General features: G+C 39.6%; 1 protein-coding gene and 1 long non-coding RNA gene across 2 annotated transcripts; one reads left to right on the forward strand and one right to left on the reverse strand.

Moving 5' to 3' along the window:
• Positions 1 to 4866: 4866 nt before the first annotated feature.
• ap3d1 (adaptor related protein complex 3 subunit delta 1) lies at positions 4867 to 98222 on the reverse strand. Its single transcript, XM_060846581.1, has 33 exons — positions 97891 to 98222; positions 65816 to 65911; positions 65081 to 65161; positions 60472 to 60552; positions 60233 to 60340; positions 60000 to 60129; positions 59248 to 59387; positions 54097 to 54170; positions 50143 to 50192; positions 46871 to 46920; positions 46342 to 46390; positions 45404 to 45549; positions 44330 to 44478; positions 43925 to 44155; positions 42837 to 43068; positions 40082 to 40227; positions 39127 to 39271; positions 34331 to 34402; positions 33233 to 33308; positions 32341 to 32534; positions 30310 to 30383; positions 27337 to 27490; positions 26541 to 26669; positions 25201 to 25254; positions 23425 to 23499; positions 20446 to 20583; positions 18669 to 18716; positions 16455 to 16644; positions 15413 to 15501; positions 15240 to 15325; positions 11355 to 11476; positions 8714 to 8793; positions 4867 to 5577 (listed from the first exon to the last, which is right to left on the reverse strand). The coding sequence occupies exons 1-33, from the start codon at positions 97984 to 97986 to the stop codon at positions 5479 to 5481; spliced, it is 3684 nt and encodes a 1227-aa protein (XP_060702564.1). The 5' UTR covers positions 97987 to 98222; the 3' UTR covers positions 4867 to 5478.
• LOC132829214 (uncharacterized) lies at positions 97746 to 102885 on the forward strand. Its single transcript, XR_009646222.1, has 3 exons — positions 97746 to 98119; positions 99747 to 99829; positions 102509 to 102885. It is a non-coding gene; the product is annotated as an uncharacterized LOC132829214 (long non-coding RNA).
• Positions 102886 to 144179: the final 41294 nt, after the last annotated feature.

Consider the following 144179-nt stretch of genomic DNA (forward strand, 5'->3'; position numbering starts at 1 on the left):
ATTGAACTCCCATTGCTGGTATCACTGACATCACAAACTAGCCATCCAGCCAACTGAGCTGACAAACCCCAGAAACTGATTTCATGAAGGTGTAGGGAATGGATTGGACTAATTGCTTATGGAAAACCAACATGGGTACAAATGACATCCTTCCATGTTATTATGAAATTTTATAATTTTAGATACTTTAGTGGAGCATAAATTTCAATTACATTTTTCATGAAATAAATTTATTTGTTACATACTCTCAGACAAGTCTTTAATATTATTTAGGAGTGAACAAACTCAAACTAAAACAGCACAATCTTTTTCACAAACCAAGAAAACATAATGAAAGCTAATAGAGTATGCAATCATTTAATAGTTCAAATATAACTGTATGCAATTGTTTGAGTGTTACAAAACATGGTTTTTCCTATGTATTAGCAAAGGTTATTTGAACATTGAACAGAAAGATTGAAGTTACAATGTGGAGTTTTAGCAAATAGAGCGAAGGATGGTTAAAAGAACTCTTCCACATGGAAATATTTACAATCCTATTGTTTTGATAACAAACTATTTACAAAAAAAACATCTTTTGTGAGGCTTGAAGTCATTGAATTACTGAATTTTACAAATATGTCTACCTTGTACAGTGGGCATCCACCAAGTAATTAACAAGAATACCTTGCTGAAAAGCAACACTACAGACTTAGACTGTTGACGGTCCATCCTGGCTGTTTTCAAAGTGCAGTGTTCAGTACAAGTTTTGCTTTAAACAAATGCTTGTCCACTAAAGCAACCCTCACAGCACTGTGTTTTCTTTTGTTGTCTGAACTCGAAGGGGGGACGAAGGACAATATTTTGCTGCAAACAGGAAGTGGCTTTATAAAAAAAAATTAAAACAATGCAATCTTATCATCAGTTGATGAGTATGAATGTGATCTTTTCACATGCTCTTTCCATATGCCTAACTTTCTATTTAAATTTTAATGACTTCAGAACGAGGCAATCTTTTCTAATTTTTTAAAAATTGCATTACTTGCTAAATTGTTCTTCTATTCATCTGGAACTAAAGTAAGTTGGTTAAAATATCTAACAGGTTTCATTTATTGCTAAAGGTGGTGTGCTTTAATAGCGTAGCTGTGAAATTACTATTCGAGGATTGCATTTATAAAGTACCTCTCAAAATACTTCACAATCAAAGAAATAGTTTAGAGGTGTGTTCGTTGTTGGAATATAAAGTCCCCTCTGGGCTTATTCATTGAATTCCTCAATTGAGGAGCAATTAGACAAGGGGTCTATGGCCATAAGTTTAAATTTGCTTTTGCTATAAAAAATGCATTCATGAACTTTTCAGTGGTTCATAATAGAGAAGCCATACATGCAGCAGGATGTCGAGTACTGATACAGAATAAATTAAGGACCAGGAAATCAAAGATCCTTATCACCAGATCTCAGTCTGAAACATGCCATGCTGAATTCTCTAACTGGTCCTTTTACATTAGTGCAGTGTGCAGTGTATGCATTAACCCAGTACGCTGACAACAGTGAGACAAGGATGGGCACAATGTTTTTAAACATTAAAATGGACAGTAACAGGATGACACACTCTCAACTATCCAGGATGCAAGCTCACAAAAGCTAAACTGCAGAACTTGTCAATACTGCACCGTATTTTTTTAAAATGATCAGTAGAGTCATAGAGCATGGAAACAGACCCTTAAGTCCAACTCATCCATGCCGACCAGACATCCCACTCTGTCCCAGTCCCTTTTGCCAACATTTGGCCCATATCCCTCTAAACCCTACCTGTTCATATACCCATAAGGAGGCCTGTTAAATGCACTTGTACCCACCTCCACCACTTTCTCTGGCAGCTCACTCCATACACATATCACCCTCAACGGGAAAAGTCACCCCTCAAATTCTTTTTAAATTTTTCCCCTCTCACTTTAAACCTATGCCCTTGATTTGGACTCGCCCCACTCCAGGATAAAGGTCTTGGCTATTGATGCTACACCTGCCCCTCATGAGTAGATTGAGAATTGAGGTGAATGTCTGTTCTCCAGACAATAATCATGACTTACTAATTTTCTACATCTCTATTACTTGTGAAGAAACATTTCTGCCACACATTAGTGTAATTCTGACTGGCCTAACCAATAAATGCCCTCCAATTGCTCGCCCAAAAATCAACAAGCTGTAGATACCACTGGATCAATTGAAATTTTGAAAATGTCCCAAAAATATTTAAAAGGGTGGCAAGTTAACGTGATCAGAGATAGATAAATGAAGTTAGGGTACAGATCAGATGTGATCCAATGGAACGATGAGTAGACTCAGGCTGAATTATTAATTCTTGTTTCTTTACAACTAGTAAGGATCGAATTAGATTCTCCTATTAGGTTTGCATTAATAGTCTCTAAATCATTGAGTACCTACCATAATGTTTTTAAAGTTGGGTCACCAGAACATCAGGCTTTTGGGAAATCATATCATTTTGATGATTTCTATTTACAGGTGCATTGCTTCAACTGTACATTAACACATTCCTGTAAAGCTAACAGACAGCTTCTGGGTTGCAGGATAAAGGACCTTGGAGATTTAATATTTGCACAGCATACCCTAAAGAAACCAACACAGTTAATTTCCTTTGGTGCTGTTCATAAAGGAGGAAAACTGCCCTCAGCACATAATGTGATATTCCCAGCAGAGTACTACAGTAGCATGATTTTATCAGAATTCCTCAGGGGACATGATGTGAAGAGGCTTCCAAGCAAACATGATCACAAAAATGACTAACTGGTCATGAATTTCACCACTGCTGAGATATTGTTATCATAGGTTTGCGCAAGGTACTTGGAAAAGTAATTCAGTGTGCGAATTGTGATATGACAAGATGCTTTGTAAATTGTTTTAGTTATTTCCAAGCTAATTATTTATTTTTATTTCACATTTCCTCTTTGCATGATAATTTGATCATTTTTTGCTCCTTTATATACTTTCCAGTTGTATTTACCCTCAACATAAGTCAGCCGACAGTTATTCGGCCCATGTTCAGTTGATGAATTTAAGATGCTTTTTAAAAATTCACTCCTCGAGGTGAACATTACTTGCTCGTCCAGCATTTGGGTGCCTTCAAAGGTGATGATTCTTCAGTCCACATACTGTAAGTAGATCCCAGAATCCCATTTGGGAGTTCCAAGACCAAAAATGAGATAACCCTAACCCAATGACACTGAAAGAGCAACAATATATTTCCAAGTCAGGAGGGCGAGTGGTTTGGAGGGGAACATACAGGTGGTACGTGCATACATCCACTGTCTTAATCTTTCTGGATGGAAGTGGTCATAAGTTTGGAAGGGGCTGTGTGAAGGGGTTGGGTGAATTTCTGCATCTTTACACAGTACTTAACCTGATGAAGGAGCAGCACTCCAAAAGCTTGTAATTTCAAATAAATCTGTTGGACGATAATCTGGTTTATGTTACTTCTGACCTTGCCCACCCCAGTCTAACACTGGCACCTCCACAGCACCTTTACATAGTGCCAATGACCCAGGGAGTGGGTGTTTGTGGATGCAGTACTAGGTAAGTGGGTTAGGTGTATGGGGCTCAAACTCCTTGCGGATTGTTGCAGCTACACTCATCCAGGCAAGTGAGGGAGGATTATTCGATCATATTCCTGACTTGTGCACTATAGCTGGAGGATAGGCTTTTTGAGGAATCAGGCTAGAGTTATTTGCTGCACAATTCCAAATCCCTGTTGCAGCCAGTGTATTTATCTGGTTTGTCCAGTTGAGTTTCTGGTTAATGGTAACTCCCAGGAGGTTGATAGTGGGGGATTCAATGATGGTAATACGATTGAATGTCAGAGGGCAATGGCTAGATTCTCTTTTGGAGGTGGTCATTGCCTGGCACTTGTGTATTGCAAATGTTGCTTGCCACTTTTTGGCTCAAGCTTGGAAACTATCCAGGTCTTTTTGCATTTAAATGTCAACTGCTTCATAATTGGAAGAGTCTCAAATTGTGTTGAACATTAGGTCAGAACTTGGAGATGTTTGCACAATGTTGGAGGGAAGTACATTGAAGAAGCAGCTAAAGATGGTTGGACCTAGGACCCTGTCTTCCCAGGGGAGCTCCTGTAGCAGCAGCTGGAAGCTGAGATAACCGACCAACACCCACAACCATTTTGTTTTGTGCAAGGTATAATTCCCAAACAGCAGACATCTTTTTTGATTCCTATTGACTCCAGCTTCAGTACAGCTCCTTGATGCTACACTCAGTCACGTGCAGTCTTCATGTCAAGGGCAGTCACTGCCATCTGAACTCTGATTCAGCTCTGTTGGCTATGTTTGAACCAGGTAGTAATGAAGGTCACCCCTGATGAAGGCCTCCAGCCAAAATGTCGACTTACCTGCTCCTCAGATGCTGCCTGAGCTTTTTCAGTAACATACTCTCAACTCTGATCTCCAGTCCTCACGGTCTCCTGCCTATAATGAAGTCAGGAAAATGTAGTGCGTGCTAATGGAGTAGGATTATCTAAGAAATTAATTCCACAGAATTGCGTGGTCACATGGTGCCTGAAGCTTAGCAAATTTACTCGGACTTAAAAGATGTGTTGAGAGGAACTGTATATCCTTCACTATAAGTGAGAAAGACAAAGTTTGTCTGGCCCTTTAATGTTTCATAAGAATCTTATTTCCTTGGAATCAAGTGGAGTGACTGGCTCCTAGCTGACACCAGAACAGATGCAATACACCAAGTCCAAATGCTTTGACCTGATCATAGAGTGAATTACGGGATGATAAAACACCAGCTGCAAGAGGCTTAAAACTAAAACTAAGGAAGAGGTGGCCTTTTTTTCCAAAAAAAAGCAAGCCAACAGAAGGTTTTACATTTTTATTGGTTTATCGACACAAAAGATACAGCAGCTTGTCATTATTATTTTTAACCTCCAAGAGGGAATGTTGATAGTAAATAATTTTAAACACATTGTTCAAAATCCTAGAATCAACACACAGGATTCTATGAGAGAACTCTACATGCTAGATTGACAGTTTTGACCATCAAACAAAACACCACTATTTTTGGAATAAACATTTAATTAAGACAAATTTAAAGTAAATGTTCAGTCTGTGACTGAGACTGGCAGATTACTTTGGGTTCACAGCTGCTTACACAGCGTCACTACAATTCAGTTCTTCAGGAATGCAGTATCAATTTGAAATACACAAACCGGTTCAATACACTCTAGGAGTTTGAATATTTGAACGGCTGCTGGTCTCAGTAACCAGTATAATACACGTGGTTGCGCAATGAATTTGTGATGAAACTGTGTGTGGAGTAGTGGCCAAAGGAAACAAAGAAAATCTTGAACACGAGATTAAGATGTCTAACTGCAAATGACTGTGAAGATAAATAATTCACATGCCTTGTGTTACGTAGCTCATGCTTTCAGGGAAAACATAATACAGTTCTAGTGTGATTTACAACAGTTCAGCACTTCTCTGTCAACGTCTGCTTCAATTCATCAAGTAGATTTCCAAGAAGGGAAGAATCGCTGCATTTCCCATCCACAGAGACGGAGCTATCACCCTGTTTAAAATAAAATTGTAATGCTTGAAATGCACACACCTATTCACATTTGATAAGAGAAAATCTAACTTGAAGCAGTTTATCTGCAATATTTCAGTTCAAAAAATACTCGATAAAATCTTGAGCTTCCCCAAATAAGTTTGCAAATTCAGACCCTTGAGTGACCCTGAGCTAAAGATCATGCTTTATTGTTTGGCTGTGTTAGCATAATTGTAGGGCACTGCAATCAGCCCTGACACTGTTGAATGCGCTTGTTTAGCTGTAACACCCTAAATTCAACTATATAGCCCTATAAGAAATCTCAAGTGGGATGCTGACACTTTTATTTGACATCAGTAAGATTCAAATGAGGTAACTGGATTAGAGAAATCATAACACTGGGAACAGGGCCTCTGATTTGCTAACACATTGCCTACCATTACAGGATAGCTGTCACAATGAGGATATACAACATAATGACATCTGAGATAATTGGACAAACAAATCACCTATCGGAAGGATGTTGCGAAACCTGGAAAAGGTTCAGAAAAGATTTACAAGGATGTTGCCAGGATTGGAGGATTGAGCTCTAGGGAGAGGCTGAACAGGCTGGCGCTGTTTTCTCTGGAGTGTCGGAGGCTGAGGGGTGACTTTATAGAGGTTTAAAAAATTATGAGGGGCACAGATTGCCTATTTATCCTAAGTCTTTTCCCTGGGGTCGGGGATAGGTTTAGGGCGAGAGGGAAAAAATATAAAAAGGACCTAAGGGGCAACTTTTTCAGAGGGTGGTAGGTGTATGGAATGAGCTGCCAGAGGAAGTGGTGGAGGCTGGTACAATTGCAACATTTAAGAGGCATTTGAATAGGTATATGAATAGGAAGGGTTCGGAGGGATATGGGCCAGGTGCTGGTAGGTGGGACTCGATTGGGTTGGGAAATCTGGTCAGCATGGACGGATTGGACCCAAGGGTCTGTTTCCATGCTGTACATCTCTATGACTCTATAATTGCAATGTGACAGTTAAATGAGCACTTCCAAAAGTATTACACAAGCTTCAAAATTCTAAATTTGAAATGAGTACTTCAGAGTTCCAAAATAATAGTGTTCGTGCCATAGTTAATTACAACATAAATTGCTTGGATGATGGAAGTGAATGTACAATAGTCAAGTTTGTGGACAATAAATATAGTTGGGAAGTCAAGTAATGAGGATGAGAATTAGTCTACAGAAGAAAACAGACAGGTTGATTGAGTGGACAAAGACTTCGCAGATGGAATAAGTGGGATGATGTGAAATTTAGCAGTAAAATAAAGGAGCTGAACATTATGGGGAAAACTTGCAGAAATCTGCAGCACGGAGGGATTTGGGAATCCTTGTGCATGAATCACAAAAAGCTAAATTCCAGGTTCATTAAATACCAGGATTGCAAACCGACTGTTGCTTTATTTAAATGCAAATGGAGTGTTAAAAATAGGGACATTTTGCTAAAACTAAATCAAGACACTAGCTGGAATACTGTGACCAGTTTTAATCTCCTGATCCAAGGAAAAATATACTGGCACTAGAGGAAGTCCAGAGAAGATTCACTACACAGCCTGGAAATGGAAGAATTTTCTTCAGAAAGTAAAGTGAGACTGTATTCATTTGGGTTTATGGGCCTTGACAGAGTAGATGCTAATGTTGCTTCCCCTTCTGGGAGAATCTGGCACCAAAGGGCATAATCTCACAATAAAGGGCAGTTTATTTAAGACACAGACAAGGAGGTTTTCTCTTAGAACATGATCAATCTGTGGAATTATTTATGACAGATGGTTGTTGAGAGTGGGTCCTTAAGTATATTCAAGGCTGTGATGCACAGAATTTTATCATTGAGGGAATCATAGGTTTATGGGCATTAAGGCAGGAAAGCAGAGCTGGGGGTTGTCGCAGGAGCCAAACCTCAATGAATTGCAGAGAAGGCTTGATGAGCTGCATGACCTATTTCTGTTCCTACAGAATATGGATCTTATGGGATTCCTCAAGTAAGAAAATAAACTGCACACACTACAAGTTGTGGCCTCACCAATATCCCCAAGCTCTATTTACTTCGTAATAAAGGATAGCATCCAATCAACCTTATGTGCTTTGCCTGCATACTAACATTTTGGACATGTGCACCAGAACAACTCAACCCTTCTGGCACTGGATTTCCTTAGCTTTTCTCCATTTAAGTGATATGGCTTTTCATTCTTCCTGAAATGAAGAACTTCATACTTCCTCATATTATATTCCATCTGTCAGATTTATGTACACTCAACCTTCCATTTTGGGAACTCCTATGCCTCTTCAATGTACATTCTGACTGTGTCATTTGCAAGTTTAGCTAGTATGCCTTCAATCCCCTCATCTAAGTCACTGGTGACATTTATAAAAAGTTGAGGCCTCAGCACAGAACCCTGTGGGTTTCTAATTGTTGCACCCTGTCAAAGATCCACTGTATAATATCCTGTTTACTGTTAAGTTAATCTTCTAGCCATGCTATCATTTCACACCCTACATCATGGGCTTTTACCTTCTGCAATAACCTTGGATGTGGCACTTGATCAAAGTTTACTTATTTCAGGAAAGAAATTTAGAAAATATGTTTAAAACCACCCTTTATCCACAGCACATTACTCCTTCAAAGTCATTTAATAAATTTGTTAAACAATTTCCATGCAGGAATCCCTGAAACTCTTTCTGAATGCCTTCAGATTTTCTCAGTGCACAGCTATAACTTCCATAAATGATCCATTTTCATATTTGCTATTTTCCAATTTGATGGAACCTTTTGAATCTAGGGGTTTTTGGAAAATTAACACCGATGTTCATCAGGAATCTAGCACCCTAGGATGAAGCCAATCTGGACTTGGAGACTTGTGAGCCCACAGCGCCATCAGTTTGCTCAGTTCTGCTTCCCTAGTGAGGCTAATTTTGAGATAGTCTTCCCTCACTTCCATCTCTTTATTTACAATTATTAATGGAATGTTTACAGTGTGAAATTAAGTTGTCACTGTATGCTTAAAGTATTGGAGTCATGTCCTAGCTTTCAAAAACTGATAGAGGCCAAGGATTACAGACAAGCAAAAGGATTGTGACACGGACACATCACAACATTCTACTTACAGGCTCATACTCACCATTTTCACCAAAAGACACATGTGATGACCCTGGATAGAACGACTATACATAGATGCACATGAATTGATTCGTTCCACAACTATGAGGATGGAAAGGAAGATTATTGCACACATTATGCCACAAAATACAATTTAAAAATTCACTCAACATGTTATACAGCAGAACCTCATTTGAGTAAAAAAGTGGTTTATAATAAGGAAGTACTAAAAACGCTAAAGCAGAACATCTAACTTTTATGAACCCATTTTGTAGAATTTTTTAATCAAGTACAAGGACTAGGATGGCTCAAGACTGCTCTAGGAAATTAATACTCCTGGTTTGGTGCTAGGAGGAAAAAGAAAGCATTTCCGATCATTATTTGTTAAATTTTACAAATAGAGTTTCAATCAGAATATCACATTCTTCAGGAGATAACAAGCCTGCGTTGTACTCCAGAATTAACAGGAGAGCTCTTTACAATATGAAGCTGGCAGCAACCAGTAAAATAAATGTAGATCTATCACACACTCTTCTTGGCCGTCTGAAAATAGATGATCCATTCCAGTTATAACCTTGTCCCATAATACCACCAATTAGCTCGTGTTAGTATTAGCACAAGCACTTTCCAATATGTTACTATCAATCCGAATATCTTGATATTGTAAAAGAACTGTTTATAACCAAGTGATTTGATGTATGGATTACTGTTTAGATGTTTTAAATATTAATTATTTTTGAGTTTCCATTCTTGAATTTGAATTAGTGGCACTTGGGTTGTGTGTTTTTCAAGGGTTTAATACCTATATTTCTCCAGCCATGAAGATTTTTTAAAAAGTGAGAAAAGGCTACACGGGGATTAATGGATTTTGGTTTCAACTGGAAGAGTTTATGGTGAGCGAAGTAAATAGGGTAGTGCATTAGGTGTTTAGATAGGAAATTCGGAAATTTGTTTTAGGCTTAGGGGAAACAAATTGGAAAAAAAAAGGTATATTTTAGTTAAATTTTGGGCAGTTCTGCAAATGAAAGCTAGATGGTCTGACAGAGAGAGAGAAGATAATTTAGAATGGTTAAATACATTTGTAAAGTGTTTTGGTTAAAACACTAGAGGGGTTATGTGAAGCTGAAAAGATTTAAGCTCAGTCAAATTATGAAGCAAAGAGGCTATCACATTTTCACAGCCAGGAATTTAATTCACAGACAAGTCAAACCTTATGTGGGATGGTGAAGCGAATGATTTCTAGTCCTTAACAGTATTATAACGTAATGCTATTTGGATTACTAGGATTTATTTTTACCGTGTCCTCTAAAATCTTTAGATTTATACTACATAACTTTGTTTAATCTATTTTACCTTCATTTCTTTTGCACAGTGAAGATCTGTTTTATTGTTAAAACCAAATCTACAACAGTGTTTGCATTTGAAGAGACCACCCTATTAAAATATAAAAAGAAATCTGTCTTGTGATCTGACCTCCTGGCAAAAACATAGCTAAACATGAAAAAAATAGAATGACTAATGTTTCACTGTTCAAGATTAAGTTCCAGTGGAAGGCTATTTACATTTTTCACTAACCAATGGATCTTTCGAGTTGCATGTATTAAACGGTCTGGTCCAGAAAACGAGTGTTCATTTTTAGATAGTGGAACAATTATGACCTATGTGTGTGAGATTTGTGTAACTATACCAAAAAGAAGAAGATTCAGTCAGAATTTTGAGGCAAGCTTTGAAGTTATTTCTGAATAACAATTGCAAAAACTAAAGTTTTAAAAAGTCACATGGTAACTAAATGCAAATCAAATACGTGCAGCATATAAACTAAATTTCAGTGCTGGTCTGATACATACTGGATAAAATTAATGTGCATTCTAGCAAGAATGAACCCTTAATTTCACCAATGAAGTGCAGTCCATCAGTCTCAGGCAAATAGGAAGAATTAGCAATCTTCAAGGCACAATACAAAGAATGGTACTGCGATTGTATTACAATTGTTTAGTGTGAGATTAATTCTTAATGGCGCATTTCTATGTGTCAATGGCCAGGTTATATCAGGATTTGGAGATGCCGGTGTTGGACTGAGGTGTACAAAGTTAAAAATCACACCACCAGGTTATAGTCCAACAGACTTAATTGGAAGCACTAGCTTTCGGAGCGCCACTCCTTCATCAGGTTATATCAGAAATGCATTGTGTAATAAAAATTAGGGCTGGCATCAAATATGCTACATAAAGGTATCCTGGATTCAGTCAATTTTGAAAGTATCTGGGTATTGCAAACAGTAAGTACAAACATTGTTGAAAACTAAAATAATCTTGCACTGCTGAAAACAAACTTTCAATAAGAATGCTTTGCTGTGGAAAAGAAAACACAGCTGTGCTAATCCAAAACATTCTGCTCATATGAAATAAACTGATGGCAAGAAACTATGTTCAGCTACTACAAATTGTTTGCTTCAGCTTTATGTAAGGCCACGTACATTTTCTATGGGCTTTGAGTTTTATACAAAGGCTCTGACTTGTTCTGCTGGCACATTGTGAGGCTGTGACAGCAAGTCTACATGCAATTAACTCAAAAATACAATGTCAGCTGTATAGAGGTAATCAATATTCAAAGGAAACTCAGTGTGAATACAACAAAACAAATATCAGTGCAGAAAGTAGTACCTGAGAAGTGGTGGTGAAAGCAAATTTTTGCTAGAAGCAGCTGGAAAGAAATATTTATTCCATCTACTTTTATTGAACACATCTTCAATTCTCCAGATTCTAGCAACTTTGCGAACGCATCACTGTAAAGCAAGAGAAAACATTTAGAAACAATACTTTGTAATCAAGAACCTTCAGTATAAGAAAGGTCTAATTTGTAGAGTGTGTAATTACACAACAAGCCAACCAACTACTCCATATATTGGCATCATTGTGGCTAGAAAATTCTTGATGTGAAAGTTTGAAGAATATTTAAAACATGAAATAGCTGCTGTTGGCAAATGAGAAGGTTGCCAAGACAGTGGACAACCTTGAAAAATAATAGTTAACAACTGAGGGGCCTGATAGGCAACTTAATTGACACACAGTCCCTATTTATGTCCCTAAAGGCACATACATACCAGGCCAGGAAGAGGTGACTGGTTCCTTTGCATAAAAGCATTTTAGTGAACTACTTGGGTTTAAAAAGCAAACAACTTTATGGGCAGCACGGTGGCACAGTGGTTAGCACTGCTGTCTCACAGCGCCTGAGACCCGGGTTCAATTCCCGCCTCAGGTGACTGACTGTGTGGAGTTTGCACGTTCTCCCAGTGTCTGCGTGGGTTTCCTCCGGGTGCTCCGGTTTCCTCCCACAACCCAAAGATGTGCGGGTCAGGTGAATTGGCCGTGCTAAATTGTCAGTAGTGTTAGGTAAGGGGTAAATGTAGGGGTATGGGTGGGTTGCGCTGCGGCGGGTCAGTGTGGACTTGTTGGGCCGAAGGGCCTGTTTCCACACTAAGTAATCTAATCTAATCTAAAGTCTTCTAATTAATGTTGTGGTTCTGTTCGCTGAGCTGGGAGTTTTAAAAATTTTTTTTGTGGGCGGCACGGTGGCACAGTGGTTAGCACTGTTGCCTCACAGCGCCTGAGATCCGGGTTCAATTCCCGACTCAGGCGACTGACTGTGTGGAGTTTGCACGTTCTCCCCGTGTCTGCGTGGGTTTCCTCCGGGTGCTCCGGTTTCCTCCCACAGTACAACGATGTGCGGGTCAGGTGAATTGGCCATGCTAAATTGCCCGTAGTGTTAGGTAAGGGGTAAATGTAGGGGTATGGGTGGGTTGCGCTTCGGCGGGTCGGTGTGGACTTGTTGGGCTGAAGGGCCTGTTTCCACACTGTAAATCTAATCTAATCTAAACTTCCATGCAATGTTTTTTCCACTTGTCTATCCACAAATTTTCAAACATACTGAAGTTAGAGCTAGACAGAGGGATGTACGCCAGTATGATAGCTACTAAATTATGTCACTATTCGCTGGCATAATCCTGTTAACATTGGTCATGCCCACTTTTACTGGTCATTAGCTCAAGGAGTTATGAAATTTACACTAAATAAAAACTAAGTCCTGGGAATCTTCAGGCGGTCTGGCTGCATTTGTTCAGAGAGACAATTAACATTGTACCAAGTCAGAATTGAAGGCAAGTAGAAAGGTAATGGGTTTTATGAAGGGGGCGGGGGGGGGGGGGGGCGCCATGAAGAGGAGGAGTGAATAATAGACTCATTTGTGATACGGTAAGGCTAGGTGATGTTAGAAGGCAAAGATGACAAAGACGACACAAGGAGTTGTTGTAAACAAACATTTGCTCAAAAAGTGAGTGTGAATAAGATGATAAAGAAATTTGTTTCATGAATTTGCTTTTGGGCACTTTAAACTAAGACAAAACATGCCAAATAAAAGAGGACAGGCTGAATATTGACGCTGTTGGAATTCCATGCTGAGTCCAGAAGGCTGTGAAGCGCTGATTCAGAAGCTGAGGTGCTGTCCCTCGAGCTTGCATTGAGCTTTATTGGGCCACTGCAGGTTGAAGGATGGAACTGTGGCATGAGAGCAAAACGTGGTGAGTTAAAATTATATGAAAACTTGAAGCTAGGGGGTCAAGGAGAGCTTTCAAACTATCTTGATGGGGGAATGAAAGTACAGAGAGGTTGGATACTCCTCGTGAAGGGGTGGTCAGCATTAAGAAATTGGAGTTATAGTGGAGGGACCAAAGAGGGGGAAAAAAGTCAAGTTAAAAAGAAACAAGTTCAGAGAGGCAGGAACAGTTTAAAACAAGTGAACCAAAACATTCTCATTTGTACATTTGGAGAGGGAAATAAAAGTAGATTTATACTAAGCAGGTATATTAGTGTCAAATGTACTACTCCAGGAGCTAAACAAGAGACCATGACAGCATTTGGCATTACAAGACCATGATGCGTTCAAGTTTTAATTAGCAAGACATTGAAATTCCTTCGATTTAACCAAGTAAAAAAACTTGCCACACACTCAAACAATGAGTCTGGTCCTTTGAAGAAACTTTGGAGGTATTTTACAGAAATTCCTAAGTCACTGCTGAACAATTCCAGATACCAATTCCATAGATTCCACAAAAAGTTAGAAGACAGAAAGAATAGGATGCTCCTATAGAAGGGTCGTGTATATACAGAAAGTTTTGCTTTAGTGAGTAAACAAAAAAAACACAAACTGCCTTATTCATTTAAACAGAAATAGTACACCATTGCATCATACTGTTCACTACAGGATGTGAAGACCTAATCCACATATTACGAAGTATAAAATATATCATTCAGGATTTGATTTTTTTCATAAACAGACAGATAGACTTGGGCCACTTCTATGAAGTTAATGTTCTTTTCTTAAAAAAGTCAAAATCACGAAGTTGCTTGTCAAATGACCTAGATATATCATTGTCAAGCTATAGGAGTTCAGTCAAATGCTTGGCAAGACATCGGTGGTGAATGGATGGAATGTTTATACTGCCAAGTTTACAACAAACTAGAGACTAGTGGTTTAACTTTTGACTTCAAACCAGAAGCAAGAGTAATTTTCTTGAAGCAGATCAGAAGAATCAGGATTTCAATTCAGAACACAGATCAGTTTTCTCTCAGTATGGAATTTGTAAAGTTTTCAAGCCAAGTAAGCTTGCATGGAAGTCTTAAAGATACTAAAACCCAAAGTTCAGGCCAAAATTGTGAAAGTCAGCAGACTTGGGAATGATTTTTAAAAGTTTCTCAGCAATCCAAGGGGGAAAAACACGAGGAATCAGTTAAATTTTAAAATGTATGAGTTTGAGATAGGAGTAATGTTTCTCTGGAATCAAACATTGGGAAATATTAGCAAATAGGTTGAAACTTTGTTACTGGTTTTAAGATCTAAATGCTTATATATTGCTATGGTTGTTATTTTTGTGTAACATATGAATGCGAGTGTGCTTTAGTAACCAACCACGACAACAATCGACAACAAACATAAACACACAGTCCATCCTGTTCTGAGGAAGGGTCACTCGACACAAAATGTTAACTGATTTTTCTCCATGGATGCTGCCAGACCTGCTGAGCTATTCCAGAAATTTCTGTTTTCATTTGCAAATTATTGATTCCACAGTTCTTTTAGTTTTTATACATGTTTCATTGAGATTTGACTTGTCTAGCATTACCATCAACTGTGATCAAAAGAATATACAACTGCAACATGACATTGTTGTAAATAACTAGAAAGAGAAAAGAAATGCAAATTTGCTCAAGGTTAATGCGTAATGCGCAAGAATGACAATATTGCCATTAGATGACTGCAACTAAGTTGTAAGCAAAGGTTTTTAAAGTTCTCAAGAAGAACCTTAATGTTAACCTATACTTAACTTCAGATCACAATTGTACATGCAAGTTTTCTACTCTCACTTCAGTGACTTCATTTTAATAGTATCACCACTTCATGATTGGCATTTAAGTACAATTAATACTTGAATTGTCTTAGGTGTCACCAATATTCTCAAAGTAGAATAAATCCTAGTATGACTTGAAACAAACCTATAACAAGGCGTCGTGATCATGTAGGAAGTGCAAGTGAAGTGCAACTTAAAATCAAGTTTTTCATGAGACGATCCATCATCTGTCTGGAAAAAAAGAACAGTATAGTGAAGGACTGAATAGAATACAAGAAAAATTCAGAAACAGGAGATCTACTCAATGATTGAACTTACTTTTACTATAAAGGTCAGCGTTCCTTTCAGTTTCTGTGGCATGATTATGCTTTCCACAGTAAACACAAACCGAGCTTCATTTGAAACTTCTGTATTTTAAAAAATACAATTCAACTGGTTAACATTCTAACAAACACTTCTACACAACTCAACAGCCATCAATTCAAGTAAATCTACCAAGCACGAAGACAGACAATGCTGAAATGGCCTTGGAATTTCACCACAATACAAAGATGCTGCAAAACATTCCAAGTAACACACCATTCTGAATTAGAAATCATCACGGTCAAAATACTGGAACTCCCAAATAGCTGCCTTCAATCCTTGAACCTACAGTGATCAAGGAGGATAGATCAGAACCACCTTAAGGACAGGCAGGAATAGGAAATAAATACTCCCTATATTGCACAAACATGGCAAAAAAATGGCTTGTGTTGTAGCCTTGCAGAATACACATCTTTCCACTGTTAAGAGATTGCATAGGTAGTTCGCTCTTTTCTCCCATATGTGGACTTCACTGAAATGCAGGCATTGTAGAGAAAAAGATGAACATGGCAATACTAAAATGAAGACAGACACATTTGTGCTACCAAATATGTAGACATGAGACACAAGTAGTGATACAGGTGAGACAAGTAGCAACTTGTCCGTGATTAGTTAAAAAAATATTATTTGAACAAATTAAGAAAATGCACAACTCAGTTGGAATAACAAAATTAAACTAGAAATTGAGGAAATTCACAGGGCAGTAGAAATCCATAAAGCAATCAGATCCTTAGTGCCAAACAAAATTAAAGATAACATTTCAACAAATGATGATGATTGGGCTTTTTGTCTTTACAGATTTCTGGCAAATGCGGCTTTTTAAAAACTTGCATTTGTAATTGTACATTGTTGTTTGTTCTTCAAGCATTAAAGTTGTTGCAAAGTTTGAAATGTAGCACAAAACCTGTAACAGTACTCAAATGGTTAGGAGTTAGCTAAAAATAAGTCTGAAAGTAAATAGTATGACTGATTATACCATAGCAATGAAATGTCTTACCAGGTGGAAGCTGGAAAGGAACAGATATACCATCATGTATAGAGGATCCTTCTGGTCGAACCAGTTTAGTGTTGAGAGAATCTAAAACATTGAACTCCATTGATTTAAGATAACCATTGCTTTGATTTTGGAAGATAACTGATACGACAACTTGGCTTCCATCCTGAAGATTTCCTTGAATATCATACATCTAGTAAATAGTTCAAAAGAGCATGTTTTTACTTAAATAATGTCATACTACAAAAACATTCAACATATTTAATACATTACTCAATCACGCATGGCATTGCACAAAGTGAATAAAGGCCAAGTACAGCGCAAGGCTAAGGGGCAAAGAAAACAAGATGGAACAGGGTGAGAAAACGGCCAGCAGCAAACAGTTCTAGTTAAACAGAGATGGTGGGGTTCAACTGTCAGATCTAAGCATGTAATTTAATGACAGATTGATTGAGAAGGGAGATGGCAGCCTCAACCTTTTTCAGTTTATTAGTGTAAACTTTGCATCAGCTTCGTTCAACTCAGATGACACCTGAACATGGTGCTTATCACGAAGATTTAATTTATTCATGGAGAACATGTATTGAGTTAATTGAACTACCAGAGACATGACTGTGGGGTTTAGGGTGAGGTGGGGAAAGGAAAGTTCTGAAATTTTCACTCAATTATAGAATTATGGAACAGAAAGCAAAGAATCCCTACAGTGCATTCAGCCCATCATGTCTGCACCAATCTGCCAAACAGTATTTTAGCCAGACTCTCTCCCCTACCCTATCCCTGTAACTTGCATTAAATGGGGCTAATGTACGTAAGATGCCCATCTATGGACTGAGGGAGGAAACCAGAGCATCCGGTGGAAACCCACCCAGTAACAGAGAGAATGTGCAAACTACGCACAGATAGCTGCCCAAGGTTGGAATCAAACCTGGGAATCTAGCACTATGAGGCAGCAGCACTAGCCACTGAGCCATTGTCCTAACTTTTGTGTGTTTTTTTTTATCCATTACCTGTTCTGGGACCTGCCTCGCCCACTTCTGCCCTGATCACACATTCATGTTGGTTCAGAAAGCTTTTCTATTCTAATTAGCAGGAATTGTCTTTTGCAGTCGAATTTCCTTCAACCTGGGTGGGTGTAGGTGTGCCTTTGAATCTTGGGAAAAGTCATCAGTGGGGGTTAGTTGGCAAAGTCGGAGAAAAATGTTGAATGGGGCAGTAATGCCAGTAATAAGTTTAAACTGCTTTTTCAGGCAATTAGTATAGGGGTTCTCTGTACTGAGTAAAAACATTTTCTAAATTAGCACAGCACACTTGAAAATACTGCTCTCAGTTATGAAGTTATCTCAGTACCAAAAATATGCACTTGAAAATAGAAGCCAGAATTTAATACTGAAAATGGCTATTGCAACACCACCTACAGGCCTAGCTGGCACTGCAGATCATTACCACCACTTCACAAAATACTCAAAAAGAATGAAATAGGAATTAATTTGTCAAACGAAGTATATAAAGTGCTTTTTCAAAACTGAAAAAATTCTTGGCTGAACCGTGAAATATTGCAGTCCAAATAAATCAGAGGAGTGGATGATCAAGCACCTATTTTCTCATACTTCAGAGTTGAGGAACAATCCTTTTGCCTGCTGCACCCACAATTCAGTCAAGGACTCGATCTTTGATGCAATATTTTCCTCTATGAATTTCTGTGTCCAGTGTAAAGACAGATTTACAAGTAAATCATCTTGTGATGTTTGCCAGCTGTATGAACTATGCTTTACTGACACATTTCTGTTGACTTACGTACTTGTTGAATTGTAATTCTGGAGTGGTACAAAAATCATAGACTGTTTGCAAATAGATGGTCAGATACATTTTAGCTAGAACTTGAGAGATTTGAATTTCTGATACCATTTTATGCACCACCATCTTTCCATATTCATTACATTAAAAGAATGTAATAGAAACGTGTTCATTAAAAATAACCTGAGAGTTTCAATCAAATGAAATCTTGTCACACATTAACAGAACAAGGCATGGCCTAAACAATGTAAGTTGCTCACCGGTAGATACGAGAAATTCAAACAAATGTAAGTGAAGGATTAAAATATACTAACTTGGAGCAAAACTGAGGAAATCTTATTCTGGATCTATTTCAAAATATGGAATGCTACATATAAAATGCAACTTATACGACAATGTGAATTGATGTATTATGGTACTCACCATTTTAACATAGGAATCTTCTGCTAGAAGGCAATAGTTGGACATTGGCTAGAAAATATTTAAAATAAAATTGGTAAGATATACAAAAATACAAACAAAACATAAAAATGACTGCCTGGTAGAGTCATTAGTTTTTCCAGCCAGTCTGATACAGTCTGCAATTTGAGAGAAAAGGGGGAGAAAACAAAAGCAACCCAATTTGGAGTGAGGGGATTGGGTGGACAAAGGATACAGAAAATTTCCTCTTTCTGCCAGAGATAAATGAAGCAAGTTCTGCAAATAACAAATAATTATGCATAACGTTACAGGTTACTAATTGCTGATATGAATATGAAGTCCACTCCAGTCAAAAACAGCCTCAGTTCATCTGCCAAAATGCATAACCTCAGTTTCCCACATGATTGTTAAGTCAGTGGGCAAAAACTGTCTACGCCTATGTAGATTTGGTCTTTCTTACTACCTGCTCTCTCACCAATTTACGCATCATTCAAAAACTGTGTTATTGTACATTCACATCCCACAACCAAGCTATGAATATAGAGTGCGAATAATTGTTGCAGCACTCTCTTCCCAGCGGCACGCCATTTGTTACAGATTGCCATCTTTAAAATGCTGCATTTTGTCAACTGTTTATCTATGTTAATGTACTACATGCCAACACCTTGGGTTCTTATTCTTTTAAATAACCTGATGAACAGTACCTTAAATATTTGATTGTTAGCCCTCAAACGAATTCCAATAGATCTGTCAGGTAAGATTTTCCCTTTGCGAAGCAATGCTGATTCAGCTTGCCTAAGCTATCTATTTTTTAAATGCTCTGCTATTACACCCTATTTAATAGAAAGTAACATTTTTCCAATGACAGACGCTAAGCTAATCAGCCTATAGTTACTGTTTTTGTTTCTCTCCCTTTTTGAAAAAGATGCTTACATAGACAACTTTCCAATCCTTGGGATATTTGCACAATTTATGCATTATTGAAAGAATACTGTCAGCACATGCTCCATCCCTCTACCTGCTTCCTTTACTATCCGAGGATGCAACTCATTAGGTCCAGGGGATTTATTGCCCTAGAGCCCCATTAGTTTCCCTAAGAGTCTGCTATAAATGATAGTTACTGCATTTATTTCCTCCTCCACTCCCCACATCCTTAATGATTTAGTATTCTTGGAATGGCATTAATGTCCTGTACTATGAAGAGAACTGCAATGCATTTACTCAAACCCTCTTGGTTCCCCATTATTTGGTCTCAGAGAGCGCAAGCAAGAGAGCGAGCGAGCGAGAGCAAGAGATGGATTGGGCTCTTCCTAATGAAAAGCTCATGCTCGAACCGTTGACTCCCTTGGTCCTTGGATGCTGCACTTTTTCAACACCACACTTTTTGACTCAGACCAGAGTTAATGGTCATGAAAGAATACGACAGACTGAGTTTTGATTCTCATCCCTTCAACTGCATGTGTTTTTCAGACAGATGCAATGGGCCAGAAAGAAGGGTATGCACCAAAAAACTTTTAGAATGAGCTTATGAACCTGAAGGTTACTTGTATCAATTATTTTTAACAATGATACTTGACAATTCAATTGCGAATTCATGACAGTTTGCAAATTTAAAGATTTGAAAAGGTTTCCTACATCATCTAAAGAAAACAAGTATCATAAGGTCTTACAGCATAGTAATGTGACAAAACGTAAGTGATTTCATCATTTTTGTTTTGATACCTCTGTACAAAAGGATTAGCCACAACTTGAAAACCTGCTAATGTACAAATTACCATACCGGCAAGGGCTCATCGTCCAAGCTACCATTCTGAACAGACTCTGGAGTCTCTTCTTCACTGTGGTGTTTCTTTTTCTTGGATTTCTTTTCTTCCTTTGACTTTTCTTTGTGTTTCTTCTTTTTATGCTTCGATGATTTCTAAAGCAGTAGCAGCACAGCAATCAGAAAATCTTATTTTAGGTTCCATTTAAAACTGACTTGCCTTTTTTGAGAAATTCATAACCATAATCTATATTCAGTAATGCCAACTTACGAAACAGCCAGACTTGGAACTATTTCACCAATTTTTCAATCTCCTGGAGACAAAATCATGGAATCCACTTCCTGACTGCACTGTTGATATACCTTCACCATAATATCCTCCAGCAGTACACCTCCAAAATTCTTTGATCCAGATTCTGGTCCATGGTTCCCGAGTCACTTTTTCCCTGCTACAGATGGCCATGGCCTTAGCCATAGGTGGTTTAGCAATGCTTTCCAAGCATTTCCCCTGCTGTGATCCCTTTTAATGCTTCAGATGTTATGTGACTAGAGTGAAAAATCTGGTGACTTTGTATGTTGCTAAGCTGGCTATGGTGCAGGAAAGGTTTCAGTTGAGATGGTAGTTGAGTTTTAAGGGAGAAAATCTATCAAAAGATGGAATTTTCACAAAGATGAACCCTCTACCTTTCCACAGACATTTTCAGCAGCAAATAGGCCTCAGAAAACATCCCATCAGACATGCCCACCAGTAGAAAGAAAACCAAAGTACAGAAATAGACCTCTCAGCTGCCAAAAGCCAGCTCCACAACAGCCACTATTATCTTGGAGCTCTAAACCCCAAAATCATGGCTTAAGACACTACTTGGCATCAAGACCAGCCCTATACTCAAAGTTCCTGCCTGTTTCTCAACCTAGACCTTATTCAAAATTTTCTTAGAAAAAAACCCTTATATGGCCCTTTGGTTTAAGTATTAATGGTCTGGTCAACCTTCCAAAAAAATAGCACTAACATTTTTTTTACCTCCCGTACAAGTTTAAGTTGGCTTTGTGCTTATTTAATTACCCAACACAGATGGTGCATGACCAGATTGCCCTCAAGCTGTGTTGGTATGTGGCTGCATGGCAAACAGACAAGTACTGTGCAGGGAATAAACAAAATGTACACTAATATTTCTGCACACAGACAGAACCACCTTAGAGGGACCAAGAAATGCAATGAATGGGCTGCACACAGCAAAGGATCATGAGAGGGAGATAAAAACAGAAGACACAGGAGGAATTAAGCATGTCTGGCAGCAACTGCGCGAAGAGTTTACATCAAGGGCACTGCTCCCACTGCAACACCCTAACCCATTCTGTCACCTCATTACTGAATCTCCCCTGTCCTCCATGGCACCTTTCCATGAAATCACTGGAGGTGTAATACTTGCTCATGAACCTTCTCCCTCTCCAAGGCCCAAAACACATTTTCCATATGAAGCAGCAATTTCCTTGTACTTATTTCAGTCGAGTCTATTTTATTTGTTGCTCACAATGCGGTCTACTCTACATTAGGGAAACAATGTAAATTGGGTGACGTTTTTGGCAGAACACTTCCACTTAATCTGCATGCATGATCGCCACCTTCTGGTTGCTTGTCATTTTGACACACCAAGTTGCTCTGGTGCTCTCATTTCAGTCCTCAGCCTGTTGCATTGTTTTGGCAAAATCCAACAAACTGATGGAACAGCACCTCATTTTACTTCGGCACTTTACAGCCTTCTGGACTCCATACTGGCAACATCAACTTCTGACCATGTACTGTCCTCCACTTTGATTAGTTCTCTGACCCCAATCCTCCAATTTTTTTTTGCTGGGTGGTAATCTGGCGTCAATCTGGATCTATGTACTCTACAAACATAACCATTCCTTTTACTTTTGTTTCGTGATGTTTTCCCTTGCTGCTCCCCACCTCATTCTATAGTATAAAATCTATCACTTTCCGACAATCTGTTTTAGTTCAGAAGGTGAATCACAACAGACCTGAAACATTAACTGAGTTTCTCTTTTGATAGGCGCTGCCAGACTTAATTTCTCCAGCATTTTCTTTTTTCAGATTCCAATATCTGTAGTATTTCACTTTTGGGACATTAGAGGGTACGTGAGTAATGACAGTGTTGACCTTCTGAACTTTTACCATTGAAGTGCCATATACTGTATTCGAAACCAATACGTACTTGTTAGCAACTTATCGCCAATATTTTTAAAAATAATTTATACATGTAACTTGTTTTTGTAAAACAAGATGACAGCAGTCCAAAGGTTATGCTAAACTTATTACATGCACACTATATTTAAATGGTGCTTTAATACTTTAACAGTTACTTTTTAAATTCACAGGATAAGGGCATTGCTGGCTGGGCCAGTATTTATTGCCCATCCCTAATTGCCCAGAGAGCAGTAAAGGGTCAACCATATTGCTGTGGGTAGGTAGGCCAGACAAGATAAGATGGCAGTCTTCTTCTCTAAAGGACATTAGTGAACCAGATGGATTTTCAGACAATCAACATGGATTCAATGGATTCATGGTCATTAAACCCATAATTCCAGATTTTTATTGACTACAAATTCTACCATCTGCCATAGCAGTACTTGAACCCAAATCCCCAGAACATTAAGAGTACAGTAATAATACTAGTAGGCCATTGCCTCCCCTTTACACAAAAAAAGTGCTGATACTTTAAATAATACATTTTTTCAAGCAACTGCCGAAAGGAGCAAAATCTGCTAACAGAATGTACAATATTAACAAAGGTTACTGAGACGAGAAGTACTAATGACAGAAGGACAAATTCTAACATGACCCTAAGAATCACAGGGTGGCTAACTAAACCTGTTTAACTGCAGAAAGTATTTATACTTAACGGAATAGCACCAAAATAATACAAAAATCCCTCAGAGGTATTTTGTTTAAAGCACAGCTGGATGCCAACTAAGTCTCTTAAATTAAATACTTACTGCATCCTCCTCCTTCTTGTTTTCTTTCAATGTCTCTTCAGGTTCAGAAGCCACTTCGTTACTATGCGGCTCTGACTACAAAAAGATACCAACATTTTCAAACTGCTTATTATCCACTTACAACAATTTTTCTTGACTTCAGTTGTCAATAGAAATCAATGTGTGCAACTGTAAACCAGGATTTATATTATCATCCTTCTCATGTCAGCAAGGTTCAAGGACATTTGTTCCATGATTGTGGGAGATACCTACAAGGCTACATTTAATACCCCTACTTTTGCTTACTAGCCTTGTGGATAGTTTTCCCTTGAGGAACAGAACAAAATCATTCTTGTTGTTATAATAACCAGACAGTTCTCACAGCATTATTTTGACATTTGATTTGCTGTTAGATTTATTGCATTCAATTTCACTACTCGTCATAATGGAATTTGAATTCAACTTCTGAGTCATTAGTGCAGTACCACAACTAACACATCACTGTATGATGCCCCGACAGAAATATTAACACCAGAGCGTAAATCCTTCACTTCATTGCAGCTATTCAATAGGGAAACATAACGGTCCCATATATTGGAAGCTGTTTAGACATAAGCACTTCAGCATAGATTAAAAGTAAAGACTATTATCTGCAAACACAGGTAGTTAAAAAGTTCTTTTTCTCTCTCGTTTAATTTTTTACACAAAAAAACAATTTAAAACACTAAATTCACACTTAAAAGTAAACAAAATTTGCAAATCATTAGCAAAATTAGCGAACCATACACAAAAGAATTATTCAAAACATTAAAGATCAAAATGGAAAAATCAAAGTTTCTGACTATTCTGTTCCTTTCCATAAGTCACTTTGTGTATTACAATTATCCTCTTTACTGCCCATGTCCTTTCATGCTTTGTCAAGAAATAGATTCATTTTCACAGGAATTGACAATCATGTCAATGATTTATTGCAGATTCCTATGACCTTTTCAATGCTTTTTGCTGTCAACTTACCATTTATGCTCTTGCTACTATCTTGAAAAAAAATGCCCTTGCTACTCAATGTAAAGTGCAAAATTTCATGATTTATCAGAATAATGTTTGATATATGAATCTCTTTGTAAGGGAGCTCTCAACTTTTCAACTTGAGTGGAAGCAATACCCAAACTCTAAAATATCCTGACAAAATTGTAAACTTCTACTTGGAACAATTCTTCCTTAATTTAATATCTTCCAATAATTGAATTTATAAAACTAGTGCTTCCCAAAGACTTGTGATTCTATTTGATTTTACTTTGAACATAGAAATAGCCTTGACTCAATCATGAGCAGTTGTGAGGTGGGGGATAGAGGAGACTTTTGAGATTGGGACTAGTGACCCCAAAATTGAAGTTCACAACACCATTTTTAGTCCACTCCATTTCAGTATAGAAAACACCCCAATTCAGCTCAAGGTCCAACACTTGTTTCCACATCAAGCCAAATATAATTACTTAACATGTTTCTACACAGAATGGGCAAGAGCGATTCAGCTAGCTTACAGTTGTGATGTGAAATGCTGCAGAACAAGTTGCACTGATAGTACTGGATACTGTCAGTAATCTTACATTTTTAACAATTCCAAACATATTCACAATGAATAAATACAGATACTCTCAAAACTTAAGTAAAATAAGGCCAGATTAATTTGAGATGTGGTTGTAAATTTCATGGAATCCTTTGCAAGCTATTCAGCTTAGGAGCATGATCTAAAATGAGTGTTGATGAATGGATGAATAGAGTGCCGAACATACATACCTGTGATTTACTTTGTACGGGAGCAGGAGATAACCAGAAGTCCAGATCTGATGCCTTAACAAGATGAAAAAAATCCAGGAAGGTTATAATCAAAATTAATATTTCAAAATTAGAACTTAAAAATTGTAGGATTCAGGGAATCACGGGCTGCCTTAGATAGCAACATAAAAGAAAGAGTGAGACTCAATTGGACCTTCTTTTCCGAAAAAGGAACATTGAAATATTAAGTTGAACAATAAAACTTTATATTTATAAATTACTATGCAGCTAAATGAAATATTTTTAAAATTAAAAAACATTCTAAATCAAAACCTCATACTCTCACTTTCATATTCCTAAGCTCCAGATGAAAGATGAAACAAACTTACAAACAATTTTTTGACAATTTTTGAAATGCTGTTGTCGCTTGTTTCTCAATACCAGCCCTTTTTCCTTTAATTGTTCCACTATGCAATGGTTATTCCTTCAGCCAATTTGCTTAACTCCTTACCTCAGTACCTTTATAAAACTTCAGGGTTGCTACAGAAATGTTATAATCCATGTTCTCTTTCAAAAAAAAATTGTCAAAGTTGTTTGATTCTCACCTGCACTACTTAGGTCAGAACACGAGCATCAGATCTTTCAGGGAGATGCTGCAATCAGTGTGCTAACAGTTAGTCAGCCTCCAAAGCTCTAATAAAGTATTTTAAACAGTTAATGGATGCCCAAGGATATTAGATGGAGAGTAGCCCTGGACCTGAACAGACGTAGTACCTGAACAGCAGGTAAGGCTGCTGAATTCTTTGTTAGCACAGTCGACAATACTGCAGGGTAGATTTTATTTCTGTCAGAATAACTATCACCACCAGCATGAACAATCCAATACTTGATATTGTAGCTCATCACAAAGATGACAATAACACAAAGCTGCATCAGCCTTAAAAGTCAACTCAAGATTGGAGTAGGACATAAACCTACAACCTTTTTGACTTAAAGAGGAGAGCAACAGTGCAAAAATCAAACTAGAAGTCAACTTAATCCAAAGAAGAATTGCTTTTTTCTATTAGATATCAATTTTACTGGGGTGTGTGCCAGAGATGGCCCTTTATCGAAGAGTCACCGATCTCAAAGCAGGAATGACAAAAGGCAAGCTAGAAAGTCTTATCTGTCACTACAAAATCAAACTGTTCCACCTTGCTGTGAAAACCCATGCAGGGCTGCAATTAGGCACCATAACATGTTCAAATGCACAACAAATGAAGGTGCATGCAACAGAGAGCCATCAAGCATAATTAAGGGAAACTGATTTTTTTCAAAAAGTAAAATAAATAATTAAATAAAATATTCACTTCAGTACTAACCTCTCCTGTGGGCTTTTCACTTTCTTCCGCTTTGGACGTAGGTGCAACAATTTCTTCTTCAGGTGCAGCATGTACATGTTCTGCACTTTCAGTGGACTTCTGCTTTTTGCTGACTTTGTCTTTACTTTTCTGTACCAAGAGAACAGATAGCCCAGAAATATAAAGCAATCACATTTGTGAAGAATGTATTTACATTCCTCCCAGGCAGCAAGCTAAAGTTCTCAACACAATTCCTATTTATCAATAAGTATGTTCATATCTGCTGCTTAAATGGAAAAGATAGAAAAATCCAGAGAATCTCACTGCACAACAGCTTTTGATTTTCAGCTGGCTAATAATTTAGAATGCAAGGTTGCAGTTTTATTTATTGTTTCATATAATTCATCCATAAATTGACATATTAAGATCATTAACACAGGTTGTGTGTTGAACAAAGGTCTTCCATTCTGGTCTCTGCAAATCATGTGCCTGAATTTCAACTTCAAATTTGCATCCTGACACACCAATTTAACTTTGATATTAATTATTTACACTAAAACCAAATGGACAGTTTATCATAAGTTTGTTACGTTTGTGCTGTAGTTCTGCACTAGGTCTATCTTGAAATATTTCATAGCTATTCGGTAATCTGACTTTCTTATGTGATGCTACTCAATGTTCAGATTTTATATATTTATTACTTAGACATTGCTCCAGCAAAATAATCCGTTTTGTCTTAAATAAAGCTACCCAAAATAATACTGGAGAACAACAAAATTCCTCAAATTAATCAAAATTCAAAACAGTTCAGTTTTACCTTTTTTTCTTTATCCTTCTTTTTGTCTTTTTCTTTCTTTGCTTTCTTAGGTTTTTTGCTTTTATCTTCTATTGAGGCAGCCTCAACCTCTGGTGTTTTCTTTTCAGTTACTCTGTGTGTTCTCACAGGTAATTTTTCATTATCTGTTAAAGGCCTTAAAAATAATTGTATAATTAAATGACAGTAAGGGTTAAGGTCATGATGATAAAGATTGGGGAAGTTTTGCATTCTATTCACCCTTCCATAACGTTAGTTTAATCAAAATCAGTCAATCCATTCTACAATCCATTCACAGAACAATATGGGTATAATGCCGTAACTAGACAATTCCAGTGTAATACTTGCATGTCCACATTCAGAAGAAATCTTGAACCCGCTGAAAACATGTTACTGATCAAGTCTGACCAATTATGTAATTTTACTGATGAGAATTGAATGCTTTCTTAGTTACACAGCTTTCCGATACTCCATTTACAAGATCAATGTAATATATTTAAATCAGGCAACTTAACAATTGACACAATTTGAACCATTGATCAATTATAAATGGAACACCGATACTTCTGAGTCTAATTATGAGATAAGGCAAAGGATAAAATATTTTAACATTATTGACAGGTATAAGAAGTCAGATTTCCTGAGAGACTTCAGAACATGAAAAAGCTGGTTAAGATTAGAAAGCAACAGACAGCTAATGTTGACTAACTGTGAAAAGCATTTACAAATTTTGAATAAGGTCAGAATGCCAAGGAGGTCTATTAAACTGGGAAAATTGGAACCTTGTTTTTGTTCTTAATTATGTCCATATTGGAGAAATGGACTCAATATCGTCATTGCCATTTCACAAAAATTAAAGAATTGCAACAAGGAAGTAACAAATTGGACGTAATGAGTAGTCGTAACCACAATAAACTGTCCATTCCAATATCTTGGGAGATTAATTTAAAGAACTAATACTTTCAAACTTTCCACAGTTTTCTAATGTAACTCACTGATACGATTTTTACCAAACACTGGTAATCATAGGCAAATGAATCATGTCTTCATTTAACCCTTTGACTACTAAAATTGCAGATTGTAATATTTCAGCCAAATGAGTTACATAATAGATTCAGATTTTCAAATATTCAGCTTCGACAAACATAACATTTTAACTTTTTAAAAATGCAAATACAGGGTAAACATCAAAGGGTTAAATCTTGAAAAACACACAAACTCAACACCAAGTCAAGTTTTCAGAAGTTCACAATTTTAAAAACACAAAGCATTACACTTTACATACCTTCCTTTTTTCATGGGATTTAGGCTTTTGTTGGGACACAAAGATGTTGGTTGTGGAAGCAGTAGAAAGAAAGACAGAAAGAATGGCAGAAAAAAAAATTGGAGTGGCATATTAAATACAGAAGGAGAGAAGGGAAGAGACAGAAATCACAGAACTCAAAAAGCCATAGATCAGTGGTGTGCACTTTGGAACAATTTAAAAAAACATTTCGCATTGATGCTAAAATAGCTGGTAGCAAAACATATTTTCCTATTATAGTTACATTTGCAATCAAGCATTTTCATGGAAAAGTATATGCCCAGTTATGTAATCTTGTTACAATTATGAGTTTATAAAAGATAGAATTGCGACTAATGTATTAAAGGTTTGGTGGACAAAATGTACATGCATGAGTTAACTTGTGTTCAAAAGTACAGTAATGCATTCAACAGTATGTACAGTTGAAAACACACCCACACAACTTCAGAAAAACATTTCAAGTTTAGTTAAATTATTTGTTGCTTGCATATGCGACATTATGTAATTTTAAAATTAGTTAATCTACTTGAACCAATAAAGGCTCAATAAAAAGCCTTGAAAATCCCTTTAATATTGATATGCCACTTCATATTATGGGTGCTTCATAATTTCCCACGACCAACATTTGCTCATGAACGAGCTGCCAAGGGAAATGCAGTGCAAGTGTCTATAGATGGGACTGAGGGGAAGACAGACAGATACATGATTAAAAAAAAAGGAAAAGGAAAACAGTCAGCTCATACAGCTCAGTCAATGCAAAGCCAAACATTTGCAGGAGGGAAACATGGCCAGTCAAAATTTTGAGAAAGTTATAAAATGGCAAGGAAAGCAAAAGATAGAACTAGATCTAAAGACAGGGGCAGAAGAAATCCAAGAAAAGGGTACTAAGCCTAAAACCACATATTTCAATCACATTTAAATTTCAAACTCTAAAAGCATGTACAAAATCCAATTTTCTTGTTAAAAATGTATAAATATAGGGGCAAGAATCAAAATGATCTGTGAAAGAAAATTAATTAGAATGAACATTGCAGACAGTGAAAATTTACTTTTCATGGCACACTAAACAATCCCAACTTGTACATATGTGACCTTGTATTGGTGAAAAAAAGACTGCAATGATATAGATCTTTACATAACTTTACATAATCGTAAAGTGCGTTGTGGCTTATAAAGTGCTTTGGCAACGCAGCAAAATAGGAAATTTCACAGTGAACTCCAGAAAATGGCAATGTGATGAACAGATTATCTGCTTTTATGATGTTTATTGATGGATACATATTGGCCAAGATGCTGGGGGGTTGGGGTAACTTCCCTGACTTTCTTCAATATATGCGATGGGCTCTTATATATATAGCTGAGCGCACATTTTGCCAGAATTTCACATTTCAACTAAATATTAGCACCTCCAACACTGCACCATTCCTTAAGTCACAACAGACTATCACGTAGTTTTTTGGTTTCCTGGAATGAAATTTGAACTCAACTTTTAACTCAGACAGGAGTGCTGATGAGCTGAATCTCAGCTGACACTTGTGTAAATCACCTAAAGCTGTACCAGAGCCAATAACAATCTGTTTTAAGCAACTTTTGTAAATACCAGCTGCAAACAGAATTAAGACTAATAGCTTAAAAAAAAAACTTGACTTTGTGACAAAATCATATAGACTTACTTATCCAAATCAATATCCAATGCTTTGTATGGATCATTTGGGTCTTTATCATCATCATCACTAGGCAAGGCATTCTATAAGCAAACAACACAAAATAGAAGTCTGATGGCAGAGTTCAGAATAAAAGGTTGTATTCAAAAATACTATAGCATGAAGTTAGCTGAAGACAAGAAGAAATGGATTGCAGTCCATATAAATTATTGGAAATTTTGAAAAGTCCAAAACATACAATTATTAAAGTTATGTTACTAATGTCTCCCACTACAATTTCATTTCAACATAAGCTCTATTGCATTTGTTAGGGTTTGGTCAAATATTAAGTTAAACCAAAAGGTCAAATTCATGTCTATATCTAATAAGGAAGCAGCCAGATGACGGAGCAATATTACAGGATAGAATTCAATGGAAGACATTTTGAAAATGTCATGTCACTCAAGACAGTGTCAGAGAATTTACTACTTAAGAGAATGACACATAGTCATGGAGTACTATGTTAATTAGTTTGACATAATCTGTGAAAAACACATTACACTGAGACCTAGAGAATGATCTGCTTGAATAAAGGCAATAAACCCATCCAAAATATTTATAAACTATCTGATGGGAATATTCTGGAGTGCATTAATAGTGAAAAAGAAAATAATTAGGCCGACCAAGCAGGAGGGAAGGGATGAATAGTGGGTGTTGTGATTTTGACAAGTAACAATTCAGATAACAATTTACATTGCTGTTTTTGCTACAAAAGTGGATAACTTCACATTTATCCACATCATAGTTCATTTGCCATTCACTTGCTCAAATCATACCAAAGCATCTCTGCATCCTCCTCATATCACCCTGCCAACCAGCTAGGTCTAGTCTGCCAACATGGAGATATTACATTGCCACAAAGGATTTCAGATGGGTCACTGGACTCAAAATGTTAATTCTGCTTTCTGTCTATAGATGCTCCTAGGCTTGCCAAGTTTCTTCAGCAATTTCTGCTTTTGTATCAAATCTTCCCTGTCTGCACTTTTTTAAATTTACTTTTATGTAATTAATTGGTCTGTCATGTCTTTATTCCCCATTAAAACATCAACTTCTGACCTGAATCGACGCCCTAAGATACATGTTGACTTACAAATTAGCCTAGAACAAAAAACAATTTCTTGATACTAAAAGATATCTAAGTTGTAAAAAGTTTCCTTTAGCTCACTAAAATTAAAGTGAGACAAGCACACCAGCATTAGCAAAAGAAAATGTAAAACAAAAACAGGATGAGAAACAGTATTTCACAATAGTGCAATCAGAGTCAGAGTGCAAATGCAAACGCATGTGCAACAGAGTGCATTTATGACAGCAGGAAATTGAGATGCAGCAAGAATACAAGAAAGCAAATGGAATGAAAGATCCAGATCCAAAAGAATGAGATCAAGAGCATTCAGGATAGAGTAAAGGGAAATAAAAGACTGCCTTGATACATCATTTTCAGATAAATCTGTCAAAATATTACACAAGAAAACTTTTGTGAGCAGCGATTCAAGCAGATAGCTAATTTGAACTCATTAAAAATTACTTTTAAGGACCAATTCTACAGTGGTCACATTATCCAAACAGCACGCAATAAATGACCCACAAGCAATTTCTTGTGGAAATACCGGAATTCCTAAACATTTGAAGAATTAGAAGTGATCTCACAGATTAGCCTGACAAAGATCACTCTGATTAGGATTTCATCCAAACATAAAATAGTACAATAATGTTCAAAACTCCACTAACTTGATCCCTCACACAAACTATTGCTAATGAAAACCACAGTTGACATTAATCATATTGTGTGCAATTTCAAATAACTTAAAACACGTCAACATCAAGAGAAATCGCATGTGATCTTTTACAAGTGTGCAAATTGTTTTTAGTGCAAGTTTTAAAGGTCAATCTACTGCTCATACTGTACTCTTGTTTTCAGTTGTGTCAAATCAATTGTCAATTATCTAAATTTCCTTGCTTTTAGCAGTTCAGGACAACAGGGATGAACAGTAAACTACTAACCTCAGGCATTTCTTCTGTGATAATGTCAACGTGATGAATTGGAGTAATGTCTTCATCACTTTCAGTATGAAGTGAATCATGGCGACGTTTGCCTTTGTCTTTCTTCTGTTTTTTCTTCTTTTTCAGTCTATCCTGCTTTTGCTGCTGCCTGCGTTCTTCTTCCAGCTTAAGATACTGATCTGACAAAGGCATTCCTGTGTACATAAATATAACAGATGACTGCATCTGAGCTACACATGACTATAGCTGTTTCAAGAATCTCAAGAAAAAGGGAGACTGCATGGATCCATTTCCACCAGTTTACTTTATTTCATACACGCAATGAAGTCTGACATTGACTCCGCTGCTACAATTATCCAAAAAATTGACCTCTGCAATAAGTGAACAATTTCCCAAAATAGAAACTGCCAGCCATATGCATCCTTTTGAAAGCTTTTGGCATCAGCTAATCATTTATTCAAACACTGAATAAACAGCATACAGATAGTTTGCTGAATTAATACAATAATATTGTGGACAACAACTGCTAATTTATCCCTCTGCTCAGTTGTTGCCACTATCACGAACCATTGTGATCTTGCAACACATTAACTTGGTGCCAAACAGTTCTGACTTGCCCATTCACAGGAGATGCATAATGGTACTGGTGACTGATTAAAAAACAACATTCCTCCCTGAATGTATTTAGTAAATACATCAGGAATGGCAGATCAATGACCACATATTGGGAAAATTTGGACTTGGGGGACAGCAGCTTCACTGGAATTTGTTATTTTGATTTTACATAGTTACAGATATGCATTATAAAAAACATTAACAGTGCAATATATTGCAAATACACTTGACATGCAATAGACAGAACCTAGAGAACTGCAATAATTTTATCAATTACCTGGTACTCTCAATGGTACTGTAAGATCAATCTGCACCACAGGTATATGATCAACGCCACTGGCGTCTTGGTAATTCTGGAATAAAAAAAAGCAGCTGTTCATGAAATCAATCAAGACCATTCCTGTATTCATTGCCTACAAGGAGTTATTTTAGAATAATGACAATGATGCAAGAATTTCATATGCACAAATTTAACTTTTCTCAGTTCAACGCATAAACAGTAAATACTTAAAGAACAAAAGATACTAACTATAAATTGATCTTTATCCATTCTGATGTCAGTCTTCTTACCAATAAGCTATAACAATTATTCCTATATCATGAATGTCATTTCTGAAAATAACTTGTCGCAGAGTCATCCCAGTAAACAAGGAGGCTCTTCTCTCCATTGAACTCATGCTGGCTTCCTCGTGGAATATCCTGTCAGTTCCAATTTCCAACTGCATCCCTGTCACCCTGCAAATTTATTTCCTCAAAGTATCTGTTTAATTTCAACTGGAAATTTGGCAATGTTCTACACATGCCAAAGGTCACCCCCTTTCTTCCTACAGGCATTCACCTTAGTTGAAAAATGCCCACAAGGAAGCAACAAACCTTTTGAAACTTGTCCAAGTATCAACTACCAGCAGCTGTGGATACCAGTCAAGATTGAAGACCAAAATTTGAGTTCATAGTATTTTGGCCCAAAAGCATTTTGACATTTTAAGTCATTTGTGGCATTTGGGATGAAATCCTGTGTAATTTTAATTTTCCTTTTCAGCTCAAAGGCTTTAACGCCAACGCCATACCGCAAAAATACTGCTACAGCTCATATTAGCTAAGGAATCTTGAATCTATATGGTTTAGGCTTACAACTGCTTATGCCTTGTTCCATCATGATGTTAGAGAATGGCTCTTCTTTTATCTAGAGGACTTCAACATATTTTCTTTTCATCAGGTAACTTGAACAAGAGAAAACCACAGACACCATATCCAACATCCACTTTAACACAAAGCCTCCCCACCCCATTACCAAACTGAAGAATGAGTAAACATGCATCACAATATTGAAAGGAAAAGCTACAAGGTAGTACGAAATTACAGGTGACCAACTCACCTTCTGAGAAGATGGAGAACTCTTGATGTAAAATGGATTATTTGCCTGTTCTTGTTTCCTTACTTCTCGCCGCTAGGAAACAAACAAATCTTTATAAATCACAAATTACATTTTACTTGAAGCTTGACACCAACTTAAAGGTTCTAGGTTTATAACTCCCACAGAAATGATTGATCACAGCAAAATAGTCTGAAAGAAGATGGTTAAAAAAACCTCGGCCTGAAAAGCTTTAAAGGTCAATGTAACAGGCATGAAGAAGAACATCTGATGTGCACCTTAAAAACTAAGAACTTGAATTTAAGACACTCCAATAACATTGCATGATAGACTTTATAACATACATAAAGTCTATCAGTGCACATACTATCCTTTGGTAGAAGTACAATGGACCACTAAGTCTAAAAGTGGAGGGAGACAAAATACTAATCTGTGTTGCAGCAGTTCAAAATGAAGAGAAACAAGCTGTTGAAGAAATGAGTGAGGGAAAAAACTCAGCATGGCTGAAACTGTTAAACAAAATATAACTAGTAGCATGCCAAAGGACAGGTGAAGCAGAGTAAGCTAGAATTGGAAGGGGAAGACATTGGATTTTTAAAATCAGAATATTTATTTTGAAGTTAATGCAGAAGAATGGAAAACAAAATCAAACGTAAGTGAGAATTTGGACATAGGTTGGAAATGACTTAAAATGGGATTCTAAGCAATATACTCTTTGTTCAGCTGGAATTGAAAGGGAGTTTAACATAGTTCTAAGAACTTGTGAATAAGTCTTTGAGCCATAGAACCTCAGCACAGAAACAGACCCTTTGGCTCAACACATCCACACCGAACAGACATTAAATTATCTAACCTCGCCCCATTTGCCAGTATTTGGCGGATTTACCTCAATCATTTCCATTAATATACCCATGCAGATGCCTTTTCAGTGTTGCAATTGTACCGGCCTCCATCACTTCCTCAAGCAGCTCATTCCATACATGCATCACCCTCTGCATGAAAATGTTGCCCTTGAGGTCCTTTTTAAATCTTTCCCCTCTCATCTTAAACTTATGGCCTCTAGTTTGGGCACTCCCCATCTCAGGAAACAAACATAGGCTAATCAGCCTATCCACGCCCTGATGATTTTATAAATCTCTATTAGGTCACCCCTCAGTCTAACATTCCAGGGAAAATAGCCCCAGCCTATAACTTAAACCTTTCAACCCTGCAGACATCCTTCTAATTCTTTTCTGAACTCTTTCAAGTTGCACAGCAAATTAGGGCAGCATGGTGGCAGTGGTTAGCACTGCTGCCTCACAGCGCCAGGGACCTGGGTTCAATTCCCGCCTCAGGCGACTGACTGTGTGGAGTTTGCACATTCTCCCCGTGTCTGCGTGGGTTTCCTCCGGGTGCTCCGGTTTCCTCCCACAGTCCAAAGATGTGCGGGTCAGGTGAATTGGCCATGCTAAATTGCCCGTAGTGTTAGGTAAGGGGTATATGTAGGGGTATGGGTGGGTTGCGCTTCGGCGGTCGGTGTGGACTTGTTGGGCCGAAGGGCCTGTTTCCACACTGTAAGTAATCTAATCTAATCTAACTATAGCAGGGAGACATTATTTGAATGCAGTATGCCATAAACGGCCTAATCAACGTCCTGTACAGCTGCAACATGACCTTGACCTCCCAACTCTGATACTCAATGCCCTGACCAATAAAGTCAAGCCTGCCAAATGCCTTCTTCACCACCGTCTACCTGCGACTCAGTTTTCAACAAACTATGCACCTGCACTCCAAGGTCTTTTTGTTCAGCAATACTCCTTAGGGCCCTATCATTAAGTGTACAAGCTCGACCCTGGTTTGCTTTACAAAATGCAACACCTCACATTTATCTAAATTAAGCTCTATTGGCCATTCCTTGGCCCATTGATCAATCTAATCAAGATCCTACTGTACTCTGAGGGAATCTCCTTTGTTGTTCACTATGCCACCTACTTTGGTTCATCTGCAACCTTACTAATCATACCTCCTACATTCACATTTAAATTGTTTATATAATAAATGCAGTGGACCAAGCAACAATCCTTGTGGCACATGGTCTGCAGATTCTATGATGCTAGCTGATAGTACCACAAATCAGATCTAATAAAAAATCTGTTTAGCCAGGTTTCATTATCATTTAGTTAGTTAACATGGCCGTGAGTCATTGAAATATACTCACACAACATTATACTTCATTTGTCAAAAGAAATGTTTGTTGTACAAAATAAGAAAAAGATAAACCAAGCTAAACAGCAAACAGAAATAATATTTAAATTAAACAGCAAAACTATGTTTTAATCCATTTCCTGATTAAAGAGAATCAAGTCCAATGAAGTTACACCCCTTGCTCAAATCTTTAGGGTTCTACTTAACTGACTCCCAACAGTTTCTTCAGCTGTGGACTGCAGAAACAATTGAATGAGTGACCTGCTGATAAGACTTTGACAAATCAGAGCTTACACTTGCCCAGTCTCAATCACTTATGATCTTGCTTGTCAAAGCATGAGCCAAATGGCATCTTTCTGCACAGTAACATGATTTCTAACCTAACTCTCCTGGTTTGATCGATTCTGAAAAGAAAACTTGCTGCTGAGGTGACTTGCTTCCTCAATTATTCATTAGAAGAAATACCAAAAGGAGTTTGTGAATTCAACTTTGGTGTCCTCTGAATTCAACAGTTAAAAAAACCTTGCTCAAAACTCAATTCTTCTGAATGGAAAAACAAACGAATGTCCTTATGTGTTCATGCTGTTTGTTAACACTACAGTATAAATATATTTCCATTAACATGACAAGGACCTGTGACATATGCTTTTCGACAAAATGCTGGACTTTGTCACTGCTCCAGAAGGACCCTGAGCATTTTTTTAAAATGCCCTTCTCAGAAGTAACAAGACCCATGTGTCTTGATTTTGAAATCCAACTTCCAAGAAAATGATAAATCTATATATACACATTATACACCTTTCATCACAAGATACGACCAAAGACCATCAAGAAGTCAGGTACAAGGTATGGAAATTAAATGGTTTCAGGTTTAAAAGTGTGGAATTGTTTTGGACTTGGTAATTGCTGGACAGTTGAACATACATGGATGTTCCAGTATCAGAGTAAATTTGAGTGCCATCATAAGCATAAAAGCTTCTGCAGGGGTGAGGCATGAGTGCAATCACGTAAGAATTTATTTTCAAGAGACGCATTTAATACTGGCTGAAACCTGATACTTATTAATGGAATGAGATAGGTTCTGTATGTTGGCAACATGTATAAGTTGCGAATGTGAAGATGACAGTCTATCGACATGCACAGAAGTTTAGTGAGTGGACAAAACCATAATGTGGGAAATGTGAGATTATGCACTTTGGCAGAAAGAATGGAAGAGTTGAATTGTTTTTAAAAACGACAGACTGCAGAAAGCTGCAAAACAGGAATTTTGGGGCATTTCGACATTAGTCACAAAAAGCTATCATACAGGTTTCCTACTTAAAACAGGGATGAAAATTAAATGTTGGCCTTTATTTCAAAGGGAATGGAATTAAAAATAAAGTGTTGCTAAAAATACACGAGGCACTAATTCAACCACAATTCTGTGAACGCTTTTAGTCCCTTATCAAAGACATAATATACTGGCATTGGAGACCATCCAGGTTCACTGGGTTAATACAGGTCTGGAAAGAAGTGGTAAAGGAAGTTGGGGCCTGGATTAACTGGAGTTCAGAAGTATAGGAGGTGACCTTATCCAAACACCTACGGTTGTCAAAGGCCTTGACAGGTTAGATGCAGAAAAGTTGTTTCCCCACGACCAAGTCTACTACCAGAGAGAATAACCTTAGAATAAGGGTTCGCATATGTAATAGAGAAATGAGGTTGGTTTTCCTCCAAGGTTAGTGCATCGTGAAATTCTTGACTGTAAAAGGCTTTAAGGCGGTGTCTGTAAGAATATTCAAGGAGGACATGGATTTTTAAATCAGTAAGGGATCAAGGATTATGTAAATAAGGTAGCAAAGTGGACTGAGGATGACATCAGCCACGATTTCAATGAATGGTTGAGTAGACACCATGGGCCGAATGACCTACTTCAGCATCTACAACCCTATGGTCTGAAAGGGTATATGCTGAGGGGTTATTTCCACTTGTGGAAGAGTCTAGGAACAAAGGAAATAATATCGAGAGATCACCCATTTAATACAGGCGAGGAAGAATTTCTTCTGGAGGGTAATGAATCTGCAAAATACTTTCCCACAACAGGCTGTCAAGGCTGTGTCATGAATGGTGTGCAAGGCTGAGATAGTTAGATTTTTAATCAATAAGTGAATCAACGGTTGTGAAAAGGTAAGAAAATGGAGTTGAGGCTTAACAGATCAGCCAATGAACTAATTGAAGAGTGTTTCGAAAAGACTTAAATGGGTTAAATGGTTTACTTCTGCTACTACATCTTACGGCTCCAAATGCATTGCTGAGGTAACATATACATAACAAAGGGCATTAGATGCAATCAAAGTGGCCCAGAAAGGAGAGATGCTTAATTTGACTTGAACTGTTATGAAAAGATCAAAAGTTACTACTGTCCTGTCGGTGATGCAAAGAACACCATTATTGCTTGTGACTGCTAAATTCTTAGTACTTTGGGTTGGGCAGAATCAAAACTGCTTGATTAAATGAGGTAGAAACAATGCATTCTAAGATTTGCAAACAAGGAATGGTTGAGACTTGACAGAAATTGGACTGAAAGACAAAAGGTTCCAATTTTCTAAACCGAAGAATGTAAATGTACAAATTACCCGAGCAAGCTCGTCTTCATCCAGTTCTGGCTGTCTATGCCTGACATTCCTTTGTTCCTCCTCATGGAAGATCATTTTCTTGGGGTTTTCATCATCTGAAGAACTTTCTGAAGGTGCTTCATTGATCCAGGCATCAAGGTCCAGTCTGAAGAGAAAGAGAAATAAACAGAAGACTTACCACACTTGACACAAATACATGTTCTCATTTTTTCTACTCAAGACGCTAAGTTACAGTTCTGTGGACAATGCTCATACTTTCGTCTAAGACACAATTTCTCATGTATAAACTTAATGTGAGGTGGGCATCAGCTGCTTTTGATCTTTAGGAATAAAGATAAGACAGTCTGCAGTCACTCATATCCAAATGTGCACACACTTCCCTGTTCAAACAAGTACTTCTAGAAGTATCCTGGGTGAAATTAGTGAAGACTCAGAACGGTCCTCAAGAATTTTCTAATCTGTTCAGTTAGGTATTTCAGTGGACTTGGCTCGTTGTTAAGTTCAGCAAGTGCCCTAGACATTCAATGAAAAGCTGTAAAACACAATTATACTCACATAGCATTACGATTTGAAACTCACTTAGGAACCAAAACAATAGTAGAACCACAAAGTGAACCATTCATCTTTTTCTTAAGTAAATAATGCATCAAACTGTTGACAATCAGTCACATCAGTTCTTTAGTGTGGACAGATATTTGCTCAAACACAGCAAAAATCATTCCAACAATAAAAAGCTTAGCTCTTCAAATTTATAGCAATACTGTTAAATGCACCTGAAACATTGGAAATAAGCGGTATTAACACTCCTACAGTGCAGAGACCCCTTTTGGCCCATCGAGCCCATACTAACTCTGCACACGCAGTTGCCCGAGGATGGAAGTGAACACAGGTCTCTGTGCTTTGAGGAAGCAGTGCTAACCACTGAGCTACCATGCTGCCCAATAAGACTTCTTACCCATCTGGCAATGGAACTTTCTTCTGTGCCTTGGGAGCAACAGGGTTAAGCTCTCCAGAAAACAAAGCCATCACTTCTTCTGCGACAGGGACATCCTTCGCTTGAAGTTTTTGAATGTATTTTATCAATTGAAGAATACAAGAAGCCTGAAAAATAAAAAACAAATGAGACCCACAGAAGGATAGTTCGATGATAATGATGCCACATTATATTTTTATATTAAATAACTTGCATAAAGAAACAGCTGAGACTATACAGTTCAGTGAGCCTGGTCTGCCAATCAATTAGATCATGGCTGACAACAGACCTCACCATTTTGCCATGCTAGTTCAAAATCATGATGTCAACAGTCTCCAGAAATAATTGCTTTCTGTCTTGAACATACTGATTGAACTTTCACAGGTTTCCAAATATTGACCACATACTAAGAAATTCCTTTTCATCCCAATCTTAACCTCAGGCTACTTATACCAGGGTACTAAACTAACTAGCTGGGGAAATATCTCATCTACATTATTTTTTATATTTATTCATAGGGTGTTAAGCTAACAAATACTGCCCATCCACGTGTGCAAGGAGGCTCTGGAGAAGATTGTGGTGAGCTGACTTCTTGAACAACTGCAGTCCTTAGGTCCTGAGGGCTACCACAGTTCTGTTAAGAATGGAGCTCAGATTTTGAGCAAGCAATAGTGAAGGAATGGTGACATATTTCCATTCAGGGTGGTGAGTGGACACACATACCCTACGTGCAGCTTTTAGTATTTGGATTTTAAACAAGCAGCATATTAATGATAGTTATTCTTGTGAAAGATTTGAATAAAAACATCAAGGTCCTTTGGGTGTCAACATGTCCAAATTCCCCACCATTTAAGAAGTTTTCTGTCCTTTCTAAAACAGGATTTCTTCACACCATTCACGTTGTATTGTATTCTAGCCCATTAACGTAAGCTGCCTACTTGTTGAGAATTCATAAGTGATAAGATTTTTATTTTAAAAAATTATAATCTGTCTGACAAAGAGTAAGAAACAGATTTGATATCGTGGATTTTACTGTAATAGGATTTCAGTACAGTGTGAATGAATGCTGCAACAATTTTACAGAGCTTTGCTAAGACTGGAACTGGAGTATTGCATACAATTCTGGTCCCCTCACCTGAGGGAAGATAAACTTGTCAGACAAGAAATGCAACTCATGCTCATTTGCATCATGCCAGGGAGCAGTATAAGTTTTTAGGAAATAGTGTCTATATTCTTCAAGATTAAAAAGAATAAAAGTGATCTCATTGTAGCATAAAAAATTCTTGCAGGGATCAAGAGGCTACATACAGGAAGGATGAGTCTCCTGGGTACAGAGTCTAAAACCAGGACAGTCTTGCGCTTGTGAAGTGGTCGTTTAGGAGACAGATAATCAGAAATTTCTTTAGACAGACAGTGATGAATCTGGAAAGTTCTCTACCATAGAAAGATACACAGAGTCCACCAGCAAGCATGTTCATGATAGAAATCAATATTTTTCTTGACACTAATGACAACAAGAGGGTAGTATAGGAAAATGGCATTGGTAATGCTCTAGCTTAATGATGAAGGAGACTCAAGGCGTGAACAGTTTACATCCTATTTTTCTATCAAATTCTGAGCAGAAAAAATGTTCTCGCCATTCAGAGGAAGCATACATTAAAATCTGAGTTAGTAGTGCAGATTACTAAAACTATCATATTAATGTTTGAAAGAGACAGCAAATGTCAAATTCATAAAGCTTTCAAATGAATAATACTTGGACGTATTGAATATGGGACAGGGTTACATAATTAAGACATGAATTGCATTGATTCATTGAGTACAAATCAGACAAAATAGGTGAAGCAGGGTCAAACAGGAGTTTGGCAAGGACTGAAATAATGAGCACATTTTTTCAGGGGCAAGGGTGGCTGCAGAAGAGACCATCACGTAATGGTTATATTCCAAACTTCCTAATTCTGTAATTGTTCAAAGTCATACAGCAGCTTCAAGGACACACATGCCACTGTAGCAGGAAAAGCTGAAGTTTATTTTACAAAAAAATTGAAGTATTTGTGGGCTCATTGTACTCGTGCATTATCATAATCAATAATACTTTTAACCATGCAAGACTTTTGTTTGTGGAATGCTAGAAAGTTCAAAAGTTTTTTCAAAGAAGCAGTGCTCCCAGTGATTCTTGCAATATTAACACAATGTCTTGGAATAGGCAAAGATGAATGAATGAACAGTGAGGCCTAATGACTCTTAAATCTACTGAAGACAGAAAGAATGAGTTTCAGTACCCAATCACCACCACAACAGCCCTTGATTAAGTGAGAAAATAGAATCTATGTTTTCAATGAACCAGCCATCTTTACTGGAGGAAGAAAATAATGCTTGCCTATAAATACATCTTCAAATGACTCAATAGTCTCTCCACAGTCATGGTTAAGAATTATGCATGACTATTTGTGCAAGTGACATACCAGTTCTGGTGATTAGTTAGCATAAATCCAACATAAATCAAACGTTTTCAAATGAGATGGGCAAAAGCTGAAGATGAAAATAATACTCATTTATTCAATAGAATACTTTTTGCTCCTGGGCTGGAGGAAGCAGATCACCCAAAACCTAGTTGTTATTTTGCTTTCAAATTAAAATTACTGTAGCAAGAGAAGAACGTATCTAAAATACCATAATGATGGACACAGTGAAACTGCATCTTCATCTGTGGTGAAAGTAAAGGCTGCTCACGTACCCGCTCCTGTACTTCAAGGTCTGCATTCTGAACAAATTGGGGTAGCTTGTCAATCAACATTTGTGTTATTTCTTGAGCAGCTTCCTTGTTGCCAGCTTGTTCATTTTGTTGCAAAACCGATGCATACAGCTTTGCAGCATTCTGCACATAAACTGCCTGGATATGCCCTGGAAGTGTTGTGACTTTGGATTTCAGCATAGCTTCCAATGTTTGGTTAGGCTCTTGAAGATATCTGAAAAATACATAAGTTAGAACTGTATGTATGCCAAATTTTTCAAAGAGCTATAAGAATTGCTTAATGGAACAACGCAGTCGTAGTCAAGTGATGTTTTGATTGAGATCAAAGGATTTCTGTTGGGTGAAAAATTGGACTGTATGCAACAAGGGCAGGTAAATGTCTTTCAAGTACAGATTAGCTAAAGTCAAATGAAAAGATGGAAAGAAAACTCAAGAACTGCATGATCTGCTCTAGTTTCTGTGGAAAAGTTTTGGTTTGGGCTATTTTTCATGAGGCAAATGGCTGTTTACAAAGCCAATCAGATTTTTACACAACTTGAACATGATTATCTGCTGTTTCTAAGTTGTACAGCCATGAAGGACAAGAATTGTACCAAACTCAACAATGACATCAGAAAGGCCAAAGGATGGCTAAGATGTCTTTAGCACTGGACCTCATCATTTGATTCCTTGCTCCTCATCTGCCTCTGACAAAATGAAAAATATTTTCAAATACTCGTCAGTTATGAAGCAGAGTTATAATTAGACTCAAAACTTTAACCCTCTTTTTCTCTCCACAGACGTTGCCAGATATATATCTCCAACACTGTTTCAAAAGATGGCTAGTGTAGAAAATGTTAAAATATCAGACTCTTGTGAATGGACTCGTGTTGGAGGTGGAGCTGAAAAATGATCACTGCACTCAGAAAAATGCATTTGTTTGGTGCAGTATGATTTCAGAATGCACAAAATAGATTTTAGGACCTAAAAATATCCCATTTCACATTAAAATGCTCCAACTTGAGAACAGAAATAAATGGAATCACCTTCAAACAGCCTTGAATTTTTTCAAAATATTAGATAGTACATACTCAGAGAATTCACCACAGATCCAGGCAGCAGCATACAGAACTTCGCAGATACCATTTCTTTGCATGTTGCCAGCAAGCAGATGGCCGTTATCTAACAACATTGCCATCTGTGACACGGCGAATGCCCTAATAGCTTTCACACGAATAGCTACATCAAGCATTTGTGCTGCAATTAGATGGCCATGTCGTGTTCCCTCCAGTCGCGTCAGTTCCACCAGGATACTAATATACCTGTATTTAAAATAAGCACACCAGAAATTTGGGAACTAAATATGAACCAATAATTTGACTAACACTTGCTAAACTTTAAGGCAGTTTGATTATAAAGCCCATAACTTAGAGTAAATTCTACACGAACACAAAATGCAATTTCTTTTGATAAAACTGTTACTATTGAAAACTTACCATTCAAAATTGGTGATATACTGATAGTTGGACTGACTGCATATGTCAATGATTTTTGTGAGGAGCTCATCTCTGTATGTTGTGCCTTCTGCTTTATCCACATGAATCATCAGTTTCTTTACTATCTCCATCAAGTTCTTTTTTGAAACCTATCAATATTTAAGTAAATAAGAAAATTCTTTTAGTGCGAACAATTACAGCTAGTACTGCTAAACCTCAGTGGCTTCCCAATATTTTTAAATGAATACAGACTGTTGTCCTGATATTAAGGCAGAATAGTTATATTTTTAATTTCGTTGACATCTTTAGAAGTGAGGTGCTCAACTTTATATTTTTCGTATTATCTTTTACAACATATTCATTAAGCACCATTCAGAGCAACTCATGTTGACCAAATCCAAATTCATAAATCACTTAACATTAGAGAAACAAAATTTTCTTTTAAAGATGGATCTGCAATACCTATAGGTAAACATTTTAAAATTTATGTTGAATAAACTTTTACTGGATTAAACATGATAACAATTGGAAAACAGGAACTGACAACTTGGTTCATCATAATTTGTTAGAAATAATGTTTTGCATCAGTTGCAGTGCTGACACTTGATCAGTGTTACAATAATTCATTTAAAGTTATAATTTTCAGGAACACAACTGTGATCTTACATGAGGAATTACTATATCAGTCAGCAATGATTTTGTTGTTCCTATTTACACCTCCTCTAAATCCATCTCATTTTATTTGCCCAATTAGCATATCTTTTCGCAACTTAATCTCCCCTATCTTTCATCTCAACACTAACTTTCCTCTGGTTACTCATTCAACTTTGGACAGGCTTAAAATCAGTTAGAATTGGATTATGTTGAAAGATCTGATGTAAAGTCATCAGTGTGAACAGCAGTTATTTGCTTCATTGATGTTGTTGGCAGGCAAATGTTTACAGCATTTCTTCTTATAATTTCAAATTTCCACCATCTCAAGAATTCTGCTTTGGTGCAACTGAAATTTTCTTTTGATTCACGAAACATTCAGCAGTGATACATCTAATCAGTAAAGGATAATTTTAAAATTACCATTCCATACAGAAGGTCTAAAGCACGGAGTCGTATAGATTCGTCTTTGTCATCCAGGCATTGTAAAATAAGATCCTTGTGGGATTGTACAGACTTCGGGTGAGTCTTCAAAATTTTTGACATGGCCAGCAAACCCAGGTATTTCACTGCAAGACAGTTCAGAATCTTTGACTATTGGACAGAATAATTACCACATAAACCAGATACTTAGGGAAAAACTATTGTCACCTATAAAGACATTTTGAAACTTAAGTTCAGAAATTGGAAGCTATTTCTAAAAGTATTAGATTTCTGTTAAAGCAGTGGTTCTCTAACTGTGGTCGATGAAATAATCTTTCTAGCTGGCTTCAAACAAAAAGGTACTTTTCCATTAGTTGTGCTTCTGCAAACGATCAACCAACTGACCTACTTAAATTGTAGGGTGGGGAAAACAGATGGGCATAATGTATGTGACCCATTTTGGAAATGGAGTATGGAAAATTCATCAATCTTAAATTACACAAGTCATATGTGTTGACTAATTAAAATTTTGACTAATGTACAAACAATCTTTGATATTTGTGTGTTGTCTTTCTGCAGAAAATAAAGACCAATAAAACCAGAAAATGTTATGATGCACTTGCATCATCCAACAAAGGAGATCACAAAAATGGAACGGGAGGTTTTGAGAATGGCTTACAAAGACTGCTTCAAAAAAAAAAGATTGTTCACAGCAAAACATCCCATCTTGCAAGAAAAGTCCAGCTTGTGTCAACACCAAATTAGTAATGACTGTTGCACAACTAAGATTTGATTTTGGTGATGCTTGGGAAATGCATAATTTCAGCAGTCTTTGCAGATCAGTTGCGGGAAACGATGACAAGCATTCAAGAGTAACATACTTAAAAGATCCCAAAATAGAAATAAAATTTAATGGCACCATGTAAATACCCACTTACAGTTTTGGTCAGAATCTTCAATAAGTATTCGCAATTTCTGTACACAGAGCTGAAAGGAAACATAAATGTCAAGTTTAAAGTAAAGTAATGAGTGGTGTACCATCAATAATTTAGAACCATCAATGCAGAAAAACAAAAAAAATTAATTTTACTACGAGGCATAGAATTCAATAAATAGGTCATTATGTTTGAGAACCATAGATAGAAATCAAGTAACAAGTCCTTAAGGATTACCAAAGAACCTGAATATTTAAACACTAACAACATGATTCCAATATAAATATCACTGAAAGGGCTAATCAAATTAATTTATTGAATGGGTCTAAAATTTAAATTTAAACTCCATCTTCAAAGCCCCAAGTTGAAAAGCAGTGGAGGGAATAAGCCCAAATTCAAAATCACACAGAACAATATATTTGTTTTAAGAATTACATACATGCACATATAGGATAATAGTCTAAGCCATACAGCACATATACAAAATAATGTATTTTAGCAGAGCTCCTCTTTGCTTGATAGCAAGTGTTACCTGGATGCTCGCACTGTGATTCGGCATTCCAGTAGATAGAGAGATGAGAACTAGAGAAAATAAAACAGGAGTCTGAATCTAGCAACAATTTGTTTCCCACAAAAGCACTGAATTCAATAGTGCAGTGAAATAGATTTTATACATCAAAGCTTTAGACATCAAAGAAACAATGATCCAAAATAACTGACATTAATCTTTAAATGTTACTGTGTTAATGTCACAATTCAAAAGTGCAAAAATTTGAATTATGAACCTTAAGGGGTCAAGAAGCCTCACAAAAATTTCATCTTGCAGTTGATACAATGACAGAACACTTTCAATTTTCATAAACCGAGCTGACAACCGATAACTCTATCTTTAGACATTGTGACCAAATAGCACAAAAAGAGGCAGTTCCAAAATTTGATCCTTGCTGAATCCTCAAGTGATGGTACAAGTAGAAAGAGAAGCTACTTGTGGAGATGCTCTATCTCCAATTAGCTGATAGTCAGACTGAAGACAACTCCCTGGAGTTGGATAATGGGGGAAATTAGTTGCAGGAGAGTGGTATTGTTTACACAAGTTTCAGATGACAGAGGGATTGAGAGAATAAAGAAGAGTAATGTACTCATGGTCATAAGTACAAAATATTGTGGACATTTTTTGTGACTTGGATTCAAATGTCTTCAGTGCTGTGGAACTGGCTAAAGTTCATGCAATAGGTATATGTGTGATATTACAAGAATAATAAACATGAACTTTTGAAGTGGTAAAATGGCAATCAAGAATTTGGGAGACAAAACCATTGGAAACAGGTTACAGGAAAACAAATTGTTTTCCGCAGTTTACTGCGGTCCGAACATATTATAGGGAAACTCCCGGAATCCGAGACTAAGCTGCCAGGAAGGTAAATTTCTCATTTAAATGAATGGGTTTGCTTCTATGTGCAGTGTCGGGCTTCCGCGGTAGGTTGAGGAACACAGCCCCCGCAGGTATTGGGGAACTACTGTATTTCAAAAAGGCAGATATTTTGGGTTGATTCGTCAGGAACAATGGTTCAGAAAAGGTGCAAAAGTCCAAGGAGATAGGATCCTGTGTTAACTGACAGAAGTCAACATATTTAATGAAGGAATGCAATCGAGAGAGCAGGTTTACTAGAAACAAAGACATTTTCAAAGTTTGTGAAACGACACGACCAGCTACCCTTAGTAACCACACACACAGATGATAAGCAACGTGAACTCGACTGGGACAACACTACTGTTATAGGACAAGCCAAACAGAACAGCCAGGGAATTCCTAGAGGCATGGCACTCATCCACAGATTCAATCAATAAGCACATCGTCTTGGACCCAATATACCAGCTATTGCAACAGACAGCTGGAACTGACAACCAGAAGCGGCAGATTCAAACCACTACAAATGCCGGAGGAAAGATCACAGAAGCGCTTCACAGGAGGTTCCCAAGCACTGAGGATGTCACCTAGACAGGGGACGAAATGTCTGCAACACAAATTCCCAGCTCGGCAAACATTTTGTGGGAACCATTCAAGTGGCATGTCTTGTGAATTATCCTGACCAGTGCAAGTTGAAAAGCTTGGATAAATTGTCTTTTTAAGCAGTAATGAAGATCTGCAGATCAAATCACGAACAGCAGGTTTCATGGATTAGTAATTATGAAGTTCACAAATGAATACAGTGAAATGAGAGTAATACAAATTCAAAGCTCGGACAGGGAGTTCCTTGGAGATGGTGTGACTTGGTAGGCAAGAGAATAATGGAAATGCAGCAGAGGCAGCTAAATAGACAGTGTCCAACTTATTGCTCACAAACATTGAACTTGCTAGAGTTAAGGGTGGAGGGATCAGAAAATGGGTTTATTACAATAATTCCAAGAGGAAGAAATAATTCATTTTGAATTTCCTAAGAGGTCCGAGTAGCATAATCATGGATGCAGACTAATATGTCAGCCAATCTATGCACCTCAAAGTCTACGAATGGCCCTGAAACAAATCAACAGAAACTATTGGTGGGTGTTGATTGAAGTATAATTGTTGACAAAAAAACTTTCCCAGCTATTCTTCAAAGAATGCTGTTGAAGTCCACCTGAAGAAAGAGCAGAGTTTAGCACCTTATATGAAAGGTAGCATTTCAAATAAGGTTTCTACCACTATCATGATTTAAGAATGCTCAGGTCTACAATTAAAATGTGACAATGAATCTACCTTTCAGTCAAGCAGATGAACAATGAACCAAGCTAACATGAAGTTCTGCAAAATCTCATTTCACTTCTGTTAATGTACACTTTGTAACCACTTAACTAGTAAGAAACCTCCAAAATGGTGAAGTCAAGCAAATTTAAATCTTTGAAATGATTATAGATGTTCAGAAACTTATTGATCATAATTTATTTGCCATAATTTGATTCAATTTACTTGCTTCACAAGTATTTTTGTATTTAGAATAATCTTTTCTAATTTTTATGCCTTTATGAATGTTTAATTCCTTTTATTAAGTATTTTCTAAATTTAGTGTCTCTTCATAATTCATTGTTTTGACGATGACGCGGCAGCTCAACTAACCATCAATTCAAATAATTTTATATATAGACCATTTATCTTTTCAAGTCTGTACACACCAATGACACAGCAGCTAACTCTGAACCAGTTCCATTAACCTGTCGTGGTTCCATATCTATCAAAACCTTGAGATAATAGAAAGCAATATGGTAACTTTAAATTTATTTAAATTGATCAATTATTCTTTCATGAAGTTCTAATTTCCTACTAACAAGTGTGCATCCAATGTTTACATGTTTAATGTCACTCCCAAAGGGACAAATTCTAACTTCTACGCTATACCACCCTAGCGGAACAAATTACTTTATAGACTATTCCCCTCAAAAATGGGGAAAATTCAAATAAATTTTTTTCTTAAAAAAAATCACCCATGAACCTTGCAAATTTAACCCTGGGACTCAGTTATTATTCTAATCAACCTAATTACACTCGTAAGGTAAACATATCTTTCCAAAAGGTTGGCAGCAAGTAGGATCAAACCAAGGCCTTTTTTTTAGCTGAGCATGACTCCTTCACTTGTATTTCAATCAAATGATACAAGTTAACATTTGATTCCAAAAGGCAAATTAAAGGTATGAAATGGCCCCAAAATAAATCATTTATGTAATCCACACCCCTCTTCCCCAATCAACACTAAACAGGTTATGGTTATGGAACAACCATTCACGTTGAAAAACAAAACAATCCACATCAGCAGACAAACAATTTGTTACCTGCAATCACAGTGTTCACACATTCATACAGAAGGGACATAGCGGAGGTGCTGCAATGAAAAGAAAGTATTTTGTTCAGTTAAAAGATTTGCAAGATTTGACATCAGTTGTATTTCATGCAAGTATTACATATTTTTGCAGTACTGTTATGAGTATTTACACTGTAATATCAACTACAAAGCGCTGTCCAAAACCTTTTTCACACGTCATTCAATTTCTCATTGTACACTTTGAAGGCCATACGTCAAGAGACAGTTTGAGACAGCACAATTTTTTTTATGATACAGCAAAATTCTACTTTATCTGGGAAGATGGCCTTGTACAGATTGCATTCAACTGGATTGGCAATCCACCCCTCCAATTTCAGTTTTTCATTCTTCTAGGTGCAGTTCTAAACAGGCCAGATGTTAATCCCCTTCCACTGCCCCAGTGACACTGCTCCCTCCTCAGCTAAACACTCTGCTGTCCCAAATAGCTGCAACTGAAAGAAAATAAACACAATGGGTGGCTATTCAGAGAACACATTTACAAATATTTATAATTGGTAACAAGCCACTGGTTATGCTAAAATTCAATATTTTAATTCTGGCCTCACTGCCTTTTCCTGACCCACCAGATGTATACCTCTTTTTCCCTCCATTCTATGGATACATGGTGAAGTAGATTTAGAAAGCTACTGTTGAAAGGAGTACCATAGATTAGATTAGACTTACAGTGTGGAAACAGGCCCTTCGGCCCAACAAGTCCACACCGACCTGCCGAAGCGCAACCCACCCATACCCCTACATTTACCCCTTACCTAACACTATGGGCAATTTAGCATGGCCAATTCACCTGACCCGCACATCTTTGTGACTGTGGGAGGAAACCGGAGCACCCGGAGGAAACCCACGCAGACACGGGGAGTATGTGCAAACTCCACACAGTCAGTCGCCTGAGTCGGGAATTGAACCCGGGTCTACAGGCGCTGTGAGGCAGCAGTGCTAACCACTGTGCCACCGTGCCGCCACTAGGTTTCATCTTAGAAGAGATGAGCAAGTACTCTTCCTCATGTAAACAGTGATTGTAAATAGACAGATAACAACCCCCTCAAAGATCAGCAAGGTGGCCTTTGTGGGGAGCCACAGAAAATGGGGGAGATACTAAATGAATATTTTACATCAGTATTTACTGTGGAAAAGGATATGGAAAATATAGAATGTAGGGAAATAGATGGTGACATCTTGCAAAATGTCCGGATTACAGAGGAAGTGCTGGATGTCTTGAAACGGTTAAAAGGTGGATAAATCCCCAGGACCTGATCAGGTGTACCCAAGAACTCTGTGGGAAGCGAGAGAAGTGATTGCTGGGCCTCTTGCTGAGATATTTGTATCATCGATAGTCACTGGTGAGGTGCCAGTAGACTGGAGGTTGGCAAACGTGGTGCCACTGTTTAAGAAGGGTGGTAAAGACAAGCCAGGGAACTATAGACCGGTGAGCCTGACCTCGGTGGTGGGCAAGTTGTTGGAGGGAATCCTGAGGGACAGGACGTACATGTATTTGGAAAGGCAAGGAGTGATTAGGGATAGTCAACATGGCTTCGTGTGTGGAAAATCATGTCTCACAAACTTTGATTGAGTTTTTTGAAGCAGTAACAATGATGATTGATGAGGGCAGAGCAGTAGATGTGATCTATATGGACTTCAAAGGCATGCAACAAGGTTCCCCATGGGAGACTGGGCTTAGCAAGGTTAAATCTCATGGAATACAGGGAGAACTAGACATTTGGATACAGAACTGGCTCAAAGGAAGAAGACAGAGGGTGGTGGTGGAGGGTCGTTTTTCAGACTGGAGGCCTGTGATCAGTGGAGTGCTACAAGGATCGGTGCTAGGTCCTCTACATTTGGTCATTTACATAAATGATTTGGATGCGAGCATAAGAGGTTCAGTTAGTAGGTTTGCAGATGACACCAAAATTGGAAGTGTAGTGGACAGCGAAGAGGGTTACCTCAGATTACAACAGGATCTGGACCAGATGGGCCAATGGGCTGAGAAGTGGCAAATGGAGTTTAATTCAGATAAATATGAGGTGCTGCATTTTGGGAAAGCAAATCTTAGCAGGACTTATACACTTGATGGTAAGGTCCTAGGGACTGTTGCTGAATAGAGATACTTTGGAGTGCAGGTTCATAGCTCCTTGAAAGTGGAGTCACAGGTAGATAGGATAGCTAAGGTGGCGTTTGGGTATGCTTTCCTTTATTGGTCAGAGTATTGAGTACAGGAGTTGGGAGGTCATGTTGCGTATGTACAGGACATTGGTTAGGCCACTGTTGGAATATTGCGTGCAATTCTGGTCTCCTTCCTATCAGAAAGATGTTGTGAAACTTGAAAGGGTTCTGAAAAGATTTACAAGGATGTTGCCAGGGTTGGAGGATTTGAGCTAAAGGGAGAGGCTGAACAGGCTGGGGCTGTTTTGCCTGGAGCGCCGGAGGCGGAGGGGTGACCTTACAGAGGTTTACAAAATTATGAGGGGCATGGATAGGGTAAATAGACAAGGTCTTTTCCCTGGGGTCAGGGAGTCCAGAACTAGAGGACATAGGTTTAGGGTGAGAGGGGAAAGATCTAAAAGAGACCTAATGGGCAACCTTTTCACGCCGAGGGTGGTACGTGTATGGAATGAGCTGCCAGAGGATGCGGTGGAGGCTGGTACAACTGCAACATTTAAGAGGCATTTGGATGGGTATATGAATAGGAAGGGTTGGGAGGAATATGGGCCGGGTTCTGGCGGATGGGACGAGATTGGGTTGGGGTATCTGGTCGGCATGGACAGGTTGAACCAATGGATCTGTTTCCATACTGTACATCTCTATGACTAATACACCTTTCCAGACATAAATAGATGACATTTTACATTAAATCCTAAATGTTACAACAGTGAAAGCAGCAATGACTAATCATGACACACAAAAAACATACGTCTTTGCTAGCCATACTGGATATGAAACTGATTCAGGAAACCTAGATACTAGAAACAGATTTGCTGCTATCACAATAGGAACAATTCTAAAATTAAGAACCAGTAATTATCTGATGGCAAGAGGAAGGTGAATAAAGTTAGGTTAATAAAGATGAAGTTGAAATGCCAAACAACAAATATGCAAGTTGATTTATAATAAACATACTTCAAGTACAACATTTGAAAATATTAAATATGGAGCTTTACCAAAAAAAGGCAATTCAAATCAGAAAAGGCTGACTGTCCAAGAGTAGTGGAATGCTTTGTGCAAATCTTATCAAGTGAAACATCTGTACAGTACAACATTATTTAATTGGTTTTCCAAAACCATATGAGCACTTTAATTTTTTTGGATATGTAGCGCACTTCAACAATTTTGTCAAATTCAGGCTGCACTATCCTTTCAGGTCCTAATTCCTTTTGTAAATCTTAAGTTATCTTATTGTTACAGTGTTACTTTAAAATTTAGCACTCACACACTAATAGTGGGGAAGTGAGGAATAATGGTAGTGGTATTATCGCTCGACATCCAATAACTCAACTAACATTCTAGGAGCTGGGTTCAATCAACCATGGCAGATGGTGGAATTTTAATTTAATAATAATCTGGAATCAATGACCATGAAAACATTGTCGGAAAAACCTATCTGGATCACTAATGCCCTTTAGGGAAAGGGATCGGTCATCTTGGCATGGTCTGGCCTACAATAAAATCCAGACCCACAGCAATGCAGCTGATTGGCAATAAATGCTGGCCGAACCAGAGATGCTCACATCACAAGTATGAATTTAAAAATTCTGATGTTGAGAAATAATGTACACCTGTTAACAGGTACATCAGTTTAAAGTTCATTGTTAACCTGAAGCAAGATCAGCAAATATACCAAACAAAACAACTTTCATCTCAGCACAATCAGACTTATCTGCGCACAGTCAGTGGATGAAATACAACTACTCACCTGTGTATTAAATTAGTCAGTGGCTCAATGAGTTTCTTTCCCAGCCGTGGCTCAAGTGGGGTAAGGGCTCCAAACTGAAATAAAAAGTCGTTGTCACACAATATGACAAGCTCACTTCAATTACTAAGACATAAAACGTATGAACTATCTCTTAAGACATAGGAGCAGAAATAGACAATTTTTCCATCAAGTCTACTCTGACAATCCTCAAATCCACTATCCTGTCTTGTCCCCATCAACTACAATCTCCTTACTCTAAGGGACTTATTTCTACTATGACCTCACCCTTCCATTTTAAATACTTAGAGTCATAAAGCTGTATAGCATGGAAACAGACTCTTCGGTCCAACCCATCCATGCCAACCAGATACCCGGCCCATATCCCTCCAAACCCTTCCTATTCATATACCCATCCAGATGCCTTTTAAATATTGCAATTGTACCAGCCTCCTTCACATCCTCTGGCAGCTCATTCCATACACGTACCACCTTTGTGTGAAAATGTTGCCCCTTAGATCTCTTTCATATCTTTCCCTAAACCTATGCCCTCTACTTTTGGACAGAAGCCAATCAAAACAGTCAGGGCAGGCAGGGACAAAGTAGGATTAATAAATTAAACTGCATTTATTTCAATGCAAGGGGCCTAATAGGGAAGGCAGATGAACTCAGGACATGGTTTGGAACATGGGACTGGGATATCATAGCAACTACGAAAACATGTCTCAGGGATGAGTAGGACTGGCAGCTTAATGTTCCAGGATACAAATGCGACAGGAAGGATAGAAAGTGGGGGGGGGGGGGGGGGGGGGGGGGGGGGGGGAAAAAGAGTGGCATTTTTGATAAGGGATAGCATTACAGCTGTGCTGTAGGAGATATTCCCGGAAATACATCCAGGGAAGTTATTTGGGTGGAACTGAGAAATAAGAAACGGATGATCACCTTATTGGGATTGTATTATAGACCCCTCCAATAGTCAGAGGGAAATTGAGAAACAAACTTGCAAGATGATCTCAGCCATCTGTAAGAATAATAGGGTGGTTATGGAAGGGGATTTTAACTTTCCAAACATCTACTAGAGAAGGTGCAAAACTTGACCTACTCTTGGGAAATAAGGCAGGGCAGGTGACTGAGGTGTCAGTGGGGGAGCACTTTGGGGCCAGTGACCATAATTCTATTCGTTTTAAAATCATGATGGAACAGCATAGGCCAGATCTAAAAGTTGAAGTTCTAAATTGAAGAAAGGCCGATTTTGACAGTATTAGGCAAGAACTTTCAAAAGCTGATTGAAAATCTCAGAAATGAGATAACAAGAATCCAGAGAAAGTATATTCCTGTCAGGGTGAAAGGAAAGGCTGGTAGGTATAGGGAAAGCTGGATGACTAAAGAATGAGGGTTTGGTTAAGAAAAAGAAGGAAGCATATGTCAGGTATAGACAGGATAGATCGAGTGAATCCTTAGAAGAGTATAAAGGAAGTAGGAGTATACTTAAGAGGGAAATCAGGAGGGCAAAAAGGGGACATGAGATAACGTTGGCAAATAGAATTAACGAGAATCAAAAGGGTTTTTACAAATATATTAAGGGCAAAAGGGTAACTAAGGAGAGAATAGGGCCCCTCAAAGATCAGCAAGGCAGCCTTTGTGTGGAGCAGATCAGGCAGCATCCAAGGAGCAGGAGAATCGATGTTTCGGGCATGAGCTCTTCTTCAGGAATGAGGAGTGTGTGCCAAGCAGGCTATAATAAAGAGTAGGGAGGAGGGACTTGGGGGAGGGACGTTAGAAATGCGATAGGTGGAAGGAGGTTAAGGTGAGGGTGATAGGCTGGAGTGGGGGTGGGGGTGGGGGCGGAGAGGTCAGGAAGAAGATTGCAGGTTAGGAAGGTGGTGCCGAGTTTGAGGGTGGGATTGAGACAAGGTGGGGGGAGGGGAAATGAGGAAACTGGAGAAATCTGAGTTCATCCCTTGTGGTTGGAGGGTTCCTAGGCAGAAGATGAGGTGCTCTTCCTCCAGCCATCGTGTTACTACGGTCTGGCAATGGAGGAGTCCAAGGACCTGCATGTCCTTGGTGGAGCGGGAGAGGGGAGTTTAAGTGTTGAGCCACGGGGTGGTTGGGTTGGTTGGTTGGTCCAGGTGTTCCAGAGGTGTTCTCGGAAATGTTCCGCAAGTAGGCAGCCTTCTCCCCAATATAGATGAGGCCACATTGGGTGCAGCGGATGCAGTAAATGGTGTGTGTGGAGATGCAGTTTGTGGCAGATACGGAAGGATCCCTTGGGGTCTTGGATGGAAATAAGGGGAAGGTGTGGGCGCAAGTTTTGCATTTCTTGCAGTTGCAGGGGAAGGTGCTGGGAGTGGAGGTTGGGTTGGTGGGGGGTGTGGACCTGACACAGGGTCACGGAGGGAGTGGTCTTTTCGGAACGCTGATAGGGGAGGGGAGGGATATATACCCCTGGTGGTGGGGTCCGTTTGGAGGTGGCGAAAAGACCACTCCCAGGGAGAGGCTCAACAGGCTGGGGCTGTTTTCCTTGGAGCGTTGGAGGTTGAGGGGTGACCTTATAGAGGTTTACAAAATTATGAGGGGCACGGAGAGGATAAATAGACAAAGTCTTTTCCCTGGGATTGGGAAGTCCAAAACTAGAGGGCATAGGTTTAGGGTGAGAGAGGAAAGATGTAAAAGACGCCTAAGGGGCAACATTTTTCACACAAAGGGTGGTAAGTGTATGGAATAAGCTGCCAGAAGTAGTGGTGGAGGCTGGTACAATTGCAACATTTAAGAGGCATTTGGATGGGTACATGAATAGCAAGAGTTTGGAGGGATATGGGCGGGGTGCTCGCAGGTGGGACGAGATTAGGTTGGGATATCTGGTCGGCGTGGACAGGTTGGACCCAAGGGTCTGTTTCCATGCTGTACATCTCTATGACTCTACGACTCAATAGCAGCAACTTTGGGCAGGGTTCTGTAGGTGATTCCCACCAGGGTTGTCTTCTTTTTTTTGCCCAAATGGATTCTGCAATATCTGATCCAAGGTAATTTTTGGAAACTTACACATACCATCTCCTACTAACAAAGCTACTCCACCAATATTAACTTCCTGCTGGTTCTTTCAACAAGTCACAAATAGCTGACCAATTAGTTCCCATCTTTGATGGCGTTACAATCATATCTCCATCACAGCTGTACGATCATAGTCATCAACTTGTATTCTTTCCATTAATGCATCTAGTTTGTTGCTAATATTCCACACATTTATGTTAAGAGGTATTAATCTTGTCTTTAATCATCTTTTCATTCTTTGACTCCATTTGCTGCAGTTTTTCAATGTTTTTACTCTGAGTACTGCAATGCCTATAGATGCTTTTGTTTCATAAGTTTACAGTTCCCTTCTCCCAACACCTCCCTTGCCAATTAGTTTAAAGCTCTCTCAGCCAAATTTATATGGCAAATAAAAACCAGACAAATTAAAAATCTAATATAGCATTAAGCATGGTTTCAAACATCACATGATCTGCAGGTACATTGTTTATCTTGATATTTTGTTGTGGAACCAAAGAAACATTATTTAATACAGTCCCTAAATTATTGCATGCAAAGTATTTTCAATTTGTAAATTTAGCTGTGACTGCTGAAGGAATTGGAAGTATAACATACGTCCTTCAGCATTATATTCTACTTGCTCTGCAGAAACCCATTTTCTGGAGTTTTGATAAGCTAATATTTTGACCAATGCCATCAAGTTCTCTCCAGGTGAGAAATATTACCAAATTTATTTTTCTATGTAAGGCACCTATCCATGAGCTGCATAAAAAGCAGTTTTGTACCTCAGCATTCCAATTTGACACAAGTCCCTCTGCCTCCTTCTTCAGAGCTCCCAATCCTCTTTCCAAATTCCCCAACAAGCTCCTTGAAATCAATATGATAACACTCTATTTCAACCCAAAAAACCCATTAGCAACTGCCGATTGTTTTTATCTCCACACTCAATAGTGTTAAATGTTAAAATCTGGATAGGAAAATATTTTCAAAAGCATAGCATTTTTCTTTTTCTTGAGAAGTTAGTCCTAACAACACAGAATTATTCTAGTCAAAGCCCTGTTTCCTTGAATCCAAAGTTGAATCAAATGCTCAAGTTCCACTTTGATAAATGACAACTGTCTTATTGCAAGCAGTTGAATAAATAGGAAATACAATCAAATTTCCTGAAGCAACCATGTTTTCAACATTACAACAGCAATAACACTTCAAAAGATGTATTGACTGGAAAGCACAATAAGGTATTCAGTCATCATGGAAGGCAGATGAAAAGTAAGGCTTTCTCAGAGGTTTACTCAATCTATGCTTGGTATTTAAACTCCGAGACATAGCCTCTGTGTATTCTCCTAGGCTCTGGAACTTGTCTCAAACTTGCATTATCCCATGATACTAGATTAACTACACCTTGCATTTAGCCAAATTGCATTATCTTAACCAATATTTCCAGAAGTTTCAGCACCAATCAATATTGATGTCAATTTTATGAAATTTTAATCAGTAAAACTAAAAAGGTAACCTCCAAACTATGGAAGTAGTAACATATTACTCGAATAGAATAATTTCTGCTGCACTTAATTCTAATATTTTAATAAGTGCAGCACACAAACTGACTCATGTTAACAATAGATTAATACTCGATATTACACAGAACTGATAATCTGAGGATCGGTTAGCTCAGTTGGCTGGACAGCAGGTTTGCAACAGAGTCATGTCAACAACATGGATTCAATACACACAATGGTGCAAGTTATCATAAAAGAGAAGTCTCCATCTCAACTTCTTCCTTCAGGTGGTGATCCTCAGGTCAAACGATCACCAGTTGTCTCTCCCTAATGAGGGCACAGCTCCATGGTCTACTCAGACTACACAGACTTAATCTTTAGATGACAATTTGTTTGCAAACTGAATACAGTGGTCGTAAGCCATGTTTATATATTTGTCGTGGATCAAATCCACCACTTAAAGCTTCCAATATAGGGTCAAACACTCATGATTCATCACAACAAACAAACAGTACTTTGCTTCCTATGAGAAAAGCTCCATGAATAATTAACACTTTTCCTGATTTTCTATAACTGACTGCCCAACAAGTTTCTTTTTCTCTAATAACAGTTAATTGAGTCTTACTAGTTTGATGATTTTAATGAGGACCCAGTTGTTAGTTGAAGAAGTCATTAGCTTGAAGAACAACGGAGCAAGGGAAAGATAATTCTTCGGATTGCGACGGGCAAGCTCACAGATAACATTCACGGCAGCAGACTGGACACCTATGAGACAGGAAGAGCTAACAGTCAGCATTGAATGATCTGGATCCGCTTTCATGTTCCTTCTTGGAAAAAGTTCTAGCCCTGGGCTTGCTCAGCAGTTTGTGGCCTTGTACAGCACTCTTTTCTGAATTTAAAACTAAAATACTTAAATATCTCAAAATGTTGAAACTGTAAATGAGATATGAAAACAATGCAAAATTCCATATGCAAATTACCATTTGTGAATACCATAAGCATTGTCTAATTGGGAATACATTACTGTTCTCATCTAAAAGTAGAGTTTGAGAACATGTTTTTAGCCAAGAACTGGAGGAACTTGTGTACAAGTAATACACTTCCTGTTCTTATTAAAGGCTAATGTGGGAACTAAAGTAAAATCAGTACATTCCTGATGACATATACTCAAATTTGCCTTCTCTAGCATTTTAATGAAGTAGCAATTAATTTAATTGAATTCTTATCTATTATTTGAAGAAATGATAAGTTCTCTAGTTCAGTTGTACAGCCATGGAGTTCTTTATTTATACAACACATAACACCACATGATGGGAAAGTCTTAATAACTTCCGATGCGTTGCTTGGTATTTGCTTGCCATGAAAAAGATAACTCACCAGAATCAGGATCCTCCAGCTTTTCTTTAAGGCGAGGGAAGGCAGGTCGCAGGGATTCTGGGTATTTGAGAAATACCTTGTACATAATAAGCACAGCTTTCTTTCTAATGTAAGGCTTTGTATGAGACATCTGTGGACCAGAAATCAAGTATATTGTTAATGAATAATCTAAGTAGCGATCCAACAAGGAATTTCTATAAAGCACAAACAAGTGCCAAATCCAAAGCACTCACCAGTGTCATAATGTCATTTGCCAAATCCCGGGCAAGATCTGGGGTAACAAAACATGATAAACCAGTCAAAGCAACTCCAGTATCATACTGGTTTGGGCTGCTGAGGTCCTGCGAATGTTGTAAAATTTTCAATTAGGATTAATAATACGATATGATCAAATGAAGACAAAGGGATAATTTTGCACCACAACTTAGAATTGCTTTGAATTGAAAAGTATTGGAAACATCTCTCAAGTTACCTTACGAATCTGATTGGTTGTCAACATGATTACATCAGTCCCTTCATAAAAGCACTGAGAGGCAGTCAGATACCCTATCCTCTGCAATAAAGCAAAAATAAGTAACTAGCAATCAAAGATTTCTAAATGAGTATAACTTCTAGTCATGCCCAATATTGAAGTAAACAATTAATTGATGCTGCTTACTAACTTAAATGATTTTAGCACAGAAAATTATTTGCAAGAAAAAAAACTAAATTGAAATGGACTTCCAATGAGAAACAGTGTAGAGTCTAAATTCAAGCCCAGAACAAGATCACAACTTAGAACCTTGCTAAGTCTGACCAAAATGGTTTTCATTTACAGCTTCAAATGAAATTGCACAATTGTAAATTTCCAGCACTTGTATGCATTGAAAAAGGCGGACTGCCAAGTTCTCTCAATCTGGAAGTTGGAAGCAAACTATATTGTCCAACTCGTGGCTAACTAGCAGAAGCCCAGCATTGAACTATTACCAACTGTGGAGATACAGCATGACATGTGGAAACTAATGCATACTGAACTGAAAATTAGGAAGCTGAATTGTCAACAAGCTGAATTCTTCACTTCGGTTCAGAACGATGGAATCCAGGTAAATGGAGTCTCAGATTTGGTCAAAGATTCAAGTTCATCAGGCTACTGTGCATAAATTTGAAATACAAAGCAATAATTGCATTCTTACATTTAACAATTTCTGAAATCTTAAGATGAAGGCTTGTAAACAGACAACGTCTTATAAAAGGTTACGAACTCTTATCACCAGGGCTTACGACAAAAATCACAAAAAGGTCCATTTCACGATTTGTTCCTTGGTAAAGCTCAGCCACTGTAGCCACTCCATGACAGCAGATTCTCAAATCTGTAACATAATTGGGATGTTTCTAACCTTGAGCAATTGCAAGCATCGTTTGCAGATTTACAAGATATTGGTAAATCTCAATCTTGCTCAAGGACGTTCTTAGAATGGAAGCTCAAAAAAAATCAATGAATCCAGGAAGGAAGACCCAAAGCATTGGGATAAGGAAACACTACTGGCAAAGACAAGTTTTGCAACAAAATTTGGTTTCTATCCAGGAGAAGGGAGGATGGGAGAAACAAAGAAACAAAGTTGATGCCTATGTCTTGATCATTACTTAGGGTTTGTTATCATGCAAAATCCAAGAGTGAGAAATGATAGACACGCATATTGCAATGCATCACATTCATACAAATAGCAATCAGGAGTCAGTTACTAGATTCCTTGAGCCTGCTCTGCCATTGAACAAGATCACAGTTGTATGATTATTCCACCACATTGTTGACTGCTTCGATAACACCTCACTGATGTCTTATCAAATATCTTTACCTTGACCTTAAAAAAAAATTCAAAAGAGCAGTGGAAGCAATTTATGGAAGAATGTTCGAAGGACTCATGACCCTCACCACTGCTAGCCACTGTCTAAATTATAGCCATGCCAATATGTAGCTCTGACAGAATGAATGTTCATTTTCCACATTAACCGTTGTTGATGTGACTCCTTATTAAATGAATCCTGAAAATTTACATGGTGCACATAACTTTCTCAAATAATTTCAATAAGTTGACTAAATTTAATATCCCTTTCAAAAAAACTCTGCCTGTTCACCTTGAACTTGTCAAAAGTGCCCTGTAGTATTCTAGTAATACTTTCAAAAATCTTCTCTATGATAGATATTAAGTTAACTGCCCAGTGGTTTGGTCTTCCCTTTTTTGAACGAAGGGGTACACACACATGACTTTTCAATCTTCTAGAAGTGCCCAAAATCTAGGGAAATGTGCGAAATTTAAAGCTACACATTAATTTTAACACAAGGCACTTGCTATAAGACTCAAGGATAAAGTCCATCAGCACTCATAGCTCCACGGAGCTCGGTACCACTTCCCTTATGATCGCCATTTCATAGAGTTACTCAATTCTGTTTATAGCAATTTTTGCAGGTCACTTGCATCTTCTAATATAAACTGTTCAATTCACCTGTTATCTACTTATATCCATTAATTGCCCAGACTCTCATTTTTCTCTAAGGCTCTCATTTTGGTACATGTTTAGAAAAAATATCTGAAGTACCTCTTTCCATATTTCTACTCAACTCTCATGCACTTAAATTGCCCTGCATTAATTTAGCCATTTTTTTTTAAGATTCAGCTCATTATCTGATTTGCCACCCATTGCTTGTGTGGGATCAAAATCATTGCATCACATTAATCCATTCTCCACATCACCATTTTAGGACTTGTTTTGTTCACTCCTTCTCTACTACATCAACTGGATTCTTGATCTCACTCCTTTCCTAAGTGATTTCTTACTTGTCTGTTACATATCAGAATGAAGTTTGAGCTGGACACAGACCAGTTATTATAATCACAAGCCAGTCTCATTACCAAGTACCACCACCTTTCTCACCATCTTCCTTTGACTGATCCTTTTCTTTTACTCCTTTTCTCCCCACCCAATTTTCATCTCCTCCAGCTCTATTTCTCTCTTTACTTTGGTCCTTTTATGGTGAGGCAGAGACTGGACTGCAAGCTGGAAATGTATAAACAGGTCCAGTCAAGGCTGCAGGCATTAGTAAAGCAAAGACAATAGCAGATCAGACCAAAGACAGCAGACACAGCCTAAGGTACCACAATGAATGCTCAATTTCAAGGAAATGCGAAAAAAATACATATTTCATCAAAATTTACAACTGCTAGTATTTGTGAAGTGAATTGCAAGACACAGCTGATGCCAGGAAGATGGGGGAAAAAAAAAAGACAGACAGACTTTATTCATGAAGGCTCAAAAACTTGAAGCTACATATGGTCAAAGTCAGCTTGGCAAGAGAAGAACTAGTATTTAATAGAATGACAACAAGGACATACAATAAGCAAAACTCAAAACCTTGGATGTGCATGGGAAGAGTTTCCATTCTACTGGTTAGTAATACAATTTCACCCAATTCACCTAAGATAGTACAAAAATTCAAGGAATGTCCGATACAAGTTTACCAATGTTTTATAATTTAAAAAACAGCAGATAGGAAGGCAGTTCTGGCCAAAAAATGGCCATGTCTATAATAAAGTAAGTGTGGCACACTTCCCCAATTGTATTTGTGGCCTTTCAAGGAAGCTACATTATTTATTGCATTCACACAAATAGGAATCTTGTGAATACATTTAAATACTGAATCTCTAACTTATGCAAGATTTTCTTTGCTCGTTTGGGGTGGCAAAGTGGCAGATGGCTTTCAATCCAGACAAAATGTGAGGTGATGCATTTAGGCAAGTCTAATTCTAGAGCGAATTATACAGTGAATGGAAGAGCCTTGGGAAAAATTGATGGGCAGAGAGATATGGGAGTGCAGGTCCATTGTACCCTGAAGGTTGCTGCACAGGTGGATAGAGTAGTCAAGAAGGCATATAGTATGTTTGCCTTTGTATGGCAGAGCCTGAGTATAAGAGCTGGCTAGACATGTTAAAATTGTACAAAACAATGGTTCAGCCACGTTTAGAATACTGTGTACAGTCTGGTCGTCATCTTACCAAAAGGATGTGGACACTTTGGAGAGGGCGCAGCGAAGGTTTACAAGGATGTTGTCTGGTATGGAAGGTGCTAGCTATGAAGAGAGGTTGAGTAGGTTAGGTTTATTTTCACTAGAAAAAAAAAGGAGATGGGGGGGGGGGGGGGGGGGGGGGGGGAGATTGAGGTTAACAAAATCATTAAGGGTATAAGACAGGGTGGATAGAGACAACCTTTTCCCAGGGAGAAGGATTCAATAACAAGAGGTCATGCTTTCAAGGTGAGAGGTGGAAAATTTAAGGGTGATACACGTGGCAAGTACTTCACACAGAGGGTGGTGGGCGTTTGGAACGCATTGCCAGCAGAGGTGGTAGAGGCAGGCACAGTAGATTCATTTAAAATGCGTCTGGCCACATGCACAAGTAGGTGGGGAACAGAGGGTTACAAATGCTTAGGAATTGTCTGACAGGTTTAGACAGTACATTTGGATCGGCTCAGGCTCGAAGGACCGAAGGGCTTGTTCCTGGGCTGTAAATTTTCTTTGTAAAAACCAGTACTTACTGAAATGAGAAGGGCGATTATTTAAAATTTTCAGTCATTTAAAAATTTTGTCACCCATGGGTGGATAGGGTTTTTATTAATGCTTGCGATAAATACCTTCTCAGCTTCAAAAGTAAAACTGCACCAATTTACCACACACTGATCACAGAGAACCCATCTTTGGGATTATACACAAGTTCGAGCAACAAGTTGAACGACAACTTCACCTCCAAAAACTAAAATTTCATTTAAATGCAAGGTGTTCCCACAATGGATTTTTTGAACTAAGCCAAAGATTCTTCTCTCTTGTACCATGAGGCATGAAGACAAAAAATTAAAATTCATTTCTCAGTTCATGAATTGACTATCTGTCATCAGTAAAACTCAAGGTGAATTCCCAGAAAATAAATGTTATGATATTTTAGCAGTTCATACCACTGTTTAAGTGGGAAAGAACAATCTTTCATATTGCCATATTACTGTATCGTTCCTTCATTTATAAGGCCACTGTACAGATAAGAAAACATTCCTACCTTGAACGTAAACTTCGATGAACTCATTACTTCTATAATGTTGAAGGCAGCCCAGCTGATATCATAACCCAGCATCTGCAGCTATTTTGGGGGTGGAAAAACATTTTGAACTGTAACTGTAACAGTACTGATACAGTAAGATGGCATTCAAAACAATTATATGACAACCACTAAGAAAACAGTAAACAAAATCTCTTTTTTTTGGGAAGATTCCACACAATTATTTTTCTATTTGTCTCACAATGATGCACTTAAACCACAAGTTTAGTGTCAGTCTCAACTTTACTAAGTTGAAACTTGTTCCAATACTTTAGGTGTCAAGATCTGAATTCATCAGCTAGCAAAGCAAACTCTAGGTCCCTCCAGGATTTGCTGTTCTATTTCAAATGTCACATTCAAGTCTTTTGATGGTACAAAGCAAAATTCTCAATATTTAATTCAAGTATAAGACAACCGTATCTTCTTTGGTGACATATTGGTACTTAACTAGTACAATATTGGGTTGAGAAAACAACTTCAAATACATATTCTTAACTATTGCACCTAAAGGAGGAACTGATGCAGAACACATCAAAGAGTATCAACCTTAAAAGCCAAACATGAATTCAGAATTTTACCAAAGGGCCTGATTTATGTCAGTTGTATTCAATTTAACTAAATAAACATAGATACTGCCAACATACTGCACAATTTAATTTTATGCATGTTCTTTCAAATTTGCCATATTTTACTTACATATGCAAGCTTGATGACCGCATTGGCCTTGACCGCTATATTATCCTGCTTCAGCTCCTGCTTTATTTCATCAATACATTGTGAAATGTATTTGGCCTGAAAATTAAGAAACATCAAAACATTGAATAGTTAAGCAAAATTATCAGGTAGTGTTTACAAAATTGAAGAGCTACCAGTATGATCTTTCATGCGCAAATTATAAAATAACTCACTTTCATCAGTTAATACCAAGAAACAAAAACATCCACTAAAGCTTGCACAATGCACGTGCCATACAAACAAACATTCCAACTACTTCCCTTGAAAAGAGATGGAGACCAAATGAATACAACTAAAGTACAATATAATAATGGACAACATACAGCAAAAACTGGCGACTGAAATCACTGGCAGATGTTGAACAGTATTGCTAAGGTCATTAGCTAGACCAATTGGTTTTACTGAAAAGCAGACTTCTGCCACTAGCACTAAATTACAGAATGCTCAGCTGACATTCAATACAACGAACAGAAACTTCCTCTGTTTTTATACTGAAAAGGTGGAAACCATTTTCTTCATTGCCTGCTACAAACTCAGCTTCTGTGTCACAGATTCCAATCCTCTTGCTGGAAACCATCCAAGGCCGATTCAGAATGTTGCAACCTTGGGGTTTATACTCAATGCCAAAATGAGCTCCTGACCATATATCCTTGCCATGGCCAGTTTGCCCTCTTCCAGCTTTGGAAGACAGCAAGACTCTTCTTGCTGTTTCAGCTCATTTGTTACTCAACTCTAATTCATACTTTTGTATTTCAACTTGACTATTCCAATGGCCTCCTGGCCGGTTTGCCACATGGTGCATTCCATAAAGCTGAAGTCTCCAAAACGCAGCTGCCTGCGTCCCATGTCTTGGTGTACAAATTTGCTCCATTATTCTACTGTGAAACACTTCAGGACATGGTGTTAAAGCTGCTATTCAAGTACAAATGGCTGTTGCTGTTGCCCGAGACGCAATATTTAAATATTATGAGCCTATGACTATTAGATGTTTGCAGCACAGTTTGCCCATCGAACATGCCATGTTTCATTGTTGAGACAAAAACAAAGGCAAGCTATTAGGTAGAGGTTGAATTTGACCTCGTGTTAGAGAATTCAGATTTTACTTCTTGCTTCGACAGTCAAAAAAGTCACCTTATTTGAAAAGAATCATCACGGTCAACCAATTTCTGTTTTGACCAGGAACACATTCATGTTTACAATTCTACTCACTTGATTTCAACTGAAACGAAAAGTGGCATGGCGTGCTAACAACATACAGTTGATACTGCTGGCTTCTGACAAACATGTCATTTAGGCATCCATCACTCATCAGTACTGGGTAGGTTATTGCCAAGAGAATGATGTGGAGCAGAGAACAATCTAAAAAAAATTTAACATGCATGCATGGGTGAAGAGAAAAATGAATTAGAGACTATTTAACCTGATATCAGTATCAGGAAAAATGTAAGAGTCTGTGAAAGATTTCGTAACAGAGCACTTGGAAAACAGTAACAGGAATTGGACATGGCACACAAAGTAAAATCACACTTGAGAAATCCGCTGAAATTTTTCAAGGAGGCAATTTAACAACGGAGGAAACCCAGTAAATGTGATTTACTTGGACTTTCAGAGAGCATACAACTGAGTCCCACAGAAGAGATTAGCATGTAAAGTGCATGGGAGTGAAGGTAGTGTGACAACATGAATAGGGAACAAGGTGGCACACAGAAGGAATCAATGCTTGGATGCCAGCTATTACAATATATTCATGATTTCGCTGAAAGAGCTAAGATAAAGAGCTCTATGTTTGTAAATAACACACAGAGTTGGGTGGGTGGGTCAACTGCAAGGAGGAAACATGTTTCACTCGATAAGTTGAGAGATAAAGTAAGATGAACTAAGTGGATAAGTGTGAGGGCATCCAACTTATCTGAAAGACAAGTTATCTGAAGGGCTAGAAATTGAGATACGAAAACGTGCAATGAGCCCTGTGTCCTCGTACAACAGTCACTGAAGCGAAGCATGCAGGTTCAGCAGGTGGTAAAAGCAACAATTACTATGCTAGCCTTCATAGTGGCAGGATTGGAGTACAGAGCAGGGATGTTTTGCTGTGATTGCGGAGGGCAGATTGATGAGATCATACCTGGATTATTGTGCGCAGTTTTGGAATCCTTATAAGAGGATGGATACACCATAGGATGATCCAAAGACACAGGAGCACAAATTAGGCCATTCCACCCATCAAGGTCTACTCCACCATTCAATCATGGCTGATAAGTTTTAATCCCATTCTCCCACCTTCTCTCCAAAACCTTTAAATCTGTTCATAATCAAGAACCTACCTCTGTCTTAAATATATTCAATGACCTGCCCTCCACAGCCTTCTGTGACAATGAAGTCAAAAGATTCACCACTCTGACTGAAGAGGTTTCTCATCTTCATTCTAAAGAGCCTTCCCTTACCACTAAATTGAGCTGAGGACTCATGTCCTAGCCTCTCCTACCAATGGAAACATCTTCCCACTGTCCAGTTTGCCCAGGCTATTGAGTGTTCTCTAAGTTTCAATTAGATTCCTCCTCATCCTTCTAAGCTCCATCAAGTGTAGACCCAGAGTCCTCATACATTCCTGTGTTACGTCTTTCCTTCTGGGGGTCATTGTCATGAATTTATTCTGGATGTTCCAGGGACAGTACATCATTGCTGACTTTTGGGACCCAAAATTGCTCACAATATTCTAAATGAGGTCTGACTAAGCCTTATAAAGCTTCCGAAGTACATCCCTGCTTTTAAAAGCTAGACCTTTCGCATGTGCTCGCTATGGAGTGAGGAGCAGAATGGTTTATCAGGCAGATTGCTGGGATGGCAGGACTGACATATCAAGAGAGATTGGCTAGATTACAATGATATTCAAAGGAGCTCAGAAAAAAAAGAGGGGAAAAGCTCAAAATTTTACGAAATTCCAACATGATTCAAAAAGGTAAATAGAGCAAGGATGTGCCTGAGTACCAGGGAGTCCAGAGCAGAGATCCTCTTGACAAATTTAAGCCATGTACACATTAACTTCCTCAATCCATTATTACCATTAGGAGCCTTCAAACATTATTAAACTCAAACTTAACGAGCAAAAACAGAAACTGCTGGGCAAAGTCAACAGGTCTGGCAACATCTGTGAACAGAAAGCAAAGTTCACGTTTCATGTCTAGTGACCCTTCTTCAGAATGGATTGTAAAGTTGGCATATATACTCAAGATGGAGTGGGGAGAGGATAGAAGGCAGTCGTAAATGATAGGTTGAGCTAAATCTACAGAGCGAACACTTGGGCAGACAAACGAGTGGATAAAGGGGAGTCTGGGGAAATAAATAGTTGCAAATTGGGACCATAGTGGCTAACAATGGGAAGGCAGCAGTCGTAGTAACCCATGTAATGGCAAGACGTGGCAGTATGAGGGTTAGGGTACAAACATGGGACAAAGTGCTCAGACCATAAAACAAATTGAACTCAAAAGAGTCCCCAAGCAGAAACTGGGACTCTGTACTTGAATTACAACTTCTTTAACTCCATTCATGCTGTGTACCAGTAAAGGGTGACCAATCAAGCTTTAACAATAATTTTTCAGCAAACAGAGGCTAATGGATCACTTTTAGGAACAGCTTTACAGTACAAATGTTGCACGTATTAAAATCATGTTCAGTGTGTTACATTGTGATTATAACATTTTAAATCAGTCCTATGTCACCACCCTTTCTTTCTTTACAAGAAGAAAAATTACCCAAGAACACCAATGCCAATTTTCAAAAACTATTATGCACCAAGATTAGGACCAGACTTAGGCCATTTTTCCCCATCAAGTCTACAAAATTCAACCGTGGCCGATATATTTCTCAACACCAATCTCATCTTCTCCCTGTAAGCCGTGACCCCCTTAATTAAGAACTCATCTGTCTAAAATACACTTGTGACTTGGCCTCCACAGCTCTCTGCAGCACTGAGTTCCTCAGATTAACCACCCCTCTGGCTGAAGAAATTCTTCCTCATCTCAGCCTCAATGAAGAACTGAGCCTTCTAATCCTAGTTTCTTACATGTGAAAATATCTTCTCCACATCTATTCTATCCAAGCCTCTGAGAATGCTGTAAGTTTCAATCAGATCCCCTTCATCCTTCTGAACTCTATCAAACACAGACTAAGATATCTCAAACCGCTCCTCATTCAGCAAGCCCTTTATTCTCATGAACATGGTTATAAATTTCCTTTGGACCCTGCCAACATCAGCACATCGTTCCTTAGGTATGGGGCCCAAAACTTCTCAGTATTCCAAATGCTGTTTGACCAAAGCCTTGTACTGCTGAGACTGTACTTCTCTGCTCTTATATTCTAGTCCACTGAAACGAGTGCTAATGTTACATTTGTCTTCCCTGCATGCGTTTTCCCAAATGCCAACTGAACCTGCATGTTAACCTTAAGAGATTCTTGATTTAGGACTCCCAAATCCCTTTGTGCTTCAGAATTCCAAAGCCTTTGCCAGTTCAGAACATAGTCTCCATCTTTGTTGTTCTGATGCTACACCAATTTAAAAACTTGACAGATACAGGAATGGGCAGAGCATGAGCTATGCTTCAGGGATTGCTTTGTATAAATTTGATCAAGTCTGCACAGTTCTCTCAGAATTATTTACTTCCATACCCAATTGATTCAAAACTGAACCTGCAAGTGAGAAGTAGTTTTTGCACCCAGTCAATTCAAATCAAAATTTGGTGAAAAGTTAGTTAAGCAACTGTTTTTCTATTTAACCACTTCTGGGACGTGGGCTAGCATTTATTGCCCATCCTCAGTTGCTCTTAAGGTAGTGGCGCCATCTTGAACCCCTGCAGACCACATCCTGTAGGTTGATAGACAATGCCCTTTAGGGAAGGAATTGTACAATTTTGACCCAACGATAGTGAACGAATGTCACCGACACTCCATCGAATTATGTCAAAGGCTGTCACTCTTGCCTTACCTCTAGAACTCTCTTTTGCCAACTATCAAGAAATTTACTAGATCGCGTGCTCAGGATCATGGCAAACAATATACTCATACACCTTGGTCCTTTGGCCAAGGTTTAATGATCCTTTGGTAAGACAGGCAGTGACAAACTATCCACTTTCATAAGCGAACAATGACATTGAACCCAGATAACATTTCTTGTAAGTGCAAAATTTCCACTAGCTACCACAAATATCACGATCAGGAAGCTGGGAAATATTCAGTTAGGCTGAATGCTCCAAATTATGTTGGCATATAATTTCTGGTACAGGGAACTTAATGGCTGATTTTGATTCAACTATGGGTAGAAAATGATAGCCAGTGGCAGCACAATGGGTTGCCATTTTAACAGCAATATGTCCAATTATGGTATCAGTGAGGCAAACTGTTAGTATGGATAGATTTTAATAACACAGCAGAATGAGAACCCAGGACATAAAGATAGTTGCCTCCACAATTACAATTCTTTTCTTCAAGAACCTCTCCCTCTGGTCCAGCCATTTTAACATTGTCTAAATGGCTCAAGGATCAGACATGTAATATAGAAAGATATATTTATATAGATATTGATCTGACTGTCATGCACCATTGACATAAGAGCCTCAGGCCTTCAACTGAGGCACACAGCTGAAAGAGAGCATGAAACGTTTTGATTTTAATAGTGACAGATGAAATAAAAAAACCTTGCATTTAACACACATCTTTAGTTAAATCAGACAAGGTCTGATTTGAAGGTCTTCAGTCATTTACTTCAGTTAAATTGCTGGCATTAAAGGAAAGCTGTAAGTTGAGAGGGAAAATCCCCAATGGATAAATTAATGTAGCTAAAACAAACTTACATAATAAAGCACTAACTTTTTCCAAAGGATTGCTCAAGTTTGGAAAAGGTTTGATAATAAGTTAGCAAGTTTTGAGAAGATTTGTAGCTCAGGTTGAGGTTCTGGATGTAGGTTTACTCGCTGACCTGGAAGGTTCATTCTCAGATGTTTCATCACCATATCATGTAACATCTTCACTGAGCCTCCAGTCGAAGCACTACTGGCATTTCCTGCTTTGTATGTTTGGGTTTCCTTGGGTTTGTGATGTCATTTCCTACAGTGATGTTTCTCAGGGGGTGGTAGATGGGTAGATTAATAATTGGGGCAGCATGGTGGCTCAGTGGTTAGCACTGCTGCCTCACAGCACTAGGGTCTCCGGTTCGATTCCAGCCTCAGGTGACTGTGTGGAGTTTGCACATTATCGTGCCTGCCTGAGTTTCCTGCGGCTGCTCTGCTTTCCTCCCACAGTCACACAGACGTGGTCAGGTGAATTGGTCATGCTAAATTGCCCAGTGTTAGGTGCATTAGTCAGGGGGAAAATGGGTCTGGGTGGGTTACTCTTCGGAGGGTCGGTATAGACTCATTGGACTGAAGTCCTGTTTCCACACTGTAGGAAATCTAATCTAATCTAAGTCCTTAGACTTTTTGAACTCTGACATGTGGGCTTCAATGGCTCAGCTAACATCTATTGCCCATTCCTATTTCCATTAACAAGTGATGAGCTGTGTTAGTGAACCATTGCAGTCCATCTGGTGTAGATATACCTAGAGTGCTGTTAGGAACAGAGTTTCAGAATTTTGACCCAGCAACACTAAAGGACGTCTGGATGGTTGGTGACTGAGAAGGGATCATTCAGGTAGTGGTTTTGGCATATAGCTGTTGCTCGTCTTTCTAGGTGCTAATGGTTATGGTTTTAAAAGATAGCAAATAACCCTTGGTGAATTTCTGCCATCTATCTTCTAGATGGAACGCATGCTATTGTGTCAGTGGTAAAGGAAATGATTATTGAAGGACACAACACCAATCTAGTTGACTGCTGTGTCCTGGAGATGCTGTCAAACTGCTTGCCCTGCAACCTCATGAGGTACAACACCTACTCTTACATCTCTCCTTTCACCTCTGTCCAAGGCCTCAAAAAGAGATTTACCCACTATTCATACCACCAGATCTGTTGTATCCATTGCTCCTGATGTAGTCTCTTTTACATCAGGGAGACCAAACACAGACTTGTGGACTGGTTCACGAAGCACTCTACAGGCATCAAACAATCTGACCTTCTGGCACCATCCCTTTCAGTTCCCCTCCCAACTTCTGGAGGACGCCCATTCTTGGTCTCTCCCACTGTCAGAGTGAAGCCAAACATAAACTGGAGGAACAAGACTTCATATTTCGCCTAATAAGCTTACAGCCCAATGGCCTCAATATTGACTTCACCACCTTCAAAAATCCCTCCACCCCAACCCATCCGATGTCCAGCCTTCCCCTGATCTAACTCACCAATCTTCCTACTCAGCTATCTGCTCCACCCTTCCCACTGACCAAATCACCAGAACTCCATATCTGCGTCCACCTATCACCGTTCCACTTACTCTACCCCCCCCACCCCACACCCCTCTTTATTTCTGTTGCCCCCTCTTACTCCCCAGTTGTGACAAAGGGTTTGAGCCCAAAATGCTGGCTTTTCTGCTCCTTGGATGCCGTCTGACCTGCTGTGCTTTCCCAGCTTCACATCCATTGACTCATGCTTCTTGCATGTTGTTGGAGTTGCCGTCATCCAGCCAAGTGGGGAGTATTCCATCACACCTTGACATATGCCTTGGGGAAATCAGGAACTGAGTTACCTAGTGCAGGATTCCTAGCCTCTGATCTGCTCCTGTAGCAACTCTATTTATATGGCTAGCCCAATTTAGTTTCTGGTCACAGTTAGTTCCCAGGATGTCAATCTACATATATTTCAATGTTGAGCTTGGTTGGCTGGATGGCTAGTTTGCAATGCACAATGACACCAACAGTGTGGGTTCAATTCATGCAGCAGCTGAGGTTACCGACAAAGACTCTCCTTCTCAACTTCTCCCCTCACCCAAGACATGGTGATCCTCCGGTTAAACCACAAACCCTCTCTCTCCAATGAGCAGTCCTATGGTCTAAGACTATGCTAACTTAACCTTCAGTGTTTTGCAGACATTCCAAACACCTTTTGTACAGTATATTCTCAATTTCAGAGTTTGATACTGTCAAACAATTTTGTTAAATTCCAGAGACAACTGCATTTTGAACCAATAACTGCACTTTGACAAAAACTAAACCACACCGTGTTTTTTAGGCCAAATTCTGGACAGCCTTTTTCTTTGACTACCATTAGAAGTCACGCTGCAAAATAAGATAATTACTTAAAGATTCCAATGATTTCCAGGAAGATGGTCCAAGTCATTCTTGGGTCATATGAACTTAGAGGAATGGGTTCCAGGTGAAGTCCACGTGTTACACTGTCACATCAAAATGTATCCACAAATCTTTCATGTATATGTTTTGAGCGGCTTTCAAATGCCACATTAGCTAAAAGTTAACAGAGACATCGAATGAATCAAGACAGTTCTAACGGCCAGAAGGCCATGAAGGGAGTTCAATGTTGAGCACGTCCTGTAAACAGATCAGGATAGATCAAGGATTTAATTGAAGGCAAACCATTGTTATTTGGATAAACTCTCAAAGTCATTAGTTGAACTATTCAGTGGTACAACGTCGCAATAGAATTATCATAGCCAACATGTGACATGTCACTGATCCCAAATGTTAAAAGTAAAGGGCAAGGCCTGTTTTCTACACCACCTTTCACAACCAGAGCCCATCCTCAAGATATTCACAGATAATTTAAATACTTGTGAAACGTAGTCCTTGTTTCAAAACTAGAAAGCCAATCTGCACAGGGCAAATTGATAACAACCAGATAACCTGTTTATGCAGTTTTATTAAGGGATATTTATTGGTCATAGCACCAGAGAAACATCCTCTGCTCTGCTTTGAAATCGTGCTTTGGAATATTTCTCATCTACTTTGAAAGCAGACAGGGCTTCAGGTTACTATCGGAACTCAGGTGACACATCCAAAAGCACAACACACTCTTATTGCTGGACTGAAGCCAGAGCTTGGTTTTATATTCAAATCCAGGAGTTTAAACCACAACCCTCAGATTCACAAGGTCCCTGAGCCAAAGATAGCTTCAAAAAGGATCCTGTGGGAAGCTAGGGAAGAAATTGTGGGGCCCTCTGCAGCCATATCTACAGCCATGGGTGAGATGCCAGAGGATTGGAGGGTAGCTAATGTTGTGCCACTATTTAAGAAAGGCTGTAAGGAGAAGTTTGGGAACTACAGACCTGTCAGTCTAACATCATCGCAAGGTAAGTTGCTTGAGGGGAGTCAGAGTATTTACATGCATTTGGATAGGCAAGGACTGACAAGGGATAGTCAACAAGGCTTTATGCGTAGGAAATCATGTCTCACTAACGTGAATTTTTTTTGAGGAAGTAACCAAAAAAAAAGTAGTGTGATGGGTGTGGTCTACATGAACTTTACCAATTAGACCTTATCAAAGGCTTTATTAAAGTAAGATCACTTGCCAAGTGGATACAAAAACTGACTTGCTGATAGAGGACAGGGCAGTGATGGAGGCCTGTGACGAGCAGTATTTTGCAGGGATCGGTGCTGGGTCCATAGACTTTTTTTACATAAATAATTTGGATAAGAATATACAGGGCATGGTTAATAAGTTTGCAGATAACACCAAAATAGATGGTGTAGTGGACAGGGAAGGATGTCATCTAAGATTACAAAGAGATCTTGATCATTCAAATTGGAGAAAAGCCAATTTTGACAGTATTAGGCAAGAACTTCCAAAAGCTGATTGGGGACAAATGTTCGCAGGTAAAGGGACAGCTGGAAAATGGGGAAACTTCAGGAATTAGATAATGAGACTCCAGAGAAAGTATAATCCTGTTAGGATAAAAGGAAAGGCTGGTAGGTATAGGGAATGCTGGATGACTAAAGAAATTGAGGATTGCATTTCTGTCTGCCTGTGTTCAGATGGTCTATTAAGTGAAAGTATCCTAAGTGCATAACCCTTTTTGTCAAAATACAAGATTTACCAAATAGTCTTCCATCATCTTTGTTTGTTTTTCATGAACATTCTAACATGGCATGTACAGAGTAGTCAATCCTCTATGCTGATCTTATGACTTGAATACTGGTTGACATCCAAATGGTGTTATGATGTAATACCGTGCATAAGAGAATCATGCTATTTTACAAAACGATGTTTTGAGCAATATCTGTAATGACAAGGTCTGTCAGAACATCATTTTGGATCTTGTGGTGAGGACTTTACCTGTGACATAAATAATATATATTCTGAATAATTGTGCTACAGAATTTGCCAAGTTCCACAATGACTGGAATGAGAGAGTCTGGTGAAAATCATGAAGATATAAATGGTATGCATACTTTGATGCAAATATTTTTAATCAACCGATTCACACATCCAATGACAGCTCTGGGAATAAGTAGGCCTTGAACCTGGGTCTATCGTTGAATAATGTTAGTTAGCTCCCAAGTTTTAAAGTCAAAGTTCTGATGCTTTTTTTTCACAATGAATTTTAATGAATTTGGTTGGGTTACGTTGCTGGATTTAGCAAGGCAGTTCCCACATATCTACTCCACACAGGCTGGAGGGTTATTGTCTTCATGCAGCATCTGTTTTGATGACTGCATTTAGTTTTATGCTTTTGAAAATAAGGCAATTGACTAGAAAGCAGCATGGTGATTTCACAACATTTTCATGGTTTCTTCTCGTATTATGATTGTAGGTATGTCTACAAATATTCTTTCATTGTTAGTAGCACTGAGTTCAGGGACTGCCTCACTATGGGAATGGAAAGGGAAGAGTTGGTTAGCAATTCACCTCGAACAAGTCAACTACATTTTATCATAGCTTGCTGAGCTCAGAGATTTGTACTCTAAAGTGACTTGAATGTCATGGAAGCAAACAACAAGGATTAATTATCTGATTGATTTCCCAAACACCACCCTCTTTCATTCAATATGCTAAAATAAGGGAACCAACTGTATTTAACACAAGTGTCTATAAGGTAACAGTTTTAAAACATAATACTTTAGATATGAAATTGCAGTAACATTTGCGATCCAATTATACATGGCATGCATTTGTCAGTTATGTTGAGAGATGTTAGGATTTCGCCAAAGGGGGGTGGGTGTGTGTGTGTGTGTGTGTGTGTGTGTGTGTGTGTGTGTGAAATGAGAGAATTATGGCTGTATGTGTGAAGCAGATGATGAGGTCACAACCTTTTAATATTTAAGAGAGCATTTTGAAGATTTATACCTCTCACTATCTCCGAATGCTTGAGCTTGCTGGCTTATTTGCACAAAGATAACTGGATGACATTAACACAACATTATGTTTACAATAAAATTCACTGCATTTACTTGTGAATAGCTGGGCCAAATGTGTGAGGAAAGACCCAAATTCAACCCCTTGTCTATATGATAAGTTAACTCCTCTTGACTACTGTCTGTCAAAATTCATTTAATTTGTTACTTTCAACACTCATTTTACAGATGATTGTGATTAGATTAGATTACTTACAGTGTGGAAACAGGCCCTTCGGCCCAACAAGTCCACACCGACCCGCCAAAGCGCGGCGCCACCCATTCCCCTACATTTACCCCTTATCCAACACTATGGGCAATTTAGCATGGCCAATTCACCTGACCTGCACATCTTTGGACTGTGGGAAGAAACCGGAGCACCCAGAGGAAACCCACACAGACACGGGGAGAACGTGCAAACTCCACACAGTCAGTCACCTGAGTCGAGAATTGAACCCGGGTCTCTGGCGCTGTGAGGCAGCAGTACTAACCACTGTGCCACCGTGCTGCCCAAAGATGGTACACAGTAATTATTTCATTGCACAGCTAAGGTGAATAGCAAAGGTCTTATCCCAGGGGTGGTGGCGGGTGTTTAAAACTAGGGAGCATATTTTCAAGATGAGAGGAGAAAGATTTTAAAAAAAAGGCACAGGGGCAACTTTTCCAAACAGTGTACACTTTATAAGTGCAATGAACTGCAAAAGAAATAGTAGATGCAGGTACAGTTATAACATGTCAAAAGACATTTGGACAGGTACATGAATAGGAAAGGTTCAAAGGGATATGGGCCAAATGCAGGCAAATGGGACTAGTTCAGTTTGGGAAACTTGGTCAGCATGGACAAGTTGAAGTCAAGTGTCTGTTTTTGTGTTGTATGACTTTGAACTTTTTTTTTAAAAAAGTAGTTGGTTTAGTAATTCTACAAAACATTTTATTAAGTTTCGGTGTAAATATTTAGTGGTTACAAACGGATAAAATTTTGAATTAATGTTTAAATATTCAAAGATCTAATTATAATGATCAGAATATTGTACATCATCCATTTAGTACTGCAATTCAAGATTTTTCAGGGTGCCCTTTTGTGGCACAGTGGTAGCATTTCTGCTCCTGGAACAGAAAACCCAGGTTCAAGTGTTACCTGCTCCAGAGCTGCATGCTAACATCTGAACAGGTTGATTAGAAAAACAGGTTAAAATAAAAAAAAGACTTCACTCTTGCTGTCAGCATAAGATTTTTTGACTTGCTGTTCTGCAAGTCTTGCGCAAATGTTACTACATAGTTGCAACAGTTAACTTGCTATCAGCTGATCCAATGCTTGAAATGAAGTGTGGGGAGGGAGGTACAAACAGATTGGAGGGAGAGGACAAACAGCAATGTCACAAAACTTGCACTGCCCACCAAGAACAATCAGGTACCACTAAGTGGTTTGCAAACTATTTTTAAGAAATGATTCTGATGGTAACATCATACAAGTCAGATCCTAAAGTGACATTAGCTTGATAACAAGACTAAAAAAAAGTTATGGTCTTCAGTCACTGAACATGTTCACAAAAGGGTGTCAATATACATAAACAACTCTTCATAACAAAAAAAAAGGATAAGGTACACAATACAAATTCTGAAACTAATTTGTTACAAATATAAAAAAAACCTTTCACCCTTAAAAAGAACACATAAAAGACATTCAAACCACAGAAGAGTCACCCTGTCTCCAACTTCAATGCCAGTTTAGTTGCTAGTAGAAATCTGTTACAGTCAAGCCAAAGTTTTACATTCACCCAAACGCACCTGCCATTGTTTATATATTGGCCCGAGGCTTTGAAATTGCAACACTGCTCATTTGATTCTTGCCACAGAAGTCTTAAATCCTCTTCAACAGCCTTGACTTTGAGATTTTCCCTTGCTGACTTTAAGCCACTCAGAAATTCAGTCCAAACTGATTTGGAGATGGCTCTGTAAATAGTACTTCTGCTGCTCCTGACATTATCTTTCTAAACAAATAGGCACTTTACATACTGCCCAAATGCTTCTGGTTGTTAATCTTTCTGTGCCACTGGACTCCTGCAGCAAGGACATTGGTCAGGCCACAATTAGAAGAGTGCATGCAATTCTGGTCTTCCTGCTACAGGAAGGATGATGTAAACTTGAAAGGGTTCAGAAAAGATTGATAACCAAGTTGCCAACATTGGAGGGTTTAAGCTATAGGGAGAGGCTGGGGTATTTTTCCTGCAGTGTCAGAGGCTGAGGGCTATAGAAGTGTATAACATACATGAAACCACATGACCATCCTTCACTTCACAGGAACCAATCTGCATGTTCGTGAACTATTGAATTTAAAAAACAATGATTTACATAGCTTTCCTTGAGCTCTCCAGACCAGGTAGCATTGATTTCAAAATCATTATTGAACTGAAGCACATTGACCCAAATTTTAGCACTTCATTAAAATGAAGCTGCATATCCATCCTACAACAGCCGCACCAAGAGCAGATATTTTCTAATTTAGATTATTTTAGTAACGGCGGCATGGTGACTCAGTGGTCATCACTCCTGCCTCACAGCACCAGGGTCCCAGGTTCAATTCCAGCCTCGGGTGACTGTCTGCGTGGAGTTTGCACATTCTGCGTGGGTTTTGGCCGGTTTCCTCCCACAGTCCAATGATGTGGTCAGGTCAGGTGAATTGGCCATGTTAGATTACCCATAGTGTTAGGTGCATTAGTCAGAGAAAAATGGGTATGGGTGGTTACTCTTCGGAGGGTCGGCATGGACTGGCTGGGCGGAAGGGCCTATTTCCACACTGCAGGGAATCAAATCTAATTTAATCAGTCTCTGGAGTAGGTGGGACTTGAACCCTGGTCTCTGGCCCATAGGTAGGGTGCACCCACCCTGCTACAAGTTACAATACTTGAAACTTGTTATGGAAGCACTGATTGCCAGTTTGAGTCTGCCCAATCAAACACTTGAAACATCTTTTCCACAGCAACGGTCAGGTTACTACCATCTGATGTTTGGCGATCAGCAAGTTAGAACCTTGGAAATATATTTACGTTGAGTGACCTGTATAATGCATGGCAAAAATAGCGTCCTTCATTCAGCAATTCCAAGTAGTACAAGTTCGAGGCGGCAATAAAATCCCGAAATACTGTTCTTACACTATCCCTTGTATACATAGTTCTTACATATATTAAAAATTCCTGAGTTGTTACATTGTTTTATCTGTAATACATAAAGGTTTGAGGAGCTTCTGCCCTGGCAGACAGGAGATGGGTTAAAACATATACTAAAATGCTGGGTGCTACTCATGACAGAATTAAAGTGATCTGTTTGATCTGCTTGCATAATTAAATGTTCGTTCTTTTGTCTTTTAAGTTAGTAAATTTTAGTAAAAGTACTAGGCCGATATGCTCTAAATTATGATGAGGTGGTGCCACATCTGGCTTGGTCAAAGTTAAAAATCACAAAACCAAGTTTAGTCCAACAGGTTTATTCGCAAGTATTACCTTACGAAGCACTGTCCTTCGTCAGATAGCTAAAGGGGCAGGATCATAATCCCACCAGCTTCCTGACGAAGGAACAGTGCTCCAAAAGCGAGTACTTCCACATAAACGTGTTAGACTAAACCTGGTTGAGAGACTTTTTCATGAAAGTACAGGTACAATTTTCAAATTAAAGAATAAAGCATCTTAAACAGATTACCACAGCTGGGTTGAGAGATTTGTTTAGGATTTGCTGGTGAGTTTCATTCATTCAATTACACCTAAGCGCTGTTGTGACAGCTAGTTTCTCAAGGCATAACGGCCCAACAAAAAGGTATTTAACAAATACATACTAATGGAGGAAAATGTTTGGTTTTCTGGAATCTATTCATGGCCAAGACACAGTTGGTGAGGACTTATCAATATTATAATCTTTCAAGCAAACTTGATGGGGATGGTATGGTTTACCATATTGACAACTATTCAGAGGCAGCTTTTGATGTAGAAATAGTTAAAAATCACATAACAGCAGGTTTAGTCCAAGTTTTTTTTTTGGAAGCACTAGCTTTCAGAGGACTGCTCCTTCATCAGGTAGCTGGGGAGCAGGACCATAAGACACAATTTATCGCAAAATATTAGTGAGATGCAACTGAAATGCCATGTTAAATAAACCTAGATTGCCATTAAATCTTTCATCTTTTAAAATGGGTTGCACATTTCGGTTAATTAGTATGTAAATGCCAGAATTTCTTTTAAGGGACATTCAAGATAACTTGACCTTTTATAAAACAAAAAGGTGACATCTCAGCTCCAACAATGCAGTTAAAAGCGTGAGGTTAGGAGCTGTATCATAATCCTGAGTCAGACTAGCTCTATTTCCAAAGTAGAATTTATAAAATATTACATGGATTGACAGCATGCAGATTGTGTGGCTTTTGAGCAATATATGGGGACAACAGGAAACACTGAGCATGCTCTTCACAGCCTGCAACACATTAATCAATGAGGATGAGCACCTTGCCAAGACCTTCCCTATATCTCCACTTCTCACCTTGAAGCAACCGCCAAACCTTAATCAGACTACTATTCATAACCAACTGCCCAGCCTTGAGTCCATATTCCAGAGAAGGAAGTATTGGATGTCCTGAAATACATAAAAGTGGATAAATCCGATGGGTCTGATCAGGTGTATCCTAGGACTGTGTGGAAAGCTAGGGAAGTGATTGTTTGGCCCCTTGCTGAGTTATTTGTATCATTGATAGTTACAGGTGAGGTGCCAGAAGACTGGAAGTTGGCTAACGTAGTGTCAGTATTTAAGCAAGGTGGTAAGGACAAGCCAGGGAACTATAGACCGGTGAGCGCAATGTTGGTGGTGGGCACGTTGTTGGAGGGAATCCTGAGGGACAGGATGTACATGTATTTGGAAAGGCAAGGATTGATTAGGCATAGTCAACATAGCTTTGTGCACAGGAAATCTTTTCTCACAAACTTGATTGACTTTTTGAAGCAACAAAGAGGATTGATGTGGGCAGAGCGATAGATGTGATCTATATGAACTTCAGCAAGGCATTTGACAAGGCTCCCCATGGGAAACTGGTTGGCAAGGTGAGGTCTAATGGAATACAGGGAGAACATGTGGATACAGATTCAAAGGTAGAAGATAGAGGATGATGGTGGAGGGTTGTTTTTCAGACTGGAGGCCTGTGACAAGTGGAGTGCCACAAGGATCAGTGCTGGGTCCACTACTTTTCATCATTTATATAAATGATTTGGATGTAAGAGGTACAGTTAATTAAGTTTGCAGATGACACGAAAATTGTAGGTGTAGTGGACAGCAAAGAAGGTTCTCTCAGATTACATGGAATCTTGATCAGATGAGCCAATGGCTGAGGAGTGGCAGATGGAGTTTAGATAAATGCAAGATGCTGCATTTTGGACAAGCAAATCTTAGCAGGACTTATACACTTAATAATAAGGTCCTATGGAGTGTTGCTGAACAAAGGGACCTTGGAGTGCAGGTTCATAGCTCCTCGAAAGTGGAGTCGCAGGTAGATAGGATAGTGAAGGTGGAGTTTGGTATGCTTTCCTTTATTGGTCAGAATATTGAGTACAGGAGCTGGGAGGTCGTGTTGTGGCTGTACAGGACATTGGTTAGGACACTGTTGGAATATTGCGTACAATTCTGCTCTCCTTCATAATCAGAAAGACGTTATGAAATTTGAAAGGGTTCAGAAAAGATTAACAAGGATGTGCCAGGACTGGAGTTGAGCAGTTAGGGGAAGCTGAACAGGCTGGGGCTGTTTTCCCTGGAGCAAAGGCTGAGGGGTGACCGCAGAGGTTTATGTAATCATGAGGGGCATGGATAGGATAAATAGACAAAAGTCTTTTCCCTGGGATGAGTAAGTCCAGAACTAGAAGACATAGGTTTAGGATGAGAGAGGAAAGATATAAAAGAGACCGAAGGGACAACTTTTTCACGCAGAGGGTGGTGCATGTATGGAATGGGTTGCCACAGGAAGTGGTGGAGGCTGGTACAATTGCAACATTTAAAAGACATCTTGATGGGTATATGAATAGGAAAGGTTTGGAGGGATATGGGCCAGGTGGTGGCAAGTGGGACTAGATTAGGCTGGGTTATTTGGTCGGCATGGATGAGTTGGACTGAAGGGTCTGTTTCGGTCCTGTACATCTCTATGCCAACATTGCCCACAACACCCTACAACTATGTCAGCCACTGCAAAATGTGTCAAGAGTGGCAACATGGATGCCACCATTACACATGAGGACACTACCCACCATGCATGTGGCAGGCACTCATGTGACTCAGTTGACGTTGTTTTTCTTATATGCTGCAGGCAAGGATGGCCCAAGGCATGATACATTGATGAGATCAACCAACGCTACAACAACTGAAATGGACACTGCACAACAATCGCCAGATAGGGGTGTTCCCTCCTAGTCAGAGAACGCTTCAGTGGTCAGGGATCTACGACCTTGATCTTTGGGTGATCATCCTCCAAAGCAGGAGGTCAGGACATGCAGCAACGCAGAGCAACCGAGCAGAGGCTGACAGCCAAGTTCAGTACCCATGAGGATGACCTCAACCAGGACCTTGGGTTCATGTCACACTATAGGTGACCTCACGACACTGCTTTCTTTTTTCATCTCTCCCTCTCTGACATGGACACTTTACCAAGCATGCACACACACAAACACACAGGTCTATGGGGTTGAATGTGCATTTGCAGAATTACATTCCACTTTGCTCAAAAAATACACACAATCTGCAGGCAGTCAGTCCATGTGATATTTTATAACTTTATACTTTGGAAACCAGTCTGACTCAAGATTGGGATACAGATAGACTTTGACCGCACACCTTTAACATTGTCTGAGCTGATATGTCACTTTTTCTTTAATAAAACCTTAAGTTAGCTCGAGAATGTAACTTAATGTAGTTCTCGGATTTACATATTAATGAACCGAAACTTGCACCCCATTCTAAAAAAAAAGTTAATAGCAAACTAGGTTTGTTCAACATATCATTTCAGTTGTATGACACTGCAGTCTTCTGCTATAAATTCTGTGTCTTATGGACCTGCTCCACAACCACCTGATGAAGCAGCAGCACTCCAAAAACTACTGCTTCCAATTAAACCCTGTTGGACTATAACCTGTTGAGAGACTTCTAACTTTGCCCACCCCAGTCTAACACCAGCTCCTCCACATCAAATGTAGAAATAGGCCTGATAAGGGTATAAGGTGAAAGGGATATTTTAATTTTAGTCTAAATTGTATTAGAGGACTATACTACAAAACAGGTTTTGTAACTCAATCAACGAAACCATGGTTATAGTGAACTACAGGTTAGTAAAGGGTTTTAAATCAATGAACAGGGACCTAGTGTTAATGAATATAGTGAGCTGGCGAGTTAAGTAAAGGTAACTTGAAACAACATCTCACATGAATAACAGTTTGATACCAGTAAATATACAACGAAGGCAAATCAAGCAAAGAAATGAAACCAAATTTCAATTTGAGCCTTAGAAATAGCTACGATTCTTGGTACTCACCCAAATATTTTAACAAGGGAAAATAAATGTAATAAGTTTCAAAACTATTATCCATGTGAGCTCCACCGTCAGTGATTTACAGGCTGTACAAGTCGGTACATATACTTTGAACTCTGAATAGATAGCTCAAGTAAATGCTAAAATCTTCGAGTAAAAAATGAGGTCTGCAGATGCTGGAGATCACAGCTGCAAATGTGTTGCTGGTCAAAGCACAGCAGGCCAGGCAGCATCTCAGGAATAGAGAATTCGACGTTTCGAGCATAAGCCCTTCATCAGGAATAAGAGAGAGAGAGAGCCAAGCAGGCTAAGATAAAAGGTAGGGAGGAGGGACTAGGGGGAGGGGCGATGGAGGTGGGATAGGTGGAAGGAGGTCAAGGTGAGGGTGATAGGCCGGAGTGGGGTGGGGGCGGAGAGGTCAGGAGGAGGATTGCAGGTTAGGAGGGCGGTGCTGAGTTGAGGGAACCGACTGAGACCAGGTGGGGGGAGGGGAAATGAGGAAACTGGAGAAATCTGAATTCATACCTTGTGGTTGGAGGGTTCCCAGGCGGAAGATGAGGCGCTCCTCCTCCAGCCGTCGTGTAGTTGTGTTCTGCCGGTGGAGGAGTCCAAGGACCTGCATGTCCTCGGTGGAGTGGGAGGGGGAGTTAAAGTGTTGAGCCACGGGGTGATTGGGTTGGTTGGTTCGGGCGGCCCGGAGGTGTTCTCTGAAGCGTTCCGCAAGTAAGCGGCCTGTCTCACCAATATAGAGGAGGCCACATCGGGTGCAGCGGATGCAATAGATGATGTGTGTGGAGGTACAGGTGAACTTGTGGCGGATATGGAAGGATCCCTTGGGGCCTTGGAGGGAAGTGAGTGTGGAGGTGTGGGCGCAAGTTTTACATTTCCTGCGGTTGCAGGGGAAGGTGCCGGGGGTGGAGGTTGGGTTGGTGGGGGGTGTGGATCTGACGAGAGAGTCACGAAGGGAGTGGTCCTTGCGGAACGCTGATAGGGGAGGGGAGGGAAATATATCCTTGATGGTGGGGTCCGTTTGGAGGTGGCGGAAATGGCGGCGGATGATACGTTGTATGCGGAGGTTGGTGGGGTGGTAGGTGAGAACCAGTGGGGTTCTGTCTTGGTGGCGGTTGGAGGAGCGGGGCTCAAGGGCGGAGGAGCGGGAAGTGGAGGAGATGCGGTGGAGGGCATCGTCGATCACGTCTGGGGGGAATCTGCGGTCCTTGAAGAAGGAGGCCATCTGGGCTGTGCGGTGTTGGAATTGATCCTCCTGGGAGCAGATGCGGCGGAGACGAAGGAATTGGGAATATGGGATGGCGTTTTTACAGGGGGCAGGGTGGGAGGAGGTGTAGTCCAGGTAGCTGTGGGAGTCAGTCGGTTTATAATAGATGTCTGTGTTGAGTCGGTCGCCCGAGATAGAAATGGAAAGGTCTAGGAAGGGGAGGGAGGAGTCTGAGACAGTCCAGGTGAATTTCAGGTCGGGATGGAAGGTGTTAGTAAAGTTGATGAACTGTTCAACCTCCTCGTGGGAGCACGAGGCAGCGCCGATACAGTCATCGATGTAGCGGAGGAAAAGGTGGGGGGTGGTGCCAGTGTAGTTGCGGAAGATGGACTGTTCCACATATCCTACGAAGAGGCAGGCATAGCTGGGGCCCATGCGGGTGCCCATGGCAACTCCTTTAGTTTGGAGGAAGTGGGAGGATTGAAAAGAGAAGTTATTCAGGGTGAGGACCAGTTCAGTCAGTCGAAGGAGGGTGTCAGTGGAAGGGTACTGGTTGGTGCGGCGGGAAAGGAAGCAGCGGAGGGCTTTGAGTCCTTCGTGATGGGGGATGGAGGTGTACAGGGACTGGATGTCCATAGTGAAAATAAGGCGTTGGGGACCGGGGAAGCGAAAATCCTGGAGGAGGTGGAGGGCGTGGGTGGTGTCCCGAACGTAGGTGGAGAGTTCTTGGACTAAAGGGGAGAGGACCGTGTCGAGGTATTGGGAGATGAGTTCGGTGGGGCAGGAGCAGGCTGAGACAATGGGTCGGCCGGGGCAGGCAGGTTTGTGGATTTTGGGCAGGAGGTAGAAACGGGCGGTGCGGGGTTGTGTGACTATGAGGTTGGAGGCGGTGGATGGGAGATCCCCTGAGGTGATGAGGTCCTGGATGGTCTGGGAGATGATGTCCTTGGACTCCTCCACCGGCAGAACACAACTACACGACGGCTGGAGGAGGAGCGCCTCATCTTCCGCCTGGGAACCCTCCAACCACAAGGTATGAATTCAGATTTCTCCAGTTTCCTCATTTCCCCTCCCCCCACCTTGTCTCAGTCGGTTCCCTCAACTCAGCACCGCCCTCCTAACCTGCAATCCTCCTCCTGACCTCTCCGCCCCCACCCCACTCCGGCCTATCACCCTCACCTTGACCTCCTTCCACCTATCCCACCTCCATCGCCCCTCCCCCTAGTCCCTCCTCCCTACCTTTTATCTTAGCCTGCTTGGCTCTCTCTCTCTTATTCCTGATGAAGGGCTTATGCTCGAAACGTTGAATTCTCTATTCCTGAGATGCTGCCTGGCCTGCTGTGCTTTGACCAGCAACACATTTGCAGCAAGTAAATGCTAACACAAACACCACTTCCAAAGTCCTGCAAGAACACTAACCCATTAACATTCACTCCTGCTCAAGTGAGTGAAGCAAATAATTTTATTTTTCTCTTGGTTTTACAAAGTTGGAAACATTTATGTTGATTGGTTGATGCTGAAACCAAAAGCCTCATTTCAGCATTAGGCTCCATTTTACTTAAACAGTCACCAAAGGAATTTGATACGATAGTAACATTAGCACAAGTAAAGACAACAAAATAGATCATGTGTCAGCCTCCATGGTGTAACCATGGTACTTCAAACCTTGTGAAATTCAGAGGCATAGTGCGAACAGTCCATGACATTATATCACATGGAAGACAGGTCAGATTTCAGACATGTACAGCAACACAAACAATGGCAAAATAATTAACCACTCAAAAACAAAATATTTGATAGTGATAAATATGATTAAAACTATTAATTGCATTATAGAACTTAACCCTTTTGTACTATAGCACATTGAGAGGAGGTTGTGTTAGAAATTTTGTTCAGCAGTACAGCTAACTGCTGCTAACCTAACACACTGAGTTGGATAAGGAGAGGCACACACAGACAGAGACGGGATGGGGCGAACAATACATCTGACAGAGAGGGCGGTGAGAGACACACACACACACACTCAGCAGGGGAGGGGGGGGGGGAGGAGACACACACTCAGCAGGGGGGAAGACATTTGACACAATAAACGTTAATTTGTTTTCTTGTTTGCATTAACACTGTTGAGTGTTGACAAACAAAGTTGTCTTGAAGAATTGTTGATCAAAACAAAAACTAAACAGAACTCAAGTTTTCCAATGAACCTCAATATTACCCTTTTGCTTATTTTCACTTCACATTAAAAAGCAACCAATGCAAGGAAACTTTACAGTGAGGCATTTCATACTACTCAAGTTCAACTTTTAATATTACACATCAATTTTTTAAAACAGTTCAGTAAAATATTAAATGAGGCAAATTTATCCTAAGAATTGTCATTAATTTCCTACTTTGTATAGTATAAGCACAAGTTCAGTTTCCAATGTGAAGAACCCAAGGCCTATATAACATGGAAGCAACATGCCATAATATTTGAGGATTCCAATTTCCCCTGAACATTCCCTAATGGTAGAATTCTAAGTATGTCACCATGTCGTGACTTAACAAGGACAATAACCTGTTTACATATACAACTTCAAGAATGAATGGATGGACGTACAATCCAAATGTATAGGTAGTGATGCTTCAGCAGTTTTGTTCTGGTAGATGGTGGAATTAAGAGTCTAATGATCACCAGGAAGCCATTATTGATCATCTGAAAAACCCACCTGGTTCACTCACTGTTCCGTGAAGCAGACTGCGGTCCTTACCTGGTCTGACCTACATGTGACACTCGGCCCACAGCAGTGGAGTTGACTTAACTGCCCTCTGGGTAAATGGAGATAGACAGTAAATGTTGACTGAATCATAAATTCCAACATCCCATGACTAAATAAAAAAAGCCAAGAAAACAGATTTAAAAGGTGCCAATGCCAAGGAAAAAATAAAACTTCAAGGCGACTGTCAATTTAAAAATGTAATCAACTGCAAAACTTGATACAAATAAAAACGCACTGGCAACAAGAAAGAATCCAATTTCCTCCTATGAGATCATTAAATTTTCCCCAGACATATTACTCTGATACCTATCTTTCTTTCAAAGCTTTTGGGCAACAGATAATTTCCTTCATCAATGGAGTTTTTCATTGGAAGTTTGCCAGATTTTAAATGAAAATAAAGGCAGAAAAAGAAAGAAAAAGGAAATTCTACAACTCCTGCATTGACCAGAAGTTGTTGCCTTGAAACACATGTACAATACTCATATCTGCTTCAGTCAAATTTGATTAAAGAAAGTCGCTGACTACAGTGTTACAGGTTTTCATTTCAACATCAAGAATCTTGCTGCATTGTATTAAACCCTGAATGTGCCATTGCTCACCACTGATATATCATACCTTATTTAGCACCATTTAATAAAAATCTGAGAAGAGCTGAGCTAAGACTTTTCATCCAAATCTTGGTCAGTTTGAAACTTCTGTTTAGCATTAGTCTTAAATTTCAAACAGATTTCCTAAGCATAACTGTGGGTGACAACATGCAAATCTGAGTCATTAGTAAAGCCCATAGAGATTGGTATCTATATCCTTTTAACCACAAGAGACCTCTAATCTCTATCATTTTATACGAGCTTACAATAAATTTACACTCTTTGGTGGACATTTCAACGTCCGAGACTGGATTAACAGCAGGAATTTACAAGAAAGAAAGGAATTCTTACATTTCTAAGACAAGTTAGAAAAATCCATATTATTAAGAGGTTTGAAAATGTCCAGTTAAAAACTGTAACCGCTTGTTTGGGCAATTACTCAGTGACCAATGAAAGTCTCCTTTACTATTTGCTCAAGATGGATTTCAGTGCATTAAAGTACCATCCTAATCAAACAACAGAGGGCATGTCCATGACAACAGCTACACCTACCCTAATTTAGCTTTGAGCAATTTTTAAAACAAAAACCAATATTTATATTGGTTCAGTTCTGAAGAAGGGTCCCTGGACCTGTAACATTAAGTCTACTTTCTCTCCACAGATGCTGCCAGATTTGGAGTTTCTTCCCACAATTTCTGTTTCTCTTTTCAATTTTCAGCCATCTCCAGTTTTTTGTTTTAGGTTTCAAGGAAGGTGGTGACTGAAGGGTTGAATCTCAGTATTCCAGGCACCTGACAAGCTGCCAATAAAGGCAGAGGGGAGCTAGGCAGGTGGGGTCGGGGTGGCATGAATGAGAAGTTTTGTATTTGAATTTTTGGGAGATGGGAAGCCAACAATTAAGCTTATTCAAGCTCGAGATCAAGGTATAGGGCATTACAGGTTTGGAAGAGCTTCATGTGGAAGGTGACTAGTATTAAAACATATATTCTCTCCATCTGAAAAGGAAAAGAAAGATGTGCTGATGTGAGAAGAGATCTGTATTACATCAGGTCTTACTTCTTTCAAAGACTTTGATGATCTGACCATTCTCCCCTGCCCCAAAGAAAAATGAACAGATAAGCAAAAGCCACAGATCTGTAATAAATTCAGTGCTGAGAAATCAGGACGTGCCTATTTCCTCATTAAATAACCTGATCAAACTATTTCCTGTTAGTTAGTCTTCAACTGAGTTGCCACAAGGCCAAATTTATTTAATTTTTAATTATTTTCTTAGTAGACAGAATTAAATAGAGTTCAGTTGTAAGTTGCAGCTCACCCAAAACTTTCCCAAAATTAATTTCAATGTTCATTGTTTTAAAAAGTGGCCTCCATTCAAATTGAGTTGAACACATTGAAGAATTATCCTTCCCAAAACTAAAACAGACTCAACTACTTGAGAAACTCCCTTGGACTAGAAATTAGTAAAATCTATGATGGCCTTGTCTAAAGAAAATGATGACAGTCTTGCTTACTTTACCATTATAATTCTGTCCCACACAATAATTGGTTTGTTAACAACACTTAAATACATCATCAGAATGCATAAACAGACCAATACAGTAATAGACAGGGATAATTATGTGAAGTTTGTAAATGGACACTGCTAGAGATTGTCCAGTCACTACATTAGCTTTTACTATGACAATGCATAATAGTAACCTGTTATTTTTCACTCAAATATCTATTAACAAACATTTGGCTCCAGTGTACTTAATCTTCTACTCTTGATCAAGTAAGTAACATTGCAGTAGAAGGAACGTATGCTTACAATGAAATTATGAGAAGTTTTTATCACCGTGAAATTTTAAGCTTACAGCATTTTACAGGTCATTTGTAAGAATTATTATTGTAAGGCAGCATGAAGTAATACTAAAATAACCTCTCCCAATTTGTAGTTCGAGTGAAGTTCAATCAAGTTCGACAAACTACATTTTAAGGGAAATCAGCTCAGTGAGCTGAATGTCACTAGAAATATAGTTGAATTACTTCTGTGCAGGTAGATTGCCCTAGTACTATTGGATGTAAAAAAAAATTAATGACCCTGCAATTAAGCTGTGGGAATGAACCAGAGCTAGTCATTTGTGAATGCTGAACCAGTGGAAAAAGTGACCTTTTTTTGTGGTACAATTGTCAATGCACTGTATCAGGAAAGTTCAGTCAAACTGTATGCCTGTAATTCAGTCTTAGCTCCACGGTCAGAAGCTATCTAACCTAGGCAGAAGAATGGCACCTTTTCCTTTATTCATCAGTTCACGTTTCCAATGGATGGGCACATGATTGGATACTTCATAGTCTAAGTCAGATATCTGATATTCAGTCTTGCCTCTCTCTGAAGCAAAACATCTGATGTGTACTTAGTGGTCCAAACATTTCAGTTCCCCAGTGCCACTTATTTGTCATTACGCTGACTATCTCTTGCTGCAGACTGAAGTTCAAAACTGCAACCAACAGTAACAGTTTTTATAGAAAAATATCTTGGGGCCACTACGAATTTAAAGAAAAAAAACTACAAATGGGTTGCATAACAAACTTTTATCTTCTAAAGAAATTGGAAGCTTAAATTATAAAATGCTTTAAGTTTAATTTTCACCCAAGACGAATACTGTCCATATCCTTCATGTTACAACTAAAGCTTTCAACGGGAGAAATTCAAACCTATTACTCAACTGGAAAACAAATAGTCATTGATCAGTTGAACCAAATGGCCGCTGAAACTTGAACATAATTCTGTACAGGTTTCATGTTTGAATAACAGCAACACGAGGTGCAGCTGAGAATTGGTAATAATTTGCAATAATCTCTTCACAATTATAAGTGAAAGGACATAAATGCTACAAATGATTAGCAATAAACACAAAATATATTAAAATGTTATCTACACTTCCCCTTCCAGTTTGCCCTTATTTGACATGTTTTAGCCTTAAACAAAGATGCCCTGTAATGGTCAGCTTCAAAACTTGGTTGCAGGGACAAAGCAATGGCATGCACAAAGCTGAGAGGACAGACCATCAAAAAAGTGATGAGGCATGACATAAATCTTTGGTATGATAGGGAAAGTTAAGGTAATGTCCTAAAATGTCAAAATATCCAAGCAGATTAAGTCATTTCTACTAGCAACAAATATTTAAACAAAAATTCATAACCAGACTTCGCAATGCTATTTTCTGTATCTGTTAAAGCCTGATATCACAGGTTTCCAGGGATTTTTCAACTCTCAAAGCTAGATTTGAACACTTTCCTACATCTCAATCTGTAATGGCACATAAAGTTATGTATAAGATTCAGATATTAATATCACTGCCAATAAATATCTGTAAAAAGCACTTGCTATTTTTATGCTGCCAGAAGAATGAGTCATCTCATTGAAATTCCCTTCTGGAATTTAGCATATCTGTTTTCTAAATGATTCTGGTCACATAATACGAACAAACTTGCTATTAATTATGCACCAGGCAAAAATGTTTTTTTGTTTTTGACCAGTGGCACAAAGTTAATGAATTATTTCCCCTACATAAAAATAGGACAATTTCACCTCCACATAGATGTTGGTAAAAAAAAACAATCTTCCCCATTTCTTCCAACGCTTTCAATGGTTGTTAATTCTCATGATAAAAATTGAAGTGTCACTCCTTCAGGCTTGTATTTTACAATAGAAATGTATAGTACACAAGAATATTGTTATGTTTATTCACTGATTTGATTTGAATACAACTCTTGGTCAGATACTTACACTATTTCCTACAAGGGGAAAATATGCTGTGTCGATAAATATAATGCATTCAAATTACCATGCGTTCTTCCCTCAGCAATAAATATTTTAAAACTCTACAAGTATAACTTGAAAATGAAATCAAGAATGGACAAATTGCTACAACTGACTGCAATTCTGAACATCGTCACAGTAATTTGATATCAATGCCAACGAAACATGCCATAACTACAAAAATACAAACGTTTCCAAATAACGTACAAAACTTATTTATTTTACAAACTGACATACATGCTCAACGTGTTGAAATGCACAGCAAACTGACCACCATTTCTTACACTTTCACTTCCCCACATGAGGGCAACAAAATCCCAAAAGGTTGCTTTGCAGAAGTCAGTCACTCTGGAACAACATACAAACATAATGGGTCTAGAGTTACACAGCAAAATCAAATTGCCTTCAGCACTGAAGAAAGGATACACAGACAACAGCCCCTACAATCCTGTCAACTTTCATAAATGTGCATATTATTCCTGTTTTAGGGATTTAGATTTAAAAGAGGAAAAATGGATTTTTGACCATTGCATGAACGTTTTGTTTTCAAAGGTAAAAAAGTAACGTGGACTATAGCCAAAGTACGTCCATTTCTATGACTGCAGCATATGCCTGATTTAATCTCACCAAATGTTAATCCATTTACAAATATTTGTATGCCTGGGTTTATGACAGATAGAATAAATGTTTTAAGACAATTAATTTAAGTAGATATTAGATTTAAGTTCTGAACAGAAGGCTCAAAGGCTCAGTTTGTACGAACCTAGGGCTCATTTGGAAAACAGATTTTCTCTTAGCAGGACGACTGTTCAGTGTTTTGTTAAATTAGTTCAGGGGAACCAAACACCTTGGTAGTGGTTTCTGTTCAGATGTTTATGCCATTGGAATGGAGTAGGGTTCAAACAAGCAGACTCAAAAGGAGTCTTTTAAAGAAAATTATTTCAGCAGTCCAAAGGAAGAAAACCGTAAAGCATCAATTAAGTTTGTTTTAAGATTTGTGTTAACATTTTTCTTACTGCCACATATATATGTTGCTCTGCTTAGTGTGTAATGAAGTCATATTCTGTTGCTAAAGAACACTTGCAGCCTCGTATGAGAATATTTCAGTGACAAAAAAGGTAAAAGGTACATTTGCCATCGTCTCACCTTACCGTAGAGATACAACTGACTCATTATAGAGATGGTCACCTCACCACAAGCAACGGGGAGAAGTTGAGAAGAGTCTTTCATGATAGCCTCATCTCCAGTCACAATCAAACCCTCACTGTTGGCATTCCTTTGCACTATAATCCAGCTGTCCAGCCAACTGAACTCCTGGGGACTAACAACCATGCTTACCAACTGCAACAACCGTACGATCTACCAAACCAGGCTCGATTCTTGAATCTGACCTGAGCGGTATTACTATCAGCTAGGATAGTAGCTGAAAACTGAAGACTTCATGTCTAAAAAGTACATATTAACTTCTAAAATTACAACAGATATGGAAATTCAGTTCACAAGGACACAAGATTTGCTTTCATAAATGAAAACTAAGTTCTGAATTAATCAAGTCACCACATTCGTAAGACCATAAGACAGAGGAGTGGAAGTAAGGCCATTCGGCCCATCGAGTCCATTCCACCATTCAATCATGGCTGATGGGCATTTCAACTCCACTTACCCATATTCTCCCCATAGCCCTTAATTCCTTGTGACATCAAGAATTTATCAATCTCTGCCTTGAAGACATTTAGCATCCCCGCCTCCGCTGCACTCTGCGGCAATGAATTCCACAGGCCCACCACTCTCTGGCTGAAGAAATGTCTCCGCATTTCTGTTCTGAATTGACCCCCTCTAATTCTAAGGCTGTGTCCACGGGTCCTAGTCTCCTCGCCTAATGGAAAAAATTTCCTAGCGTCCACTCTTTCCAAGCCATGTATCATCTTGTACGTTTCTATTAAGTCTCCCCTTAATCTTCTAAACTCCAATGAATACAATCCCAGGATCCTCAGCCGTTCCTCGTATGTTAGACCAACCATTCCAGGGATCATCCGTGTGAATCTCCACTGGACATGTTCCAGTGCCAGTATGTCCTTCCTGAGGTGTGGGGACCAAAACTGGACACAGTACTCCAAATGGGGCCTAACCAGGGCTTTATGAAAAATGTTTCCTAGTTTTGGCACGAGAACAGTAAATCATTAAGTAAGGCAACGATTTCTTTGGCTTGCAATGTCAAAACTGCAAGTCACAAGTTAGTAATAGATCTTTTTAAGCAGAATTCCTTCCAAAGCTCAACCATAAACAGTTCCAGTGCCCAAAGATGCTATGACAAAGATTGTGCAACAACAGAAGTTTCCCCAGCCTCAACTTTACAGTTCACCATTCAACACTTGGGTGTTTTTCTGAAGTGAGACAGATTCTAAACACTTAGTTAACTGCAATGCAGTTTCTTGAAAAAACGACTAGCTTGATCATTTTCATGGAACACTAATAGCCTGCTCCTAAATGACAGTGAGAAGATTGCTATAGCTGATGTGCAGCACAGAGATCATGCTTTCCAGTCATTAGAAAGAATTATACAACTTAGATTTAAAATGCATTTGGTGATCTGATTCATCAATCTGGCCATTAGCACTTTTGCATCAACAGAGTTGAAGCAAAACTGCAGCCTTAGAAAATGTCAATAATCAATATCTGTGGGCTACATTTAGTCATGTAAATTCAATTTAAATGGTTTGCAATATCGCCAATGTCGGATGATGCAATCACATATTCCATTCTTAAGTAGAGAGTAATGTTACTCAGTACTATGCAGAATGAAAAGCGTGGAACCTCAGAACTTCAGCCCAACAGATTGAGCTTCTCCTTTGCTGCCATCCTAAATCAATTCCACAGATATTTCCTTTCTCCATTTTTTGTAATTTCCTCTAGTGCATAGAGCCATGGGTGGGTGGAACTTCAGGAACCTGCACAAAGTTTAAGTACATATCCAAATGCTTGTTGCTTCATTTGATCAATGTAAGCTAACACACTAAACATAATTTAGAAGCTTAACTTTAAATGAAAGAATCAAAACACTGAGGTTCAAGGGCTGTTGGAATCCCTACTGCAGATGAATTCAGAGATTTTGGGATTGTGCTGCTTCTGAAAAGCATATAACCACTCAAAGTGCAAAGCAATTTCAACGTTACTTATATTTGAAAATGATCAAATTACTTTTGACAATTTTAATTTAGACATTATTTTCTTAACAGTATTTCCTTGCAGCAGTATGACTGTTTCAATCTCTGACTTCTTTAAAACCTAAAAATCAACATTTCCATTGTTACACCTTTCACAACTATTCAAACAATGTTACAGAGAATAAAGTATTTTTGAAGTGTTTTGCATACATCATGTTCTGACAGCCAATATAGGGACTAGACATGGGTTTTTATGATGATGATCGTGGAGTAAAAGATCACTAGAACATCAGAATTTACTCCCTGATCTTTTATTAATTAGTGCTATCGAAATGTTAATGCCGACCTGAATAGTCAGACGGCTTTCATTTGCACGATGGCACATCTAACAATGTGCCCTTTACAAAGCATGCAGTGTCAACCACGAATTTTAAGCGCTTCAGTCCTGGTCTGGGGAATCACCAGTCGGCCCAACAAGCCTGCCCCATCCCAACATAACATGTGCCATTAAACCCATCTTACCCCTCCCCCTCATGTCACATTTACCCACAAAAGACAAAGGGAAACATTTAGGAACTAGTTCTTTAAATCAGCGATCCAACCAACATTTCTTAATGCATAACTGAGGTTTAAATATTTCAATATAATTGATGAGTTAACAGTGCATGTGAACTAATCAAAATCTGATGAAATCTGTATATGTTTGTCAAGTGTCACAAAACTTTAATCATTAATGTTCCATTCACTACCTTAAAACAAAACATTTGAACCTTGTACTGAAATATAAACTATCATAGCAGAGTACAGCTATTCCTCAGTTAAAAAAGTGAGCTTTCCACCATATACAAAATGTCTATTTTGAAAAGCACTTATGTCTAACGTAAAAAGTGGGCAATTAAGTGAATTTGGTCAATAGCTAAAGAAACACAAAAAAGTATTGTATTAGAATTATCAAACAAGGATTAAACCACAGGTCTATTGGAATATGACCAAAGGTTTTACAACTAAATGGAAGTGAATGACCATTTTCATAAACAAACAACTATGTCAAAACAAAATGAAATGCCTTGAGAAATTTACAATTACAGCAAATCATCACGACATCAATACTTGCTTATCTTCCATTTACATATGCCAAGTATTAACAAATCTAAAGTATTTTCTTGCACCATTAAGTAAGCAATAAGGTGAGAGCAAAGTCAGAAGCTTGAACACGTATGTCGCTTGGCGATCAGGTTATCAAACGCCAGAGTGTCAGCAAAACTATCAGCTGATGGACCAAAACACAGTTGGACCCTCAACTGTCAGTTGTCAATTTGATGAAAATTAAATGTTAGATTTGGAGAAGAAATGGAAAGGAGATGGCAATGAGAAAAAAAAACTTTCAACATTTCCTACAACACAGAATTTACATTTTCCGTGAGGAAATTAAATGCTAGGGTTAGAAGAATGAAGGTGGTGCCGATTCTTGGGGGTTCCTGGCAACAGCAGCAACTCGCCCGACAGCCCAGCTTCCAGACGGAAACGAACTATTCCGAGCGTCGGGCCGAAGTGAGGAAGGGAAAGATCGGTTTGTCCCGTTCCTGTCATTGCTAGGCCTCGGGTGCATTCATTTGCAGTTACTTTTATCGTGTTTCTTTAACACTCCTCATTCACGTCTGCGAGGGATGTGACGGCGACCGCAAAAGAGCTCCAACTCACCTCATCTTCCTTGTGGTTCCGGATGCCACGTACCAGGTCCTGCAAATTCTTGTCAAACATTCGGTCAATGCTGCCTTTCACAATTTTCAGAGCCATGTTCCTTCGGGTCGGCTTTCTCCGGGAACCTCTTCAGCGCTGCACAAACCAGTCCCTCCTTCAGCAACAACCAATGCCGCGAAACATGCCAGTTTTTCTCTCTTACATCTGTACTTAACCGTGGAAAGGAGAGGTAAGGTGCCAACCAGCCATTGATAACTATGAGATATCTTGCCTCCGCACTCTTTTTTTTCTCCCCCCCCCCTAACAGGTTACAGATAGCGACAGAAAATGGCGGCCGCTGGGCTGGAGTCAGGTGACCAAGTGCGTGTCGGGGGGGGAGGTGGGGAGAAAAGGGGGCGCGGCGGGGACGGGTGGTGGAGCCTGGAATGCTGCGGGCGGGACGAGTAGAGGGCGGGGCCTGTGGTGGAGTTCACGGGATGGATTCTGAGAGTCCTGTGACGGACAGGTCCAGGCGCGAGCAGGGGGCGAGGCCTTTGGCAGAAGAGGGCGGGACATGTCGTGAGTGTGGTCTGCCCTGCAGGAGGCGGAAATTGGGACGGGAGAGGGCGGGGCTTAGGTCAGGACGGGACTCTGATAGACAGGGCGGGGCCTTGCAGTGGGCGAGGACTGTGTTGAAAGGGGTGGGCTGCGTTATGACGTAACCAGAGAAGGACGGTGTGGGTGGTGCCTGCGGCTGGCGACAGGAGGGAACAAGGCTTTGATTGAAGGGGCGGGGCTTGATGAGGCGGGGCGTAAACGGGCAGGAGGGGGCGGGGTTAAGGCAGGAATGGGGCGGGACTGGGACAGGGCGTGTCCTAGAGTTGGGGGTAATTAGAGAGCATTGACAGGATTGTAAAATGTTATTCAATACCATAACCCCATTACTATTATTGATACATATCTCTTCCCCACATCTGATAAGGAAGTTTAAAATCTCACCATTGTTTTCTGGTTTCCTGTGTTAGCCTGATCTTGTAGTTGGACCATACAAATTAAACTGGGTCAGTTGAATATGAAGATACGAATTAGGAGCAGAAGTAGGCCACTCGAGCCGAGTATGCTTTTCAATTAAATCATAGATGATCTGATTATTCCACATTTCCATCTGACCTGTCAATCTTTTATCCATTTGCTTATCAACTATCTATCTGCCTCAGTCCCAAAACATTGAAGACTCTGATTTACAGATCTTAAGGTCTTTTCCTTTTGAGCCCAGTTTATATAGAAACATGAAAAATGACCCTTCAAGCTTGCTCTGCCATGCAATATGATCGTGCTGTTCTTGTTTTCTCCCCGTATCCTTTGATCCCTTTGGTCGCAAAAGCTATATCTTTCCCTTTCTTAAAAGTGTTCCGTGTTTGGTTTTAACATGATTTGGAGATGCCGGTGTTGGACTGGTGTGTACAAAGTTAAAAATCACACAACACCAGGTTATAGTCCAACAGGTTTAATTGGAAGCACAACAGCTTTTGGAGCGGCGCTCCGAAATCTAGTGTGTTTCCAATTAAACCTGTTGGGCTATAACCTGGTGGTGTGTGATTTTAAACTTTGGTTTTAACAGTTTCCTGTAACAGCGAATTCCACAAACTCATTACTCTCTGGGTGAAGAAATGTCTTCTGATCTCAATCCTAAAAGGCCTACCCATTATTCTGCGACTGAGACAGTTCTGAACTGGTTATTGAGAATATCCTTCCTGCTCCCTAATTATGTTAAAATGTTCTGGGTTTCTATGAGATCCCCCTCATTCTTCTAAACTGTTGTGAACATTGTCCTAACAGATCCAATCTCTCACTGTATGTCTGTCCCTCTGTCCCAGGAATCAGTCTGGTTCTTTGCTCAATAATCACAACATCCTTCCTCGGATAAGGAGACCTTCCTGACCTACACACAATGTTCCAGGTACAGTCTTGCAAATACCTTACCTTATATAGTTGCAGCAAGACATCCCTGCCCCTATTTTCGAACTCTCTCGCTATTTTGTGCTGGCAATGATGATGGAAAAATGCCACTGATATTCCTCTAAAACTGTGGGCGGCATGGTAGCACAGTGGTCAGCACTGCTGCCTCACAGCACCAGAGACCCGGGTTCAGTTCCCACCTCAGGCGACTGACTGTGTGGAGTTTGCACGTTCTCCCCATGTCTGCGTTGGTTTCCTCTGGGTGCTCTGGTTTCCTCCCACAGTCCAAAGATGTGCGGGTTAGGTGAATTGGCCATGCTAAAATTGCCTGTAGTGTTAGGTAAGGGGTAAATGTAGGGGTATGGGTAGTTTGCGCTTCGGCGGGTCGGTGTGGACTTGTTGGCCTGAAGGGCCTGTTTCCACACTGTAAGTAATCTAATCTAAAAGTAATCTCTTGCAATTGTGCACATATGGAGACAAATGGAGGAGTTGCTGTTAGTGATTCTAAGCGTTTCATTAGGGTGTCTTGTCGAACTTCCTCAAACTGTAATTAGTTTGAAATAACTGAACAAACAAAGAATTTTTATGCTGTAATATTGCTCTTAACCGCCACCCTAACCCAAAGTTACCATGGTGAGGTGTGACTGGGTTTTTAATGTTGTAACACTGCTGAATAATCTCTTTGGCTGAGGAAAACTAATTCCATATTTCTCGAGAAAAAAAAAATTCCAGTCCATTTGAAATTCTATGTTTTAATACATATTCCAGTTTTAAAATGTGATTTAAACTTCAAATGTGTGTGATCTGAATATCTATTTCACTCCATGTAAATCTATAAAAGGTGAAGGATGATCAGTGCATTTTATTTCCTGGTTTGCAGTCTAAGACTGTTTTAGTGTGATTGGTTGGCTAACTTCATTTTGCTAAACAATGAGAGATGACTTTGACAAGGAGTCAAATTGAAACTTATGTCAGTAATGGTGAAATCTTTGATATAGAAATTGTTCAGTCTATGTGGATGTTTTGCTTTGAGCTTAGTGACAAATGTCAACACTTGGCACTGTGAGACAATAGCTCTAAAGATCTGGCTCATCATGATAAATTTAGTGTTGCACACTCGGAAAGAAATTCTCCAGTGCCTAAGTACCTACGCTAATTTGCTGTCATTGAAGGAAATACATCCATTCAAATATTTGCCGATTGTAAATGCAGATGGAAACCACTCATCAAATGTGCGGGCTTGAGTTAATAGAGCGATGGGCTTCTTGGCCCCTGATTGGAGAGCTGACAGCAGCCCTATAGTCATACAGGAGGCTGGAAGAACACAGCAAACCAGACAGCATCAGGAGGTGGAGAAGTCAACGATTTCAGGGGTAACCCTTCTTCAACTCTGTATCATAGGCACTTGACAGATCAGTGGAAAGCCTTCTGCCAAGATCAAGGAAGTTGCACCCACTGAGAGCTGCCAGCCAGACAGAGGCTAGCAGTCTTTCTACATTGAGCAATGCCACTGGGGAACGTATGGCTGCTGCCAATATGCCACTACATAAGATACAGCATTGCTGATGGATCCAGGCACAGGTGAAGGATGGTGGGAGGCAGTTTATGGAGTGTGGGGTTTCAGCAGGAAAAGTAGGAAAGTTACTGTTAGCCGGCCACCCCTTCTCCATGTGGATGCCTTAACCACGCTATAAATACCTTTGAAGAATGGATTCCTTCACTATCTTGGAGGTGGCAAATAACCGCTTTAGGGTTCCATGTATGCTGTACCTCCTGTCACCATTGAGATAAGGCAAGCAGTGGCAGGATATGATCCTAAAGTGTGTATTGTTGTGAAGACACTTTATATTTCTCAATGGGAAGTAAAAAGATGTACTCCATGTTCAATGCGGGTATCTGGATTAGTTACTTGCAAGAAAAGGTATCTGAAAGGCCATTGAAAGTTTTATTGACAAGGTGTATTTTGGAATCTCGAGTCTTGTGAAAACTATTTGTATTGTGCTAGACCACTTCTGTTTGAACTGTGAGGAGCGTGGAGTGTTCTTTTGGTATCTGGATTTACTCAGCCACAAAAAGCCTGTGAGGGAGACTGTCCTGTTTCTGAAAAAAAAAATGTTTGTCATAAGATTAGGATGAAACCTAATTGTTCTCCTGGAAGGGCAACTGGAAGAACTTCATAATGCTGTAATTTCTGAGCAAGCTGTGTCTGTCAGGACACCAGAGATAACTGTGCATTAGTGACTTGACCACACATGCAAGGAATCCAGATCAGCCTATTAAAAAGAAAAGCACCTTTTGGCCAGTGAATCTCTACAACGAGAAATTCAATTTATCCCCTTTCCCCATCGTGTTTGTGGGTATGTTTGTTTTGGATTATATAATGGGGAAAATGTCTATCTTTTCACATTACAAATGGTTTGTACTAACTGTTTCTGTGTCTTAATTGAACTGATTTTGTTCCATAATACATCAATAATTTTGTTTCAGTTCAAGATACTTGGTTGATGAATCTTTTCATTCCAGGACTACAGTAATATAAAAAAAGTATACAATTGATTGTTGTGTCAGGACTTTGCTACAATTTGCAGGTTATATATGGTAACACATGAAGTAGTGTGAATAGAGGTATAGTGCATTCCTGTAATCTCGTTCACAACAGTAATAATTGTCCCTTTAACAGTGTCTGTTCGTGACAGGGTGGGAAGATTATCCACAGGCCTTTCTCTCATGGAATTATTCGGGCTGGAGGGAAGAAATCTTATCCACAACTCACCATAGTGGATTCCACCCATGGTTTCTTGATCCTGCAATCAATCATCTTAAATAATGGGTTCGTTAAGACATGCAACTAAGTTCAAGCTGAGTATCTAGATTGAGGTCAACAAGCCATTACTTGAATTTTCAAAAATTTGTGTAATTATGGAACAGAATCTTCTAAAGCCCTTATCCTAGCTTTGGACCTCAAATAGCATAAGATGTATATCTGAGGCAGATTTTCAAAATCCTTTAAACCCTATCAAGGCAGATGAAGGAAAGTCTGTGTTTATGTATGAATGTTAAACTGAATAAATTACAAATTCTTTAATCATGTGAAAATTATTGGGTGACTTTGTACTATCGCTTGATCGTTAAGAAAGCTGCTTCATTGTTTATATCTTCAGTTCTAAAATGTGACAGAGTTGTTATTATCTGCCACCTTAAAACAAAGAATTCATGTCATTTTTCTATTTCTGTACAATTCCTGCACAATACTGCAAGATACACGATGTAAAGTGACGATCTAGCTTGTGGCAATGATGTTCAGTGTTGATGATGGATTCTCCGTCACTTTGATGGATATGTGCTTAGTAAGGAATCTGATTTTTCTCTGGCCAGGTTAATATGTACGAGCTGAAAATGTGTTGCTGGAAAAGCGCAGTAGGTCAGGCAGCATCCAAGGAGCAGGAGAATCGACTTTTCGGGCATGAGCCCTTCTTCAGGAATGAGGAGAGTGTGCCAAGCAGGCTAAGATAAAAGGTAGGGAGGAGGGACTTGGGGGAGGGGTGTTGGAAATGCGATAGGTGGAAGGAAGTTAAGGTGAGAGTGATAGGCCGGAGTGGGGGTGGGGGCAGAGAGGTCAGGAAGAAGATTGCAGGTTAGGAAGGTGGTGCTGAGTTCGAGGGTTGGGATTGAGACAAGGTGGGGGGGAGGGGAAATGAGGAAACTGGAGAAATCTGAGTTCATCCCTTGTGGTTGGAGGGTTCCTAGGCGGAAGATGAGGCGCTCTTCCTCCAGCCGTCATGTTGCTATGGTCTGGCGATGGAGGAGTCCAAGAACCTCCATGTCCTTGGTGGAGTGGGAGGGGGAGTCGAAGTGTTGAGCCAAGGGTGGTTGGTTTGGTTGGTTGGTCCGGGTGTCCCAGAGGTGTTCTCTGAAACATTCCGCAAGTAGGCGGCCTGCCTCGCCAATATAGAGGAGGCCACATCGGGTGCAGCGGATGCAGTAAATGATGTGCGTGGAGGTGCAGGTGAATTTGTGGCGGATTTGGAAGGATCCCTTGGGGCCTTGGAGGGAAGTAAGGGGGGAGGTGTGGGCGCAAGTTTTGCATTTCTTGTGGTTGCAGGGGAAGGTGCCGGAAGTGGAGGTTGGGTTGGTGGGGGGGTGTGGACCTGACGAGGGAGTCACAGAGGGAGTGGTCTTTTCGGAACGCTGATAGGGGAGGGAAAGGAAATATAACCCTGGTGGTGGGATCCGTTTGGAGGTGGCGGAAATGACGATGGATGATATGATGTATATGGAGGTTGATGGGGTGGTAGGTGAGGACCAGTGGGGTTCTGTCCTGGTGGCGATTGGTGGGGCGGGGCTCAAGGCGGAGGAGCAGGAAGTGGAGGAGATGCAGTGGAGAGCATCGTCAATCACGTCTGGGGGGAGATTGCGGTCTTTGAAGAAGGAGGCCATCTGGGTCGTTCAGAATTGGAACTGGTCCTCCTGGGAGCAGATGCGGCAGAGACAAAGGAATTGGGAATATGGCATGGCATTTTTACAGGGGGCAGGGTGGGAGGAGGTGTAGTCTAGGTAGCTGTGGGAGTCGGTCGGTTTATAGTAAATGTCCGTGTTGATTCAGTCGCCCGAGATAGAAATGGAGAGGTCTAGGAAGGGGAGGGAGGAGTCTGAGATGGTCCAGGTAAATTTGAGGTCGGGGTAGAAGGTGTTGGTAAAGTGGATGAACTGTTCAACCTCCTCATGGGAGCACGAGGCAGCGCCAATACAGTCATCGATGTAGCGGAGAAAAAGGTAGGGGGTGGTGCCAGTGCCCGGACCAACCAATCCAACCTCCCTGTGGCTCAACACTTCAACTCCCCCCCCCACTCCACCAAGGACATGCAGGTCCTTGGACTCCTCCATCGCCAGACCATAGCAACACGACAGCTGGAGGAAGAGCACCTCATCTTCCGCCTAGGAACCTTCCAACCACAAGGGATGAACTCAGATTTCTCCAGTTTCCTCATTTCCCCTCCCCTCACCTTGTCTCAATGCCAACTCTCGAACTCAGCACTGCCTTCCTAACCTGCAATCTTCTTCCTGACCTCTCTGCCCCCACCCCCACTCTGACCCTAACCTTCTTCCACCTATCGCATTTCCAACACCCCTCCCCCAAGTCCCTCCTCCCTACCTTTTATCTTAGCCTGCTTGGCACACTCTCCTCATTCCTGAAGAAGGGCTCATGCCCGAAAAGTCAATTCTCCTGCTCCTTGGATGCTGCCTGACCTGCTGCACTTTTCCAGCAACACATTTTCAGCTCTGATCTCCAGCATCTGCAGTCCTCACTTTCTCCTAGGTTAATATGTATCTCATATATAATGCTAAAGCAATTTCAATTTGCAGGTCAGGTTACATATCAAATCATTGTGGGTAAACTTATTGGGTTTCTGATGCATTTGCTTATCCTGTTTGGACTTGATCCTGTTCTCCTCAAATGTTGAAACTGCTTGATGTCAGAGACTTCTCTGAATACCCTGGATCACACCTGGGCTGTGGTTTGGTTGTAGGCAACATGGAAGTTGCCCAGAGTAAATGGTAAATGGAATATGCCAGGTACCTGAACTAGTTTCAATGTTGAGTTTTCCTAGTGTCCAGCTTCGTTGGCGAGTTTGGTAAGATAGGGCCTAAATATTAAGGAGGCATGTTGGGCCAACAAACAGAATTTTAACCAGAATAATCCCCCTTAACTTGATCACAAAAGTGTCTGAGATGACTCAATTTTTGTAGATGATAGGTAAAAACAATAACTGCAGATGCTGGAAACCAGATTCTGGATTAGTGGTGCTGGAAGAGCACAGCAGTTCAGGCAGCATCCGAGGAGCAGTAACTGCTGTGCTCTTCCAGCACGACTAATCCAGAATTTCGTAGATGATGACCTGGTACATGAGCCTCCAGCTGAAAATTTTGATTGCTAAAAATGATTTGAATGAATTCCAAGAATATTCTCATGTAAAGTTTTAAATAAACATTATTTCCTCAGTTTCAAGACCACACACACATTGTACTCAGCCCCTCTCTCCACACTGTACATCCTGGTCTGCAATTTGAGCCTTGGTCCCTCTGGCACTGACACTTGGGATCTGCTGTCAGTCCCACTGCCCAATTAACTGTTGTGTCTGCCTCAGTGGATACTCAAATTGCCTGTTGTTTGAACATTAGGGAATGGCTCACTGATGAATAAGTAACTGCCAACTGCAGACTCCCTCCCTTCTGTCCTGTGAAACTCACCTTGCAGCTCCAGATAAACATAAAAGAAGGATGGAGTTGCTTCTGCCATTGAGATGTCTCAGTGGGCTCCTTACCTGATTCTGCCACACATCTTACCACAGACCATGTTGCTCAGGCCCCTGTAAAATTTTGCCCTCTCTCTCTCCCATGGAGGCATCTCCAGCTCCTCTGATCGTACTTTCCCTCTCTTGTTGTTGCTGCTCCTCACTATTCAGTATCTATAATTGTAAGACCAGTACAGGAGACAGAAGGGAGGGAGTCTTCAATTGGCACAGCTGCTTGAATTACTCTGGGCTATTCCTTGATGCTGAATCCACAGGTGATTTGAGTGTCCACTGAGGCTGTACACAAGTGTCAACTGGGCAATGGGGGTGCCAGCAGAGCCCAAGTTATCAGTGCCAGTGCGACCAAGACTCAAGTGTTGGACAAGGATGTACAGTGCGGGGAGAGGGGCTGATTATAGTGTGTGTGTCTGGTCTTGAAACTGAAGGAATAATACTTACTTAAAACTTTACATGAGAAAATGCTTGAATTTCATTCAAATCCCTTTAGTTATCAAATTTTGAGGTGGAAATTCATGTCTTTGGTCATCTACTAAAGTTGAATAAGTTCAGATTCTTCCCTAATTCCAAAATCTGACTCAATCTCTTGGAATTGTACATTTAAATGGATCATTAAAACTGCCTGACAACAATAGAATTCAGATTATAATGAATGCTGTCAAGATCTTGGCTCAGTTTTAACATGGTTATGAAGAATCACGGTTAACATTTCTTTGGTTTATCCAAGCTATGTTTCATTAAAGAGCAGATGATTGTGTGAGGGGGCGTATGAGCTTCAAACATTCACTGAAATGTGAAGTATTTGTGAATCAAAACATTCGTAATCTGATAGTTGTAACTTGGAGTTGCAGAACTAAATTGTATCTTTTTGTCTTGTTGCACAGCTGGAGCTTTGGAAGTCAGTATTCTGACAGTATGAGGGGGAAAGAAACCTCAAATTAGCTAAACAAAACCAAAAAAAGCTGGAGAGTTGCTAATTGTTTCAAATTATTTTTTAGAGACTGCAGATGTAAGACTCATTCCCAATAAGTTATCTTGCACCAATTAAATCAAATTTAAACTCTAGAAATGTAGGATATCTCTTTTTACAATAAATTGACAAAAACAATTATAAATTACAAGTTGGAAAAGTTGGTAACATAATCCTTGATATTTGTACTGTTGCCAATCGCAGGAAGAAAATTCTGCATGAAATTCAACACAAATACAGAAGTTAATGTTATGACTCGATAGCATCAACTAACAATGTAGAGATTAAGAGCGGAAAATGAGCTCTGAATGAAGAATAAACTTTAAAAATCAAAAAAGTAGCCCTCAAGGTAGTCTTACATAGAGACTTTGGAAAAAAAATTCTTTGATCCCTGATCCAAGCACAAATGAATTCTCAGCGAATACTTAACATGTGCATCCAACTTATCCCAGTCTTAATATGCAATTGACATGAGTCATTACGATTGCAGGATAACACATTTTTGCTATCTCCAAACTAATGCTGCTGTCTGTCTATCATTTACCTTGTTTTTTTATCATGATTTTTTGTCATGAAGTTGAGTGGCGCCATACCTAAATATGAAGATCAGGTCCAAAATGAACTCGAGTCATTTGGAATCTATGTTTAGCAACAAATTTATATGAGATAACCACTGATGACTACTAAATATTATGTGGAGGAATTTGCAGTATTGTTGAGCTAAACATAACAGGTGCAGTCTTTCCAGGCGTTGAATCATGTGAACATTAATGAGGAAATTGGGAAACTATTGGACATTAGCAGTGAGGAACTTCTCAATGTTGTGAACAATCATAGATATCTACCACAAAGGCAAGTATTACAGTACTGAACCCCTTCTAACACCACATGAAACAGCATTCCAAACTCAAAGGGTGGAAACTTGACGTGCACTGAGTGACGTAAGGATATGGAGGAAGTTGGGAGAATTGCATGAGGTGGCCAGTGAGGAGTAGCTCAACATCAGGAGCAACAAGTCCCATTTTCCAATGAAGCGTTGAATGATGCTCCAAAGTGCACCATTGAAGTGCAGAACCATTCTGGTGGATTCAAAATCTGCTATGATGATACAATGAGGCTACCAAGATCCAATGATTGATGTGCGTGCAGCCGCTGCCTATGGAGTGTGCCCTGAGATATTGGTGCCAGTTGATAAAGATGGAAAGCTGGAAGAGCAAGCAGAGAGCTGAAATGACCAATTAACTGCACTGATTTTCAAGTCCAGAATTGCACTAAGTCACTTGCTTTTTGAAGTAAGTACCAATGATTATATAAAATTATGAGAGGCATGGAGAGGGTCTCTTTCCTAGGGTGGAAATGTCAAATACTAGGGCGCATTGGTTTAAGTCGCGAGTGTGTTGCTGGGAAAGCATAGCAGGTCAGGCAGCATCCGAGAAGCAGGGGAATCAATGTTTCGGGTATAAAATGGTAAGAGGGTGAAAGTTTAAGGGAGATGTGTGAAGCAAGTTTTGTTCAGTTGATAGTTGCCTGAAGTGCACTGCTGGGGAAGTGGTAGAAACAGATAAGAAAGCAAAGTTTGAGGGGCATTTAGATAGACACACAAACAGGTCGAGAATAGAGGTATGTGGACCATATGTAGGCACGTGAGATTCTTTAGAACAGCAACATGGTCAGCATAGACATGTGGGCCAAAGGGCCTGTTCCTGTACTGTGCCATTCCATGTTCTATGATATAGTTTTAAGGATAAGGGGCATAATTAAGAAATTTTCAGCTCATCCAGAAAATGGCCACATTGCTGATGGGAGTGTTGGGAAAACTTGGGTGAGGACGTAGATATCAACGTAATGGTCAGACTGGCAGAGAAGTGACATTTATCATTCAATCTGGAGAAATGTGAGGCAATGCATTTGGGGGAGACAAATAAGACAAGGCATTAAATAAATGCTTGGATGAGGAATGATTTATGGGAGCAGAAGGACTGCGGAGTAAAGTCCTCAAGATGCAAATGTTGCAGGAGTTAAATAAGGTGCTTAAGCAGGCATATCGGCTTCACTCTCTTATTGTTCAAGGCATAGACTATGAGAGTGGGAGAAATCATGTTAGAACTGTGAAAAAAAAGGTTATTATATTCTAGGCCACAAGTAGAATACTGCGTACACTTCTGATCACCTCAGAAGGATGTGGTCACATGAGAGAGAACACGGAAGGAATTACAAGGGTGTTACCAGAACTGGAAAATAATACTTATGATGAAAGCTTGAATAAACTGGATTGTTTGTTTTGGAACAAAAGGGAGATTTAATTTAGATGTTAAGATATGGGAAGACTCTATCGAGTGAATTGGAATAAATATGGGCATCGATTATTGTAAATCGTGGGACAAGAGGTGATTTGAGGAATTGGTTTTACAACCAGGAGGTTGTGGATTTGGAACTAATTTCCTGAAAGGTGAAAGAGATAGATCGTGAGAGTTTATATCAAGACCTTGGAAGTTAGATTACTGGAGAACACATTTTCCAGCATAGACACAATGAGCCACATGGCCTCCTTCTGTGCAGAGAATTTCCTGACTATGCAACATCCTATAAATTAATATTTGGAATATTTAATCATGAATGAGCCATGAGATCATTTGAACTGCTGGACAATTCAAAAGATTCCACAGTTTTGATTTTCAGGATTTGTGAGCTTTTAATTTTATAGGAACAAACTCGCAAAAGGTTAAGTCATAAAGCTACTTGAATGAGATAATGTGAAATCAAGTTTTCAAGCAATCTAAAAAAATACGCTCCGTCAGTGAATAAAGTCTAATGTAGACTGAATACTTACTTATTGCTGGCAGGGAAGTATATAATGAATTCTCTTCTTGACACACTTGGTTTTCCGACTCTTCTCTGCTTCTCCTTCTATCTCCCTCTTCCTTTCTCTTATCTTGTTTTCTATATTTCTCCACCATGCAAACCTTATTCAAATTACACCTTCATTTCTCCAATCATCCTCAGCTTTGTGCATGAGGATAATTTCCTTGTCCCACCATATTCTTTTCATGTGAGCATCACACTATTGCATAATGTTTTTCATGTCTATCTGTGCTTGATTGTCTCTTATCAAAAGGCTCCAATACCTTACCTCCGAGATGGGCCAAGACATTACAATTCTGCATTTTCACAAAGACAGGCAATTCCCACAGATAGTCTCAAGGTCTGAGCTTTTCACTGTGTGTAAGCTTTTAGTAAAACTTGATCCAAATTTCTCATAGTTTCACTATCTTGGTATCTTCCCTATTGTGTCCCATTCATAAGTATTTCCATCTTTCTATACTCAAGGAGGATATCTAACAAAGTAAAATGTTTTAATAAAGTTAAATTGTACTGATTAGTATTCTGGATAGTAACCTAATAATCACAGAGTGGAATCAAAATAATGTATTTGGTAGTCCACACTCCAGTCTTTTCAGTGCTAAGAACAGCTTTTATTGATGTTATTTGTAGTCTTTCACATTACAACCATTTTCTTTCAAGAAGAGCAAGGGAGTTTGATGGCAGCTAGTCTCAGGAAGGTGGAGACACCGCAGCATCAGTTAGGTAGATGGCTGACCACTAGGAATGGTATCCAGGTAGTGCAGGAGTCTTCTGTGGCTATCCCCATCTCAAACAGATATGTAATTTTGGATACTGTCAGGGGGATTGTCCTCTCAGGGAGTATGACATTGACAGCCAGATTTCTCCTACCATGACTGGTCCTACTGTAATGAGGGGTAAGTTGGCTTAAAAGCGATCGATTGTAATAAATGACTTTCCAGTCTGGGGCACAGACAAACGTTTCTGTGACCATCAATGAGACATCAGAATGGTATGTTGCCTCCTTGGTGCCAGGGTCCAGGATATCTCGGAGAGGGTGCAGAATGTTGTCTTGGGGAGAGTGAGAAGCAGGAGGTTGTTGCGCATTTGTACCAACAACGTAGGTAGGGAAAGGGATGAGGGAATATAGGAAACTAGACAGCAAGTTAAAAGTAGGTCCTCGAGGACTAGACTATGTTGGTGCCATATGGTAGCACAAGTAGGAATTGGAGGATAGAGCAGATGAATGCATGGCTGAGGAGCTGATACTGGGGCCAAGGATTCACATATTTGGACCACTAGGATCTCTTCAAGGGTAGAAATTACCAGTATAAAAGGGATGGATTCCACCTGAATTGGAAGGGGACCATTATCCTGGCAGGGAGATTTGCTCGAGCTCCTCAGGCGGCTCATCAAGTGGAGTGGGGTGGGAACCAAAGCGATAGTGAGACAAGAGAAAAGGCTGAGGCTGGTACAAAAGAAAAGAGAGCAAGTCAAATCATCAAGGCAGCCAAGAAATGGGCAGAGAACAAGGTAAGATTGGATGAATCAAACTGCATGTACTTCCATGCAAGACACCTGACAGACAAGGCAGATGAACTGAGAGTTTGGTTGGGAAGATGGGACTGAGATATCATAGCAATTACAGAAACATGGCTCAGGGATGGACAGGACTGGCATCTAATGTTCTGGGGTATAGATGGTATAGGAAGGTTAGAAAGGGAGGTGAGAGAGAGATGGGTATGGTATTTTTGGTTAGGGATAACATTATAGCTGGATTGAGGGAAGATATTCCTGGGAGATCATCCATTGAAGTTATAGGGTGGAATTGAGAAAGAAGAAAAGGATGATCACCTTGTTGGGATTGTATTGTAGGCCCCTGAATAGTCAGTGAGAAATTGAGAAACAAATATATAGAACATAGAACAATACAGCGCAGAACAGGCCCTTTGGACCTCGATGTTTTGCCGATCTGTGAACTTTTCTCAGCTTGTCTCCCTATACTATCCCAAAATCATCCATTTGCTTATCTAGGGATTGTTTAAATCTCCCTGATGTGGCTGAGTTGACTACATTAGCAGGTAGGGCATTCCATGCCCTTACCACTCTCTGCGTAAAAAACCTGCCTCTGACATCTGTCTTAAATCTATTACCCCTCAATTTGTAGTTATGCCCCTTCGTACACGCTGACATCATCATCCTAGGAAAAAGACTTTCACTGTCTACCCTATCTAATCCTCTGATCATCTTGTATGTCTCCATCAAATCCCCTCTTAGCTGCCTTCTTGCCAATGAAAACAGGTTCGAGTCTCTCAGCCTTTCCGCATAAGACCTTCCCTCCAGACCAGACAACAGCCTGGTAAATCTCCTCTGCATGTTTTCCAATGCTTCCACATCCTTCCCGAAATATGGGGACCAGAACTGTACACAATATTCCAAGTGTGACCGCACCAGCATTTTGTATAGTTGCAGCATGATATTGTGGCTCCGGAACTCAGTCCCTCTATGAATGAAACCTAACACACCGTATGCCTTCTTAACAGCACTATCCACCTGGGTGGCAACTTTCAGGGATCTATGTAGGACTCCAAGATCCCTCGGCACATCCACACTACCAAGAATCTTTCCATTGTCCCAGTACTCTGCCTCCCTGTTATTCTTCCCAAAGTGCATCACCTCACATTTAGCTGCATTGAACTCCATTTGCCACCTCTCAGCCCAATTCTGCAATTTATCCAAGTCCCCCTGCAACCTGTAACATTTTTACACACTATCCACTACTCCACCGACTTTAGTGTTGTCTGCAAGTTTACTAATCCATCCACCTATGCCTGTGTCCAAGTCATTTATAAAAATGACAAACAGCAGTGGTCCCAAAACAGATCCTTGTGGCACACCACTCGTAACCAGACTCCAGGCTGAATATTTTCCACCAACCACCACTCACTGCCTTCTTTCAGAAAGACAGTTTCTAATCGAAACTGCTAAATCACCCTCAATTCCATGCCTCTGCATTTTCTCCAACAACCTACATGTGGAACCTTATCAAAGGCTTTACTGAAGTCCATGTATACCACATCAACTGCCCTACCCTCATCTACATGCTTGGTCACTTTCTCAAAAAACTCCATGAGGTTTGTGAGACATGACCTGCCCTTGACGAAACCATGTTGACTATCTGAAATCAAATTGTTGCTTGCTAGATGATTATAAATCTAATCTCTTATAATCCTTTCCAAAACCTCTCCTACAACAGAAGTAAGGCTCACTGGTCTATAATTACCTGGGTCATCTCTGCTTCCCTTCTTGAACAAGGGCACAACATTTGCAATCGTCCAGTCCTCTGGTACCAAACCTGTAGACAATGACAACTCAAATATCAAAGCCAAAGTCTCTGCTATCTCCTCCCTAGCTTCCCAGAGAATCTTCGGATAAATTCCATCCAGTCCAGGGGACTTGTCTACTTTCACTCCTTCTAGAGTTGATAACACCTGTTCGTAACTAACCTTGATCCTTACTAGTCTAATATCACGTACCTCATTCTTCTCCTAGAAAGCTTTGGGGTTCTCCTTTATTCTATTTGCTAAAGACTGCTCGTGTCCTCTCTTTGCTCTTCTTAACTCTCTATTTAAATCCTTCCTAGCTGATCTGTAACTCTCCATCACCTCACCTGAACCATCTTGCCTCATCAACATATAAGCCTCCTTCTTCTTCGTAACAAAAGATGCAATTTCTGTTGTAAACCACAGTTCCCTTACCTTATCACTTCCTCCCTGCCTGACAGGGACATACCTATCAAGGACACGCAATATCTGTTCCTTAAATCAGCTCCACATTTCCATTGTCTGCATTCCCTACATTTTGCTAACCCATTCTATGCATCCTAATTCCTGCCTAATCGCATTATAATTGCCCTTGCTCCATCGATAACTCTTGACCTGTGGCATGCACCTATCCCTTTCCATCGCTAAACTAAATGTAACTGAATTATGGTTACTCTCTCCAAAGTGCTCACCTGCAACTAAATCACACACCTGGCTTGGTTCATTACCAAGCACCAGATCCAATGTGGCCTTCTCTCTTGTCGGCCCTTCGGCATACTGTGTCAGGAAATCCTCCTGTACACATTGGACAACAACTGATCCATCTGACATACTAGAGTTATAGCATTTCCAGTCAATGTTGGGGAAGTGAAAGTCCCCCATAATGACCATCCTGTTCCTTTCACTCCTACCCAGAATAATGTTGCTAATCCTCTTTTCCATCTCCCTGGAACTCTGTGGAGGCCTATAAAAAATTCCAAGCAGTGTGACTTCTCTTCTGTTTCTAACCTCAGCCCACATTACCTCAGCAGACGAGTCCTCGTCAAAATTTCTCTCAGCCCCCATTATACTATCCTTGACTAACAAGGCCACGCCTCCCCCTCTTTTACCTTGCCTGCTCTTAATGAAAGATCTAATCCCTGGAACCTGCAACATCCATTCTTCAGTCTGCTCTATCCAGGTCTCTGGAATGGCCACAGCATCAAAGTCTCAGGTACCTATCCGTGCTACAAGTTCACCTACCTTATTTCAGATACTTCTGGCGTTGAAGTAGACACACTTCAAACCACTTCACTGTCTGCCAGCACATTGCTATGACCATGAAATCCTGTGCCTGTCCTTCCTACTCTCACCCGCCTGTGCACTGCAACTATATCTGTGGTTCCCATCCCTCTGCTGAGCTAGTTTAAACCCACCCGAATAGCACCAGCAAATTTCCCACCCAGGATATTAATACCCCTCTGGTTCAAGTGAAGACCGTCCTGTTTGTTCAAGTCCCACCTTCCCCAGAATGAGCCTCAATTATCCAAGAACCTGAAACCCTCCCTCCCGCACCATCCTTGCAGCCACATGTTCAGCTGATATCTCTTCCTCTTCCTTGTCTCGCTATCATGTGGCATGGGCAACAAACCAGACATAACAAGTCTGTTTGTTCTAGCTCTCAGCTTCCACCCTAGCTCCCTGAAATCCTGCCTTACATCCCTATCCCTCTTTCTACCGATGTCGTTGGTACCTACATGGACAACGACTTGAGGCTGGTCACCCTCTCCATTCAGGACTTCAAAGATACGATCCGAGACATCACATACCCTGGCACCTGGGAGGCAACACACCAACCGTGAGTCTCGTTTGTTCCCTACAAACCTTCTATTTGAGCCTCTAGCTATCGAGTCCCCAGTGACTAACGCTCTCCTCCTTTCCCTCCTTCCCTTCTGTGCAACAGGAACGGGCTCTGTGCCCGAGACCTGGGCCCCACTGCATACCCCTGGTAAGTCATCCCCCTCAACAGTATCCAAAATGGTATACATATTTTTCAGGGGAATGATCACAGGGGATCCCTCCACTGACTGTTTTTTCCCCCTTTGAACAGTCACCCAGCTTTCTTTGTGCCTAGGAGTAACTACTTCCCTGTAACTCTTACCGATCACAGCCTCTGCCTCCCAAATGATCCGAAGTTCATCCAGCTCCCGCTCCAGTTCTCTAACACGGTCTTGGAGGAGCGAGAGTTGGGTGCACTTCCTGCAGATGTACTTGGATGGGACACTAATGGCATCCCTCACCTCAAACATCATGCAGGAGGAACTAGCCATCCCTGCTAGTCCCCTGATCACAAAGTAAAAATGAAGAGACGCTTGCCTGATATGTCTCTGGTCTTTAAGGTTAGAGGAGGTGGTTGGGTGGGAGGCCCTACAAAGGTAGGATCTCGAGTTGAGAAAACACTGACTTATATAGCTGGATAGAAATAAAAATAAGAAGTCCCTCCTTTCCCAGAAACCTCTGCTCTCTGACTTCAAATATAAAAGCTCAAATCAGTGACTCATTGCTCCCGGTAGGCGCCTGGTGCAAGCTCCCAACCTTCGAGTCGCTGCTGCAGCTGACAAACAGAAATGTAAAGAGGTCGCAGTTATCTGTTAGAATAAAAAGGTTGTAATGAAAGTGGATTTTAACTTTCCAAACATTGACTGGGACTGTCATTGTGTTAAGGGCTTGAATGGGAAGGAATTTGTTAAGTGTGGACAAGAAGACTTTCTTATTCCATACGCGGATGTACCAAGTAGAGAAAAAACAATACTTGACTTTAGTTTAGGAAATAAGGCAGGGTAAGTGACTGAGGTGTCAATTGGGGAGCACTTTGGGGCAAGTGATCATTATTCTATTAGTTTTAAAATCATTATGGAAAAGGGTGGAACTGATCAAGTATGGTTTACTTGACTCCAGTAAGTTTGCCAAGTCAGTTATTACTTTGAAACGATAATTTGCATAAGCCAGTAGCTAGGAAACAATTTACAAGAATTGTACCTGAGCCACTCCTGGCACCCCCGGTTTGGAGCAGGAGTTAGGGGACCCTCTGGTCAGAAGCACAGATGGACGTTTCTGTGGCCAGCATTAAAAAATCAGAATGGTTATTGCCTCCCTGGTGCCAGGATCAAGGGTGTTTCAGAGAGGGTGCAGAATATTCTCAAAGGGGACAGGGACCAGCAGGAGATCATTGTACATATTGGAACAATGACATAGGAACGGACAAAGATGAGATTCTGAAGGGAGGATGATGAAATTCTGAAGGGAGAACGTAGAAAGATAGGCAGGAATTTAAAAAGGAGGTCCTTGAGAGTAGGAATATCTGGATTACTCCCGGTGCTACGAGCTAGTGAGGGTAGGAATAGGAGGATAGAGCAGATGAATGCATGGCTGAGGAGCTGGTGTATGGGAGAAGGATTCACATTTTTGGATCATTGGAATCTTTTCTGGGTAGAAGTGACCTGTACAAGTAGGACGGATTGAACCTGAATTGGAAGGGGACTAATATACTGGCAGGGAAATTTGCTTTAGTTGCTCGGGAGGATTTAAATTAGTAGTGTGGTTGGTTTGCTACCCAGGGAGATAGTGAAGAAAGACATCGATCTGAGACTGGTACAGTTGTGAAAAGAAGTGACTCAAACAATCAGGGCAGGCAGGGCCAAAGCAGAGAACAGGGTAGGACTGATAAATTTAACTGCATTTATTTCAATGCAAGAGGCCTAACAGGGAAGGCAGATGAACTCAGGGCATGTTTAGGAACATGGGACTGGGATATCATAGCAATTACAGAACAGTGACTCAGGAACGGACAGGACTGGCAGCTTAAATGTTCGAGGATACAAATGCTTCAGGAGGGATAGAAAGGGAGGCAAGAAAGGAGTGGTGTTTTTGATAAGGGATAGCATCACAGCTGTACTAAGGGAGGATATTCCTGGAAATACATCCAGGGAAGTTATTGAAGAAAGGAAAAAGAAAATTTGCAGCCCAGGAATAGGCCCTTCGGCCCTCCAAGCCTGAGCCGATCCAAATCCACTGTCATCCAATTCCTAAACGTTTGTATCCTGCTGCTCCCCACCTACTCATGCATCTGAAACTACCATGCCTGCCTCTACTAGCTGTGCTGGCAACGCTCTCCAGGGAAGTACCATCCTCTGGTGGTATTTGCCGTGTGTATCCCCCTTAAACTTTTCACCTCTCACCTTGAAAGCGTAATCTCTCGTTATTGAATCCTTCACCCTGGGAAAAAGCTTACCTCTATCTCCTCTGTCTATACCCTTCATGATTTGGGTGGAACTGAGAAATAAGAAAGGGATGATCAACTATTGGGATTGTATTATAGATCCCTAATTGTCAGAAGGAAATTGAGAAACAAATTTGTAAGGAGATTTCAGTTATCTGTAAGAATAATAGGGGATTTTAACTTTCCAAACATAGACTGGAACTGCCATAGTGTTAACGGTTTAGATGGAGAGGAATTTGTTAAGTGTGTACAAGAAAAGTTTCTGGTTCAGTATGTGGTTGTACCTACTAAAGAAGGTGCAAAACCTGACCTACTCTTGGGAAGTAAGGCAGGGCAGGTAACTGAGGTGTCAGTGGGGAAGGACTTTGGGGCCAGCGACCATAATTTTATTAGTTTTAAAATAGTGATGGAAGAGGACAGACCGGGTCTAAAAGTTCAAGTTCTAAATTGGAGGAAGGCTAATTTTGAAGGTATTAGACAAGAACTAGGGGCAGATGTTCACAGGTAAAGAGACGGCTGGAAAATGAGAAGCCTTTCGAACTGAGATAACAAGAGTCCAGAGACAGTATATTCCTGTTACAGTGAAAGAAAAGGTTGTTCGGTATTGAGAATGCTGGATGACTAAAGAAATTGAGGGTTTGGTTAAGAAAACGATGGAAGCATATGTCAGGTACTGACAGGATAGATCGAGTGAATCCTTATAAGAGTATAAAGGCAGGAGGGATATTTTTAAGAGAGAAATCAGGAGGGCAAAAAGGGGACAGGAGATTAGATTATCTACAGTGTGGAAACAGGCCCTGTGGCCCCACCAGTCCACACCGACCCTCCGAAGAGTAACCCACCCAGACACATTTCCCTCTGATTAATGCACCTAACGCTCTAGGCAATTTAGCATGGCCGACTTACCTGAACTGCATATGTTCGGACTGTGGGAGGAAACTGGAGCACGTGAAGGAAACCCACACAGACACGGGGAGAATGTGCAGACTCCACACAGACAGTTGCCTGAGGCTGGAATTGAACCTGGGACCCTGGTGTGGTGAGGCAGCAGTGCTAACCACTGAGCCACCGTGCTAGCTTTGGCAAATAGAGTTAAGGAGAATGCAAAGGGTTTTTACAAATACATTAAGGACAAAAAAGTATCTAGGGAGAGTGGAGGGCCCCTCAATGATCACAAGGCGGCCTTTGTGTGGAGCCGCAAGAGATGGGTAAGAAACTAAATGAGTATTTTGCATCAGTGTTTACTATGGAAAAGGATATGGAAAATGTAGAAGATATGGAAATAGATCATGACATCTTGAAAAATGTCCAAACTACAGAGGAGGAAGTGCTGGATGTCTTGAAATGCATAAAGGTGGATAAATCCCCAAGACCTGATGAGGTGTGCACTAGAACTCTGTGGCAAGCTAGAGAAATGATTGCTGGGCCCTTTGCTGAGATATTTGTACCATCGATAGTCACAGGTGAGGTGCCAGAAGACTGGAGGCTGGTTAACTTGGTACCACTATTTAAGAAAGGTAGTAAAGACAAGCCAAGTAACTAGACACCAGTGAGCTTGATGTTGGTGGTGGGCAAGTTGTTGGAGGGAATCCTGAGGGACAGGATTTACATGTATTTGGAAAGGCAAGGACTGATTAGGGATAGTCAACATGACTTTGTGTGTGGGAAGTCATCTCTTGAACTTGATTGAGTTTTTTGAAGAAGTAACAAAGAGGATTGATGAGGGCAGAGTGGTGAACGTGATCTATATGGACTTCAGAAAGGTGTTCAACAAGTTTCCTCATGGGAGACGGGTTAGCAAGGTTAGATCTCATGGAATACAGGGAGAACTCACCATTTGGAGACAGAACTGGCTTGAAGGTAGAAGACAGAGGGTGCTGGTGGAGGGTTGTTTTTTAGACTGGAGGTCCGTACTAATGGGGTGCCATGAAGATCCACTACTTTTTGTCATTTATGTAAATGATTTGGATGTGAACATAGGAGATATAGTTGGTAAGTTTGCAGATGACGCCAAAATTGGAGATGTAGTGGACAGCAAAGAAGGTTACCTCAGATTACAAGGGGATCTTGATTAGATGGTCCAATGGGCTGAGGAGTAGCAGATGGAGTTTAAATTAGATAAATGCAAGGTGCAATATTTTGGGAAAGCAAATCTTAGCAGGACTTAGATACTGAATGGTAAGGTCCTATGGAGTGTTGCTGAACAAAGAGACCTTGGAGTGCAGGTTCATAGCTCCTTGAAAGTAGAGTTGCAGTGAGATAAGATAGTGAAGAAGGTATTTGGTATGCTTTCCTTTATTGGTCAGAGTATTGAGTACAGGAGTTGGGAAGTTATGTTACGGCTAAACAGGACATTGGTTTGGCCATTTTTGGAATATTGTGTGCAATTATGGTCTCCTTCATATCAGAAGAATATTGTGAAACCTGAAAGAGTTCAGAAAAGTTTTGCAAGGATGTCGCCAGGGTTGGAGGATTTGAGCTATAGGGAGAAGCTGAATAGGCTGGGGCTGTTTTCCCGGAAGGTTAGAGGCTGAGGAGTGACCTGATAGAGGTTTATAAAATCATGAAGGCAGTGGATAGGAAAAATGGACAAAGTATTTTCCCTGGGATGAGAGAGTCCAGAACAAGAGGGCATAGGTTTAGGGTGAGAGGGGAAAGATATAAAAGGAAACTAAGGGACACCTTTTTCTCACAGAGGGTGGTGTGTGTATGGAATGAGATACCAGAGGAAGTAGTGTATAAAACTGCAACATTTGAAAGGCATCTGGATGGGTATCTGAATAGGAAGGGTTTGGAGGGATATGGGCTGGATGCTGACAGGTGGGACGAGCTTAGGTTGGGATATCTGGTCGGCATGGACAAGTTGGACCGAAGGGTCTGTTTCCATGCTGTACATCTCTATGACTCTATTACAGCATGAGATCTGGGATTCACTTGGTATAGAGTCACACTGCATGGAACCAGACTCTTTGGTCCAATTTGTCCATTGTGACCAAGTTTCTCAAACTAGAATATTTCCATTTGCTTGAGTTTGGCCCATATCCCTCTGAACCTTTCCTGTTCATGTACCTATCTAATCCTCTTGGGTATAGCTCACTTATGATCTAGGGAGACAGAAGGGAAAAGACCGGGAGAGAAACCTGACCGTGAGTTCACTCATAAAACCCATTTTTAATGCAGTTAACATTTCAGAATGAATTTGTAAATCGCTCTGAACCTTTACATCATATACACATCAGTAAGCATCCATCTGCAAAGCCTAGCTCTGACTCAGCATTATCTTTCTAAATAAAATATAATTAGAACTGAACATATAGTTCCACTGGCTGGGTAATTTGACAGTTCTCTCCTGCTTTGCAGAATTTAAGTTGCAGATGCTGCTTCCATATGTTTTATGCATGACACATCAGAATGGACATGAAAACGAAGAGTAAACATGATTTAACAATGGTGCAACCATAAGTTCACTTTAATATCAGCAATGCAGAATTCTGAAAATGTAATTGTACTTCCTGCTATACTTGCTGACACTAAGGTTCTCACAATTTTTGGCAGAAATTAGAAAAGCAGAACCATTTTTTTGGTGCATAAACCACATTATCAAAACAAAATGAAGGAAGAAAGCTTGAGATACATGTTTTTGTCAATGACAGAATTGTAGATTTGATTTAAGTTCCTGGGCAAAAACACAGAAAATAAGAATTTCAAGTTTTGCCTGGTGAAAAAGCTACTTCCTTTCAGCTTATTGCATATTTAAAAGGATCTTGCTGGTTTATGATGGATGTTCTCTCAACCTGCAATTTAAGATAGCTGTCAGCAGTTTGAGTTGGGAAGATTTAACGGTCCTGGTAAATCTAAGGAAAGGCAACTACATTACATTGTGTTGTATTTATCAGCAGTTCCAGGTATTCATTTAGTACAAACAATTGGAGATAATTGTTAAACCAGATTCAGTAGAAACTCAGACATTACAAATTTGCCTTCCATGCAATGTAAACTGTATTGTGTTAATTGTTTGAGTTTTCTTTAAGTGCTTGCAAGTGTGTTACTCAAAACAGACACAGATTAAAATTATTATTATTGATGGGTTAGGACATGTGACCTTACAATGTGCAAACCAGACAGTAAACACAAATAATTATATATAAAGATTGGTGCCTTCGATATGACACATAAGTTCATTGCATGGTCAGACATATGACATATTTTTCAAAAAACATGCGATTTTGTCGAAAGATGTAGGGCTTCCTGTTTGTCAATCGAGGTCCAGGCTCAAAAATCTAGTACATATCGGATCCATATTTTAACAGAAATACAGCTGAAATGTTACATTTTTGAAATACTCAAGGAGAAGAATTTTTTGGGTTTAGAAGGATTCTCTATGGTATTAGCTATGGCTTCATGCTATTGAATGCAAACTCAGATTAATTAATTTGCAGTATATCAATATAAATTTCCTAAATTTGAAGTTATGATATAATCTCTTGATATAACTACATGGTTACTTGACTAGCAAAGATCAGAGATTGTAATCAAATTTGTGCTTGACTTGGACATTTAGATTGCAGAGATATCCTTGAAAGAGGAAAATACCACGTTCATGAAACGATAAATGAATCGATATAACATTTGCTACCATTGTCACTTTGCGTACAGAAAAATCTCAGAACAAATCTCACCAGATTTATGTTTTGCTTTTGGTGAGAAATGAACAGGAGAAGAGTCACGGAAAAAAGAATGCCTGCGGTAGAAAATCAAATATTTTCACCATTTTGCACCCATAGATGAAGTACACCATGAATTAAATGACTGAAGTTCCAAAGTGCTGTCCAAAACAGTAGTTTAAGGGCTATCTTAAATGAACCAGACATTTATATTTTTGGCTTCTGATTGAAACTACTAACACTGTCAGGGAATAATATTGTGCTGTATGTAGAAACATTGGGCAGAAGTGATCCAGCTTCAGATCAAATGACTCTGCATGTTGGCAGTGAGAACTGAGATTTATCCCATTGTTCTGAAATGGATTCAAATGCAATGGAGTCATTTTCACCTTGAACAACAGCAGAAACCAGGTGAAAGTGAATCATCAACTTATCCTAAATCTCATCTTATTTTTACTTCCACTGATTTCAAGTGAAAGACATTCACACTGTTGACAGTATCACAAAACAATTTTGCACAGTTTACATTATCTTCAAAGTTAGAAGTATTCCCAATTCAATTTACACATACTTTCATTTAGAAAAAGAGTCAAAATAACACTTGTCTCATAGAGATGTCAGGCAATGACCATCTCAGACAAAAGAAAATCGAACCATTTTCCCTTAACTTTCAATGGTATTATCATCAGTGAATTTGCAATTAACAATATCAGAGCTTACCATTGCTTAAAAGGTTAATTGGACCAGGCACTTAAAAGTTGTGGATATAAGATCAGATCAGAAATTGAAGTTGAGAAATCTGAGGCAAGTAAAGCACCCCTTGACTCCCCAAAGCCAGTTCCATCATCTGTAAAATAGAATCAGGAGTAAGAAGAATAACAGTCACTTTTCTGGATGGTTGAAGTTCAATAGCATTCAAGCAGCTTAGCACCATCTAGGACAAAGCAGCCCACTTGACCAACATCCCTTCTACCCCATAAACACTCATTGTCTCTGCCACAAATATATAACAGCAGTCATGTTTTCCATGTACAAAATGAACTCCAGAAACTTGCCAAGATGCTTTTGACAGTACCTTCCAAACCCACTATCCTGATAATCCAGAACAATGGCATCAAATGCAGGGAAACATCAGCATCCTCCCAGTCATACACTATCCTGTCTTTGAAATGTATCATGATTTTTACTATTGCTGGGTCAAAATCCTGGATCCCCTTTCAACTACATTGTGGATGTACTAATGCCAAATGGACTGCAGTGGTTCAAGAAGGCAGCTCAGCACCATCTTCTCAAGATCAGAGTCAGGAGTGCCCACATCCCATAAGAGAATAAAAACAAAGGGATTTTACAAAATGGTAAGGTGGACGTAGACAGACATTCAAAGACTTGAGGGAGATGATCTAACTGCTGTTGAGAAGAGCTGCTCCACCTTTTTGTGGAGGTACTGAGCATTGAGAAAGACAAGGCAGCAATGTTTACGAAGAGACATCTAGATAAAGAGATCATGATGGCTGAATGATGAGTCATCAGTGAAAGGTTGGCAGCAGGATAGATTGTTCAGTTGAGCAGAAATAAAAGAAGACAATAAGGCATGTTATAATTAAATCGAAAGAGAAACAAGTATAGAACAGAAATGAGAGACTGATAGGATGAGAGAAAATTCAGCTGTGTATTTAGTAAAGTTAGAGTTTAAACCTATTAAAAAGGACAGTCCTCATTTATAATGAATTTTAATGTAAAATAATTATAAACCCATGAAAATATATGCACAGCTTGAGCTCATTTGAGAATGATACTGATTATGACTTTACAACAGTTTACTGAAGTGATAATTAAAACTAAAAATATGTTGCAGCTGTTACATTTTACTCATGTTGCATAGAAACATCTTAAACACTGGAAAATGAAAAGATTAGCTGCATGCAGCAGACTTTGAAGAGGTCTGATTTCAGACTTTGCAGCTCAGGCAGCATCTGTTTTGATGCTGGGTCAACAAACTGAATGGTTTGGCTGGATTTGTATAGAGCCAAGGAGAGATGATGGGACAGACAAGACAGTGACAGTGACTCAGTTCCAACATGAAGGGTAAAGCCTAATATAGGTGTGTAAGGCACTTTGGGGTGTGGGTGGAAGTGAATGATTTGGTTTGGGGGTGAGGGTCTTAGACAGTGCCTGGGGAATGTGTAGGAGTGAGGGGTTGTGTTGGATAGGTGGCCATATGTTTTTAATTATAATTGAGATGCATTGCCCTAATGGGCAGTTAAACAGCTCATTTTGGCACATTGAAGCCCTTTTCCTGGGTCAGTTGGCAATAACCCCAACAAGGAACCTGTTCACCCCCTGCACTGAGAATTCCACATTGGCAGGCACACTTTCCCAAGATGGGCACCAAACCTGGGAAATTTCTCAGCACCTACCTCAAACATGAAAATTCAGTCCATTAACTGTGTTTGTCTTCCCTGATCTGCTGAATATTTCTTGCGTTTTTTGTTTTTATTTCAGATTTCCAGCATCTGCCGTGACATCCTTCCAATCATCATTCATCATTGGCTGTCCCTAGCAGACAAGATTGTCTCTCTTCCACTCTCAGAGTGAGACAATAGGTGGCTGTACAGACTGATATGGCTACCGCAGGCTCTGCTATACTTGGGTCATGGGATAGGGTGGGTGGAATATTGGTGGGGCAGTACGCTCCATATGCTTTTTGTACCTGCTGTCTGCTTTATCTCGAAGTGCACAATGCCTTCTCAGATGCTGTTCCTCCACTTTGGGTGGTCTTGGGCAAGTGTTTCCCACGTATCTGTGGGAAGGCTGCACTTTGCCAGTGAGGCTTTGAGGGTATCTCTGAAGTGTTTCCTCTATGAAGGTTCACCTGCATTTTGGAGCTGTGACTAGAGCACCTGTCTTGGGACTCTTGTGTCAGTCATGCGTACGGTGTGCCCATCCCATTGCAGCTGATCAAAGATGTCAGTGCCTTGATGCTGGGGACATTGGTCTGGCTGAGGACGCTGGTGATTGTGGATCTTTCTTCCCGCAGGATCTTGTGCAGGCAGTCTTGGTGGTACTGCTCCTTGAGGTATCTCTTGGATAGTCAACGTCCCAGAGCCATATAAGATGGTGAGAACTACAACAGCTCTATATATCATGAGCTTGGTGCCAGATTTGATATTGTTGTCCTCAAATAATGGCCACGATAAAGACATTAACTTTGTATGTTCCGATCCACTGCTTGTTCCGAACCACTGCTTGCGTCTGTAGTAAATTAAGACATCCATCCAGATGTTTGGTTTAATTATTTAAACTTACTGCTGTAAGGGATGGAAATCAGAAACTTGACCTCAACAAATGAAGGTAACTGATGCCGAAGGAAGAAACAGAAGAATAATTTGCTTAAGGAGCCATTTTTTTAAAGCTTGAATGATTTGCATTAATTAAATTTTAATTGTGTGTAAACATATATTTGTGTTCTTTCATTTAATTCAATTGTGATGTAAAATCCTGGCTGTCATTGCACAGAAAGAAATCACAACTTCTGAAATGCCAAGAAATTCATGGTACTGTGTCAAATATAGCATCAACTGCGCGCTTAGACTGGTGAGAATTCCAGTTCTCATCTCCTTGAGCTAAGTGAATGTGTTTATTTTCAGCTCACACACATTGAAATGCTAAAAGTAGCATCAATATTACAATAATAAAACTCATCAAAGTTCACAATAGCTTTAAGGCAGTGCAGTCTGAAATTCTATGCTTTTTACCAGTGTTTTGATGTAACTCTGTTTTCAGCTACTTCTGAACTATCTTTGAGTGAAATGTTGATCAAAAACTGTTATGAGATTATCAAATGAAATCTGCTTCTTATTGATCTGCTGTCAATTTAACACATGATCCCATACACTAGAGAGATATGCTAATCTGTTACGCATTTGATTTGGTATCCAGTGTTGAAGCTGTTTGAAATCTTAGGAATTATACATTCCATATTTGCCAATTTGCTGATCTGAAAGTTTAAATTTCTCTGGTGAAAAGAATCGTATTGATAAATTCACTGATTGTTGATTGGCACTTGAGGTTGTTCATTATTTTCTTGATTTGGAAGACAGTTGTTAGTATTTTTTTTCTCCTTGTACCCAATACATTTTGTTGCTTTGTATTCTTTTGTATTCTTTGTATTTAAACTTGTTATTGAACTTTTGTAAAGGTTGTTGTTGTCACACTAAAACTGTAAACTGCTGTTTCATTTTAAAGTTCAGTTTTCCTTTATCAATGCGACAACTTCATGGGAATAAATAAACACATTCCTTTTTGAAGATATTTGAATGATGACCCAAAGATCTATGAATAGAATTTTATCAAAATGGTTACAGTCAAGAAAATTTGCTGATATTTTGACTGTATCAAAGATGGCTGCCAGGACTTTATTCATATTTTGTTTCATGCAGCTCAGATATCTTTGTGCTGATTTTGGCACAATGTGATCATTAATTGCTCTTCCTCTTTATCTGACATTTTTTTGAATTCTATTGATAAAATTGGTAAAACTACTTATTTGGTGAATAAAACTTTGAACAAAAGTTAGTTGTAAAAACCATTGAAATGTTAAAGATTTTGTCAACTTCATTGTTAGGGCTTTGATACTTTGTGTTGCAACTTTTCTTTCTTCAATCAATTTTTGTTCAAGCTTGGAACTGAAGAAACACCTTAACCTGCTGTTGTTAAGTTTGTCTTTGAATAAATGGTTCTGAAATCTGTGAACTCATTGTGAAAAGTCTTACCACTGTTCATCAGACCAGCTTTCCAGATGGAAACTAAACATTTTGATCTTTCTCTTAAGAGGATCAAATCTTTGAGAATTCGGTAATCAGCCTTGTTTTGTGGCATCTCAATTTCTTCAAAGGAATTTCTCTCTATCAATAAAAACAGAAAATTCTGGAGAAACGCAACAGGTCTGGCAACGTACAGTCATAGAGATGTACAGCACAGAAACAAACCCTTTGGTCCAACTCGTCCTTTCCGACCAGATATCCCAACTCAATCTAGTCCCACCTGCCAGCACCTGGCCCATATCCCTCCAAACCCTTCCTATTCATATACCCATCCAAATATCTTTTAAATGTTGCAATTGTACTAGCCTTCACCATTTCCTCTGGCAGCTTAGTCCATACACGGACCACCTCTGAGTGGAAAAGTTGCCCCTTAGGTCTCTTTTATATCTTTCCACTCTCACCCTAAACCTATGACCTCCAGTTCTGGACTCCCCACCCCAGGGAAAATACTTTGTCTATTTATCCTATCCATGCCCCTCATGATTTTATAAACCTCTATATAGTCATCCCTCAGCCACCGATGCTCCAGGCAAAAAGCCCTAGCATATTCAACATCTCCCTATAACTCAAATCCTCCAACCCTGGCAACATCTGTGTAAGTCTTTTCTGAACCCTTCAAGTTCCACAAAACCTTTCTGATAGGAAGGAGACCAGAATTGCACGCAATATTCCAACAGTGGCCCTCAGGCAGTTCTGAGACAGTGTACCAACAGTGGCCTAACCAACGATTGTACAGCCGCAACATGACCTCCCAACTCCCAACTCAACACTCTGACCAATAAAGGAAAGCATACAAAATGCCTTCTTCACTATCCTATCTACCTGCAACTCCACTTTTAAGGAGCTATGAACCTGCACTCCAAGGTCTCTTTGTTTAGCAACACTCCCTAGGACCTTACCATTAAGTGTCTAAGTCCTCCCTGATTTGCTTTTCTAAAATACAGCACCTCACATTTATCTAAATTAAACTCCATCTGCCACTCCTCAGCCCATTATCCCATCTCATCGAGATCCCGTTGCAATCTGAGGTGACCTTCTTTGCCGTCCACGACATCTCCAATTTTGGTGTCATCAGCAAACTTACTAACGATACCTCTTATGCTCACATCCATCTGTAGAGACAGAAACAGATTTAACATTTTGATTCAAAGACTTTGTTTCAAGAAGAGATGTCTCCAGCATTTTCCATTTTCTTTAATTTCAGATATCCAGTATTGGCTGTATTTTGCTTCTATTTTTGATTTAATTTTCTTCCTTAGCCGCTAATGTTTTTGTAATATTTTCACTGATTCCCAAAAGGCTTGTTTCCTCTATTAGTGGTGGCAAAAAGCTTTTTGAGACTGTATGCTCTGATGTTCCAATGGAGGAATTTCCTTTGCAGCAGTAGTTCAGTTCAGTGGCTTTTCTGGCTGCTAGTTGGTCTTAAACCTATTTCAACAATTTCTGAAGAGTAATTTTTTGAAACCTTCACTTCTTCAGATGTCTTTGGGTTTGTTTCTAGATTTTAACTGATAACATTATTTTCTCCAAACATTATTTTCTCCACAGTTAAATGCCATAGCTGACATCATCTTTTATCATGTGGTTTGCTTTCACACAGTGAATTTGACTTCAAGATTGTTTGAGGAGAGGATAAATTTAAGGACTACCTTCAAGCTAGGTTTCAAAGTAATGCTATAACATATCAATGCAAAATAGTGCTGCAAATAGCATCTCACCTACAAATAGCCCGCAATGTCGAACTCTATTGCTCCTCAGATGCTGCCTGACCTACAACGCTTTTCCAGTGCCACATTTTATTGCCTCTGACTTCTTAAGCATCTGCATTCCTCACTATCTCCTATACAGGTAGATATGCCAGGCTCTGACTAACAATTACCTTCGGCAAGGACTAATTCTTCTTTTCTAGTGTGGTGGTGTTCTTCCAGAATTTCTAACTCTGTCCACACAGTGGCATTTACACTCAGTGAAGTGCAGCTCTGTAAAGTCATTGCAAGTTTGCTCCAGGATCCTGGAGGTCTTGTGCAATGCTAATGGCAGCATTCCTAAACGAGAAACAAAAGAAAGAGAAGCCTTCAAAGAGTATCTGAAACGTTTTTTTAGGTTCGTGAACACTAATAAATGTTCTAACAGTTTCTTTCTTTACAAATTGCTACAGAACTGACTGCTATTCATAAGATAAGGTAGTTTTCAATTATTTAAAATGTGTTTACTCTCAATTAACATGGTGATTAAAATGTAATTTTCCATGATAACCCCATTTTCAGCTGTATTAAGTACCTTGTACAAAGTTACCTGTCTTAAATAAATCAGGTATATTTTAAAATGTATTTCTTTAACAAAAATTGGTTACAAAAATGCTGGATTCTGGATTAGTGGTGCTGGAAGAGCACAGCTGTTCAGGCAGCATCCAAAGTGCAGCAAAATCAAAATGCTGCCTATTTGCACTAGTTTAGGACAGATTGTATGTTTGGCATTATGCAAATTAGTTAACTGTAACATTCGGAATGGAGACAGTTCTCAAGACTAGCCCAACTTTGGGATAAATTAACACTGGCTTGCTGCTTTGAACCAGAGTTCAAACTTTACTCATTATTTCATGCATTACTTCAAAATTTGTAAATACTGTTCCAGATATAAAGTAATACTTTAAAATCAGTTGCACTATGGAGGCAGTTAGACCTTAAAGCCAAATATAAAACTCACATGAATTTATTTACAATTTATACCAGACGTGTGTTTTGTTTTTCAAACACATTGGTAGCTTAGGTAGTTAGTTCCTCATTCAATTAGTTGCAGGTTTAAATCCCACTTAAGGGGCAAGTAAAAAAATCAAAGCTGACATTCCAGCGTAGTACTTGAATATTAGAAGTGCCTTCTTAAGATGAGATGTTAAACCAAGACTGCCTGGTCAGGTGAATGTAAAAAATCCCTCGGCGCTATTTCAAAGAAGAATCATAGAATTATCACTGCTGTCTTGGCTAATATTTACCTACAAACAACATCACAGATTATCTGGTCGTTGTCACATTGCTGTTTAGTGTGTTTGTGTTGACTGCCAATACTTTAGCAATAATGACTACACTTCAAAATGTACTTCATTGACTGTAAATCACTTGAAGACATCTGATGGTCATGAGTTCTCTTAATGGAAATCTGTCTTTCTTTTTGTAGACAGTGCCCTCTGGTGTTCACAAGTTAATTTTAAGATTAAACTGTGGAAACACATAGCCACATAGTCATAGAGATGTACAGCATAGAAACAGACCCTTCGGTCCAATTAATTGATTAGATCTTTCTATGACAATATCTTGACCAAAATGGAATCATTGGGTGCATTTGTGCTCCTATTAATTGCATTTCATTTTCTTCTCTTTATCAATAATTTTGTGTTTGTTCTTGAGCCAAAAACACAAAATCAAATCTTAAAAATTAATAATTATCTACCAATTTCTGTTGCTCACTGATTGGTTCCCCTTGCTTATAATGGACAATGTAGTTTCCAAGTTTGCACACCTCCGCTGACGCCAATGTTCACATCTAACTGAGTGCCAGCAGTTTTAATCAGCATGTAGTCATGTACCCATAAACACACCACACATATCCAGTACTTATTTTTTAAAAAACCACAAGGTCTCTGTGTCTGATAACATTGGTTTAGAGCAGTTTTCAAAACCTTCATTGTTGGGTACAGTCTGTAAATATTGACAACTCCCATAGAATATTCTGAAAGGCAGCATCAACAAGCCTCAGAAAACAATACAATCATTGTAATGAATGTTCTTTATCAGCAACAGGAACAAAATGGTGATAGTTGGTCAATGATTACTGAAAACCAGGGGGCTGATGGGCAATTCTGATCTGTTTGCTTCAGCTTACTCCCAACAAGAGGCTTGTGCTGCACAAATGTAGGTGCAGGATCCTGTGACATAGTGGCCTCAGTGACTGTAATTATGAACATAAACACATGGATGAGAAAAACATTAGAAACCTTTAAGAGTCTGAAATAGCCAGGGCAAGATTAAACCTAATGAAGAAAAAACTGTGATAAAAAGCTTCAGTGAAACCTTGAAATGATTAATATGTAATCATCTGTATGAGAGCCCACGTAACAGAGTCAGCTTGAACCTGACAATAATGAAGCAAAGCCTTGTGCATCACATCTTGCACACATTTCCTTGTTCTTTTATTGATTCATGGAATGTGCATTTATTGCCATTCCTAATTGCCCACAGGGCAGTTAGGAGTCAACCACATTGTTGTGGGTCTGGAGTCACCTGTCGGCAATAACAGATAAGGATGACAGGTTTCCTTCCCTGCAGGACTTTCGTGAACTAGATGATTTATCTGACAATCAACAAGGATTTGACCTTTAACTCCAGCTTCTTTATTAAATTCAAATTCCAACATCTGCCATGAATCCTGGTCCCCAGAACATGAGCTAAATTTCTGGATTAATAATCTGGCGATAATACAATTAAGAAAAACAGAAATTGCTGCAAATTCAGCAGGTCTGGCAGCATCTATGAAGAGAAATCAGAATTCATGTTTTGGGTTGAATGACCTTTCCTCAGAACTGGTCACTAGGCCATTTACACCCCAAAAGAGGATGTCTGACTCAATGTCGTGGTTATGCTTGTCAACATATTGTTATACCAGCTGTCTGCACCATGGATGGAATCCAGATGAGTTAAAAATAAGGTTGCACTAGTTTGATGCAAACGGATGGTGTTATTGCCATTAACCCTTCTTTGGTACCTTGACATCAAAAGGGCAGCTTGTTCTGTAAAACTGAAAGAAAGACCACTTAAATCAGTTTAGAATAGATTCCCTACAGTATGGAAACAGGCCCTTCGGCCCAACAAGTCCGTCCATCTGAAGTGTAATGCACCCAGACCCATTCCCCTACCCTATACTTATGCCTGACTAATGCACCTGACACTATGGGCAATTCGGCATGGCCAGTTCACTTGACCTGCACATCTTTGGATTGTGGGAGGAAATCAGAGCACCCAGGGGAAACCGGGCAGACACAGGGAAAACATGCAAACCCTACACAGACAGTCACCCGAGTCGGAAATTGAACCCGGGTCCCTGTTACTGTGAGGAAGCAGTGCTAACTACGGAGCCACCCGTGTGGAAGGTGGCATTTATATTATTTAATTTAATACATATTTAGTATACCTTTAGTACCTTTTATTGCACATCACAGCCACTTAGCAGCACAACTGCTTGTTGAAATCCTCATTTCTTCAAACATTTGCATCAATTGATATCACTGAGGAAAGACATTGTTGACAGTGTCATCATTAAGGTGGTAAAAACAATGACTGCAGATGCTGGAAACCAGATTCTGGATCAATGGTGCTGGAAGAGCACAGCAGTTCAGGCAGCATCCAACGAGCAGCGAAATCGACATTTCGGGCAAAAGCCCTTCATCAGGAATAAAGTCAGTGAGCCTGAAGCGTTATTACCTTCACCAGTCGTGATAACACTACTTCAATGTTCATGTGAATACTGAATTGAGAAGCTGATGTCAAGGACATGAAGAACAAATTTGGAGATGCTGGTGTTGGACTGGGGTGTACAAAGTTAAAAATCACACAACACCAGGTTATAGTCCAACAGGTTTAATTGGAAGCACACTTGCTTTCGGAGTGCTGCTCCTTCATCAGGAGACAATCACCTGATGAAGGAGCGTCGCTCCGAAAGCTAGTGTGCTTCCAATTAAACCTGTTGGACTATAACCTGGTGTTGTGTGATTTTTAACCATGAAGAACAAACAGCCCCATTTGTCTCCGTAAATGTAGTCCTGACTACTGAGCCCACACAGGCATAACCAGAAATGTTAAAGTCATAGGGTGACCAGTTGTTTGCTATTCAGGCTGCTCCCATCTCATTTGTGACATTGAACCAATTTTCGATTTGCAGATCTGATTGCAAGTTATAGTTGCATGAAGTCACGGTTAGAGGTGTGGGCGAAGGCAGCAGCTCACTTTTCACATAGAAGCTCTGACTCTGTTCTCCTCAAATGTTGGAATCTGAACTGAAAACAAAAGTTGCTGAAAATCACAATGGGTCAGGCAGCATCCATGGAGAGAGAGCAAGCTAACGTTTCGAATCAAGATCACTCTTCATCAGAGCTCTGGTGGAGAGTCATCTAGACTCGAAATGTTAGCTTGCTCTCTCTCTCCACGGATGCTGCTTGACCCGCTGTGATTTACAGCTCTTTTTGTTTTCAGTATCATCTCTGGGCAGGTTGATGAGAACATTTGCATGGCACTTGCAACACTTTGCAGTAAGGAAGTTTGCTTTTCAGTAGGTCACTAGAGGGCAGCAAACATTGTTTATCCTGGGTAAATATTTAGACTGTACAGATGTATGTTTATTTCACTATATTCCTTACTCTAATTTGTTTGGAAATACAATCAGAAACTACGTATCACATTTAATATTTAAGCAATAATAATGTTATTCTTTCCTTTTGCTTTTCCCTGGAAGAAACGCTGAGCAGGCTAGTTTATGTAGTTGCTGGAGTTCAGAAAAGGAAGAGGCAACAGTCTCTCTCAGCTGACTGCACAGTTGCTCAGAGGCACTGCACATGCTCATCAATGGGCTGACAGATTGGCTTCCGTTTCCAGAAACTGCCGCTGAGAACAGACCCAGGAGGTCTGTGCAGCAGAAAGAATAATTAGAGGGAACATTGCTAAGAGGTGACTTGATTAAAACGTATAAAATCCTGAGGGCTCTTGACAGGGTTGATATAGAGTGAGTGTTTCCTTTTATGGGGAATCCAGAAGTAGGGAGTCATTGTTTAAAATTCAATAGCATCCATTTCAAACAGAACTTGGGCAAAACAAAAAGCTTCTCAGAGGTTAGGAGTTTTTGGAATGCTATCCCTGGAATGGTGGTGGAAGCCAAGTCTTTGAATATTTTGGAAGGCAGAGGTAGATAGACTCTGGGTAAGCAACGTGTTGAAAAGTTATCAACGGTAGGCAGCAATGTGTATTTATGATTACAAACAGATTAGCCACAATCTGATCAAGTGGCAGCACTCCCGAGGGGCTGAATAACACACTCCTGATTCACTTGTTCCTATGTCGTTCGATTCTGTTGCTGCCTCTCCTACTATGCCATTCATTATCAGTTTGTCATGTTGTGTGAGACTTTGGGGTACAGCAGATTTGGACAGTTTTTCTTCACATACTCCAGATGAAGGATTCTGCTGCTTCACCAATCAGCCAGGAGGAGTCGGACACTGTTCAATAAAGGTCAAGAGGTCTTAACTGTCAATTGAAAATGGGATTGGAGCTCACAACTCACTGGTTTGAGGTCCATTGTTGTCTAATTATAAGGACATCCTACCATCATAGCATAAGCACTCACTGACAAAAGTGCAGAGAAAAGTCAGCTCAGAGATCAGAACTTGAGGTAAATCACAAGTGGACAAGCAAACTTTCTGAAAATGCAACTTGGGACGCAGAAATGGTACATCGGAATTTGTAAAGCAGTGAAAATTCATACATAACCTTTGTTAAATAAAATTGTTGCACATCAATACGCTTTCGGTTCATTGTTGAGTTTCTTCTCCTTTTCATAAAAGCATGGATACTCAAAACAGGAGTAGATCATTTGCCCTTCCAACCTGCTCTGCCATCCAATTTGGTCATGGCTGACTCTCTGTTTTAATGCCATATTCCTATTTCCTTCCCATACCTCTTCATGCCATTAGAACTGAAATATTTAACAGTCTGTTCCTTCAATATATTCAGTTGACTTGGCTGCCTCAGCCTTCAGTGGTTGAGAATTTCATGAATTCACTACCCTTTGAGTGAAGAAATGTTTCCTCATCTCAGTCCTAATTAATCTGCCATGTATCTGAGACTGTTTCCCGTGGTTCTAGACTGTCCAGTCGGGAAACAACATCCTCTCTGCATCAAGTTTGTCCAGCCCTGTAAGAATTTTATACATTTCATTGAGATATCTCTCTCATCCATCTAAACTCAAGTGAATACAGTCCCATTGCTTTCACTGATGTTTCTTCCGCCAAACAAAATAATAATAAAACAAAATAATAATCAAAGGAACTGCAGACATTGGAAATCTTAAAATAAATAACCTGCACCAAAGGATAGCTCAGCTTCAGCAAAGAGAAAAGGCAAGAATGCAGAATTTTCAGATGGGTTCCCCATATCTCATGTTGTGACTTTGGCAGAAAATTGAAATAAACCCCAAGGAGGGAAACTAAAGCTGTATTTTTGGGTTGTCTGCAAAGATACAGCAGGCCAACAGTACAACTTCTGTGGCATTTCTACTCCCAGTTATATTTCTATCACGTCAACAGAGATCAGCTAAATAAACTCAGTTTGGGAGGCACTCCTGCCATATTTTAGTCTGTAGGACTCAGGTACAGAGTTACTTGACCAGATGAGCCACCTTGGGAAGCCTGAGCCAGTCTTAATGGCCATCAGTGAGCCTGAGTCTTGACAATGATTCATGTTGTCTCCTTGCCACTGTATTTGGAGGATCCTGTAACCTAATTTGAATGTGTGTCTCCCCGAATTATATAAGTGCCATATTTCAGAGTACCTCATTAGCTGTGAAACACTGTGAGATGTCCTGACATGTGAAATGGTGAAAGGCACGTTATAAATGCAAATTCCTTTTTTCTTTCTTTTTCACAAGTTCAACATATTCTTCTTTCCCCACTTTTGACTTTCCTGAATATAGATATTGATGTTGTTAAGTGGTTGTCATTGAGTATCGAGTTTCACATCTAAGCAGCAAATCTAAATGCCAACCTATTCCATGAGGGCTCATTAGACATTAGATTACTTACAGTGTGGAAACAGGCCCTTCGGCCCAACAAGTCCACACCGACCCGCCGAAGCGCAACCCACCCATACCCCTACATATACCCCTTACCTAACACTACGGGCAATTTTAGCATGGCCAATTCACCTGACTGTGGGAGGAAACCGGAGCACCCGGAGGAAACCCACGCAGACACGGGGAGAACGTGCAAAGTCCACACAGTCAGTCGCCTGAGGCGGGAATTGAACCCAGGTCCCAGGTCCCTGGCGCTGTGAGGCAGCTGTGCTAACCACTGTGCCACCGTGCTGCCCATTCTCCTTGATTTTTCTTCTCAGCAAACATCTATTTATTTGCACTTTTTAGGAAGAATCATTGGACATTGATTTCATATGGGAATCCATGCTGGTTTTTATTTTCCTTTCATAGCAAAATGCAAACCTCTAGTATTGCCCTCCACCAAATCTCCAGAAATTAAGATTAATGTCTGGGACACTGCTGGGACCAGTACTGGAGAAAAATGGTTGGCTATAAAATAGTTGCCTGACCTGCTGCGCTTTTCCAGCAACACATTTTCAGCTCTGATCCCCAGCATCTGCAGTCCTCACTTTCTCCTGTAAAATAGTTTGGCATATTTTTCATCACTTTGGTAATGGTGGTCTTGTGCTTGTTCTAAAACCTTTTGGAGATGGATGATGAAGGATTTCTAATCATCCAATCAGTATGCAAACTGTTGTTTATCAGTGAGTAAAATGAGACACCATGAGGCAGACATGTTGGATGACCAATGGCTGGATGTCATATGATTAAACCACCAGGAATACATTTGGTTGCAGTTGGCAACATGAATGTATAGCTCAGGAATATTAATAGCAATTCAAGCACCTCAGCAACCATTGCAGTTGAAATCAGATAAATCTTGGTGAATCTGGTCAGAGAAGTTTCTGGCTTGGGGATATTAACCTATTGACAATGACAATTGAACTACTGCATGCAATATACATTTTTTCATGACAATCTTAATATCTGTTCAAATATGTATATTTTTAAATAAGAAGTAAAGAAAGTAGTAAAGATGAAAATAAACATTGTTAAACCTATACCTCTATGTTTTAATTATAAAAGCAAATTTAAATGCAGACTTTTAGGAGGAGGAACAGCTTCTCCAATTATAATTAAGTTACATGATTGTTTATCAAGTGAACTGCCAATGAGAGGCTGGACAAGTGATTGATAACTCATGTCCATTCTGATTGTATAAATTTAAAACTAAACCAACTGGATCAAACTGAAGACATACTGGATTGAAGCCTTCACATGTAGTGTAATAGAATTAAGCTATTCTGTGATTGTTATGAAGTGTGCCAAGGTAAATATTCATGATTGTCGACTGTGCAGATGTTTTGTGTTCATGTTACGAATGCCCACATGCAGAACATTGAGCCCTGTGTAATTTATATTAGATCAAATTGTAACAAAATAGATTGTTTAAAAGTTGAATGAATCATCAACAGTTTTAATGAACTACTTACAAAACTTATGCAGGTTTTTGTCAATATTTATACATCAGCTTGTACTTATAAGTTTATGTTCAGTTATCTTTATGACAATAAAGTGCTGAAATGAGAACACTGCATTGACAAACGATGATCATTCAGAGCATATGCTTGTCATCTGTACTCTAACTTTTCTCCAAAACACAGCAGTGTTTGGAATTGACCTGTTTGGTTTTGAGAATATCATCTGTTGTTTGGGACATACATTCATTCCTTCATTCAAACACCAGAAAATTGCAGAACTGTAGATTTCAATCATCTCAGCAAATGTCAAAGTCTATTCTGTTGAAACACCTAAATTCCATCTGATCCAATTGATTACTAGGCTTATACAGGTGAATGGCCTGGAATGATCCCAGGAATGAGAAACTTCAGTTCATTGACGACATTAGAACTGTTCTTCTTGGAGAGATGAAGGCTGAGAGGAGATATGGCAGAGGTTTTAAAAATCATGGAGTGGGTTGGATATTGCAGATGGGAGAAGCTGTTCTTTTTGTAAAAGAAACAAAACTGAAAGGACATAGATTTCAAGTGATATGCAAATGATATGAGAAACAAAACTTTTACTTGATGACTAGTTGGGGTATGGAATGCACAAAATGGAAATGTAGTGGAGGAATGATCTATTGAGGTATTTAGGAGGGGATTGGATGATTATTTGGATAGAAATAGTTTGCAAAGTAAAGGGGAAGAAACAGAAGATTAGCACTGGGCAATGATGCTCATGCGAGGAGTCAGTATAGGCATGATGGGCCAAATGTCCTCCTCCTGCACCATAACAATTCTGTGGTTCTGTGATTTATAGCTTAATAATTAAAAAGATATACAGATCAGGTTTAACATAAAAATAACAGATCTGAATAACCAACATAACTATTTCCAACAGCATTATAAAATGTGTTAATTGTCAAAATTTGGCATTGAATTACTGGGTTAGAGATCTATCATCACATAATAATTCTGCGATGAGTTGCAAATAGCTCACTAATATTTGAAAAAAAGTTGTTCTGAATTCAGTGTGTACCTTACTACATTTTGGCTGAGTTCACTTGATGTTATTGGTTGAAATTATCTAAAGGGGATACTGTATTTTTTTAGCCTGATCAGCAGAGGGTTCAACAGGCTTTCAATTTTGGTTGTCGTATTTTTAAGTTTCTGCTGAACTGATAGCTCGCTGATGAACTACATGTTGTAAGATAGGCTTTGGCATCCACTAGCCAAATCCACACTCAACATCGAGACCCCTGCTCAAACAAATTCCATTTATCGTAACAGAGAAACATGAAGTGACCATTCACCTCTGAGTATGTTCTGCTATCCAGTTCACTCATGGTTGATTTGCACCTCAGTTCTATTCCCCTGCCTTTGTTCTAGACTCCCATGATTAAAAATAAACCCACAGGTATGTCAGAGTGTATGACTTGTATGGAAACTTTTCAATTTTCTTTCAGTTATCAAGTTAATCAGTATCTGTGGATCTAGAAATTGCTGTCCTGATTTTATATATACTTTTTGGAAACATCTAACTCCATTGACCCAGATTTAGTTATCCACTTGTACCTTGGCCAAAAAGAATTTTACTGCAGTGTTAACAAAACTGTGAAATTGTTTCACGTACATCATTTTCTCATAGTGAACAAAACATTCAAATTTGGTGACATACTTATTGCAGAGAAAATTATCCAATGGCTTTCTGGGCATCAATGTTCACTGCTGGGCTCTCTAAAAAAAGACTTAATATGGGAGAAATGGAGAAAATAGATTTTAAGTATTAGTCATTGTCTTGACATTGCACTGTAATGCATTCATATTTGGTTCAAAGGTTAGGAGTTTCACATAGTTTTGAGAACTGCTGTCAAAGTAACAATCCGAAGTCAGAGAGTAGCCTAGAATATTTGTTTTGGCGTTGATGGCATCTTACAGGAGCACTGACTAATATCCTCTGGAATTTTTTTGTGGCATATCTAACGTGGAGTTGGAATGCTGACTGAATTAAAATTACATGACGTGCTTGAGTTACACTTTACACTGACCAAACTAATAAAAAAGAAAGAAATCATATTTAAAAATGTGCTTTTCATGACCTCAGGAAGTCCCAGGGCACCTGACAGCCAGTCAAATGCATTTGAAGTACAGTCATCATTGTAATGCGAATCAGAAATTATCAGGGTAGATTTTCCTTTTAGCCTCATGGTATCCACTGAAGATAGAGGGTAAGGTTGGGGAGAACGTGAATTGGGGAGAGGGAAGTTTCCCCAAAAATTTATACCTGCAGTTATTTTGTCTCTTTTTCACTCCTTTTCTTTTAAAGAATCATTTTTGGAATAAAGGGCTAAATAAGCCCTTAAGTTATCAGGGTTCTTACCTATTGTCATAATGTAGATAACTGATGCATTATTGAGCAAGGCCAACTATTTCATTTCCTTTCCAAATGAATAGTATTACGATGATAGTAAAAATGGACTATCAATTTTTGACTTTGATAATTTGATTTTAATACCTGGAGCTTTTCATGGACCAAGTGTGGTGTTAAAAGAGGACCGACACAAATTAAAATGGCCACAATGGTTACCTGACCAGTTTCAGGCAACCTGAGCACAGCAACCATCTTTAAGCTCCAGACCATTAAAAAGAGGGAAGCAGATCCTCTCCTGTTCACTTGCTCATAACAACAGCAATAAAACAGAGCTTGCCAATTTCATGACAGTCTTGGATTTCCAAAAATACACAGTCATTGGCAGTACCATGTATCCTTTTGAGCTTCTGGACACAGTGCATCGATTACATGAATTAGTGAAGTTGTGTTGGTCAACAGCCAACAACAGTAGCTAATGGAAAAAAATACTGATTGTCCAGGCAGCAGCCACAGTGATTTCACTCTAATGCCATCATTCACAAGCCTCTGATTAGGAAACCAATGTTGTTTACATTCATAACATGCTTTTTTTGTCATCTGTTATGTTTGATGATTATAACTGTTTTTGATTAATGTCACAGTGCAATCTCATTTCTCTTTCCCATTCTGCTGAAAATATCATCAAATAGAACAGATTTCCTGTCCTGCAGTTCAGCTGCATATTTTTCAAACTGAAAGAATTCAGGTTGGCCACAACGTTATTGCCACCGCCTTGCATTGTTTTGAATTGTGCCTATGTAAGCAGTTTTTAGGCAGGCTGTCCTCCCATTGTGTTCCAACAGATTATAATGTAACACTGTAATTCATATACAGTGATGTCAACACTGAAAAATGTACCGTGCTTTCATTATCGCCTTCCCTACCCTCAAAAATTGCTTTTTCAATAATTTTGTGAAACATTAACAAGTCCACGTAGTTGGCAAACATGAAGTGACTTTGATAAATTGGTAATTTAAATCTCATTTATAATTTTGGCAAACCCTTAGTTGACTGGAAAGATCCTATATTTAAATCAAAATCAAAACTTCCACTGTCATTGTGTGAAGCGAACATTTATAAGCATATGAAGTTTCTGATTGCATTCTTTGTTTTTTATTTTGAGAGCAGTAAAACTGAGCATGAAGATTTCCAGGCTAAAATTCTATTTTATCAACTTTTTCTGGTATTGAGTTTATGCATTCTGAATGTTATTCATTTGAACTAGTTGCCATTTTCAGTTTCAAATTACATAATTTCTCGATTCCTCCTTAACTTCTGAAGGGCAAGTCACTTAATTGGTTGCCACGCCTAAACTGGCATTAAAAAATCCTGATATCAAGGAGCTGTGAGAAATTCAGTTATATAAGTGCAAGAACTTAATGTACAATGACTTGATGTATTGCTGCATTGTCTTATGAATGATAAAATCTAGGCCACACTTGGAAGTATTGTATGCTGTTCAGTCTCACTGCAGGAAGGTGCTTGATGAGTTGCTGAAATGATTAATGCGCCAGAAAATAAAATCATCAGAATACATTCAGCAAATTGACTGAAAAAGAGAAGTCTAAAGGACAATATGGTCAGAATATTCGAAATACTGAGTCACAGCAGTATGCTCTGCTCAATGGGAGGTCAAATTGAATTTTGAATTGCAGTAGAAGGATAGCACAAAAGAGCCTCAACAACTTTATGCTTTAGGCTGTATGAATCCCTACGTTTCAACTTGGTCCCTACACTTGGTGAGGTTTAATGGATCTCTGGAGAAGGGACAAACTGGAGTGATCAAAATGGACCCAAGGCTCTCAACTGTCAGGACAGGTTAATGAAATAGATTATTTTGTTAGAGTATAGTTTTAAAGGGAAATGTTGTCAAAGTAAGCTTGTTGAGTCACTCCAATGTGTTGTTGTATGTTAGTGTTGAATTTTTAGTGCATCTAAATGTTGAAATTTTAGTGCATCTGATGGAGGGGGGTGAATAATAAAGTAAAATGCTCTTTCCTGAACTGTACCCTGAAATGTTGTACCCTGCATTCATTGAGATAATTGAAGAGTCTTCCATTGCATTCCTAATTTGAGACATGTCAATGACAGAGGGGCTTTGGGGGTTTCAAAATGAGTATGAAATATTAAGCTTCTGTCAAATGAATGTTCAGTCAACATTATGTTTGTGAATAGCTGAATAATCACAGAAGGGGACAAGTGAAGAAACAAAAGCTGGGTCTATGCAGAGAAACTGTAAATCCCAATAGCAGAATCATTATCAACAGCTTTGGTTCAAAAATGGAAGGAATGGTTTTCATAACCATGTCCAATTACCACCCCTTTTGTCTAGCACCATTGAACGTTTTGTTATTTAATCTCTCCTGTCCTCCTCTTTTTTCTTCCTTTCGTTCTTTCCTTTCTCCTTATCACTTAAACCTGTTTTATCCCAACCTTGTTATAGTTTTGATGATCTGAAATGACAACTCTGCTTCTTTCCCAACAGGTGATGCTTGATCTGCTGAGTATTTCCAACACTTCCTGCAGGATGAGAATCACTGCAGGATTTTGATCAATAACGTTCGTATTTGTCAGGGTCAAGAATTGGATTGCGAATGGCTGATTAACTCAGTTGGCTAGACAATTAGCACATGATTCAGAACAAAGACAGCTAACGTTAATCCTGGGTTTGCTTCCTTGCCTTCCCTTGTAACAAAATCATGGCACAAAATGGTTGCCAACTGTTAATCAAGGATGCGACCTAAAGAAGGGGACTTCCATGGGCTAAAGGCAAATGATTGTTTTGGCCGAGGAGTATGAAGGCTTCTTTCTCATCTTTGAACAAATGACAGATATGGCACAACCAACTCATAATATGCACAGGTCACATAGGTATGTTCCTGATGAAAAAGGATAAAGGGCTTTGGGGAGTAGGCAGGAAGGTGAAGATGAGACCAGGATAAGTTCAACCATGATCATGTTAAAAAAGCAGAGTAGGCTTGAAGGACTGAATTGCCTCCTTGTGCTCCTAGTTCCTATGTCACACATGATACATTGCAAGTTTAGGCTTGTATTTGGCACTTGAGAAATGAGTGTGTCGACAGACCAATCAGGACCCTTCCTCTGCCTTATTACTCACTCCTTTGATTGAGGACTGCCATACGACATCAGCTGTCTCAATTTCTCTGCTGTTTTCACTCATTCCAAACTGTCTCCTCCTGAACTTGCTGCACTTTTTCTCTCAGGTCTAACACTATTACTGTTATCAAACCTACAGCCCAAGGGTGGTGGGTGGGGCAGCTGTTGTCTAGTGAACTGACTTCCATCTTGATGGAGATCTCTACTTTGACAGAAGGCCAACTCAATGACATATCCTCCTCATTTTCCATGGACCATGTCCCTACTGCCAACACCAAGCCATTGTTTCTTGGACTGTCACTGATGTCATGCTTCTCCCCAAGTTCTCCACAGCTTCTCACTTCATATTCTGAACTGATAACTTCTAATTCATTTCAAAGATCCTAAGCTAGACTGTCCTTGAAGACCTATAATTTCAGTCTGTTCCAACTTCAATGAATTGAACACTTACCACTTTGTTCCCATTTTTAAATTTCCTCTTCTCCATTCTCTTCCTACACCTGTGACTCTTATTGTCCCCTCATTCACATTAGAAGTTTCCAATGTTCTGCCCTTAACCATCTCCTCTTTGCTATGGAAATCCAATCATTCTGCACCTCCATCTCTCAGCAGGATGAACTGAGGACTGTCTGTTCTCACCATTCATAAACTCCTCAGACACTGCGACAAGATCTGGACAACACCTGGCTGACAAGTGTTCAGTAACATTCCTGCTACACAAATGCCAGCTTTGACCATGTCCAGTAAGAGACAATCTAACTACTGCCGCCTTGACATTAATAGTGTAACTATAACCAAATCACCCCACCATCAAATTTGGAGGGATTACCATTGACCAGAAACTAAAATGGACTCACCACATATACACAGTGGTTACAAGAGCAGGTTGAGGATAGAAATACTGCGGCAAGTAACTCACCTCCTAACTTCCCAAAGCCTGTCCACTATCTACAAAGCATAAGTCAGGAATCTGATGGAATAGTTCCCTCTTGCCTGGATGAGTGCAGCTCCAATAACACACAAACAACTTGACCAGGATAGCGCAGCTCGCTTGTTTGGCACCACATCCACAAACATTCACTGCTTTGACCATCGAGGCTCAGTATCAGCAATGTGTACTATCTACAAGATGCACTGCAGAAATTCACCAAAGATCCTTAGACAGCACCTTCCAGACACACAACCACTTCCATCTAGAAGGACATAGGCAGCAGATGCATGAGAACACCACCACCTGCAAGTTCCCATCCAGACCACTCACCACCCTGACTTGGAAATACTG

The sequence above is a fragment of the Hemiscyllium ocellatum genome, chromosome 28, assembly GCF_020745735.1.
Source record: "Hemiscyllium ocellatum isolate sHemOce1 chromosome 28, sHemOce1.pat.X.cur, whole genome shotgun sequence".
Lineage (NCBI taxonomy): Eukaryota > Metazoa > Chordata > Chondrichthyes > Orectolobiformes > Hemiscylliidae > Hemiscyllium > Hemiscyllium ocellatum.

Bases quoted from the DNA above. Each gene is read 5' to 3' on its own strand.
- ap3d1 (XM_060846581.1), bottom strand. From the start codon at position 97,986: ATGGCTCTGAAAATTGTGAAAGGCAGCATTGACCGAATGTTTGACAAG. The intron at 60,130-60,232 runs GTGAGTGCTTTG...TCTGGTCCACAG, and splicing joins CAAATGACATTATGACACTG to ATGTCTCATACAAAGCCTTA. The intron at 26,670-27,336 runs GTAAAACTGAAC...CTCTTGGTACAG, and splicing joins AGAAGGATAAAGAAAAAAAG to AAAAGTAAAGACAAAGTCAG.